Genomic DNA, 144179 nt, shown 5'->3' on the forward strand with positions numbered 1-144179 from the left:
GCCTAATCATTTCGTTAAATTTTATGATGTAGAGAAAGTTCCTTACGTAAACTTTATAATTATTTAATTAGTTCTTTTTTTAAAAAAATTAATTATTAATATTTTAAAATTAATCAATTGATCAATTTAAAACATTAGATTATTGCATTAAATTTTAGCTCAAAGATCCGAATTGAATCCCCAGCAGATCACCGAAGTCAAGCATCACTGACTGCGGTCAGTGTGCGGGTGGGTGACCACTTGGATCAGTCTGCGTAGGGACCGAGGGTGTGCGGTATTGGTCCTCGTTAAACTGTTCTACCGTAAAGTGCTCGACTTCGCGTGCAGCTCGTCGGGTTACCGAAGCGGGGGTGCCATCCCCTCTGCAGAGGATCAAAATTGTGATGGCATGTCTTCGGATCACCCTCAGGGATGTTTCCCAGACCGTCGCCAATAGCCCATTGTGCAGCTCTAGTGCGACGTAAATGAACAAATCAATCAATCAATCAAAACCGAATTGAATCAATTGTTAAATTCATAAAATTACTAGTGAGGTGCTCTTTATTAATCAAGCGGTGATAAAAAGAATGTCTTATTAATTAATGAATAAAGTAATCTTTATTCAATAATTATTTTTTAAAAAAATGCATAAATTCATTCAAAAAACATTTTTTTTCAATGCCGACCTGGAGAATGATCTTTCATCAATACAGGCATCGGAAAGGCAGATTTGTGGGCCACTTTTTCAGGGGCACCATATTAGGTGGGACAAAGTTGCTTCCACAGTAAAGACAGATAGTACATTAATGAAGGAGCATCTATGCCTTGCCCGGGCTCAAACCCCAAACCTTTCTGATGCAAGGCCAACTCCCTGATCCCTACACAGTCCCGTTGGCTCTTTATATATATATTTATATAAATTTATGCAAGCTATTTATATAAATATTTAGTTACAATCAATTTTGGTTCAAAGGCTCGTACTGAATCGGAAGTTAAATCCATATAATTACTAGTGAGGTGCTTTCTTTCCGGAGCCCGTTTTTCCAGTGCTTTTTTCCGGTGCTATTTTTTCTGCTTATCAATGAGAACTAATAATGAAAACAATTCAAAATAATTTAAGCAACGAAAATTAGAGGTTTAAAAAACTAATCGGTTTTGTAACGGAAACAACTTTCTTTAATTCAAAGAAAAAAACTTTTTTGATATATTCTTAAGTAGTACTACTTCTTTTATTACATGAAAAAGCCCAAATCGGTTTACTTACTAGTACGATTTTGCTGATAACTATTTAAGAACATTTATTAGAAAAATATTTAATTAAAGCAACAACATAAATATTTTCGAAGTGAGAAACTCTTGCTTTAATTAAATGCTAAAATTTTAAGTTAAACATTTTTAAACAAAATTTCAATAAAGCAAAAGTTGAACACTTCGAAAATATTTATTTTGTTGCTTTATTAAAATTTCGTTTAAAAATGTTTAATTTTAAATTTTATGCAAAATTCGAAATTTTGTTTTAAAAAAAAATCGGCATAATTTCTGTGATGCGACTTAAAATTATTGTTTAAAAATATACATTTAAGGCAATAACCTATGTCTTTCTGTAAAGTTATTAAACCAACAATGTTGAAAAAACAGTTACAAATTCTCATTTTAAAGTTTAAAAAAATAAGAGAAGATGAAAAAAAATCGATTTATTTTCCTTCAAACCAAAGCAAGATCCATGCCCTTAAAACAAATAACATTTTTTTATGAAAACGCTCTCTTGACAAAAATAAAAGTTAGAATATTTAATATCTGAGTTCTGCTATCGTACAAGCATAAGTAAATAAGATCTCAGATTTTCATATAAGATAAATAAAGTTTTGGATAAAAGTAAATATTGAATTGAAAACCGATTGCAATAAATTGATTAGGGTCTCCAAAGAGAAAAACATTTCTGACTTGGAATTTTTATTGAAGATATATTCTGAATAAATTAACATAAATCATATTTTTTTCATTATAAGTTAAGTATTCAAAAAAATATCTGAACACTTCTTTGATTTACTAGCATTTAAAAGGGAATAGATAAAGAAAGAATGCGGTAAAAACAAATTTAATTTCTTACCACATTTTTAAGGTTGTTTTTCAAAAGTTTTGCTATCGCATATAGTAACGCTTTTTTTATGAATAATATACTTTTCTTAATGACTCCAGTGAGTTTACAATAGTTATTCGTGTCTGTCAAGTTTTGCCTATCTTTAGTCAGAGTCCTCTATGCTAATTCTGAAAATGGGGCAAAACGTTAATGCTAAGAAAAATCACAGTTTCGAAAAAAATGAAAAACGCTTGTGATCAAATTTTTAATATTTAAAAAGTTACTGCAATTCTGTATTATCTGAACACCTAAAAATTCCAGACATTTCCAAGGATTGAGAATTGAACAAAAGAACACTTTTTTCTGTTGCATAAGACTTTTTAACAGATCTTACATACTCTCGTATCGCTGATTTCAAATCTGAGATCTGTTTCTCTCTCCGAGCTGTAGTTAATTTTTTAAAACGATTTTTATTGTTTATTTTTTTGTCGAACGAATTTTACGAGTTTTAAAACGTTATCTGCAACAGAGGGTCGCATAAGCGCTCTGACAAACTTTTAGGGGAGTTAGGGCACGTCATCAGAGTTAAAATTGCATAGAAACCCATGCCAGGAAACGTCGCCATACGCGGCTAGGGGGCTTCCCTATTATAAAATGTTTCTTCGTGTGATTCGGAACAGGTTATAATAGGGAAGCACTCCCAACAGCATACGATGACATTTCCGGGCATGGGTTCCTATGCAGTTTAAATCCTGGTGATGTACCCTAACTCTCCTAGAAGTTTATCACAGCATTTACACGATCCCTGTTACATATAACGTTTTTAAACTGCTACATTTCAACAAATCCCGCAATGGACTGATTAACGGTTAAGACACGGTTCCCAGAAGCATCACTGACTGCGGTCAGTGCGCGGATGGGTGACCACTTTGATGAACCTGTGATGGGACAGAGGGTGTGCGATATTGGTCATTATTAAACTATTAGACTGTTAAGTTCTCGACTTCACGCGCAGGTCGTCAGGCTACCAAAACGGGGATGACATCCCTTCTGCAGAGGATCAAAATTTTAATGGCATGTCTTCGGATCATCCTCTGGGGTGCTTTCTAGACTCTCTCCAATGGCCTATTGTGCAGTCCTATTTCGACGTAAATGAACTACAACTACAGCATTTCGACAAAAAATTAACTGAAAATCTCATTTCAAAAAGATCTATAGCTTTAGAAGCAAAACTAATTTCAGATTTGAACCCCACACCCGAATTAGGCAATATAAAGTATTTGTATAAATGCAACAAAACATTTGTTCCCCTGTGATATTCATGGACTAGGTGGAAAAATTTCGCCAAAGAAACCCTTTTTTTCAACAAAAAAAGTTAAGTAACTTTCAAATTATTTAATCCCGTGCAGGTCGTCGGGCTACCAAAACAGGAGAGCCATCCACTTTGCAGAGGATCGAAATTGATATGGCATGTCTTCAGATCATCCAGAGGGATGTTTCCCAGACCGTCGCCAATAGCCCATTGTGCTGCTCTAGTGTGACGTAAATAAAGTACCTACCAACCTATCAAATTACTTAAATTGTTTATCCGTCCCAAAGCCCAAATCATTGTTTACGACATCATGGTACATATAGTTTATAATTATAGATTTGTTTCAAGTACAAGACACTTAAACTGTGACTTGGCTTCGAAAAGACGGGAGCGAAAACAAGAAATAGAAGAGCTTAGTGTCTTATACTGTCTCAAACCGTGAAGCGAATAATAATTTACACCATTTTAAAAATGCGAAGATTGGAGTTAAAACAGTTTAAATTAGGGACGTTTTCGTAAACGCACACTTTTTATTGTCGTACACAATACCTTTACGATAAAATATAACAATAAATCTAGTATAAAATGACTTAAATTGCTTTTTACAATTAAAATGCATGAGCAAGTGTAATACACACACTAATAAGTTTAAAACCGTTGGAACTTTCTCACAAAATCTGACAAAGAGACTCATTGGTTGGTCAACTCTTTTAAGCTATTTAATCTTAATAAATTGCCTCGAGTAACTGCTCCAACTTAGCATTCTTTAATTAGGTTTATTCGTACATAAAATGGATGTGCAACTAATTTTGTTCTGGCTGAACGATAGAAAGTTCGCTCCAATTCAATTAAGTACCTACAATCTTTCTGTCGAAACCATGAACTTTATGGACAGACTTAACACGGGTCATGCAATTTTTCGAACTCATAAATTACTCTGTTTAGAAATAATCTTGGATAATCCTTTCAATTTAGTACAAAGCCCTTGTTTCATTTTGAAAAGAGAGAATTTTAATTCTATGTATTTTAGTAACATAGCTTGAGATGAAAAAAAAATTTAAAAACTTGAGAATAATTTTTGTTACAAAACAAAAGCGTGTTTTTGCGTCAGTGGACATTTATAGTCATTATCCAGAGTTCGTACGAACCTACACAAACTTAAAATGTGGTAGAAATATTTAGATGAAAAATTATATTTCCTTATTACTTCATTAAAAACATCATTCGCTTCAAAAATATAAAAATTGGAAATAGCAGTCGACATGTTCCAAGCAAAAAAAAAGCTCTTCTATTCTCTGGTGAATGAAAAGAAGCAAGAGTGATTCGAAATTTAAAACTCAAAGTTGCCAACAAAAAATTTGAAAAATAAAGGTGAGAAACAAAACTAGAAAAACCATAGTAGCCGAGAGGGGCAAATCAAGGTAAAATGCATCTACACTCTCTGTGGAGAAAAGGAAGAACTGATCTAAGAGGAAGAACTAAAAGGAACTCGCTGTGGAAGAACTAATGTCGTTAACAATGAAATCAGCATATGAGAAATTATACTTAAATGAAAAAAACTTTCATGTTAGTAAAACAAGAGCGAACTGAAATGAAAATTATAAACAAACATATTTTTGCTTACTTTTTTCTTAACTCCAACATTTTAAAACATCGCTCAATGTCAGGCTTTTATAATTTTTCATTGACTTTATTGTAAATCTTTTTTATCCCCTGCTTGCTATCTCTCACTAGCTTTCAATATGCGACTCTAGATCAACGAAATTCAATTCAAAAGCACGCAAAACGCAATATTAATAATGAAAACAATACTGTAATTATGTCGAGCACTTACATGAGGATCTTTTAACTGAATAAAAAATAAGCAATATAAACTATTATTATATATATATACATTGTGGAGAGCTGTTATATAAGTATTAAAATTTGCTGAGAAGTATTATCCGAAGGTTGATTCCTGTTACGGAAGTAAATTATACGAAAGAAAGTTAAAGTTTTTTGATACTGTATAGTAACACAAAAACAAATCCTATTGTTAGAAACGAAACTTCATGTATCATCCTTATTTATTTAAATTGTTTTCATAACGCACTACAATAATTAATAAGTCTGTAATTATAAAAGTACTTCACATTTGCTGAGATTCATTATCCAAAGATTGATTCCCGTTTCGGAGGAAAATTATACGAAATAAAGTTTTTTGATACAATTTAGTAACACAAAAACAAATCCCACTGTTAGAAACTATACTTTATGTATCAGCTTTATTTATTTAAATTGCTTTCATAACACACTATAGTAATTACTATGTCTGTAATTATAAAAGTGCTTCACATTTGCTGAGAATCATTATCCGGAGATTGATTCCCGTTTCGGAAGTAAATTATACGAAATAAAGTTTTTTGATACAATTTAGTAACACAAAAACAAATCCCACTGTTAGAAACTATACTTTATGTACCAGCTTTATTTATTTAAATTGTTTTTATAACACACTATAGTAATTACTAAGTCTGTAATTATAAAAGTGCTTCACATTTGCTGAGAATCATTATCTGGAGATTGATTCCCGTTTCGGAAGTAAATTATACAAAGAAAGTTTTTTGATACTGCGCCTTTCAAAATAAACGTAGACAGCGCTGACTTCAGATAGGCTAAACTTGTCCTAACAGTCATGAGTAACAGTTGCAAACTCACAGCAGTTATAAAAATAGCATATTATTTGCAAAAAAGCATCATTTCATATGACGACGGAGCCTTCCAAAAGCAGTCTTAAGATACACGAAGATTCACCGCTCTATTTAAAGCTGATGAAGACGTTATAAAGACATTAATTGATGCAAATCGGACTCTACAAAGTTTTTTGTCGGCATTTACTTCAAATAAAGAAGTCAAATATCACCTGGATCAGCTTTTTTCCACCAAAGAACAAACTTTTATGCACGAAGAATCATTCTAAATCCCAAAAAATGGTAAAAGGTAGTGAACCATGACGGACAATATTCGTTTCAACAAAATATTTATTCGCTGCAAGAAAATTGCTTTTCATTTTCAGAAGGAAAAAAAAATTACTTTCCGACAATACTTTTATGAAAAACGCTTTCTTGGGGATGTTATGCAGTGGCGTAGTTTTAATGTATGTCCGAGGAGGGCGAATATATGTATATGTGTATATGTATTCTAAAAGTTTAAATTACAAAAAAAATGAATAATGAAAACTTTTTTATATCTACATCCTACTTACCGTACAATAGTTCATTAATCAAGCAATGTTTAATTTTGGAGGGGTATTTGTCTCCAAGCCTCCCCAAAACTACGCCTCAAAAGTTACGTGAAAACTTTGTTAGTTAAATTTGACTGTGCTGATTTCAGCCCTTTAAAACGTATGTGCGTCGAATTTGGAGAGTATTCATTTAGAATTGTGAATTTGTAAAGAAAACACCCACCCAAACGTTGTATTTTATATTTACAAATAACGCTTAGAAACTTGAACTATAGTGGTAACTGTATCAATGGATAAATTAATTTAAATATCAAAATTTGATCTTATACCTGCATTTAAAAATAATAATAAATTTGTTTAAGATTAATATACACGAAAATATACACAACCTCTAAAATTTTATTAATAAAAATAAGCTATTCCGGCAGAAAAAAATACTTTTATTTTAGTTTGCAAAAAGAAATTCCAAGATGTAAAATTATTTCTTAGACTGTTTAGACTATTCTCGTATCACAACCTACATTCTACTGCATCGATTTAGAAAGTCTAAATTGTGAAAAATACTCTGAGTTTCTACCACGAATAAGTGTAAAAAAGATCCATTTGTAAAAATATATATGGGCTACTTTTAGCCTTAGAGCCAAACGATTCCCAATGGGCAGTTGAGGATTTGAATGTGCAGTATCTCCTCGTCAATTCTCAAAGTAAAGTGGCGAATGGTTTTCAAACTTTTGTCCAATTCTTTGATCCATGAATTCGAGAGATGCAAGATAGGAAAAAAATTATAATTTCAATAAAAACATGCTTTGAATTCAAATTAAATGAATCTGTATAAAAAAATAAGTTACGCCACGGACTTAACCATAGAGTAAATAGGACTTATGGACTTAACAAATGTTTAAAAGTGGAAGAAACAAACGTCTATATCTTTGTTTATGCTTAAAGTAGTTCCCAAAATAAAATATAGATGGCAGCATAAAGTCACGTGATCAGTAAATGTTGATTATTGTTTTATGCATATGTACTTTAGTAGTTTAGTAGTAGTTTAGTTCTCTATGTCAGTGCCGTAGCGAGCTTAACTCGCGCCCGGGGCACAATACCTTTTTAGCGCCCCCCCCCCATACGAAAACCATCTAATATTGTAAGTAAAATATACTCGCAAAGTAATAAATAAATAAAGTAAAATAAATAAAGTCATAGGCTCAAGCTAGGCATTAAATTTGAGACAAAAAATGTAGTTGAGAAAACAAGACTAGATTTTGAAATGTATATGATCATCTAGAATTAGTTCAAAAGATACCTATTATTTATTTTACATATTTATAAAGAAATATTTTAAAAACATGCAGTTTTAATATAATAAAAAAGTAAATATTTATTATCTCTAAGGAGATACATATATTTAATAATATGATTATAATACATTTTTAAAACTAATTACTGTGTATAAATTTTCCGCTTTTGATGAAGCAAATTTATCAATAATATCATCAAAGTTAATCATTTCAAATTTTTTCATACCCTATTCACTGAATAATAGAATCGTCGAGTAGATGTAGCAAGTAATCTTATTTGTTTTATTACTAACCAAGAATGCTTTGAACTTGAAAGGTAACAACACAGTGAAATATACACTATAATTTATGCTAACATTAAACTTATAACATTTAATAACATTTCATTTTTATTCTAAGCAGAGCGCGATGACAATGACGCAAAACTGAAAAATACAGGCACAAAATAACTTAAACGTTAATATTTCGGGTATTTACCTAACTTGTAGCGGAATTCCACAACCTGTCGCAAGTGTCACGGATATGTGCAGTCACGGAAAAAAGTATCCGGAAAGTAACAAATAAAGAATCATTTATTTTTTGAAACAGATAATTCTCAGGTACACAACAAATACGGCGTTTGTGTCCTTTCCTAGAACAGCAAAACGCTGTATTTGTTGTGTGTCTGAGAAGTATCTATATTAAAAAAATAGACAATCTTTTAGTTTTTATTTTCGGGATACTTTTTTCCGTGACTGTACATATAAGTACATTAGAGTGCTATTGTTATCGTTTTAAAATAACAAGCGTAAGCTACATTGCGTTTATAGAAACAAAGATAAATAGTGTTCTGAAAGAAAGAATGTTTGTACTTTGTACACTGTACAAACATACAAACACTTTGTACACTGATGTTTGTACTTTGTACACTGCAAATATTTGGAGATAATATATGTAACCACACAGCGTAGATGCCATAAGGAAGTGCTGATAGACACAGGTCGAGTCAGCCCAGTGGAAAAGACGTGTCATTTCTATTATGAATATATTATTACAGTTGGATTAGCGTTCGTTTTTATTTACGAATTAACATTTATTATATTTCACCGGCACTAAATTTAAAATATATTTTCCAGAAATAAATTATAATAAAAATAAAAATTATCCAACAATTTTTTTTGTTTTGCTGACCATTTGGCGCCCCTTTGTGTGCAGCGCCCGGGGCATGATGCCCCCCCTTGCTCCCCCCTCGCTACGCCACTGCTCTATGTGTTTTGTCTCTATAAAGTTGTGTAATTAAAACCGGCATGGTAATTTCTAAGTGATTATTTTCCCCGAGACGAGTAATCTTTTATAACCTTTATACATTTCTGACCACACTACTACGTGTTATTTTTAAAGGCAATATATCTGTATTAGAGTTGGGTAATGATTCGGGGATTCGAATTAGTAAGAGTTCGAATCACTTGGATTCGAATCACTTCGTGATGATGATTCATTTTGTTCTACTCTCATCTGTATGAAAATACTGAACTCTAACCATTAAATAGGTATCTTATAAAAATGAAAGTCCGCCTACCGTTAAAGTAAATTTATAACAATGCTTTTAAATTTGCAAGACATGAATCAAACCTGGAATTGATTAGAAATACATTTCGAAAAATATCCTTTTGCTTAAAATTATGTTGTTTTTTCCTTGTAAATTCTTTCTCATAAAATAACTTCCCAAATTTGGAAAGCTCTTAAAATCATAGGAAAAGGATAACAATTATAAAAACTGTATATTATTCGCTAAAACTCTTAGTTTTATATGGTGAAATATCACATAAATCTTTCTTTATTAGCATCATATAAAGCGTTATTTCATAATGAAGCTTTCTGGTTGTATTACGTCAGAAAGCATCAATTTGAATAACGCTTTATATGACGCTAATCGACTGAAAAATACGCTCATATAAAGCGTTTTTTCATTATGAAGCTTTCTGATCATATTATCATATTATATGGTGCAAATCAACATATTTTTTAGTCGATCGATCAAAAGACTGCGATTTACTACTTAAAAATTATAACTATTAGATATTTTTACTTTTTATCAACATTTAGGAATATTGTTTAATGGTATTCAAGTCTCTTTCAATATAAACATAACAAACATTTAGCTTAGATTTTTTTTTTGAAAGGAAGTTTTTGATCTCTTTCTTACTAGTTTGGCGAAGGTAAATATTACATTTGAAAAAAAGATTTCCTTTTCGGACTGATAACTTAACATTTTTAAAACTCAACAACTCTCTTTTATCTTTCTTTTCAAATTTTTTAAAACTAATGAAATTTCAAAAACTTAAAATTTGGACAGTCAGAGAAGTTATTTTTTTTTTAATTTTGACGTCTTTACAGTTACCACACTTTCTCCTCCGATGCAGGAAGAAATAGTAAAATTAAAAAAGAAAAATTGTTTTGAACTATTAGAGTCAGCAGTTTGAAACTAATGTACCGGAAAAAGACATGTTGCTGACAAAGATTAAAAGTATTTTGTGAGGAAAAATTTACTCACTTTCCGCCAACTACGAGAAGAACTGAGAATTTAACAGCTGACTACTAGAATTTCGATAACCACATTTTTTTCCTTCAACTCAGTTGTAGATATTTTTGCAACCTAAAATATGACGTAGATTGTTTTCTTAACTGTGACGTTAATTAATTTTAGTAAAGAACATTAGAAGATTTAAGCAAAGAACATTAGAAATAGTTATACTCCGTTGAAAGTTAAGAAAAAAATAACATTGCGGTATAGGATTTAAGTAAACATCCGCGACTGCATATATTCGTTTTCAAATTATTATTTATTTTATTTCGTTATCAAATTGTACAAATAAGCTTTCAAAACCAATACAAAAGCCTTTAAAAGTTAATTACGTCAGAGAAAAATTTAATTCCTACTATCTTTAACGATATCTATCAAAGAATTATTAAAAAAAGGTTATAGCTTTATGGTCATACTGGAATTTTAAACTTGACGATATATTTCTATAAATAAGGAGAACATTCGTTCTTGAAAAAGAAACAACTGTATGACGTTGCAAGAGCATTAGATTTGATTTGACTACTAAAAATGGCGCGTCTTATGGTGACATTCCCTCAAAAAATTTAGTGCAAGATAAAGAATTTATATTTTTGTTTTGCTTTAGAAGAAAATCGTCTGCGAAAAACAATATTTATTATTCTTTCATCAGTTTCTCTAAATAATAGCTCCCAGTATAAATATACTATTGCGCTAGGAGCGTAGCATCCATTTGGCATGCACTTACAAGCAAACAGGCTCCCTCTATAACGATAACGGTTTTTCTTAACTGAGTATAGTATTTTTTATTACAGTTACTTTATATCTGTTATCAAAATCATATCTGTTATGAAAATTAGCATTTTATTTCCGTAGGTCCGTTACAAAATACTAGAAGAACGCTGCGATACCATTATGTGATCAGAAGCTTATTTTTTCTATGTTTGTTTTCTTCAAACTACCCAATTTTAATTTTTGAGTAGTTTTTAATTCCAAATAAATTATTTAAAAAATGAAAAGGTAAAGGAATGGCAAGAAATAACTTATTCTCAAAGATGATAATTTTAGCAGATAACTAGATTTTTTTTTCAGCAAATATTATATAGCATTATAAAAAACAATGAAACATTACTGGATAATCTTAGAAAAACAATGAAGAAACCGTTATTAAAATTTTTATTCTATGAAAAATAATTTGCTACAGAAGAATCTTTTTTAGAGTTTTTGAAACTGTAAGAGAGTAAAAGGTAATTTCAAAAAAAGTAATTAGAATTTTCCAGTTCTGAAATCCGTCATTCGTTCTTTATGCTATTGATTTCAAATGTTCTAAGAATAATACTAAAACATCCTAATAGCAAAGTTTGCGAATAAAATTTAAAAAAGTGACTGTAATTACAAAAATAAAGATAAATTAGAAAAAAAAACTATTCGAAATCATAATTTACATTACAAGAAAAGTTCCCTTAACTTTAAAAAGTATGTCAAACTCTTACAATGTTCTTGAGTTTATGAGTCTCTCTGGGAAGCAATCTTGATATCCTAACATTTTTGTCTTCAATTTTTAATTTATGGAATGCTGTCCTTAAAGTACTTTATTTTGAATGCAAGCGTGTCATTTTTTAATATTTTGATGCGATTTTAATTTGGAGTTTGCTAACAAATTTTGACAATGACGTTGTTTGAAATTTAAAAAAATTTTATTGCTTATACTTAAGGAATTAATCCTTACTTTTAAAATAAGACTTAAAATAAAACTTAAAAACTACATTTTTCATATAAACTTAAAAGGATGAAAAATTTTATCTCTTTTCAAACGAAAAAACCTAAGGGTACATCACTTTAAGAAAAAAAATGGGTGGTTTTTAGTGATGATAGAAATTTATAACGAAAGCAATGCTCTCGGCGTTTATCGTTTTAAAACTGACAAAAAAAATTATTCTTTTTTTTTACGTTATTTAAAAAACGTGATTTTTTAATTTTTATCTAATCATATTAATTTTTTTTAGTTTTGTGTTATTTTCTTATTTATTAGTTCAGTTATTAGTTCTGTATTTTTTAATAATTAGTGCTATCACTCATATAATGAACCTGATATTACTAACTTGATTAAACGACAAAGAATAAAATGGACAGGCCACGTTATCAGAATGGACGAAGACCGTACCACAAAAAGAGTTTTCAATGCCAGACTAGTTGGCACACGAAAAAGAGGCAGGCCGAATTTGAGATGGATAGAAGGCCTAGAAAAAGACCTTTTGGTCTAAAAACTGGAAAGCGCGAGCAAGAAAAAGGTTGTCCTAAAAAAACTTCCTGAGAAGGCCAAGGTCCGCTCTGGGCTGTTGAGCTATTGGTGATAGTGATGAGTTCTGTTAATTTTTTCATGAAGAAAAGTGTAACTTTTTCTTGAACAGTTAGGAACCAAATTTAAACTTGTATTCACATTACTCACAGAGCTACAGTTGAAAATGAAGCACTCAAACTATCCAAAAATAGACAAAATTTCGGTTATTAATAAATTGCTTTTGGTATTAAAAATTCTGCCTGCAACAATCAGGAAACAATAAAAGCTTACACTCTAATCCAGAACAGATGATCCCACCGTTAGCTTGACGGCAAGGAGACTCTAACCCATATTCCGTTTACCACTGTAAATACTTTTACGGTAGCACTGTGGTCGGTGCGAGCCAGGTGCGAAATTCGCATCGACCAGCCATCACTGGGATTCGAATCCGTTATCCTCAGTGGAAAACGAGCGTTCTATCCCCCGAGCCACCACGGCTCAAAAACAAGTTGAATAGTCGTGTGCAACGAATTTTTTATTCTTTTTATTAGCTACGAATATGGCGAAAAAAAGAAGAAATTGAAACTAACATTAAGGGGCCCAATTTGTCGACCACTCTCTTGCCTAAACTACCATATTTTCAAGATTGCGACTATCACCCTCTCCCCTGTTTTAAGGGCTAAAACTCCCACTCCCTCGAAAGTAGGTTATCGTTTTCAAAGAATGTGTAACTCTGTATTTAATTTCGTTTGCTCAAATTAATTTAGCATATTTAAAGTAAGACCTTTGAACCATTAAAATTGAGCCTTAATACGCGAAAACCCGATCATTAGATTAAAAAGTTTTGAACATGTCCTCTTTTATTCGCATCATATACCATTTTACTGCAGCATATCATAGTCTTTTACAATTTTATTCTCACAAAAAAACTATCACTTTTAAAAGAAACAACCTATTTTAAGAATGAAAAAAGAATTCGAACCGCCGATCAATGTGCGAATTTCTTCCAAAAGCTCTTTTCAATGATTACTGGTATTTGTTGAAATATATCAGTGGTGCTTTTGAAAGAAATATTTTCCTTTCAAGGGAGAAAAGGCTTATTTTCCTTCTAACTGAAGAGCATCGAATTTCGATATGAGTGTCCGATTTCTGGAGAAATTCAAATAAAGCTCAATCTGTTAACCTAATCAGTATAAGACAGAACAGCTTATAGACAGTTCTCGGAAGATAAGACTATTAAGGCTAAATTGAATTCAGAGTAAAAATTTTAGAGTTAATTCATAAGTTTACCTAGTGATAGAAATTAACTAAAATTATTGGAAAAAATTTCTATAAATATAATAAAAAATAATTTTTAAGCCTATATGTGTTATTCTCATGAAACGATCGCTTTAAATTCACAAAATTTAAAAGAATTTAAATTGAATGAAAACCGTTGAACATTTTTATGTGAATAGAGTATTATATTAAAAATGTATGTCCTGAAAATTTTTCGCAATATATTTAAAGAAATTTATTAAAACTTGCTCAAAATTAAAACATATTAAAGATCTTTATAATCTTTATTATGTATTCACTAATTTTATCCAATAAATTATTTAATACTAGAGTGCTAGAATTAGAAACATTAGAATATGAAGCAGAGTTGTAGTGAAATCAAAGTCAAACCTAGGAAAGCGCCTAAATAGCACAAGTTCAAAATTTGTCTTCAAATACACTCTTAGAACTTTCATTCTGAAATTATGGTAAAATAAACGGCAGCATTCTCTTCATCCAATTAACTGTAGAGGCAACGGTTAAAAGTATTTTTTTTTTTTTTTTACATTTATAGTTTTGTCATAATTTAGAATAAGTATGGTTGTTAAACCGCAAAAATGAAACTCAGATGGACATCTGTGCTCGTTAGGCAATAGATATCGAAGTTAAGTTGTGGTTGAGTCGTGTTTGCACTGGAGGTTGTAAATTAGTTTATCTGGTGGTGCCCTCTATCGGAAGAAATGAGCTATTGACTTATTGTGTTAAGCAGCTCTGCTGTGCTGTCATCTATGTGTAAATGAGATTGGTCTTGATTGAGATCTTCTGGATTGTGTTTTAAATTACAAGGCTACAAAGTTGAACATTGGAAGTTGTAAACTCACAATTGGGTTGACTGTTCAACGACGATTATAAAATCAGTATTTTCTTTGTTTTAACGTATCACTCTTAAACAACGACATGGTTGCTATATTCTGGAAAATAATAGGAACATGGTATACAAATGTAGAGAAATTGAGTAAATTTGAAGTATTTGTAACTACCTGAAAACATTTGCAAATCGATGAAAACATGTATCAATTAAGAAACTACCAACCTAATTCCTAAAATCGAAGAGAAACAAAAGAAATTAATAAACTTCGATTTGCCTCAAGAAATATTTGACTTCACCAAACCATAGCAATGTTGAATATAGTATCCAAAATATAAAATTATTCAGTGAAAAAATATTTTAGTTTATTTAAGTCTGAATTTTGATAAATTTATAATTATAAATCAGCATTATAAAAGAAATAATTGACGGTCACTTTTTAAAATGGAAATGCATTTTTGATCATTCTCTGTTTTGAAAGTGCATTTTTTTATTTAAAGTTTTATTTCTGGTCCAATTCACTGTTTTATATGTTTTGTACTAAATGGAAAACATTTGAATTGAATTCTTAGAGACTTTTTTTTAAGTATTTATTTTCATTCAACTTTTAAGTTTTCAATTCCCTACTTAAGAAAACTTTTATACTTTACGAGTATTCAAATGAGACACTTCTCGTCCTGCCTAGTAGATCTTAAAAAATTATTTTAACTGCAAAAAATAAACTCGTTTATTCCAGTACTTTTAAGATTTCAAGAGCTTTTGAAATTGGAATTCTTTCAAATGACCCAAGTCATTTTTAAAATGTCTCTTTCCTCTCGCTTGAAAACAGTGATTGAAAGTAGAATTTTTTAAATCGCTTTTACAAATTACGAACTTCAGTGAAATGAAGTTGTTCAAACATTAGTTTCAATTGAAATGAAAGGTTTTCGTTCGGTAATTATATAAAAAGTTTTTACTGTTATATGTTAAATGGAGGCTTGAATATTTTGAAGAAAAAATCAAAAATACTATGGCTTCAACCAAACGTTTGATTAACTCAAATACATAACACAAAATTATGTAACTGTGTCAATAATAAAGTGAATAAAAAATATTTGTGCCATAACATTTTAACAATTATAGAACCAGTTTTTACTTTTTGCCTCGAAATTGAGTAACATTATTACAAGGATCGTACGTAATCTAAATACTAAAGGGACATGATATTTCTTAATAAACTGCTGTTTGTAGAAAATGCAACACCATGAAAGAATCATCAGAATCAAATGAAATTTAATGCAGAAACGACTTGTACTGATACAAATAAATGATGAAATTTTCAAAACAAAAGAAACAAATTAAGCGTCCGAAATCAGTATTTGGTGCAGCCACCACGCGCTGCAATAAGTGCTGCTATACGACGTGGCATGGAGTCAAACAGATGTTGAATATCTGCTTGAGGAAGAGAATTCCATATCGCTTGTATGCGCAACCAAAGTTCGTCTTTGGAAACTGCAGGACGCGGATCACGAGTGAGACGCCGACCAACCATATCCCACACGTGCTCAATAGGCGACATATCCGGCGAATAAGCAGGCCAAGGAAGAAGTTGCATGCGTTGTGCTGAACAGAAGTCTCTAACAGTCCGCGCAACATGTGGGCGTGCATTATCCTGCTGAAAGATAGCTCCAGGGATGCCTTGAAGGAAAGGAACGACTTCGGGCTGTAGCACTTCACGGACGTATCTGTTGCTATTGAGATTACCCTCAATTCGTATCAAATTGGATCGTCCATGATACGAAATCGCACCCCAGACCATAACTCCGGGTGTTCGACCACTATGTCGTTCAATAATACACTCAGGAAGGCAGCGTTGACCGGCATAACGTCTAACACGAACACGGCCATCATGGGTCCACAAATTGAAGCGTGATTCATCTGAAAAGACAACTTGGTGCCAATCAGCTCGCCAGTCTCTGTGCTCAAGAGCCCACTGCCGACGCAGCCGTCGATGATCCGCCGTGAGGGGAATCCTGTATAATGGCACCCTTGCACGCAATCCACGGCGCAGCAGACGACGACGAATTGACGAAGCCGACAATTGTACACCTGTAGCAGTAGACCAATGTGCTGCCAGCTGCCTGGAGGAAGCTGTGCGATCATTCACCGCCATGCGGAGCAGGTGTCGATCATCGCGCTCTGACGTCACCTTCTGTCGTCCAGTGCCTGTTTTTCGAGTTGTTCGGTGCTCGTCGGTCCACTGCTTCCAAACTCGCATCACTGTGGAACTGTTCCGCTGCATACGAGCTGCTATTGCGCGATAGGAAAATCCTCCTTCTCGAAGGCCGATTATCCTCCCTCGTTCAAACTCCGTAAGTTGCTTGAATTTCTTATTCTTCCGTCGTGGAGGCATACTCAGGTCTCACTAAACGTTTGCCACTAACAAATAATCATAGACTATTTTCAACGTCCCGCTACAGCACTTTATTTATACGCTTTCAGCATCAATTCAGAAGGCGCTGCGCGCGCCACGCACGCGCGATGGCTCTGAAACTTTATTAATTTGCATAATATCCTATAATTGACATTTGCTGCGAATTTCATTTGATTCTGATGATTCCTTCATGGTGTTGCATTTTCTACAAACAGCAGTTTAAATAATGAGATTGGTTAAATTGTTTCAAAGCAAATATACTTCAAAAAGTAATATTTTTAAACTGAAATTTTACTGATTCCGTGCAAATTTTGACATAAATGCTAATATTTGTACATTTGCAGTTAAAGAATTTTTCAGTCATTTTTAAATTGAGTAATCAATATTTATGAAAAAAAATATTTTTAGTGAAAATTATATGATAAATAAATTTTAAATTGTAGACAAATTTGAATAATCATTTAAACTGTTCCAGAAGTGTGGTGATATACGCTTAAAATAAAATTAACGTTAATTGAATATTACTTTCAATCACTCTCTTTACTTAATTATTGTGGACCCATAGTTTTCAGATAACTGCTACTTAAACTGCTCAGATAACTGCTATTTTAAACGTCGAAAATGTGTATGCTTATTCCGAAAAAATGGAGCTGAAAATTACCACTCGCCAGATGGCAAATCAACAACAAAAAACGATTTATATAAAAAACCGATCATTTTTCTTATAATTTTTTTTAAATCATTGATTGATAAACGTACATCCAAGCAGAAACAATCAGTGAAACAAAATTTTCATTAAAATAATAACTTCCTGCAGAATCCATCAATTTGTGATGGAAGGTTTCGTGTGGTTTCTTTAAAAATTCACATATTTCAAATTTTTAATGTATAAATATATGTGGGCCAATCCCTGAAAGCTGCAAGCTAGAAGTCCCGCCAGTTCCCGTAAGCTAGAAGTCCCGCCAGTCCCTGCAAGCTGGAAGCTGGTCCCTGTGCGCTTGACAAGGAAGCAGTGGGAATTACCCTGCGGACAGATCACGGTTTGGAACGAACCGAAAGGACGTATGGACTCCATAGAGGAGTAGTGAAAGTGTAGAACTATAAGCATTTATTTTTGTGTTATTTACGTGGTTGTTAATCGTCCGTATTTATGTAAGTTTTCCTTCAATATATGTTTTTGTTAAAGAAGAGTCTCTTCTTAACAAAATTGTCTCTTATTTTCAAAGACAACTCAAGCCGTCCCCACATATATGTTACTGTGAATAACCGAAATTGGTGGTTGTTGACTTCCACAAATTCCAACTTCGAAAGCGATTGTGAATGTTGACAATCACATAATCGCTTTGGTAAATATCTGAAATATACACTAAGCCTAGTTAAGTTTCCTCTGCCCAGTATACCCAGTACTCCGAACACTGATGTTTCTCCTAATCTATCCTCAGCAGATACTAACATATCGAATAAATATAATAATATCAACGAACAAATTAATATCAAATCGAATATAATAAATATTTCGGACATTGTCCAAAGTGACTATATGATTGCTGACCGGTGAAAGTCGACACTCTCCTGATTTCGGTCATTCACGGTAACATATACATGACCCCACAAACGATCGGTTAATTTTCAAGAATACGGTCATAAAAGTGCCTATTTTGCCAAATACACGTATTTGATTAGTGCTGACATCTAGTTTAGAATAAACTAACTATCTGCAATTACCATAAAAATATCCTGGTACTGCCATCTGGTGTGTAAAATGAGAAATAAAATGTTTTCCGGGCAAAAGAAATGAACTATTTTATTCTTATTGGCGCGTTACTACAGAACACTCCAGCCCGGAAATTTCTCGGGAGCGAGAAATAGAGGGCGAAACCTCACCCCGTCATTTTCACGAGAGCGAGAAGAAAGGGGTTAAATGTATTTGTCTCCTCAAGCATTTTTAAAGAGTTCTTTAAGTCTATATTTTTTATTAAGTTTTGCCACATATTTATATTATTCTTATTTGTTATTTAACTTTTTATAGCCATGGATTATTTCTAATAGGAATAATTTTTTTTTAAATATATTATTTAATACTAGCACAATCGAGTTTAAAAAAGTTGCTATTCAATTAAAAGTGCCCATCGCTAACGGTCATCGACTCCTTAGGTTTGAGGAAAAAGTGGCTACTAAATTATTAGAGTCTACCTGCCTTTTGCTACAAACTGAAACTTTAAATTTTCGGAACTTAAATTTTCAGGTTCTACAGGAAAGTATATTTTATTTTTCATAATTTCAATATCCTCCTGAGAGCCAGCGTCTAATGGACAACATTTGGCAAAATTTTGCTCAATATATTATTTTTAATAATATTTAAAATAATATTAAGAAGTAATATTAAGTTTGTTTGTATGATTTTATAAAGCGATTGCTTACGTGAAAATATTACTGGATTTGCTCTTGTTAATTAGAGTTTTTAATTACAAGGAAATGCCAAAATTATTACCACCCCAATCACATCAGCTCATCTTAATGCCTTGGAATCTTGTTTCATCCTTATGAGTACTGATCCCTTAATGACGACATCAGTTCCTCTCCTCCTCTTCATAGAGCGTGGGAATGTATTTTACCCTGATTTGCCCCTCTCGGCCACTGTGGTTTTTTCTAATTTTGTTTCTCACCTTCATTTTTCCATTTTTTCGTTCTCATATTTGCATTTTATATTTCAAAGCACTGTTTTTCAGCTCTTGAAACACGTCGACTGTTATTTCCGCTTTGCATATTTTTGAAAAGAAGGAATTTTTTAATCAAGTAATATTGGGTTGATGCATAAGTTCCCGTGTTTTTTTTTAATTTAAAAAATTTGCATTGAAAATTAAATGTTTTGGCATAATTTTTTGTGTTATTCGAAAGAGAATTTTTCGCTCTATAAAATAGTGTATTTCACTTTTTTGTCGACTTTAATTTTTGTTACTAATTAGAGCATTTAAATGTTTAAATGGAGTATCAAGTCGACAAAAACGAACATTTCCGACATCACCTTCTTTTTGCGTTTAATCGAGGTGCCAAAACCACAGAAGCTGCTAGGGAGACGTGTGCGGTGCGATTTCAAATGCTTTACGCTGCGTTTCGTTCAATAATGGCGTTGAATTACAGGCTTGGTTGGACGACTTTTTCGGGACGCTTCCGGGTGATTTCTACCAAAGAGGCATCGAAAAACTCGTTGAACGTTGGAAAGAAGTCGTGAACAACAACAGACAATTCATTATTGATTAAATTTTTGTTATTTTATGTCAAAAAATAAAGTTATAAAATTATTTTAAAAAAGCACGCGGGAACTTATACATCAACCCAATATTTTACCGTTCAATTCCTTGTGATTATTTAAATCTTATTATTCGGGTCCAATATACTTTGTTTCGCGTCATGACCGAAAAGTACACTACAAAAAAATATTTGCAAAAACAGCTCTTTAAAGAATAAATAGCATTATGCAAAAATGCTAAAAAATAAAATTAATTTTTTATGTAATAATTAAAAATGCATAAAACGTTTAAATAAGTTTTATTTATTGAATTTTACTTTTTTCTAAGCTACATACTGCTTTTCATAGAAAAAATCACATTTTCCACCATTATTTAAAGTTCCCGTCTAGTGAGGATATTGTTTGCTCTAATTAACTAGCATAACCTCGAACCATTAAGATTCCATGTTTCTACACGAACAGCACTTGATCATTAGGTCAAAACCTATTCAGGTATTTTCAACGACATCCAATACACTATATCTTAATAACTGCAAATAAACTTAACTAGTTGTTAAAACTCGGTTTTAGATATCTAATGTAACAGCTAATTCTTCATGAAAATAAATTTCTATGAAACACTGACATCAGTTCTTTATTGTTTTTCAAAAAATGCGCTAAAAAACACTGGGTAAGGTTTGAACTTAAAAATTCAAATTTGAAACTGAAATTACTTAAAAAATTTGAATTATCGATTTGAAGTTAACGTTCAAGCTATTTAAACAAGAGATTTTTCTTGGTGTACTTAGCCCATGATATAACTAACCTATTCAAAATTACTGTTGATAAAATGCGCCATTTTGTTTTAACATAAAAGTCACTTATTACTATAAGTCGTGTAACTAAAGTTTTAAATAATACTAGGAGGCTTCGCCCCCTGCTCGCTGGCGCTCGCCAACTCCCGGAACTGCTTTCGCAGTTCATTTCGGATTGTTTCACAATCCGATGCTCGCTTTGCTAGCTCATTGGATACGTTCTTAACGCCTAGCTTTTGTATACTTTTTTGAACACTGAAGTTCCGAAAACTTTTCACTGTAGAAAATTCTAAACCTGTGCATTTCAATATTAGTTTGAGATTGAAAACAATTCGCTTATTTTTCTTAATCACACTATTCTAAATTTCAGTTGTTGAGAAAAGTAACTGTTGTAAGTTTTGTTTTAAAGTCTTTCCCACCAGAGGGTTAAAACCATGTATTGTAAAACAATATGAAATAGTACTGAACGCCGGATGTAAAGCATCGGCTTCGATGAAGATAATTTTGTGAGAATTTTTTTGATAATTCGGTGAGAATTCACCCGATTAGACATATGATACTCACTACGTGCTCTTGAGCGCCGAAACCTATCAATTAAAACGTATTAGCGTTTTATATAATATAGATTAGCCATATGATGCTCACTACGTGCTCTTGCGCGCCGAAGCCAATCAATTAAAAGTGAAAACTGTTGCCAGCGCAAGAAAAGAAATATAATCTGTTTTATTGATACATGCGTACGTATCAGCGTTTTATATAATATAGATAGATAGATGATTCTCACTACGTGCTCTTGCGCGCCGAAGCCTATCGATAAAAACGTATTAGCGTTTTATATAATATAGATTAGCCATATGATGCTCACTACGTGCTCTTGCGCGCCGAAGCCAATCAATTAAAAATGAAAACTGTTGCCAACTCGAGAAAAGAAATATCATCGGTTTTATTGATGCATACGTACGTATTAGCGTTTTATATAATATAGATAGCGACTATTGCAAAATAGTTTACACTAAAAAAAACCTGTTTCATTTTTCAATGAACCAGGTCTGATTTTTGTAGCATAGTTATTTCCAAATACATCGTTATATTCTAAAGAAATGACAAAGAATTAAGAATATAGGTAAATTTAATAGGTACGATCATCTGTGTTTTTAAGGAAAATTGCTTCAACTCGAAATAAAACTATGCTTGTTTTAAAGTAAGCTGTTGCAATTTAAAATATAACGATGTTCTTCAAAATATCCTCCCGAATCTATCTATTCGCGATCGCAACGCTCAAGTACGCCGTCTAGCGGGAGCCTGTAAATATCAGACATTAATTTATCACGTTTTCATTTAGTTCCATCCAAATCATTGACAGAATCAGACGCCATTTTTTAGCAGCAAATAAGAAACAAAATTTCCCTAAGGAAAAGGCCGAAGAACTTGGAAAAAATCTCCAGAATATTAGTAAATCTTTCAGGAACAGAACACGCCAAACATTTGAAGAAAAATTCCTCGATAATTTTTAATTTCTATTATCAACAAACTTGCAACTGATGACTTCCGATTTCGGATACTGTTACCGATGTGTGTATTAAGGTAAAATGCATTTCTTCTGTCTTCAATTCATTACGAATTAAAGTGAAGTCAACATTGCTTTCGTCATTCCAGTGAATAAATATGAATTCAGAACATACGAAATTGTAATAGTTATAGCATATTCTTCTTCGTTATAGAATAGTATATATTTCTGTATCCATATAATTCGGAAAACAACAATAAAAAATTATCCAAGTTACTTGAAATAGTGCCATTTATGCTGATTCTTAATTAATTTTTTTATCGTTTTCTTGGTAAGTATTTTTTAGTTTTGAAAGAATAAGTTCAACTAGAATTCAGCTATTCTGTTTTTAGCTACACATTCAAATTCATATCAATTATAAAATTTTGCTGTGTAGTATGTTATCTAAAAGTAATGAAGGGATAAACTATGTATCTATTATTTGAGAATAAAGTTTTCAAACAAGGAACTTATCATTTTGGAATTCTCCGGGAATTATAAATCAGGTAAGTGCAATGATTTTTACAATAAAAAATTTGCCTGTAAATATTTTTTTTTTCATTTGATGATCGTTCTCTACATAATGGTTTTTTACGTCTGATTAAGAACTATAAGAATAATAAAAAAAGAAACAATATGAAAGTTTTTATTTCAATGTAAAGAATTCTTAAAATCGTTTTTTAGTTTATAATTTTTTGATAAAAATTGTTCTCAAAATACTTTTTTTGAAAAATTAAATGGTATAACATTATGTGCTTATGTATACTTCTTGTATATTCCAATGTTTGAAGTAATATGATTCAGAAAAGTATGGAATAAAAATTCGGTACTTACGTGTTAACGCCACCGCCGCTCCAGATTTGGCGGTTTTTAAGTGCCGCCAATCTACACTTAAAATTTTTGCGACAATTCATAAAATAAAACACTTTATTTAAAATCAAAATAGTCAATCGGATTTCGGTGGAAAATGAGCCGATATAGAGTTTAGCATAGATTCAAAACAATCATATCGCCATATGAACTCTGATAAATAAGATTCCAAATGAAATAACATTTCCAAAACGTACGTTTACCAAGATAAAGTTTTATGTTGTGGGAATTGGTACATTTTCGTTTTTTCGGTAAAATATTTCCCTCCTGAAAAAATAAAATTGCTTCTTGTTTTGTTTTTGGCAAATCCCAAAGACGAATTTTCGTAGCACTAAAAATGGCGACAAAAAACAATTGTTATTTTGTTTTTGTTTCGTCAGCATTCTTTATTTTACGTTTCTTAGTTTCTAAATAATGATTTTTATTGAAACTTGAAATGTTTTGATAAAAATTGTTATCAAAAAACTTTGCTTAAAAAATTAAATTTCATAAAATTAGGAGGCTTATGTATACTTTTTGTTCATTTTAATTTTTGAAGTAATATGATTTTTAAAACTATAGAATGTAAAGTTTAAATGGGCCTTTCATGTTATATCATTAAATTTAGTAATACTATTTCTCGGGCATTAGGTTTTAACTCTTATAAGAATATACATATTTTTTTCTGTTAATGTACAAATATTTTTCCGATGTGTTTTGGATGTTCCTTCTCTAATAAAAAGAGATACCATTTTGTTTTCGTTTGCATAAGAAAGAATATCAAGCATTTTTCTTTTTTAAATTTAATTAGCCACAATAAAGAAGGAACGTTGCAATGCTACGTGCTACATTAACGACGTCTCTAGAGTAAATGAATGACTGTTCATATAAAAATCGCAGGTATTAGTCTCATACAACAACGCCCCCTATAGTTCGTTGCGATCGCGAATATTATATAAAATGCTATTACGTACGTATGTATGTATCAATAAAACCGGTGATATTTCTTTTCTCGCGTTGGCAACAGTTTTCATTTTTAATTGATAGGCTTCGGCGCGCAAGAGCACGTAGTGAGCATCATATGGCTAATCTATATTATATAAAACGCTAATACGTTTTAATTGATAGGCTTCGGCGCGCAAGAGCACGTAGTCAGCATCATATGGCTAATCTATATTATATAAAACGCTAATACGTTTTAATTGATAGGCTTCGGCGCGCAAGAGCACGTAGTGAGCATCATATGGCTAATCGAGGGAATTCTCACCGAATTATCAAAACAATTCTCACAAAATTATCTTCATCGAAGCCGATGCTTTACATCCGGCGTTCAGTACTATTTCATATTGCTTTACAACACATGGTTTTAGCCCTCTGGTGGGAAAGACTTTAAAACAAAACTTAGAACAGTTACTTTTCTCAACAACTGAAATTTAGAATAGTGTGATTAAGAAAAATATGCGAACTGTTTTCAATCTCAAATTAATATTGAAATGCACAGGTTTAGAATTTTCTACAGTAAAAAGTTTTCTGAACTTCAGTGTTCAAAAAAGTATACAAAAGCTAGACGTTAAGAACGTATCCAATGAGCGAGCATCGGATTGCGAAGCAATCCGAAATGAATTGCGGAAGCAGTTCCGGGGGTTGGCGAGCGCCCGCGAGCAGGGGGCGAAGCCTCCTAGTATTATATAAAACGCTAATACGTACAGATGTATGTATCAATAAAACCGATGATATTTCTTTTTACGCGCTGGCAACAGTTTTCATTAATAATTGATTGGATTCGGCGCGCAAGAGCACGTAGTGAGCATCATATGGCTAAAATAACCAGAGTGAGCATTATCAGGTTGTTCAATTCAGATTTATGCACTAAAAACATAACAATATTTAATTTAAACTCAATTAGGAATTAATTAATTAATTGAAGTGAGAATGCTTTAAAAGGCCGCTGTTGAATTGATATTTTTCTACTGGGCGCTACCTAAACGTCTAAAAAACGTTTAAGTGTTTGTATTGAATTTTTTTATATTTCGCGTTTATTTATGCATTGAATTTTCACACTTTAAAATGCAGAATATTAGTGAAGCAATATTTGATAATTTATTTTGATAATATGTTTCTTATTTAGCTAATGTTTTGATTTTTTCACCATGTACAATCTAAATAGCTAATATACTTTTTTAAAAGCCAATAAGAACATTGGTAGAATTCTTCTACATAAGTACAATACTATGTCTTTGATGATAAAATACTATGTCTTTGATGATATTATATTATGTCTTTGTGCTAGAACATTGTGTTCATTGGCGAGCGAGCGCAGCGAGCCATGGTTCACGGCGTGAACCACATAGGATTGCGTAGCAATTCTCGGGGGTTGGCGAGCGTTAGCAAGCAGGGGGCGGAGCCTCCTAGTATTACATATTTCATTTCAAATTCTGACTTACCTCCTCCAAGGTTTTGTTGCAACTGGCACACTGCTACACTATTTCCTAAAACCAAGGTGGCGAATCGCGCCAATGCGATAACGATTTATCTGCTCTCTAAATTAATTTTATGGCACTATGAAGATAACACGTTGTTTCTCTAAGAGGGTGATTTTTTTTACACAAAATGACCCAAATATCTAATTTTTCTATTTTTTTGAGTTACTACGGTATAGTTTCAAAGCGACAAAATGTTTTAAAGATTTTAAAATCAAATTTGGGTGTCTAATTATAATTCAATTCACGCAAAGCTTTTTGTCTCAATGATATCTTAAAATTTCAATTAATTTTAAAATTCTCAAAATCAATGATTATAAATTAACTGCTTATTAATTTTTATTCTTTTACGTATTAAAATGATTTTTTTTTCAAACATTGGTCAAATGAGTGTTATTCTATTTACTTTTGTCCCGCAGTGGACTGATCGTTACACGGCTTCCGAATCTAGACACGGCATCCAGTAAAACACCGAAATCTCTGGCTGCGGTTAGTATACGGGTGGATGTCCATTTTGATCAGCCTACGTAGGGACCGAGGGTGGGTCGTATCGGTCCTCGTTAAACTGTTCTACCGTAAAGTGCTCGACTTCGCCCGCAGGTCGTAGGGCTACCAAAGCGGAGGAGCCATCCCTCTGTAAAGGATCAAAACTGTGATGGCATGTCATCGGATCATCCTCAAGGATGTTTCCCAAACCGTCGCCAATAGCCCACTGTGCAGTTCTAGTGCGACGTGAGTAAACTAAAACTACAACAAGAGCTGAATTGTTCTATCTGTCCGTCTACTTGGCAAAGATTTACAAGTCTAAATTGAGCACAAAAGCCTGCAAAAGTATGCAATTTTAATAAACAATAAAGTTGAGCCATGTTAAGACGATTAAGAAATTGGCAAATTTAACCAAAAATATGCAAATTTACTTGGTAATTAATTCCTTAACGTTGCCAAAGATATTTTGTCTAATCCGGAACAGTTGGCATCTCTGTTATACCCGCGGCAAAGCTATACTTTAAGCAACCATGCATTCGAAAGCCTGTTTGCATCATTTTCGCGATTTTGAAAATTGCACTTTTAAAAATAAAAATGATACTTAACATGATTTTTCGAACACAGTTTAAGTTCTTTACACTTGAAACAAAGGTATAATATGAGACTATATATATTATCTTACCGTGAAGAATTACCTGCGCTTCAGAGCAGATAAATAACTTTAATATTTTATAAGTTTATTCAACTTTTTTTTAAATCGCCAATTTTTGAGTTTATTTTTCCACATAGATGAAAATTACCAAAATCACTACTTTATTCTCCGTTTTTTGCAAATTTTTATGAGCCCAGATAATGCAGCATTGGATTAAGTTTATAAATCTTGAAACTTTAGACCACAAACGCTTTTCCTTTTCACAGAACTGGGGCTTTTCACCATATTGGCGTTTTGCGTCATTTTTGAGAGCCCGGGCTATAAATACGCTAAACTTGACTTATTAACAGTTATGAGTAACTGTTGCAAACTTACAACTGTTAGTGTCTGTTCAAAAAATAACAGTTATTAGAATAGACTTAACTAGAGTATAACTATTTTACTGAATGAATGTCAAACATAAATTAATATTCACTACTTAACATTTATTGCGATTCATTGAAAGCTGCATTTTTTTTTTTTTTTTTTTTTTAGCATAAATTTGTTTCTCGGCCAATTCACACTTTTATGTGTATTCTGTCAAATGAGAGGTACTTGAATTGGAGGCTTAACGAGGTAAGTTTGTTTTATCAGGGCGAACTATTTATTTTGATTGCGTATTTTTAAGTTCGGAATTCTCAGCGTGGAGTCAAAGAAAACCTTTAAATTTTACGAGCATTCGAAGGAAGCCCATCTTTCCCTCGGTTGTAGATCTTAAAAAAATTTTGAAACTCAAAAGAAAACGCATTTATTCTCGCACTTTTGAGATTTCAAGAGCTTTTGAAATTGGATTTCTTTCAAATGACTCGAGTAATTTTTTTTTATAAGTCTCTTTTCTCTCGTTCGTAAACACTGGTTGATAGTAACTTTTTTTTTTTTTGAAATGCTTCAGAGAATTTCTGTGAAGTAAAGTTGTTCAAATATAAGTTTCATTTGAGAAAAAAAGTTTTCAAACTTAAATTAGTGAAATCGTTTATTTTATTTTTTTTGTCGGCAATTTAAGTAATTTGAAAAAAACAAAAATCTCTTTGGCATGTAAAAATGTTGAAAAGAACGGCCCTTCACTTTGCTTTCATAGAGTAGCACTTTAAAGTACCTTCCTTGAATGAATGTTTTTTTTTAACCCATAAAGCACCAATTTTCCTACTTTAGGAATATTTCCTTTTTTCAATAGAATGAAGAGTGGTAAATTATTGTTCCATTTTTGATTGCAAAATTATGACAATCATGTAATTCATAATTTAAAAAAACCAAAAACTCTTTGACGTGTAAGAACGTAGTAAAGAACGGCCCTCCACTCTGCTTTCATAGAGTAGCACTATAAAGTACCTTACGTAAATAAATGGGGGGGTTTTTAACCCATAAAGCACCAATTTTCCTACTTTGATAATATTTCCTTTTTTCAATAGAAAGAAGAGTGGTAAATTATTGTTCCATTTTTGATTGCAAAATTATGACAATCATGTAATTCATTATTTGAAAAAAACAAAAAATCTTTACCATGTAAGAACGTGGTAAAGAACGGCCTTCCACTTTGCTTTCATAGAGTAGCACTTCAAAGTACCTTGCGTAAATAAATGGGGGATTTTTTAACCCATAAAGCACCAATTTTCCTATTTTGATAATATTTCCTTTTTTAAAGAGTGGTAAATTATTGTTCTATTTTTGTTGCAAAATTATGACATTAGTGTAATTCATAACTTGCCATTAATGTAAAAGTGGTAATCTTACAAGGTTCGTACGCATCTGGAAAGAAATTAATAACTGGTATTAAGTTTGTTATGAAGAAGCTGAAAATTTATTAATATTTGCTTCAACTATCATGGTTGCTACTCTCGACTAAAAATGCAAAAAAACTGACTAATAAAATTCTAAATTTTATGAAAAGTGATTAAAATTAGCAACTTTTTTGTCATATTTTTTTTTTCAGTTTACTATTTAAAAGGAATCTAAGAAAGGAATTCAATCAGACGCGAAAGAATCAAAGTTGTATTGAGGTCTTTTTAAGATATGTAACAAAAATTTCGAACATATTTTGTGTGTGACCCCCTAATAATGATCATTGCATAATGTGATAATAAATTAAAAATTGTGAGGTAATTCTGCACAACAACACTTATATTTTCTGGAGACTCGTCTTCTGTAAAGAAAAGCAATAAGTTCACAAAAAATTCTTCATTAATTCCGTTGAACTATTATTTATAATTAACAAAAATAATTTTTGCCCAAATGTTTGTCCAAAACTTTTTAAGAAATGTTTAAATATCTAACTAGTTTAGTCCCCTATCTCTTCAAAAAATAAATTATCAACAATCTTTTAGTAAATCTAACTATCAACATTTCAAGTAATTTTTTAATTTACTTAAATTACATACTTGGAGTTGAAATATTTTTAATTTTTGTTCATTTTCTCTACAATCTCCAGATCATTATTTCCTGTGTAATAGTTAAGAAAAGTTGGATGATATATTAAGGCATAAATTAAGGTACAAACACCAAGTCAAGATTATTTTCGGAAAATAAATTAGATTCTTTCCTTGCTTGAGAACTCCAATATTTTACGACGTACTTCATTTACCTGTCTCACTGTTTGCTGTAAATCTTATGGCGACTGACACAATTCAGTCTTAATTCTCACGACCTTTACACTTAATCGTATTTTAATCCATCAGAGCCGCTTATTTTAATATGTAATAGACCTAAAAGCCATTAAAAGTTGCGACTTTTTTAACTGCTTATTTGTAGCACCTGAGCAATTAATTGAAGAACTTTTGATACTGAAGTGAATAAAGTATAATTTTCTAGAGGTTGCAGTTTTATATAAGAATAAGGAAAACGTTCTTGGACTCTTTAAGAGGCGAAAACTAAGAAGTATTTTTGGTAAAACACAAATTGCATGACACTTGACACAGACACTCAAATCTAGAATTTTGCCGTGGCTTCAAAGAACCTGACGTCATCAAACACATAAAAATAAAAATTAATTAAATGGTCTGGCCATGTTATTTGAATGAAAATAAGAACGATCGACACAAAAAGCCTTTTTGCTCAAGCCCACTGTCATAAGAGCTAGAGGTCGACCCATCGTCATATGGGTTGACTGCTTAGGAATAGATTCTGCTATCCTGAGAGTGAGCAATTAGAGGAAAATTTTTGAGAAGGCTAGGGCCCACCTTGAGCAGTCGTGCCATTGAAGAAGACAGTTTAACATGAAGCTACTCTTTAATATCGCTTTTAGGCATGTGCAGTGTGCCAAATAAAAAATTGAGCATTCTGATCACTTTTGATCAAAGGATCAGATTTCCACGGATTAAAACTCAATCTTAATGGTACAAGAGTCTAACCTTAAAAATGCAAATTAATTAGATCGAGCATACAATGTTTTAAGTTACGAAATCAAACACAAAAACGTACTTTTTCTGAATAAACGTACTTTTTTTTATCAGGACTTTTCTAACTCCATAAAGGGGAACGGCCGCATTCTATAAAATATAGTTCCAATAGTTTAGGCAGGCCAGTAGTCGAAAAATTAGAGCACTTTTCGCGTATTTCGACACTTTAAGAATTAACGACATTTTAAGATAATCGAAAAAGACTTGTACAAAATTATAAAACTCGTTAATCCAAAGGTAATTTATGTAAAAGTTTATTTTTAATAACTCTTTATTATTTTTTATTATTTCATTTAATAAAAGACGAGAACATTTTGAATTGTAAAGCATGCAATCTTGAATGATAAAATCCCAAGTTAAAAATATTTTACGAAGAAATCGGTCTATATTTTTTCAGAGAAAAAATACGTTTCCGCAACTTAAAATAACTGATTAATTAGCATATTTAAGGTTAGGCCCTCGAACCATTAAGGTTGAGTTCTAGTAAGTTAAAATCAGCTCAATAGTTCTAAAGTTATCAAGGTGTTTCTTTTTTGGAATTTAAAAGCTTTTAAGGTTGTTCGCTTTTTTATTTTGAGCTCTGTATTTTACAAATTTACGAAATTTTCACTAAAAAACAGCACAATTCTCAAAAGGTATCAACCTGAAAATCATTGCGTTTTAACTAAAAACAAGACTGTGCTGAACAATTTAAAAATATGGATTATCATTCCATTACCCCCAAAACTTGAACTTATCAATTAATTTAAATTACAACGGATCAATTCCATATTACAATGGACCACGTAACGATTCCTCGCGTTATAGGTATTATGAATCTTGATGTTTAGCTTTTAAATTCACCTCTACTTAATGCTATAATCCTGTAAATAATTCTTGAATGAAATTATATATCTTAAAAATGACATTTTATGCTAAAAATACAAAATGTCAGTTTCGATGAGAGTTATCTGGCGTTTGTCTGATTGACTTAAAATTTTGCAGGAATCGTCTTTTTCTTGGTCGTCTTTTTCAAGATAAGGGGTCAGAGCTCAACTTCTAAAAAGTGAAAAAAATAATAACTAATGTGTATGGTATTTATATTCGATGAACAACCGACTCCATTTTCTAGTTAACGACTACTGATATTCGACTCTGCAGCCTTATAATTTTGAACCAAATTCAGAAGATAAGGGAACTTCTGGATCAAGTATAGGGAGAGGTTTGCCTTCGTGAAGGACTTTTTGATAAAATTACCCCACATTTGCGTTACACGGAGAAGAAAAACCGCGTAAACCTCCCACGGTTAGCCTAACTCAAGGGGACTCTACACGATGATCCGTCTACCACTGAGGATATTTTACGTCAGCACTGTGGTCGATGCGAGCCGGGGAAGGAATTCATACTGACCTGCCATCGTTAAGTTTCGAACCTGTGTCACCTTATTGGGAGGCTCTATCCTCTGAGCCCACACGGCTCAATGTGCACGATATGTAATAAAATAGATAGAATCTGTGTCTTAAACACTGGTATTTTTACAACTGTTAACTTATGATTTGCCGCAGTTTTATTTAAAGGCACTTTTCCATAAAAATTTTTACCCCTTAAATTTTTCTCAATTGTGTGCAAACATTGCTATTATAGTATACACATATAAGATAGTCGAAACATATATATTCCTAGTTTAGCATTTCACTCACAGAAATCCCGAGATAATTTTTTATTTAAAAACAAATTGTAAGGAAATGAAAAAAGTTCATATAGAAAAAGGAAATTTTGAAATGGAAAATTGTAATCGTTTTGAAAAATGAAATATTCGCTTAAAAATATTATTTTCAACTACGGTGGAATTTAATAAATAATAAAATTTTTCGAAGAATTTAATAAAATAGATATAATATGTATCATATCTATTTTATTAAATATCGTATATATAAAAATCAGTCGCAATTTTCCCATTATAAATTTGAGATAAAAAGCAATACAAAAAAAAAATCATTTTTTATTTCAATCTATAAAATTTATAGAGTGCTTGAAAAACTATATATATAGCTCAGTTTTTAAAAGAAGAAAAAAAATAAGATATCTTACTTTTAATAAATCATTCATTTTACAAAGGCATTCGTTACAAGTAGAAAAAAAGATCGTAAAAGTTGAGCAATAAAGATAGTACAAATCTTCCATAAAGACAGGGCTAGATTTTAGGAGCCTAATTTTCTGATCAAAGTAAAGCTGATTAAATGACGAGACATTTATATAATCTCAATTACTAGAAGCCATTTTATTCGAAATCCCCAACAAAGCTTTCGGGATGACAAGACACATTCTTGGCTATTATTTCGACGATTTTTTTTATATTCATATTAAGAAAAAAAAACGGAATGTTTGCACTGGGAATCATAAATCTCATAAAAAAGTGATATTCGGCATGAAGATAATTCGATTTATATATATATATATATTACTGTGAATGAACAAAATCAAGAGAATGTCGACTTTCACCGGTGAATGTCAACAATCACATAGTCGCTTTGATGATCGTCTGAAATATTTGTTACATCCGATTTGATATTAATTTATTCATTAATATAATTATATTTATTCGATATTTTAATATCTGCTGAGGATATATTAGGAAGAACATTGTTCGGAGTACCGGTCTTTCTAAAAACTTAAACAGTGTAAGTCAAGTGTGTCAAACTCAAAAGCTAACTTGGGCCAAATAAACAATGCTTAACTTTAGGTGGGCCGCAAACAAAACAAAAAAAGTATCAATGTTCATAGAAACAAATATTTTTATTTTGAATAGCACATTGTAATAAACATATTTAAAGTTAAATTATTGTTTGATACTTGACATCTCTTCTCTGCTACTATCTTTCCTATTTCGGGAGAAATTTGTTTGGCCGAGACTACTTTCAAAATTGACCCAACATGAGCGTTATTAATACGATTTCGGACAGAAGATTTATTTCCATTCATAACAGAAAATAATTGCTTGCACTGATAAGTACTTCCATTCATGGAAATAATTTCATAGGCGAATTTTCGAGTATTTTCAAACCTTGCCGGTAAATATTTGTACAATTCAGGCATAACCACTTCAATGAATTTTGCCTTCAAATTTGAGTCGCACTGAATCTCAATCACTTCCATTTACATACTACTGGGTACTGAGTCTATATTTATTGAGAAAATCGACGAAAACAAACAAAATTTGTTTTCCGAGGAATTAAAATCTTTAAACCTCGTTTCAAATTCCGTTCTAAGATTTGAAATTTTTTCTGCGAATTTTTGATACGATGCAGTATCCCGGGAATGGCAGGTTCCGCAAACCAGTTAGAATTTTACATTTTCGAGCGTACAATTTAAAATGATCCGTATAGTTTATAAATAAAGTATATTATAATTTCATATGCTAGTTTCTTTTCTAATTCACATTTCTAATTTATTTTTACTTTGCGTCAGATATATTGACTGGGCCACAAAAATGTTCATCTCGGGCCGCATGCGTCCCGTGGGCCGCGAGTTTGACACCCCTGGTGTAAGTAATACATTAACTCCCCCCCCCCCTCCCGAAAAAAACTATCGGAAAATTATTAACATTGGGAAGGGGGATTCCGAGAAACGGTAGATATGGGGAAAAAAGGGGGGATCACATTCCAATTCCGGATGTCGAATCAGCAAAAATAATAACAGAATTTTATTCCATGCAGCGCAGTGCTATGACAAGTTTAGTTTTACAAACACATACATATATTTTTTTTTAAATTTTCCCATTTCCTTAGAACTAATTATGTTTTGTAAGAGTATAAATTTGTTATACAAGTTTCATGTTACACCTAATAGCGATGCTTAGACAAATTATGCTTAACCAAAAAAAAAAAAAATTTTGGCAATATTTATGTTCATCGCAATATTTTAATTCCAGGTGCTCAAACTCAGATATAAAATCTCATGTTCGAAGATTAATTCAAAAGCGAAAAACAGTAAATTTTCAACTTGCCCACTATGAAATTGCCACTGCTGTTTTTATTCACTAAACACCGTGCAAGAAAGATAAAGCTGAGCATCCACATAGCCTTTAAATTAGCACTAGAACAATCTTCAAAATTAATTTGTAAAAGGAAAGAAGACATAGTTTAGAAAAATAAAATACATCAAAATAAAAAATAAAAAGACTTCCATGTACGAAAATTAAATTATGTGTGTAATTGGATGGCCTACTGCATTATTGGCGAAACTTAATTTCTCTCGAATTTGTACAAAAGAAAATAAGTTAAAAAGAAAATTTTCAAAATCGAATTATAATTTTAAGCCATTCACTTCTGCAAAAGCTACATTTTTTAATTGCGAACAATATCTTCGGAACTACCGTAAGTTCATATTTTAAAATTCCGAATTAGGAAAATTTTTAATATATTACTTTTACTACCAGAGGTGCCAACAGCACCACTTTCTGCAAAAGTTTTAATGCATAAGTAGCGATTTAAAAAGTGAAACTTGTAGAATAAGGATATTTATACCTATTTTTTAAAAATGTCACCACGAGATTCCTGTTATAAAGTTTGACGTGTAGTGGAGGAAAAAGAGAAACACTAAACTAAAAATAACTTAAAATTTCGCTACCACAAATCGGTGCAAGTTGGCATCTCTGTATTACTACTGCTACTGAGAAGAAGAAAAATTTTGAAGGTATGATAGTTCCGTAGTAGTTGGATTGCAGATATAATTTTGAATGTCTCATTTTCCAACTTATAAAAAAATTTCCTTAGTTCACATTTTTGAAATGCTAACTAAAATCTCTAGTTTCCTATCCCGATTCTAATAATTTCTCTTTATTTAAAGTCTCACCAAAGAGTACTACAATTTTTCCTTTATCTGGTATAGAAGATTTTCATCCATTAAGAGAGAATCGGTAAACATCCGTTCTCTGAACAATAAATCTTAGCAGCAGCAGATAAGTTCAAGTTGCTAACTCCATTGGACAGCAAAACCGTGGCTACAATTCGTCCCCAAAACTTTACTTATTTCTTTGCTACTTTGGAATGTATGGGATCTTAAGTGTTTACTATTTTGTCAAGAAAGTCTGGCTATGAGCCAGATAGATTTATTATTTAACAGTAGGGAAAGACATTTAGTTTTGGTGGTAAAGTTTGTGACTAGACAAAGTTAAAGAGCAACATATTTTACTTAGCTGACATCAAATCTAGAAAATAGTTTTAATAGCTTCCCTTTTAGACAATTGTCTGATTTATAAAACAGTTCCAACATTCTTCGCAATGGCGTTGCGTTAACATTTAAAGTAATTCTATAAATAACGCTTTTAAAGTTTATGTCTAACCCGTTGTGCTTTACTCGTCCAATGTCGCTTATTTTGTAATAAAGTAAGAAAATGCCTTCATAAAAAAAGTGGTCAGATATTAGCTCTTTAACTAAGTTGATATTTTGCAGCGTTGGCTGCGACCTTCGTTTAAAAAAAATCGCAGTCCCATAGTTTCAAATCTTCATATAGATATTTATGTTATAATATATACTACCCTAGGATACTGGAATATATTGTAGGGAAGACACTATATAAACTACCCTACAATAATGCTTTGTTAATCCTTAACTTAGATACGGTACATGAATTCATGTGCCAACTAAATGCTAGCTTTTTTGGAAATGCCCTAAGTTCAAGCACGGCCGATTTCAATATTATACTAGACAAAGAATTTATTACAGATACCAGAAGCCATAACCCAATAATTAACTTCTTTCTCTCAGATAGTATACTCTCTAGTAATTTCAAACAGATTAACAGATAGCCCCCTCTATCAGTTTAATAATTTAAATATACACTACCAAACACAGTTACTACACTAGGCCTACAGCGAACCCGGGGAAGGAGCAACCCTGTAGGGTCCCATCTGGGTAGGCTGTAGGTCTATTAAATTGGTACGATGAGCAACCCGGCACGAGCGGTGGTTTACCGGGACGGCCGGGTCGTCGTTTTAGCAGAGTGTCACATTTTCGATTTTTGTATATAATGTAAATAATTATTTTCTATTATTGCTCATATTTAATCATAATGTTGTACATAATTTATAATGTAAATAATTATTTTCTATTGGTTGGTTGGTGTCGTATCCTCTATAGAATCATATTTCATGGTGTGTTTGAATAGTTTTTGTTATTTCTATGGCATTAAAAGAATACAAATCCTCTTCTGTGGGGTAGTTTAAGAGGTGAAGGCCTGCAGCGACTGCAGGGCAGTTAAAAACATGATATGGTGTCAGTTCCACATTAAGACAGTTGCCACAGTTTTGATATTTTCTAGTCTTATCTGTAGAAATTTTCATGTTTTTATGATGTTTTGTTCTTAGTCTGATGAGAGTAGTGGCTGTCTTCCTATCGATGTCAAGATTAGTTATTTGATCGTGGGCTTTGATTTTTAAAGGGGTGAATAGTCTTGATTTTGCATAAGCATTTGCATCTGCCAACGTGGTTGGGATTGAATTTTGATTTAGATCTCTGGCATTTTTAGCCAAAGAATCAGCTATTTCATTGAACTCTAGGTTCACATGGGCGGGAATCCACTGCAAGAAGCAATTTTTCCGGAGACGCTGAAGTTGTCCAAGTTGTTCTATGATATTCAGGACAAGGCTTGAGGTACCTTTGCTAAAGGCCTGTAAGGCAGACTCATATTTATGCATGCATTTTCTATTTTAGCCATGCATTTTCTATTAATGCTCATATTTAATCATAATGCTGTACATAATTTTTAGTACTTTCACTATAGACTAATGGGACCTTCCCAGCTTATACCCCATGCTCAGCTCTTATAATACAGATATGACTGTAAATTTCTTACAGAGGCTTCACTGCCACCACTCAAACCTCTACTTAACCCATGCCACAAGTCACAACCATTATCTTATCAACTAGATGAAAAAGTGAGATGCCCGCTCAGCGGGCAGGTACTTTGCTCCAACTCCTATCAAGTCAAGTCAAGCTTTGTTAATTTGCTCTGATCTTAATGTATGCTGAATTCTTATTTCGTGTATATTTTGTATGAGGTAGATGACAGACCATGTTATACAAAATTTTCAGTACACAACCGACCTGGGAAATCTTAACGTTTTGTAAACTATCAGTACAAGACTAATCGGGGAGATCTCGTTTTGCAGTAATTAATTGTAGCGTTTAAAAAAAATTCGCAGTGGCTGGATAATACTCAGGAGTAATTCATTCGGTTCACAAAGTGTTAAGCGTACTTTATTCAAAGGGATCGACCTTGCATTTTCAGGTTGTATTTTGCAGAAACAAAATATCCACGTTCATCAAAGTACTCCACCCTACAATAATGGAAAAGACATTGAGTTTTTTACATTTTTGTTAAATTTCTCAAGAAATACTTAAAGAATTATTATGTAACTTAGAGATGTTTTGTTCATGCGATTTTTCATATTTAGCAATAAGATATAAAGCTTTCAGAGGTTTATCGACTATAAATTACGAAAGAAAGCAAGTATTTTTGAACACCCTATGCCACAAAATCAAGCAATAAGATAACTGTAACTTGCAGTGGTGACTTTAGTTGCTGTTTTTGATAACGAAATTTTATGCGGTTATTAAAAACAACAGCTCAAGTCATCAATACAAGTTGCAAACTTATTGCTTGTGGCACAGGGTGTTCAAAAATACTTGTATTCGTTCGAACTTGTTGTCGGTCTCTCAAACCTCTGAAACTTTATTGCTAAGTATGAAAAATCGCATGAACATCTCTAAAGTTATAAAATAACCCTTTAAATATTTCTTGAGAAATTTAGAAAAAGGTCAAAAACACAATGTCTCTTCCATTTTTGTAGGGTAGTGTGCTTTGATGAAAGTGGGATATTTTGTTTCTGCAAAATACAATCTGAAAATGCAAGGTCTATCTCTTTAAATAAAGAACACTTAACACTTTGTGAACAGAATGTAATACGCCTGAGTATTATCTAGCCACTGTGCATTTGCACTGTGCACTGAGCAGTTTTTTAACAACTACAACTAACTGTTGCAAAACGAGATCTCTCCATTCAGTCGTGTACTGATGATAGTTTACGAAACATTGAGATCTCCCCGATCGGCTGTGTACTGAAAATTTTGTACAACATGGTCTGTCATCTACCTCATACAAAATATGCACGAAATAAGATTTCAGCATTCATTAAGATAAGAAAAAATTAATAAAGCAGTGGATAAGTGAATCACTGACACAACAAATCAACGAATCAGTAATTCTTCGACCCGCTGATTCGATTATTTATTAAATAGTTTCAGTAATTTATTAATTCGAAAACAGACTGATTCATTCATTGTACAATAACGATTCCATATTTCATTTCAGCGTTGGCCTGCTAGCCAGTTTTTAAATTTATTCGATCTATGATTTAGACGTTTAATTCAGCGAATTATTAACACTGATACATTGATTCGCTTATTTAACCATTACCCCAGTAATTTATTCATTGATTCGTGGATTTTCTGATTCGCTGATTCAACCATTAGCTCATTTGTTGCTTTGTTGAATTATTCATCGGTTCTCTCGTTTTATTCACTATTCAGTGATAAATTTTATGAGTAATTCGGTAACTTACTGTTTTGGGCAAGGTAACTGGAAGACTAAATAATTTATCCAGATAAAAAAATTAAAAAAAACATTGCGCTGAACTGTTTTTGTACTTAAACGGCACTTCTTTTGCGAGAATCTTAAAATTATGTGTCACAAAGTTCAAGATACATTTGAAATAAAATGCAAATTGCATGAATTTTTAAATAAAATTATGTACCTTTAGGAGTTACCTTTGTATTTATATATAAGACCTATTTTATCCTATCCTATAACTTAGGATATTTTTATCTTTTGGATATGTTTCAGTTATATATTTTAGTTTCTTTTTTTTTTTTTTTTTCATGTTTCAGTTTTTTGCAAGATTTAAAAAGTCTTTTTGAATTTCAATTTTTCTAGATTTAGATCAGTAAGAATTTTTTTCAAACTCTATTTTTAAGAAACTATGTTTTTAAAATTGTTAGTTTTTTTTTTTTTTTTTTTTAATAATTATTTTTAAAAAGAATTTTACAAAAATGATTAATTTTTTCTTATTCCAAGAAATTTCCTTAACTTATTAATTTTTTTAAAAAATTTAATCATTTTTAAAAATCCAATACTGAAAATAAAAATAATTGTTTTCTCCACTTTCTCACCACTATTAACTATTTTTCACCACTATTAACTCCACTTTCCACAACATTTTATAAGAACTAAAAAGAAGAGGAAAGTTGTTAAGTCTAAATTTTTATATATATTTGCTTTACTGAATAAGACTTTCTGACATAAAAAATAATGCATGCAAATACATGAATAATTCATTTTTTTAATAACTAAGTAAAGCAATGTAATATACCTCCTAACTTTTATGATTTTTAAGATTGATATTTTAGTCATGCCAAATTTGTACTTTAATGTATTACTTTGTATTTGATTTAAAATTCAATTTAAATCCATAAAAAAACATATTCAAGAATCCTGGAAATTAGGTTTTACATGCATAATAGCCTTAAGAATTTTTTTTTTTTTAAATATTACCAAAAAGGTTAACTGTGTTTTTAAAACTTTTTTCACAAAGAAAAACAAAAAAGTCACAGTTTAAGAGCCTAACACTTGAAGCAAAGCTATAATTTTAAACTATGTATGTCATCTTGCCATGAAAAATCATTTGACTGGGCTTTAGACTGGAAAAATAACCTAAATATTTTACAAGTTATATTATTAAACTTTTTAAAAAATTACCAATCTGGCGACATTTTGCCAAGATGAAAATTATCAAAATCAATACCTCATTTTCATTGCTTGCAAATTTTTATGAGCCCAGATAATGCAGCATTGGAGAAATTTTTTAAATATTAAAAAATTGGACCACAAATAATCTCCATTTTCTCAAAACTGTGGCGTTTCTCCGTAGTGAAGTTTTACACCATTTTTAAAATAAAATTGGCTAAAATAGACTAAATTTGATATAACAGTGATGAGAACTATCTTTTAAAAACAGACAGCAGTTATGAAGATAGCATATTATTCCTGAAAAAGCATCATTTTATGTGATTACGTGACATTATGTAACATCATTTTATGTCTTCAACAAAAAATTCTTAATGCTTTTACACTGCTTTGCAACCTAGAATTAGGAAACTTTTTTCGGAAAAATCGTAAAACTTGGCAGCTATGGTATTGCTGTATTTCTCTCTGGTTACAGGTCTTTACATTTTGTACTATGGCAACATAGTAATCTTTTTTATATATATAATCTTCGTTGAACGGCAGACACAATTCTTTGGATTTACGACTACTATTGTTCAACTTCATAGCCTGGCAACTTTGAACCCAATCCAGAAAACAAGGGAACAGCTGGATCTAGAATTGGGAGAAATTTGCCTCTATGGAGGACTTTTTGATCTAACTAACCCGCATTTGCATTACATGAAGAGGAAGACCACGAGAACCTCCTGAAGGTTAGCAAGACAGCAAAGGGACACTAACCCATGATTCGTCTAACACTGAGACGCCAGCACTCTGGTTGGTAACATAGTAATCTTGTTTAGATTATTTAATTAATTCTTTTTTATTATTTGCCTTAATAACTATATTATTTGAATAATATGTTCACACGCAATTGATTGGAAAAGGAAAAACAGATCAAACAGTATGAATGCAGAAGAATACTAAATTTAGGTTAATTACTTCCGAAGTATGAATTGGAATGAAAGTTGGCAAACTTGTTTCATGCATGCTAACAATCGATTGGTGACGATTGTCAGACAGTCTTGCCTAACAAACGATTACTTACAAGGCAAGCACTAATTTGACAAAGCTAATGGAAAGTTGATTAAAATTTGAATTGAAATAATTTCACTTTCAAAAAATTGTTTTTGCAAAAACATAGTTGCCAACATAGATAGGAAAATATCCAGTAGATTTTACGCAATATAAATTTCATGATAATTGTTGCATAATATTTTACACATAGAGAATTTCAGGGATTTTTATAGTCATCAAAAAATAAAAACTTTCTTTTAGTCATGATTGGCATTAAATATGCTTGAAATGCTGCGTATTATGTTTACTCATAATTTTAAATAGTAATTATAATTTAAATACTATTTAAAATATAAGTACTCATAATTTAAATAGTAATAGGATTTTCTTAGGGAATTTTCTAAAATGGAGAAAAACCATGAGAATTTTTACTAAACTATGCAAAGCTAAAGTTGGCAGCTATGCAAAAACATTTCACTTGATTATATTGACCACAAATCGTGCTCTATTGAATGTTAGATAATAAATATTAAAAATATATATGTGGATCTTACAAAATTGCTCTTAACTTATTTTTTTGTAAAAGTTGACTTATTCCACCTTCAAAAATAACGACTCAAACATAAACCATTAAAACTAAACACAAATGTACGTGTAAGCTTATTTAATATTTTTTAGTTAAACAAATTCAGACAAGTAACAGAAAGTTTAGTACAAAGAACAAAACAATTGTAACAGCATAAGTTTTTAGTATGTGATGATGTGAATGAAAAAGCAATACAAAATAGTTTGCTAAAGCAGTTCATTTGATCATTAGAATGGTCGCCCACGTCCTCGTCCGGGGATGCCGGGAGGCGTGACATTTGACTTGGGATTCTTGATTGTCTCATCCAAAGAGACAATCAGGCAGGCAGCTTCTGTGGCAGCTGTAAGAGCGTTTACTTTTACAACAGCAGGTTCCCAGACACAAGCTTCAAAATTATCAGCAATATCTTCATTGTTAATGTCCACACCATACCAAATACCACCTATAAGTTAAAGTAAAAGAAAATAGTTAAAATCCCACACATAATTAAATAGTTTTTCTAAAGAAAAATTGTTGATAAACTATTCAAAATACGAATTAGCTCCTTACTAAATTGCTGTTTTAGTGGTTTATTTAACATAAAAAAATATTGCATCATATTTTGAGATCATGTCATTTCTTTTTGTGCTGTGGTCACTAGGCAATAAAATGCTCCTTTCACCATGTAGGGTGCGTAGCCAAGAAAAAATAAGCACCTTTAAAGTACTTTTTAAGCATTCAAAAAATATTTTTCAGCACTATATACATTAACAAAATGCAAAATAATTTTCAGAGATAAAATTCATGATAAAGTAACTAGTTTTTGACAAAGAACTCTTTTCTTGATTATATAAGACACCATAAAAAAAACTAGAGATTTTTTGGTTCAATTTCATGCAGCGGAAAATAAAGCCTGAAATTCAGAATATCTTGTAAAATGTAGTTGCACATGAGAGTGTGTTAATCTCACCGACCCCACCTCAGTAAACACACAAGCATTTTATCAAACATGTCACATGATTGGCGCATTTGTATGTTACGGACAGACAATACGCCGGAATGGATGTTGGTTGAATGAATTGTGAAAATGTTGAATAGAACACCACGCTTTTGTATAATACACAGCGAAAATCAACAGGGTAAAGAAAAAAGTCTCACTTTCTAATATTAAGCTCTTTTTAAAAACACCCCATGAAAAAAGCACCTTTAAGTACTTTATAAAAACGCTACGCACCTTGCCATGTAAATAAAACAATTGCATATTTTATTGATAGAGACACATCATTGCATTTAAGATATAAATTTCGTTATTATTTAAGCTTAATTTACATATTATGGTGCATTTCTTAATAGGGTGACCACTCTAGAACTAGGAAAGCACAACCTTTTTGAGTGAAGGGCTACATGCACAGCATATAGACCAATGAGAGGCTATAAACCCAAGTATTTAGATAAGACATGTTGACAGCAATTGCTTTAAACATCATTGTTCTTGGTACTAAATTCTTTTCATTAGTAAACTTAGAAATATGTTTGTATAAAATCAAATACTTTCGAATGATTAAAATTAAAGACTGCAAAACTGATTGTTTAAAGCATTTACATATCGGAAAGAAAAAAAATTTGACAAATTGAAATGAAACAATGGGAAAAGTCAAGTTTCTTTTTAGCACATAACATTAAGTATATTTTAACATAAATTCTAACATTAAAAAAGTTTGATGTTCTTAGAATTAAATTTTTAAAAAAAATTAAGTTGCTTAATGTTTAATTGCTAAATGCTGTTTTTATAGTAAGTGCAAACAACAAACTTCGAGGGAGTATTTACTGATTATATTTAATTGCACATATTCAATTATATATATTTAATTATATATATTTAATTATTGAAATATTATGAAGAGAAAATCAATGCTAGAACTACTATATAAGTTTTCAAAAAATATTAGCAAATAAAGAAAAAGAGCAAAACATACAAATGCAATAATTGTGTGTAATCATTATACAGCAAATACCCCAAAAAATTTCAGAGTTGATTGCAAATTTCCCTGGGAATTCTGGTATTCTAAGTATACATACTATATTTAAGATTCAACAAACTAAATAGTTGTTAACACAGGCCGGATTAAAAATCTAGAAGATATTACAAAATGAAAATGTTTAATGCAGACAATTGCAGAATAAATAAAATATTGTTATATTAGAAGAGTTAAGTGATTTGCAAAACCAATTTGGAAAAAGTATATTACACTACTTTGAGCTAAAATTCACAGATTATTTGCCATTTGGACGATGCCAATAACTGTACTCAAACACAAACTTTTCATAACTACACCATTGCCAATAGGTTTGAGAGTAATAATTATACCTTCTTTCACAGCATCAACTATTATTTGAGCAACTTTTAGGGGGAGATGGGGAGCCTTTTAATTCTTTCGCTTACATGGAGTACTTTCATGGCATCAAAACAGAGATAATTGTCACCCACAATGAAAGTAGACTACTATTACAATACTTGGCTCACTTGGAAGACATTGCGTATTTCGTTATCTATCGTGATTCAGGGCAAAAAACTAAATTTATATTCTTTTCTACTCTTTAAATTTCTTAGTATTATAATATATACTTTTTTTTTCCAACTTCAAGCAAAATTTTGCAAATTATAAAAATTTTGGAATATCTATTAAAAATTAAGTATATGTAGGAACACTTAATTATTATTCTTTTTTTCAGGAATTTCAGAACTTCGAGCTTGATAACATTTACAAATTTTGGATTAGTTCAATCGAAATTCTGCAATGAATTTTAAGACTAAAAAAGGCAGAAAAACTGTATTTTAATAAATAAATAAAAATAAAGATGCTAGTTTCAAAATATGGGTTGAAATATAAAAAATATTTTTAACATTTGAAAATATTCATTCAGGTTTTTAATATTTTATACAAAAATTTTATTAAATACAAAATGAAATTTAAATTATACTATAATCATGCACAGAATAGACTTTTTTTAAATGTTTTTCAATTTTCTAATGTTTATACATTACCTCAAAGTATTTATTGGCAGGGAAGTAAGTTCACCTTTTGTCGAAAATGCGGTATACATAACAATACAAAATCTCCAACATTTTTGTTAATATATTTACAATCCCTGAGTGGCAACTATGTAGTTATACTTTAAATAAAACATAAAAAATAATTTTCTAATTTATAAACAAAAAATTTATTGTTTTTTTTTCTCATTAAAAAATACTCACCAGTGGCATGTTTCTGCCTAAGCATATTCAAAATATTTGTGGAATCAAAGCCAGCATTATCACACAGTTGTCTAGGAATAACTTCCAAGGCTTTTGCCATGGCCCCAATAATAAGTTGTTCTTTTCCTTTAACAGTTCTTGAATAATCACGCAAGAATTTAGACAGTTCCATTTCAATAGCTCCACCTCCTGTAAATTACATGTGGTTTTAGTGTTAGTTTCCCTTCATTAATCATTAATCAGAATTTATAAATATTCTTTTCACTACAAGGTTTTGAAAAAAATCAAGGCAAAAAAGGCATACAAGAACATCAAAGAAACACAGGATTACACAGAGTTGCCTGCAGGAATTTCAAATATGTAGCAGTGAATTAAAAACAAAAAATCAACAATTTACACAATTCAGTTCATACTGTATTTTCACACAATACACAGCTACTACAGAAGATGCTCATCATTTCACTAGACTCTTGAAAATTGGTGCATTATATTGGTGCAACATAGAATGGTACACATTCTTAAACATACGAACTGAAACTCGAACACAACTTAATGGAAAAAGCTTGGAGCATCTTGCATTACAGTAATGGTTATAAATGCGCAACACGTAAGGAAATACAGTATAAATAAAACACTAAGTCTAAGTATTTATTTCTGATCATTATCTTTGTATATTACACAGGGTTGGGTTTTTGACGTCAAAAAGTGGTTTTTGACATGACAAGGGTATAATACTGGTTTAAACCGTCAAAAACCCGTCAAAAATGTCAAAAACTGAAGTTTGCCAAGAAAATATATAAACTTCAAAACTACCAACAGTTGCCATGCATTATATTGAAACTTAATTATACTATAGGTAATCAGCAGGTTTTAAAATATTTTTTTATTAAAATTAAGGTAAAATAACAGATTTAAAATCTCAGAAATTTATATTCAAATGCATGTGCAGAAAAATTTTGCACAAAAATTGTTTAAATATTTATATTAAAAAATTTTTTTTTCTTCTTTTTGATACTTAAGAAAATTAAAAGTTTATTACTATGCATTTTTGACATATAAGGAACATATAACTAATATTTATAAGGAACTTACAAGTTATGTTGTATAAATACAAACTTGATATAAGATACAAGTGTATAAAATTTTTTTTTTAATGTTATACCGAATATCTTTATTATCCAGTATGTTAATTTGAATTTAAAAGTAGTTATATTTATGAATAATGATAAATATAATTCATATTGTTTATTATATTTATTTATAATTATTACACTTATCATTTTAAAACAATTTTTATCTCTTAATTTTTTTTTCTCCGCTTGTATTAAGAATACAAATAATGCATATCTTGAAAGCCAGAAGTAATTATTTAACAGCTGAATATTTAGATATTCAACAAAACTATATCGTATTCAGCAAAATGAAATTCACAAGTATTTGGATAAACTAAATTTTCAGCATAGTAAATGAATAGGCTGAATATACTGTAAATCGACACCAACTACTCTGTGTATTTAACAGAAAGCACTTAAATTTGTATTGTCTTATGTTAAAAAGATTATTAAGAAGATTTAAAAGAATATTAAAAAGATTTTTCTTTAAAAGAAGATGCCTAATGTACAAAACTGCTAATGTTTATCTTTAAAAATGTCTAATTTTTAGTATAATCTATACTATACACTAAATTTGGTTAAAAATAAATTTCTTAATAATATCACTGCAGATTTTCAATAACACATGAAAACGAATACATAATATTACAAAAGATGTGAGTTTTCAAAAGTACAAGATTTTGGTTACTATTCAAAATATAGGAGTTTCTTCAAAATTTTAAATTTATTTTTTCTAGAACATATTTAGAAACACTATCCTTTAAAAAATATATAAATTTTATGTATTAATTAAATTTCACATATGAATATAGGTTTTTGACATTTTCGACATTTTTGACAGTGAGGTTTTTGACGTGACGGTTTAAACCATGGTTTAAACTGTCAAAAACTGTCACATGTCAAAAACCTGCCAACCCTGATATTACATATAATTTGCAATACCTTCTACACTCGAAAAAAAGTACTTGTCACAGTTAACTTACAAACACATAGTCCCATTTTTTTCCTTCATATAAAAGATACTTAGCTTATGTACCTCATGAATATAGAAGACAATGAAATCAAATGTAAAAAAAAAAAGTTATAATCCATTGAAATATACAAAAATAATTTATAGTTTGTCTAAAGTAAGAACTCCCCTAGCCATTTGTCTGGACCAGTGGCAGTGATTATGGTAAAGAGGTATAACTATTTCAAGTAGGAATGTGGGGTCATTATTTAGGATGGTTTTGGCTCGGGTCAAAGCGAGAAAGGGAATATTTTTCTTCGGTTTACTATGTTAGCCCTAGAGTGAAGAGAAGCTACTCTTCCTGAAATATACTATTCTTGTTTATAGAAGCAGCAGATGAAACGAGAATTTGTGGCGGGGAGAGTTTTTACCGTAGACTAACTAAATGTACTGTGCTTTTGTACTTTTAACCTAGTGACACTCCCTTTCAAAGATACACAAGGCAAAATGTGTGTGCACATAGTGTTTTTGGTGCATGCACATCATTTTCACACGTCCTATTTTTTTCAAAATTAACTTCAAACAGCCATTCTGTCTGGTACTTTTTATTGAAAAATGGATCCAAACGTAAGACACACATTTACTGAAGATATTTTGTGACTGCTTATGGCGAATATGAATTATGCTCAAAACATTAAAAGGAAAGTTGGGACTTTTGAAATCATCACAATGTGGTTTATGTCAATAATGCTGATATTAAAGTTTATGTTACGTAAATTTCATCGTTATTATACGATGTTTTGTCATATAAAATAATGCTTTTTGAAGAAAAATAAGTCATCTTAAAACTGCTGTGAGTTTGTTAGGTTATAACTGTTGATAACTGTTAGGTTAGTTCCGACTAGGTTAGTACTACATTGATTATGAAAATGGTGTATGATACCAAGACACAATAGTACCAGAAACATGAAAAGACAATATCACTTAAAAATATGTTAATTAGAAGGTACGCAGATAAAAAAGTTAAAGAAATATTTTTAATGTACCTTTAAACTATACGAGTCCATACGCGGTACACAAGTGCAGAGTAAGAGTCAAATTGTACTTTTATATTTTAAAGGTTCAGTGTGTCTTTTAAATCAGAAGTTGCTAATAAAAATAAATATAAATAAAAGTACTTCTGAAATTAGAAGAACTTTTTTGGAGTGTAGTTCTGAATAACGTCTGAAACTCTTTTTTTTTTATGTATGCTTGTTTTCCTTTTTTATTTTGGGCATGTCTTTAAGTACTCTGCAGATGCTAATATGCAGTTTTAGTTTACTTAGTCACTAATCTTTTCCAGTAGTAGTTAAAGTTATTTCCTTTTGCATTTTTCACAGTGATATTAACCCCTTAACTGCCGAGTAAAATCTACGTGATTCACTCCCCAGTGCCACCGTTTTTCGCTCAAGTGCACCTTCTTACGCGGTGTTTTGGTGGGGTAAAATGATGCACGCTTTGCAATTTAAAAACAGTTTACTTTTACAAGACAAGAAAAAGGAAAGAAAGAAAATACAAAATTTAAATTAAATAATAAAAATACAATAAAAAAGATGCTAAAACTTAGCTGTTGTATGATAAATCCTGAAACATGGTTGGACACATAAACCAACACCACATTCATCGCACTGATAGCGGGATTCACGATGAATTTTTTTTCTTGAACAAACAGCACATTTTCGCGATGCATTTTTCTTTGAAGACGTTGATGGAAAGAATAAAAAGCACCAAATACATACGGAAAACAAAAGCGAAAAAAGAATAAACCCGACCTTACTCAAATAAATACACACAAGCGATTAATATGATATCACATTTCCATAACATCCTTTTCCCATTCCGAAATTAGTAATGCATTCGCAAAGCAAACACTTTCAAGGCCATTTTACTGCATTCTGAAGTAGGGGGTGTAGTTCTATTTATAGCAGCGCAATGCAAAGCATCGTACTTCAGGAAAGCGTATATATACGCCTGCGGCAGTTAACGCATCGTCTGGCCGAGACGTATATATACGCCCGCGGCAGTTAAGGGGTTAAAATGCAAATTACAATATTTTTATTGAGAGTTAAATTGTTTTTCTCCAAACAATGAAAAAAAAAAGTTAAACATTTTCAAACAAAAACCACTTAATAAGAAAAATGGAACTAACCAGCTACAACACTATCATTTTTCATAGCTCTTCTTACAATCATGATTGCGTCATGCAAAGATCGTTCACTCTCTTCAATGAATTGTTCAGCTCCACCTCTAAGTATTAACGTTACAGTTTTACTGCTTGGACACCCAGTAAATAAATTAAACCTGAAAAAATATAGACATAACAATTTAAAGGCACATAATAATCAAAATGCAAGACTTGGGTATATATTTTTACGAAAAAAAATAAAATACGTTTTAAAAATAATAGTTTGACATAACAATTTTGTGTGCAGCAAATTGATTAACTAAGACCATTTTGTTTAAAACCTTGAGTGACACGTCAATCATTGGTAACTGACACTGAATTTTCTGTCTAGGCCGTGTCAGCCATGATATAATATAACATAGCTGCCAACCTTAGGAATCAAAAATTAGGAACACTATATGCGGCAAAATTATATGCACCAATTACGATAGTAAGACAAAAATTTAACTATTAAATAATAACATTAATAGACATAATATATTTAAATACTTTATGTAAATAAGTAAAAAAAAATTATGAACACTATCTTTTGTGGGAAATTTATAACATTATTTTATAATTAGGAGCATGGTATAATAGTTTTAAAAAAAAACCACTACCTATTAATATATAATTATTCTTCTCCAAATTATAAAACACAGGTAAATATTAAACTACATCATAAACAAATATTTCTGATGCAAATGTTTAAATACTACAATACATTTTTTTAAAAAAATAATAATAGTTGTTTAAGATTCAATTTAGTGAAATGATCAGCAACAGCTATTGGAATAGTATTTTCCAATAAAAAGCTACTAAAAATTACTTCTGCACAATACTCTCAGGAAGCGCGAGTGCGGCGATCAGAACAAGGGATTGGTTTAAAAGCAAAAATACTGCAATTTTACGAAAATTCGGATTTTTTGTAAAAATATCAGATTTTCAGATTTGATTTAAAAATTAGGGACAAATCCGAAAAATTCTGGACAGTTGGCAACTATGATATAATACTTTAAAAATTTTCAATTGTTTTGACTAATTACTAATTTTTTTAATTGACTTAACTTTCATTTATTACAAAGCAAACTTTTATTTATTTCAATCTGATCAATCTATACCATAATACTAGCGTTAAGCAGTGTATTCGGCTTAACAGAAATTTCTTTAAAGATATACATGGAGTAGAATGTATAAAAGACTTGATTCACTGGCTGAAATAAAATTTACATCATAATTCAAAGGAACTTTTCAAAATTTTTAATAAGAAAATAAATATGCCTAATCACTAACATATCAGCGGGTCACAAAATAAAGCATTTGAAAAAAATTTGATCAAAAAGATAAAAGACATAAAATTTTAATTAAATGTGATCATACTGCTAACTAGAGATCTGACTAAAAATAAAAAATGGTGCTTTTTCAAAAACAGTTCTGAAGGGCACTAATCTCGCTAAATACATTTAATTATAGCTAGCTAGATTAATGCAAGATTTAGATTATCATTAGTAAGATTAGACTAGATCATAGCAAGATTATGAAGGAAAAAAACTATTTGGGAAGATTCTTCAACCAACAATAATTTCATTTTTCTTCTCAATTTCAGCATAATTCCATGAGCTCAAACAATACACTGGCTGGTGTAACTTAATAACAATTAAAAAATTAAATCACAATTTCCTTAAAACTGAGGATTACCTTCATATTGACATTTTATACTAATTGAATAACTAACATCCACTAGCTTAAGATAGACAAAATTTAATCTGAAAGTCATGAACAAGTATTATAAAGTCAAAAGTTTAAAAAAATTACAAATTTGTCACTTAACAGCTTTATTTTACATGAAGACTGAGGCAGGGTTGCCACTCAAATCTGAAAAATAATTCACTGTTTTCCCTGTACATATTATACACAATATAATATATTAAAAGGAAATACACAATCACTGTGCTCTTATATGAGCTGCATTGGGCTAACTATATTAGTTATAATTGCTGAAAACAGCTTAACATAAATAATGCTATAGTAAATGAACTAGTTTATTATAGCTGAAAAATCATCCTTAAATATTCCAGATTGCACTTTGAATAGTTACCATTTTTTAAAAGATGAAAATAAGAAACAAAATTCCTTGCACTTTCCCTGTTATTTTAGATGATTTTTAAATTTATTAACAAGATTTTCCCTGTGGAGTGGCAACCCTGAGAGTGGACAAAGAACAGTCTTTAAAAAGCAATTGTTAGCAATTTATTAAACAAATATGCTAGGATATTACCTCTCTCCCCCAATCTGTACTTCTTCAAAGACCTCACAAGTTCCTAAAGTATTGTCTGTGATATCATAACAAGTTGACAGTTGAGAACCACCACAAGCTTTTAAAGTTCTCTTTAAATCATCTTCAGGCACCCGTCCGGCGCAAAACATATCCCTGCAACAAAAATCCACCTTAATAACACATAATATATTATCTTCGTAAATAAAATTGTGCATGCACAGACAACTGTTGCATATTTTTAGCAGTTTTAACCTCGTACAAAAAAAAAAGCAGAAAAAAATTTTTTTTGTTAGTTTGGAAATTTGAATTAGGGATAAAGAGAACTGTAATGTGATAAAAAATGCCCCGTCCAAAACCCAATTTTTAAAATTGCTGAAGGGGTTCCCCTTTAATTTTTGAAAAAAATTCAAGGACTTTTCAATAACTTTCAAGGACCTAAAATCAAATTTTTCAAGGAACTATTCGGCATTACAGTTATATGCTAAAGTACATACCAACCAAATTTTACAATTATGTAGAAGCAGAAATTGTACATTTTTAAAGCACAATGCTTATTTGACAACAAAAAAATAAATATTATTAAATTTATCAGCTAATAATACAAGGTTGATAGTTACATTGCTGTTTCAAATCACTTTAAAAAATTCTAATTGACAAAAAGAAATATATCCAATTGACATACGAACAATACTAGCCAACGTTTGAGAACTAGCATCAGTGAAACTCTTCATGAAAAATTTAATAAAGTGAATTAGAATTTACGAAACTGAATTATTGAATAATGCATAATACATTAAACAAGCATAGTAAATAATTGATAAAGCTTGCATGATTGTATGGTTATTAAAATATAAATACTTTTTTTTAATATGTTAGACCAGATTTTAGGTTACAGGAAACGTATATAATTAGATAAAATATCAAAATATATCCATTTAACATATCTATTTCAATTTTAATAACAAATTATCTATTTTGTTACTTCAAAATATCAGTAATGTATTTTGAACATAATAAAATCCATTGTAGAACAATATTTTACAGATAACTAAGACTTACTGAGCTTTTTCTTTAAAATATATCCATAAAATGTGAAGCGCGATTTTTAAAATTTTGGGGATATCTGTGTAATTTTCCCTTAGCATAAATTTTAAATCGCATTTATACGAATCTAGATATACTATATGTAAATCAAAATTATAAGAAAGGTGAAGTAAGTCCGGAGTCGAATGTTGCGCGAACTTGAATATTGTGTAAATCACGTATAACAATGTGTGATTTGTAAAATGAAATTGAATTATGGTGTATGTTTCTTTAATCAGAACAATATGAATAGCAAATTATACAAAACACACGAACTAACAATACCTAAATCACAATGTGTGATACATAAAACACTTTAATGTGAATTCTGTTGCATGATTAGCTAATAGTTTTCATGTGAAAAGTGATCATTATGATGCATATTGCAATGTGAGTGATAATTCTTAAATCTCTCTTTTATGAATCGCAATGCTTGATTTGTATACTACTAAAATAGGAATTGCAAAGCATGATTCTGAATTTACTTAAATACGTATTTTGTTACATGATTCAGAAATAACTTTAATTGAAATCAAGATATGTGATAGATAAATCACTTTAATGTGAATCAAGATGTGTGATTTATGAAATACAGTAGAGAACCGATTATCCGGAACGATCGGGACCATCGCTATTCCGGATAACTGATTTTTCCGGTTTTCTGAATCACTACAATAAGCCGTTTTTTTTATTGTTAAACCCAACTAAAAAAAAAAATTTGGAAACAATCTTAAAAAGAAGAAAAAACGATGAAGTAATACACTAATGATTATTTCCAAAATGATGATAAGGTAAATATCTTTCAAAATCGAAAGAAAAATCCTAAAATCTTATGAGGAAAAAAACTTTTTTTCAAAAAATGGCGGGAAAATTTATCGAATTTCGTTCCGGTTTTTTGGTTTTCGGGTTTTCTGATTTCCGGATAACGGGTTCTGTACTGTACCTTAATAAGAATCCAGGTGAGTAATTTGCAAATCACTTCAAAGTAATATTCAATATATGATTCATTAATCACTTCCATTTAAAGTGCAATTCGTATTATTTTAAATCTCAAAAAATCAAGTAATTTTTAAGTACCCTATGACAGAATTCAGGGACTTTCCAAGGCCCTTATTTTTTTCAACTAAATTCAAGGACTTTCAAGGTTTTTCAAGTACCGTGGGAACCCTGGATTCACTACAAAATTGCAAAAAATATACTAAAATGCAGAAGATTTTACGCAGTTTAAAATGCATAAAGTTAAGAACTGAAACATTAAAGCAACAGTAATAGTACTTCAAAAAATGGTTCAAACTTAAATTATAAGTATATTTGTTTTAACCTTTTTAAACAAAAGTGTAAAACCAAGAACCTCAAAACTGCTCTCATAAATCAAAAATCTGACATTTGTGATATGGAGCTTACATTCTGAGAAAATATTGTACTTGTAAATAATCCATATAAAAAAAATAAGATTTTAGAAGATAATTTTAGAAATAAATTTTCTTATTAAGATATTTTTTCCCTGCTTATACATGAAATTTAAAATGCATGAAACAATTTTTAAAAATGAAGATCTAATAGATTTCATACCTATCGGCAAAATATTGTGTAGCTACATCTCCTATGGGTAGTTTAGAAAGAACTATTTTAGCTCCACTTTCTACGATTTTTGCTAATTTATTATACAAGATATTCCATTCAGCATCAACTACATTTTGATACTCCTGAAAAGTATAAGATTAAATATCATCAATCAATTTTAAACACTTTCACAAGATAAAAATAATTTCTTTGTATAACTAAGGTATTAATCATTTTGTTAAATTCATTTTTAAGAATTTAATTAAAATAGGAAACTTTATTTATCAAAAAAATACTAAAAACAAATTGATTAAAGTGGGTTATGTAAGGAATTTGCATTGATGAATAAAAACACATATTATAAAAAAAATACTATAATTTTCCTCATGACAAATATTTTTTTAATGTTTTGTTTTGTTAAGAATAAATTTTGTTTTACTTAATGCATGACCACATAATTGAATTGTCTGCTTTGAGATTTTTAAACAAAAAATAATTGCAACAATTATTCAATAATTATGAAATATATTTCAATAATTATGGATTTTTTTTTTAAAAAAAAGTACTTTATTTTTAAAACATAATAAAATTGAAAAACAAACTATGACAAAGCAATATGTTTGATTTAATAAAATCTCGTCTAATACTAAAAATATCCGAGACATTTTGACCAATTATTTTGACAAAATAAAAGCACAATAACTAAAATTAATAGATAATACCCTTTGTTCAGTTGTAAAAATTTCTATGAAAAATATACTGCAAGGTTTCTTAGAGTTCTTAAAAATCTAAAAATCAATGGAAGAACTGTTCGACCCTGTATTGATATTAATTGATTAAAATATTTTTAAAAAGAATTAAAGCAATGAAAAAATAAATAGTTTTGAATTAATTTAAAAATAGAAAATTCTCAATAAAAGTAATAAAATTTAAACTGATGCCATTATTTAGTTCAAATTAATTTTCAAGCCAGAAATTTGACAGGAAGTTTTTTAGGCATTTTTTAAAATATGCAAAAACGAAGAGAATTTTTTATGAAACTAAGAGTTTGTCTGATTCAATATCAGAACTAAAGAAATAAAATGCAATGAAGTTGGTTGTCATAAATATCTACTTATATAAAACTTTGAGCATTTACTTTTCTTTAAAAAAAAAATAATAAATAAAAAAAAGATGATCAAGCAAGCAATAAGATAAGATGGCAATTTTTTTAGAAACCTTCAAATATATACAAAAACCAAGGGAATTTTTTGACTTAGAAAAAAAAAAGACTTCGTAAAGTCATTGTTCAAATGTTTTCTAAAAAATTCAGTAAAGTGGACACTAATGAATATTTGCTTATTAATCAAAAACTTCTGCGAAAGGCATTAGCATATTAAAAAATCTTAGAATCGTTAACAAGAGAATTATTACAAATATATTAGAAGTTATAATGAGATGTACCTGAGCGCTTTCCACTCTGATTTCAGCATTTTCTTTCTCAGACTTTAATTCTAATTCAACATTTAGACACACTATTTTAGGATTCAGATATTTTTTACGCTGCATTTCAAATCCTGCGTATGAGAAAGTCTTTTTAAAAGCTACTCCAGGTATCATCATAGATTCCTAAAAGAAACAGTTCAAATTATTAAAAATACAACTTAAACTTATACTGTAACTTTTTACATAATTCTTTAAAATCCTGTAATTTTTAATACTCTGCTATAATGACACACCCAAATTTCCAGGTTTGTAAAAAGTTTGATTCGCACCCATTCATTTACCACATTGCCTTATATATCATTTTATCTGATAAATATCACTACTAATCTCTACATTTTTTAAAATCCTACTTTTTATTCAATTTTACAGCATGCAAATAATAAATAAGGCATTTAAATATTTTTTAACGTTTGAATTACATTGATTAACACTTGCCTTATTTATTGCTTTTTCGACGGGTATGACTAAAAAATTTTAGTTCTTAAAATCCTATAATTTTTTATTCGATTTTTGAATAGCGACAACTCTAAAGGCTGGTCGAGTAAATTGGACTGGCTGGAAGATGTCCCTTATATAAACAGAGTGCCTGGTTTGCAGTGGCTTTACTACATGGTAAAAAAAAATCTTTTTTAATTAAAAAAAAGAATCTTGCGCTAGAAGAATTCTTGAATTATTGCAAATAATTGACAGAGTTCCAATAAAAATAATAAAAGCTTCATTTATTTCCCAGAAAAATAAGTAAAGCATTTAAAAGGAAACATTCAAAAAATCGATAAGAGTATTTACTTAAATGTATCACCGTACCAGTACCCATAAAGGACAAACTTTGACAAGATACAATCACCGTGTCAACATTTCAACTGATGAGAACGAGACAAATCCCCCACATGTCAGTTCAATAGGAGAACTGGTGTAGGTGTTATGTCTTATGCTTAAGGGATGTGACATCATCAGCAATGACGTAACGGATGAAGGAAAAACCTCTTGCTTCAAAATTTAAAAAATAAACTGAAAAAGATGCCTTCATTTTTATAACAGAAATTTGCACACACAATATATGCGGATTCTCTTGTAAATCTGTGTTTGTGTAGCTACAAGACACTGTTTGGATTTGCTATTTGTATATGGGTTTTAAAATCCCGATATTTTCGTACAAATATGATAGTTTTAATGCGATATTTTTCTAATACTATAACAAGCATTTAAGCAATCATAAAATAGGAAAGAAAAATTTTATGAAGAGATTTCCAAAATGCGGAAGATTTTAGTCACATCATGGTAAGGCAGAAAACGAGGTGAAAATGCATAATGCTTCCACGAAATGCAAAGGAGTTGGCAACTGTGGAAATTTTAATTAGATCATTTATGAAATAAAAAAATAAAACACTTCCAGATAAAAAATTGTCAATTCAAATAATAAAACTGATTGGAAAATGAATAACAAATGGATAGGTTTTAAAGCTGCAAGTTTTTCATTTAAAGAAATATTCAAGATAAGATGAGTATCTTACTTCCATAGCTCCACCTTGAATTTTCTTAATACCAATCATATTTAATGGAAGAAGCTCATCAAGTTGCATCACTGCATCAACCACAATCTTTGCAAAAAATTCCTTCTGGGATGCAATTAATTTGGAGCTCAAAGTAGTCATAGCACACTTCTCTAACAAAGCCCGTTGTTTCCTTCATAAAAAAAATCATTCAATTATTTCAATAAGACAATGAAATATCACAGATTTTTATTAGATTAGTTAATCTTTAAAACAATTAAAACTAGAAATTGTAGTCAATTAATATATGAAAAGAAAGAATTTACATATAAATGAACTGAGATTGTTTAGGTATTGAAACAAAATCTACTTCGGATTTCTGAAATCCTTGGTTATTAAATACCAAGTAAAATTTTTTTAAATATAATGATAATTAAATTAAACACATTAAGTTTTAGCAGAAATGAAAGTAGCTATGGTAAAGTTGTAAACTAGATGAAATTCTGATGATTTGAATGCAAATTTATGACATTTGAATCTTGAATACTTTTTTAACTCACTTTAATTTAAACAATACCATTGTAAAGGGACATAACTTTGCTCATCAATTTTTCAACAGTTATTTTAAAATCCCAATTATTTTAATAGCGTGTTACTAAACCTTGAGAGTTAAGAAATTAACTTTTAACATGCTCAATATCATTTTATTTAAATGGTTTTGTGAGACATTTTGTAGCAGCTATTGTCAGATTTTTACATAGTTCTTTTTTTTTTTATTTTTATTTTTAAATTTTTTGTTGTTGTACATTACGGAATAAGAATTTTTTATGATACAGAGTAGTTGAGAAGAGCTCAGACAAGTTCAATTAGATTAGAATTGAAATATTAAAATATATATTATTATGATAAAAAAAATAAAAAAAATTTACTTACTTTTCGTCTCCTTTCTCAACTTTAACAGATAACTCATTTACTTTAGCTTTAGCCTAAAAAAATGTTGAACAAAATATATGTAGAATTCATAATAATTTAACAGTGAATAACTTTTTTTAAAAAAAAATTCTTAATTATTTTAAGATTTTCAAATAATTAAGTGAATTTGAATAAAACACTGAAAATAAATATTCTAGTATTAATAGTAAATTTAACGTTCACTTAAAAACCAATTCATATGAAATTCAAAAATAAAAAACTTTAACTTGAAAATAAACAATCTCTAGAAATATAATTAGAGCAAAGCACTATTGGTAAGCTAAATTTTATATCAAAGGAATTTACTCCATATTGAGCTAAAGAAAATTAATGTTTTTTAAAAATTTACAGATAATTTTTTTAACTAAAAATTTAGAAAGAACTTTTAATGAGATTAACTAATTAAGTTCTGGTTAACTGAATTTTAGACAATCCAGCTTTTTTTCTTCTTTTTTTAATTTTCAAATATTCTGATATATGTTAAAAAAAAGTTTTTGAAAAATTATTTTAAAGCTATTTTTTTAATACACTAGCTTTTACTTATACATTTTTTACATCTTTTCAATTATCTATCAACAAATTTTAAAAACCATGTAACAAATTTGAAAAATCAAGCTTCTAATGCCAACTTCCTGATCACTCATTATCACTTATTGATCATGCCAACAAAAACATACTTAAATGAATTTATTTTCCATTTTTCGTGAAAACAGATTAGTTCCTAAATGTGTAAATGAACTACAGACAGAGGTTTGCAAATTTCAAAAAAAAAAATTCTAGCGAAAAAAGTAGCTTGCTTTAAAAATTGCAACATAAGTTTAAGTTCTAAACAAAATTTCAACCAAAGAAAAAAATTTTAATAAATAAAAATCACTCAAAAACTTGCAATGGTTAGAATAACTTGATAAAAATCCAAAGAATGATAATTAATAAGATTATAAAAACTTATAAGCAAGCTGTTGTAAATTTTTCTAAACAAGATTATGTAATTAAATGTATGTATCAATCATTGAGATGCTTTTGTTGAAGCAACACACAATTTTGAACACAATTTTGAAACTTCACAGGCCATAAATTTTTAGTATTCTAAAACAATGACAAAATACAAATTTCCTAAATCAGGGTGCGTAGACAAATTATTCAACAAAAAATAAGAACCTTTTAAGCACCTTTCAAGCACACTCATAATATTTTTAAGCACTTTAAGAAAATATCATAATTAGGCAGGGTTGGAAAGTTTTTGACAATTTACGGTTTTAACCGTTATGTCAACAAAAAAAAAATCTTTTGGCATTGTTTTTGACAATTGTCAAAATTTTTTAATCATGTAAATCGAATGGCGTTTTCATATGCTACGGACTGACGATGTGCCGAAATAGTTTAGGGTTGAATTAACTGTGAAAACGTTGAATAGAACAATGTGAACAGTGTCTTTCTGCATAATTCGTAGCGAAAATCAACAGGGTAAAGGAAAAATCTCATTTTTGAAAAGGGAAAATAAAGTAAAACACCCAATATAAAAAGTACCTTCAAGGGCTTTTAAAAAACGATAATCGAAAATAAGCACCTTTAAGCACTTTTTAAAAACGCTACGCACCCTGTAAATGTCTATGTATCTGGAAATCTTAAAAAATTTAATTTTGAAAATTAATTAAAAATTCATTGAAAAATTATCTAATATTTTCTGATTTAAAATCCAGCAATTGTTATTTTTTATTAAATATTTTTTTATAATTATCACTTCAGCACTTTATTATTTAACCAGAGATAATTGAACTGAAATTGGTGTTCTTCAGTAGCTTGCAGATTATGAATCAAAAACATGCTCATTTTTATATTTTCCTTTCCTTTATGTCATAAAAACTCTAGCATAGTTTATGGGATATACCCTTATATTTGCATAAAAATTTAGATCTGTGAAAAAAAATTTAACTGCTGCAGTAACACCCCAACTACACAGAATTGGCAAAAGCCAGGAATGTGATTGATGTTTAACCATCAAGAGGATAAAACAAAATCTAGTCAGATAATTCAGTGTTACATCTTTTTTTCAAAACAAAAAAGCATTTTTATAATATTAGCAAACCATAACTACCTTGTACTACATCAATAAGAAAATTTTAAATAAATATATTTAAAAAAAAACTTAGAAGAAAAAATAATTACATATTGAGGTTGCTATCAAATTAACCTACCATTTGTAAAGCAGTGCGTAAGCTCCTCATAATAATTTGAGGATGAATGCCATCTTCAATTAGTGGTTTACATTGCTTTAGAACCTCTGCTGCCAGAAGAGTGACTGTCGTTGTACCATCGCCAACCTTTTAAAAACAGACAAAAATAATATTCCATGAATACCTAAGACAAATTCTTTTAATTCATTTAAATAAAAAACATATTGCATACACTCAATTCAATTGATATTTAAAATTTAAAAGTATAAGAGATAATTCTCATTTTCCATTAAAAAATACTATCATAATGAAGACTATCTCAAAAATTTAAGGCGAGTTTGCTAATACTATACAATTGAAAAATATGCCGATTTATAAAGGTAGGTATTCTATTTACATCGCACTACAGCTGCTTAATGGGCTGTTGGTGATGATCTGGGAAACATACCAGAGAATGATCCGAAGACATGCCATCACGATTTTGTTCCTCCACAGAGAGGATGACTCCTCCGCTTTGGTAGCCCGACGACCTGCAAGTGAAGTCAAGCACCTTATGGTAGAACAGTTTAACGAGGGCCGATACTCTGCACCCTCTGTCCCAATGTAGGCTGATCAAAGTGGTCACCCCCACGCTTACTGACCGCTACCAGTGATGCTTGACTTCGGAGTTCTACTGGGTCTTTACAATCATAAGATATAAAGGAAAATTTCTCAAATTATAATAGAAATTAATTGTTGTCAAGAAATATTTGTTAAATAAAATTGATTTCCTTATTCAATATTGTGTTTTTAAACATTTTGTTTAAAATGACAGGCTCAATTTAATTTCCTGGGAAATACAGGATTGGTTGGATTAAGTGACATATTTTCTGCAAAGTATGGAAGACAGGCAGATTATTTCTAATCAAGACTCCGGCATTTGCAATGCCAAAAGCTGCAGAAGTCACAAAAAACAAAGTTTTGAAATTTTTAAGTTAAAATTCGAAAAAAGTGTGTCTCTGAAATTTCTGGCATTTTAAATAGCTCAAAGCAAGGTGAAAAATCAAGTTAGAAAGAAACATGACTTTATCGGAAAACCCAAAGGTGAAGGAAGGAGATCTTCGGAAACGGAAGACCCAAAGGAACAAAAGCAAGACATATCAATTTGCAAAATAAAAAACACTAACAGTATAGCAGCGTTTAAGGACAGTATTTTATAACCTTAATTGAGATTGCAAAAATATTATTTTGAAAAACATTTGCCACAGGTCATGTCTAAAATAAAGTAAATATACAAGAATGAACTAGTCAAAAAAAATCACACGCTGTAAGGCAATAAATGGTTACCTGTATGGAGCTTTGACGTTGTAATTTAGCTCTTATAAACAATAAATTTAGTAACTGCAGTGTAATATTTAATCATTAAAACTATAATTCAGCACTTTAACTTAAATCATTCTTCATAGCACATCTAACTAATAAAACAAAAATGAAAGGAATGAAATCTTTACATAATCATAATGTAGCTATTGTATCTCAAAAAGGTTATAACTTCCAAAATGGCAATTCAAGTTTGAATATTCATTTATCTTTAACTTAAATTATAAACAATGAAAATAATTTTTTAATACCTAACTTATACTAAATTTTAAAGGCTGAACAATAAATATTTAAAGAAAGAATGAGAGAATAACTACATGAATGACATCACTAATAAGTGCAAACATTTTGCACTAAAATGAGTTAAAGAATTCAAAAACATGGAAACAATAATCGCAATTTTATAAACTACAATAAAATTATAATTCTTATGACCATCAAAAGTGAATTAAAGTTCAAACATATAAGAGCTATTAAATACAAATATGATTTACTATTAATGATATTTTTATACTTTGTACACAGTTAATAACAATTTCTTCAATATTTAGGAGTGTAAAAATGTTTAGGAGTGTACATTGAGAATTCACACATATTCACATCACCAACGTACATACAAATTAAGCCTTTCATAGATTTTAGAAAGTAGCAATGAGCAATTTAAAGAATATACTTACTTCAGCATCTTGAGATTTAGCGATGTCCACTAGAGTACGAGCTGCAGGATGAACAACATCCAATTCTTTCAAGATGGTTGCACCATCATTAGATATAACAGTTTTACCTGAAAAACATTAACTAAAATTTTAATAAACAAACATTAACTAAGATTTTGATTTAACTTCTTTTTTTTAAAAAAAAAAAAGTTTTAAAACTGTTGGTGGTCTGGTTAGATATTTTACAGCAGTTTAGGGAATAACTAAACTATGTAGTAACCAAATGTCTGAAACAGGTTTTCAAAATTGCAAATTAAACTAGAACAAAATTAGCCTTCAAAGGAATAAATATTAAATAAAAAAAAGTTTTATTTTTAAACATTTTGAAATTCTGCTCTGTTGTTTCAGAATGCAGTTGCTTATTAAAATCTCAAAAGCCCGCCAGGTGGCCGAGTGGTTAGCGTGTCTGACTGCAAAGCCTATGGCTATAGATTATAACAAAACTTTCGCCTCATAACAAAAATGAGGCGAAAAAGGCAGAATTCCGTTCATTCTTAGAAGAATGGCTCATCTGCCTGATGCATTAGTTCATAAAACATAAAAATATGAACATGTAAAATAAAATTTGGCCTATCCAATTGACTCATAAAATTCCTTTCACTTAACATTTCCTTATTTAAGCGAAAGCAATAATTATAAGGAAATTAATTTCGAACAATAATTAGCAGTAACAGAATTAAAAATATAGGTCTCATTTTTCTTAAAATGAAAAGATATGATTAATTCAATAAATAATTATAATAATGAATCACAACACTAACCTTTACTATCAACAATCAGCTTGTCCATTCCCCTAGGCCCAAGAGTTGTGCGAACTGCCTCAGCAACCGCTTGGCATGCATTTATGTTGCTGATAATCTGCTGCTTGCCTTGACTGTTCTCGGTTCCTTCTTTAAGGAGGATAATGGGACCAGACTAAACAAAGAAATATATTCAATACACAAAGTAGATTAAAAATAATATTTGGGTATTTATAAATTTGAGCTAAATAAAATCAAGAACCACAATACCTGTATTAATATAAGTATCTAAAACCACAATACCAGTAATATCTATTACAACTACTGAGAGGCAGAGCCTCTTCATTGTTTCGTTTTCTATGTGATTATTCGCCTCAACTTTTGTTAATAATCAAAGGCATGAAAAGGATTCAACCTATTCTGTTACAAAATGAGCTTGCTTGCTCAGGCTTGCAAAAAAAACTGGGTTTTTCTGGGTTTTATTGGGCTTTTCATGTTATGAATTGACTAATTGCTGTCAAAATTAAATAGCTTAAAAATCTATATGGAATCTGAAAAAAATTATGGAAACAATTTCACATTTTTTAATAAATTTACTAATCTTAAAATATAAAACTTTTAAAAGAATTGGACACAAAATATTTTATATGTTACATTTGACTGAAGACCTAAAATCATTGCTGGTATAGTTTTTTTTTTTCAATTTTGCCAGTTTTTTTCCTCTGTCCCAATAAAAGTACCAACCCTGAAGTAATTGATAGGTTCAGATCTACATTTAAATCATAAGAGAAATTTCGCATACCTTTCTTTCTGAAGAACGTTTTTTTTTTGTTTTTTTCCACTTCAGTAGATGCAGGGATATTTCCATAATGGCATAACTATAACCACTACCTAGGAGTCAAAATGTATTTTGAACTAGCAGGAACTTTATGAAATATGAAGTGGTTGGCCAGGAAATGGTTATAGTAAACTCTTTATATTTATTCTCCCTCTACGATTTTTTTAGTTTTGCCCATAAATCATAAAAAATCTACCCATTATTTTGACATAAAGGGGAGATTTTGCATCATGATCTGTAGCAGAATAATCGACAAGTCTGCCAGCAAAAAACTATCAAACCATCATAGAAAGAGACCAACTCGAAAGGTATAACTCATAGCCAGTCCCGGGCAACCATCTACACGTTCTGTTTTTTTTTTTTTTTAATGTGCAGTTTAAAATCTATTTGACACCTTGGCGATTGTAGTTGGTGCGACAGATCACAATACGGAAATATTCCCCGCACAAGTACTAAATTAATCGCTAAATTGCACAAAAAGTAAATTATTTCTAAGCTAGGAACACTTTAAAATTGAGCGATCAAAGGTATGCCGGTTTCAATGACAAGGATTTAACATACATGGTAAAGGGAAGATCTCCATTCATATCGTAATCTGCGACAGAATAATTGCCAAATCTTGAAAAATTCTAGGCAACAGCAAACGAGAAACTAAATATAATTATATCTCACACAAGGGGACGGACTCAAATGGTCTAACTTGTAAACTGCCAATGGGATAATCTTTGCATACCTTTTTAAAAAAATTTGCAAGTTTAAAATCTATTTGGAGCCTTAGTGGTTGCAGTTGGTCAACAGATCACAAAACAGATATATATCTAAAAAAATTCCAGCCAAAGTCATGGTGTACTTTTGATGACTGACAAAAGAACACCATGATTTTACAGACACACTATACCTTGCCTTATTAGATGAAACTGGCATAAGTAAATTAAAATAAGCAAAAGCTAAATTCAAAAAAGTATAGTTAATCAAATTTAAACAATAAGCAATTTCCCGAGAACAAAAAAAAATTATCAGAAAACATATTACTGATATTGTTTTGGAAGCGGCATGAAAATTAATTCAATGAAGTTTAATTAAAGAGATTAGATATAAGATTTAATACAAGGTATACATTTATTTCGGGTAGAGAAGCTCGTGGTCAGTATTTTAGGAATTATTACCAATAAATCTATTTCATCATAGGGTTACAAGTTAGAGATGCGCACTGCTACCTAATAATGAATTATTTAAAAATCTATTAGAAATTATCTAAAGAAGTTTGTAAATTTTTCAAATTTTCATAAAAATTAAAATTTTATAAAAGTTTTCAAGGATTTCTACACTAATTTTTTCTCTTCTAAACCAATCACGAAAATCATACGAGTTCTTGAACGATTTCAATCATATCATTACACACAGGAAAACTTTCGGAATAAAATATAAATGCAAAATAGAAGTTTATTTTCCGATAATTTATTTTTATAAGTTTCACCTAACTAATATTGGAACATTAGAAATTGTGAAGGAAAAAAAAAAAAAACACCTGGACACCGGAGACACTAAGACACAGGAACACCTGGATACATATCATATAAGAATTAGCAAAATTTACAAGGATCCTTGGAATTAAAATATATATTAGGTCAACAAGGTAAAAAATATTATTAATTTTAGATGAAAAAAAGTTTATTCTTTATTAAAATGGATGACAGATGGATTTATATATTAGTGAGTGTTAAAGCCGGTACATCTACCAAATAAATGCAGTTAAAAAAAAAAAAATACTGGTCTTAAATAATTTTCTATTCATCTGTTAATCGTTCTTTGTACTTATATTTAATATCTATCCTAAATATTACTTGATCATTTCAGATTTTCTTACCATTGTCATTTTATTGTACTTCGACTCAATGAATGGAAGAAAATTTTGTAAATATTTTGACAGAGAGCACCAAACGTTGAGTTGAGATGTCGGAAAATATGACAATCTTCTATAAATCGTTGCTATGGCAACTCAAGCTTTAAAATAATTTAGTTTTCCTGAATTTTAAAACATTTTAAAGACAATGATATATATATAATACTTTACAAATGAAAGTTCTTTTCTTATAATTTTATTCGAAAAGATTTTTTACATTTGAGAATTGGCAACTATAAATATTCAAAACAACGCATTATGAAACTGTCGTTATGGTAACAAAATAATCTAGGGTCTGGAGGTGTTCATGCAGATGACAGGAGTACTTAACATATAAATAAAGGCAAAAATATTTCTTGTGTCTCTGCAATCTGTAAAATTAAAGCAACAAGACTTTTTCTGCCGTGTAGTTGAAATAAAAGATCATGGATTCCCAAGTAAGTTATTTGCTAAATTTTCTAATGCGGATATAATTTTTTTTAAAACAATGTCATAAAATGAGTGATAGAAACTTTAATTACGAACATAGTAATATACATAGAAACTTTTCTGTGGAAAAGTTTGAAATTATCCCTGAATTAGTATGTACAACAGAAGACACATCAAATTAAAGAAAAATATTTAGAAATGAATTTCAGAATAAAATGTTTTTATCTTTTAAATATCCCTAGTTTGATTTGCTAGTTAAGTTACTTGCTGCAAGACTTCATCAAATTTTTACCCAGTTTACCCAAAAATTAAGGAGATTGTTTATTGTTAAAGCAGTGTATTTTAAAACCTATTTTTAACAAATTTTTTAACATACTGAACCTTTAACCTATTTTTAACTTACTGAACAAAAAATATCATTAGTATAAATTCTTATGATTCAATTTAATGATGGGTGTTTATTCTATAAAATATAACAAACATGAAAATATGGCATTTGTAAGAATCTACATTTGTTTAAACTGAATGTAATGAAAATTTGTGAAGTTAAGGAAATATGCTGTTCTAAAAAAATATTAAAGTTGAAAAAACTTATTCGGTGTAAAATTTAAAAATTCAATGACAAGTGCTGTGGAATTAAATTGTTATATTCTAAAATTAAAAATAGTTTTGAAAAGCCCCTTAAAAAAGTCTGACATCATAATTGCAAGAGAGCACAAAAGCTAACGCTGCTGCTATAAAGCGTGCTGCCTTTGATGGGAGGGAAACATTTAATCTGTGCATGTCTGCCTCCCTCTTTGCCTTTTTAAGTCTTACCCTTTCATCATTTTTCCCTTGATAATTCATAATTGTGTGTGTTTTCTGAAATTATTTTTCAAAATTTAGGTGAAATTCTGCTTTTTTCCGATGAAGATTTTCAGTAATATTTTTCTACTTTAGTAAAACTGCAATAAATGTATAATCAACTGCAATATAAAATATAATTGATATGAGATTAGTATTTATCTATTTAAATGAAAAAAATTAGTTAGATGATGAATTAATAAAATGAATTAGTGTGAATGAAAATGACTGAGAACGTGAAAAGAAATATTAAAAGAAAGTGATTGCTACTTCTAAAATTTTCAAGCACTAAAAGATAATAATCAAGATAATGAGTGTTTTAGATAAAATGTTTAGTGTAAAATACTCAGTGTTTTCAGAGTTTAGGTAAAATGACAGTTGATGAATTCTTAACTCTATATGTACTAATAAATATGTGTAATGTTAATGTTATTTTATTATCTAAATTATTACTCATTAAAATGCATTTCAAATATTGGAAATGGACACATACATCATACACAATAGTGAGTAATATTATACTCACTATTGTATATACCTAATGTAAATCTTTATTATCAACGAATATTCGGCTGAAGGCTAAGGTGTATTTCATTTAGTGAAAATTAAATTCTTTGAGACCCAGTTTTATTTTTTAAATTATTAATGGTAGTTTTATTAAATTTACCAAATTTTTATTAAGTACAAGGTATGAACCTTCTGGGCTAATTAAAGTGCTATTGTAAATAAAAATGTATTTCCAGTGACCAGTATTTAGTATTTGAAATAGTTAGTGAAAATTTAATTTAAATGCAGAAAAATCTGTTTTTATTACTCTAAATAAATAATTTATTTCGATAAAATTTTATATTTGTATCAATTGATTTTTTTTTGTTTCTGAATTACACATAAAGATATATTATCACATAATAATGAGTCATACAATTTTTTAAATGTAGTTATGTAAGATAAAGGCTAGTCATAAATTAATAATTAATGGAAAATGAGTCATGTCTTGGATCATCCCTTGGAAGAGATAAGATAAATAAGCATATTATTTTCTGGTATTCACACTTTGGTGTAATATATGTCTTTGTTCTTTTCTTATCTATTGTTTCTTATCTATTGTTTCTTATCTAAATGCAATTCAACGAGCAGAAATGATATCTTTTAGGATAAAGTTTTATTTTTAATATTTGCAATATTTTAGAAATGGCTTTTATAGAGCTTACAGTTATTTGTATTAATCTCCTATTTCATATTAATTTTAAAGTTTGTGTATTAAGCACTTTCTGTGTTACATGCCTTGTTGATCTTGTGTTATTTAAATGTAAATATTAAACGAAAAACTCATCTCAGCCCAATTTTGTTTCAATGTCTCCTTACTTGTGTATTTTTTTTCTTTATTTTTCTTTCTGTAACACGAATTTAATAGTTTTTTTTAGCATGATATTCTAATTTTCTCTGTGAATTTTATATTAAAATCGTAGACACGGGACTTTAATAAAAGCAAATTAATTTTATTTGATCATTCTTTATTGAGTGGCAAGGGAAAAGTGTAGTTTACTCTATCGACGATCAGTCTTTCTAGTAGGAAAAATTTTGCAATAAATCCGAAAATGTTCTATCCGAATTTAGGGAAAAGAGTGAAATCTTAGAAGTTACTCTTGGTATATTAAATAGGTCGTGCGATTCCCACTAAAAAAAGGGGGTAAATGTCTTACTTTTAATGAATGTATACTTGATCCGAAAATAGATTTAAGAACAGGATGTGATCTTTTAAAAGTGTGAGAAAGTGTTTCGATTGGAATAATAAATTAGGAATTGTTTTATAAAAAGGAAATAACATAAAAAGATGAATAGAAGCTTTTCATGTTACATATATATGTATATATATATATATATATACGATCCCTTGCTAAATTATTAGAGGAACTGTAACATTCTGTGTAAAATCTTAATTATCAGGAGATAGTATACAATTTTATTGTTTTTACCCAATGAAACCGGTTTGCACTTGTTTATGTTTGTGTATCAATTGTTTAAATTAGACGATGTATCATAAATTAAACGATTGAATAAATTAGACGCTATATTATATAAATATCAGGGGTCTGTCTAGGTTTTTTAAAAGGTACTTATTTTTTGAAAATTTAGAAATAATTTGTGAAAATTAAAAAATCGATTCAGCATACACCCATTATCATTTTAATTAGTATTTTACCAAGTACTCATTACACTTAGCATATCGAAATAACAGTATACTGAAATAAAAGGACAGATTTTTAATATTAACATACTCAGACAATTTTTAACTTTGTACTCGTTGTACCGTTTTTCCTAAAGTTGAATTTGGGAAAGTATCGTTTTATCGAACTGTGAATTTGTGACGGTACCGCTAAACGGTAGTAAATTTGCCCTGAATACCCCTGAATATAGAATATTTATTATATCGGGTATTATATTAGTATATTATAATAATTAGGCCAAATTATTAGACTTAATTATAACATTAATTTTACATGTATTTATAATTATTAGAGATTAATTATTATAAATACATGTTTTGCACGAGTTTTGTTGGAAATAAATTAAAATTCGTTTAATGTATGTTTTGTTTTGTATAAAACTTAAAGAATGATTTAAGTATAACCATATGATAAATATTTGAAGTCCGAATTGCGTGTAAAATGATAATACTAATCAACAATTTTTATAAAAATTATATCTTGAACTATTTTTAAAACTGAATATAATATAAAAACTTATTTTCTATTTTTAAATTATATTAATTCAAAAATTAAATTTCTGATTAATTATTCTACGGCCTTCCCGATTTTTGATAAAGTATAAATAAGATGCCCATGGAGCAACCCTTACTTATATTACGATTTATTATTATTATTATAAAGTTAGAGTATACCTGTGGCGACCATACTTTTACCATGTTTGTAGATTGCTCCAAAAACTTTTAAATTTCATGAAAAGTTGCTGTGAAAATTTTTTAATTTTATTATTTTTATAATATTTATAATCAGATGAAGAATAGGGACACCTATTCCTCTTTTACAGCTATAGGAAACTTATTAATACAAACTATCCAAAATAAATACAAGTATATTGAGAATTCAACTTAACTGAAAAATTAATAATATAAAACTTTTTTTTTAAAAATTAAAGAAGGTAGAAAATATTGTGTCCTGCAGCAACCCTATTCCTGTTTTGTATGCAAGTTTCCCTGCTATTGTATTAATTTTCGATAACTTTATTCGAAGTCAAAGGATTGATTTTCTAATTAATAAAACTTTTAAATTAATATATAAAAATTAAATCAATATATAAAAATTTAATTAGTATATAAAAATTTAATTAATATATAAAAATTAAATTAATATATGTACTAAACTTTTTCTTTTTTGGTGCAAGGCTTTTATGGTTAATATAAAATGAAGCTTATTATTTTTTGCATGTGTCTAAATCATGCTTATTTGCTGTTTACGAAATTACGTTAAAATGCATGCTGAGGAAAATTTCATTTTCTACTCTACACTGCAATTTTATTTTGCAAAACACTTATAACTTTACGTGCGACTGTTAATACAATAGCATTTGGATTGAAATTAAATAATTCATGATTATTTTTTTTTTTTTTTATGAAACGTTAACACGTTGTTGACTGACAAAAAATTTTTAGTTTTGAAATACTTTAAAAAGTGTTAACCACAATTTTTTTTAAAATGTATTGATCTTAATATTTTTCAATGTAAGTACAATATACGTCAATAAGCCAGGAAGAACACTGATGTAATTAACATATTTCGTGGAGACTTTTATTGTCTGTCGTGATAGCATGACACTAATACAAAGAAGCCTAAAATGCTTTTAAACATTGTATAAATTTAGACGCCTTTTGAAATAAAAGAAGCTTTTTATGTTTCTTTTTTTGTTGTCTTAATTATCATTCTTAAATTTTAAGTACAATGCTATTTACATTGTTTATCCCTTGATTTCCATTTAAAGAAGAAAGAAAAAAGTAAGGTTTGCTATACTATTGCTATTTTCCCCCCATAGCGATGACATCGCGAAAAAAATTGTCTTTTATATTATTGTGGAATGTCATTTTTTCCCCATGGTGATGACATCGCGAAAAATATTGCATTTTATGTTGTTGAAGACTGTCACGCGTGAGTTGACTCCATAGAAACCAATGCTTATATTAAAGCTTCAGAATCATTGTTTTGTTTCTTTTTTTCTGGATTGTCTGTCACTTGGTTTTTTGAAAGCTCGCAACATTTAATTTGCACAGTAATTGATTTGAATAAACAATATCATCCGACTGTCTTTTCTGCTTTCACCATTATAGCCTTTTCTGCTTTTATTTGCTGTCATTGATTGCATAATTTACAACAAAAATTTAATTAAGACTTGGGACATAGATTTATAAACTGTCAAACACTTACTAAAAAGCTGTTGTTTTTATTGATAAAAATGGTCTCTATAAATTATTTAATGAACTTAAAAACTTTTTTAAAAAATACACGAAAAAAATTGTTTTAAAGTGCAAAATAGATTTCATTCTGTACGTTTTTAAGGCTGCCGTAATTTATTTCTTATGAGCTGAATAGATTTTAATATCTAACAATAATATGTTGATATGGAATATTTATGTTGTCTGAATACAAAAAGAAGAAGAAAAAAGTTCAAACATCATCTAGTTTTGAAGTATTGTAGGTAATAAAATTATTTGTGCTTGTATTAAAATTTAAAAAAAATTTCATGTGGCTCCATCTTTACATTTTTTTTCTTCAAAAGAATCACAAAAAATTCCTGTTTTTGTATACTCAACTTGCATTTTAGTCATACATTTTTGGAAAGATTGCTGTGTTCTTATATAACGTAATAAACTATTTCTAGTTATTTTGTAAGTAAAGAATCTTTATTACGAATATGTTGAATCGAGTGCAGTATGTAGATTGTTTTATACTTTGTATTGTATTTAAACACAAATTTTTGACTGACTAAATTAACAAAAAATGATAAATAAATTGTTAAAATATTTCAATGACGACCCAAAAAGATAAACTCAGAAGTAATAGATGGATACTTTTTAGAAGACACCAGACTGACCACAGAACAGGAATACTCAGGGAAATTTATCTATCTGAATCCTTAAAATACCCACACAAAAAAACCTTGAGGAAATTAATTAGTTTGAGTTAGATGTACAAAAAAAAGGAAGAAAAAAAACATTTTTTTTTTCAAAAAACTGGTTTTGCTATAGGTTTTTTTTTTTTCTAAATGAAAAATATTATTTATTTTCAGCTCAGATTGCTGGTGTTTTGTAATACATTCCATTTTTAAAAATTAATTAAGAAAATTAATGCCGAAGGTCGAAGGTTACGAAAATTATGGAAATTCCTTAAAATCATTTGCAAAAAAATTGAGAAATTATTGAATTTTTTATTTATTTATTTTCCTTGTGTTTGAGGCTACCTTGTGAACATAAGGAACCCGTTCGGATACAGATTTAAGTCATACCTCAAAAAAAAAAAAAAAAAAAGTGTAAAAACACAAAAGTATTGTTAATTAAAAAATGCCACGCCTTTCCTCTTTCATTAAAAAAAGTAAAATAAATCCTTAAAATGTGAAACATTTTCCTCCTTCCTTGTCAGGAGCATAGACTAATACTACTCTCGCAATGGTAAAATAACGCTCTCTTGGAATCAACCTCAGCTCGTGAGGAAAAGGAAAAATGGTAAGCAATGTTGGCCATTTATTCCTCTACTTGGCAATGTTTGTGTAGGTTGAAAAACAAAATTCCTGGATGTCATAAAATGGTTTTTGAAAAAGCACCTGGAATTTCGCATTTTCCTTACAGCGGTGAAATTTAAGACAAACGTTGACTACCGTTAAAAATGTTACCTTTACCTTTTTTTTCTTTTCTTTTTTTTAAACAATTAGTTTTTTTTATCACTAGCATTCAATAAATTAGGCAAAATTTTTGAATATTTTAAGCAAAGTTTAATATCTTCTAAAATGCACTTCATAACTTAATACGCTAATGAATAAATAATTCATAACTTAACTTAAAAGTACATGTTATTGGGTAAATAAATGTATTTATATTTTAATTCGCATCTTTTAATTCTGCCACAATTTTCTCATAGAGAAATTGTTTTTTATATCATAGTTCAAGAAATTTGTTATTTAGAAAGTTTTTATTGCACACGAAATGTGTTTAATTATTTAATAATATAAATTCAGATAATGATTTTTCTAAACAATTCATAAATTGCAAGTCTAATTAAATTAAAACCGTAAATTATTTGTAGTAAATTATTTAATATATTTATATTATTATATTGTATTTCTTAATTCAGGAACAATTTTTTCGTCAGAAATTGGTGCTTTTTGAACTAAAAAAAATTTTTCTTCCGAAAATTTTATTTTGAATGTAAACATTTAGGGCTTAGGTTTTTTTTTAAGTTTAAAAAAGATTTTAGCTGCGTTCTTTGTCGAATTTGAGTCAATTGTGTTCTTCTTTAATATTTTGCACATCTTCCTCCTATGCTTTTTCTTCTACGAAAATAAAATTATTCTTATCAAAATTTCGGTTGGGGAATACTGTTTCTTCTTGGCTATGTAGGTTTTATTTCCTCTTTTTGGTTTCTAAAGCTTAAGATTTTATGGGACGTTTTTTATTATTCATTATTGCAATTAATCGCTAGCACAGGTTTCATTTTTCAAGCGTAATTCTTTTTAACTAATGTGAACTTGTTAATTCTGGTAGAACGACACAGTAATAATAATAATTTAAATTTTCTAAACTGATCATTGATTAAAAAATAAAAATAGTTAAATCTTCATGAATTCTTCATGAAGATTTAACTATTTTTCCAAAATAAGTTTGACTTCATGAATTCTTCATGAAGATTTCATGAATTCTTCTTTTTCATGAGAAGTTTTAACAGAAATGCAGTTTTATGTTCTGCTTCACTTTAAACTTTATTTTTGTTGGGTACATTCAAAGTAAAATTTATTTTAAAAAATGTTTAATAAATACATAAATATTTTTGAAATTAAAGTTGAAAAGGATGCATCCAGAAAAAGTTTCGCTATTTTTCCTCACTTATTTTATTTGTCAATCGTTATGTATTTATTTGTATCATGCATTTTTAAATAAATAAGATAAACTGAAAGCACTTTTTTGTTGCTATTTAGGATTCAAAGGACCGTGAATCTAGTGATAATCTGGCTCTTTCAAGAGCAATAAACCATTTAGGTTTTCTTCTTTATCAAGAGCTTGTAAAGAAAGAGAAGAACATATTCTTTTCACCGCTGAGCCTGTCAAGTGCTTTGTCAATGTTATTTTGTGGTACAAGAGGAAGCACGGCTAAAGAAATGCGTCAAGTACTTGGTTTTGAAGAAGCTGACATCTCGGACGATAAGGTCAAGCACTATTTCCAACTCTTATTAGCATCTCTGGGGAAAGCTCCTGACTCATATACACTGTCCTGTGCTAACGTAGTGTTGAGCCAAAAGGATTTCTCAGTGAAACAGGAATTTAAAAATTTGTTGCTGGAATCTTTCAAAGCTTTGACACTCGAGGTTGACTTTGCGAGAGAAACTGCAAAGGTTCTTCAACAGGCAAATGATTGGGTAAAAGAGAGGACCAATGGAATGATTCCTCAGCTCTTGAGTGTTCTTTATCCAGACACTGTGATGGTGCTACTGAATGCTGTTTACTTCAAAGGCTTTTGGCAGAATCAGTTTAGAAAGGAGGCAACTAAACCTCAAACATTTTACAATAAAGGCTTGGCGGAAAATGCAAAAGAAGTGCAAATGATGAAATTAAAAGAACCATTTCTGTTCGCTTATAGCGGGACATACAAAGCTATTCAGTTGCCCTATAAAGGAGATGAAATATCAATGTTAATTTTGTTACCCAGTGACCTTAACGGCTTGAATAAGTTAGAGAATGAAGTATCTTCAGATTTCATTTTGAATCTGATGACCAAAATGTACAAACAAAATGTTAATGTTGCTCTGCCTAAGTTTCGTTTGGAATATTCCAAATCGATGCCAAAGAATTTTCAGAATTTGGGTGTAACCGAAATCTTTGTCCCTGGTGCTAACTTCGATGGTATTACTGATTCCCGAGGTATTTTCGTTAGCGATATTATCCACAAAGCAGTAATTGAAGTAAATGAAGAAGGAAGTGAAGCTGCTGCTGCTACAGCTATCATTATGTCACGGTGTGCTGCCCCTCGTAGAACTGTGCCCGTGCCAGAGTTTATAGTTGATCATCCGTTCTTGTTTTTAATTCAAAACACTGTAACAAATATGATTTTGTTTTTGGGTAGAGTTGACGAACTGTAGTGAGTCTTAATGTTTTGAAAAAAGCGGGCACTAAACGTGTTATTTGCAAATAGCTCTGAAATGAAAACACAAATGAGATGCTTGATGCAAAAACCAGAGGAGACCAATTAAAAATAAATTATCACTAAGGGCAATATAGTTGCTTCAATTAAATCAAGAACAGTAACATCAGTTCCCTCTTATTGGGTGAACATTGAGTGGGAAAACTTCAAAGACCTTTATTAAATTTGCCTTAATTATTGTTTAACTTATTGCATTAATTATAATACTCTGTCGCCAACTATTGTGAATCTAAACGTGCCTTGTTCTTTCATGAAGCTTTATTTTATCATTAATAAACTCGATTTTATTTGATTTTGAATAAAAATTTTACTAATGATTACATTTTTGATAAATATATTTTAGTTTATTTATGTTATCAGCAACGTTATGTTTCAAATTTTTATCCACTGTAAATACGTGTATTATTTTTATCCAATAAAAAATTGAAATGAAATAATATTTCTTTGTTATTTATTTTTTCTTAATTCATTAATTTGATTTATAATTCATAGTCAATAGAATAATTGTATCTATTTAGAATAATGTAATATTTTTGTACGACAATTTTCGTTAAAACTTAACGTTTATAAATTTTTAATGATCCGGAAAACAGCGTTATTGTAAATCTAATTTTAATATAGTTTCTATTTATAATTTGAAATTAATTTCGAATGTATAATCTTTATTTCTGGCCGGACTGCCGTGTGTTGAGCAGGACTGTTGAGTCCGAGACAGTTTTGCAAGTGTCGGAATCGGAACTATTTGCTGGACTCCTATAGAATCCAAATTATAACTCGGTTAGTTATAAGTTGAATCCTATAGGCAACTTTTGTTAATAAGAATGTTTGAAAATAACCATTTCATTTTCTGTAGGATTCTATGAGGGGAGAATTCGAAGAACTTCTAGCTCTTTCAAGTGCAATCAACGACTTAGGACTTCGTCTCTATCAAGAGCTTGCTAAAGAAAAGAAAAATATGTTTTATTCACCTTTAAGTCTATCAAGTGCTTTATCGATGTTGTTCTGCGGAGCAAGTGGAAGTACAGCGTCTGAAATGAGACAAGTTCTTGGATTTGAAATTGCTAAAATAGCGGACGATAAAGTCAAGGTCTGTTTTCAGCTTTTAATGTCAACCTTAGAAAAAGTACCCGAGTCTTACACATTGAGCAATGCCAATGTGGTGTTCGGTCAGAAAGAATTCTATATCAAGGAGGATTTCAAGAATCTTTTATCTGAATCCTTTAAAGCTATGTTTCTAGAAGTTGACTTTCAAAACGAATCTGGGAAAGCTGTGCAGCAAGCCAATGATTGGGTTAAAGAGAAAACCAATGGAATGATACCTCAACTTCTCGACTCACTTGACCCTAGCACTGTGATGGTTCTTTTAAACGCAGTCTACTTCAAAGGTTTTTGGATGCATCGCTTCAATGAAGATTCAACTTTTCAGCAAAATTTCTACAACAAAGGTTTGGAAAATTGTGCAAAGATGGTTCAAATGATGTATCAAAAAGAATCATTTCCATATGCTGATTGTGGAACTTTTAAAACTCTTCAACTTCCTTATAAAGGAGAAGAAATAGCTATGTTAATACTCTTACCAAATGAACGCAATGGCTTGGAAGAGTTAGAAAGCAATTTGTCATCTGATTTCATCAAGCAATTGCAAACAAAGATGCATACACAAGATGTCAACGTTACATTGCCAAAATTTCGTTTGGAATATTCGAAGTCAATGAAAGCCGATTTTCAAAGCCTTGGTATGAATGCAGTATTTAGTCCCGGTGCTAATTTTGATAATATCACTGATTCCAGAAATCTCTTGGTGTCTGAAATTGTTCACAAAGCTGTGATTGAAGTGAATGAAGAGGGAAGTGAAGCTGCGGCAGCCACTGCTGTCGTAATGGTGTATTGTTCTTTGCGATTAGATCCTGATTTTATAGTAGATCACCCGTTCCTCTTTTTTATTTATAATACTAAAACTAACCTTATCCTGTTCACTGGAAGGGTTGATGAACTGTAAAAGTGTCCTTTTTATACAGATTAAGGATAGCGGCCAGGAATGGTGGAAACTGGACAAAATACTCAGATGTCTCCTCTCATATTATGAACGCATTGAGATTGAAAACATCGATTTTATCTGCCTGTTTGACTTTTGTTGCTGTTATTACTACGAAAATTGTAAGAATATGTAAAATGATAGTGTCTGATTTTTTTTTCAAAAAATAAATTTTATTTTCTTCTTGAAATTTAGTTTTTTTAAGCGTAATTTTTAGCTTGGTATTGTATAATGCATATTTTAAGTTATATATACATATATGTCCCGCAGTGGACTGATCGTTAAGACACGGTTCCCAGCAGATCACCGAAGTCAAGCATGACTGGCTGCGGTCAGTGTGCGGGTGGGTGACCACTTGGATCAGTCTGCGTAGGGACCGAGGATGCGCGGTATTGGTCCTCGCGTTAAACTGTGCTACCGTAAAGTGCTCGATTTCGCGTGCAGGTCGTTGGGCTACCGAAGCGGGAGTGCCATCCCCTCTGCAGAGGATCAAAATTGTGATGGCATGTCTTCGGATCATCCTCAGGGATGTTTCCCAGACCGTCGCCAATAGCCCATTGTGCAGCTCTAGTGCGACGTAAATGAACTACAACAACAATATATATATATAAATGACTTAAAACGAATGTACCAATGATACTATGATCAATAAAACTAACCTGGGAGTCAGACGAGGCCATAGCCCCCTCTGATTCCCCGGTTCCGCTGTCCCTGCATAAAATAATATAAAACACCTATTATATATATATATATATATATATATATATATATATATATATAACCTCTAAATAAAAAACACCTAACAGTCTATTCGCTTAATCATTCAAAATGAAATTTCAGATAATAAAAGTTTGCTTTCGTGATCATGTTGATTTATCATAGTAGAGCTCTCACAATTACTTTTCAATGAGCCAATTTCAAACGGCAATTTCCACTTTTTTTTAATCGAAAAGTTCTCCCCATAAAAGAGTACTAAGCAAAAAGTAAAAGAAAGAAACAAAATTGGAATCGAAATAATTTGTAGCTTGAATTACGGTGGTGCTAAACAGAGATGATGAAAAGAGCATTTTATTTATTTCCACCGTGTAAGTTATTCAACTTCAGTTAATGTAACTCTATCGTCACCAGTATTCGTGCAAAATTTGTCATTTCCACTCTATGTTAAATTGTTTATTGTGAGAATCACGTATTGATGAAATATTAGGAGGAGCCTTTTAGAAGTTCCAAAGTTTAATCTCTGTATCCGTATCTGTGAAAGCTCAATTGTTCGTTCCATATCATCTTTAGCTCAATTATAATCTTGTGCACAAATATCACTGCATATCATTTTATTACGGTTGATCAAGTGGAGAAGACGCTAGAGTTCCATATGTAGGGGATTTTTTTTTTTACTGCTTTATATTCTAATGAAACCGTAACATTTTCGCTCCTTTAGAACCATTCTCACTGTATGCGATTTTTTTTTGCATGCGAATGAGATCCATATTGGTGATAAGTATTTATACGTGAAAAAATCTCCAATCAATTTAGCATTAAAAAAAATCGCATCCAGTGTGTCCAAAAATCACATCCATCATATCAATTGTGAATCTAGCCCTGTTCTTTCTTCAAGATCTATTTTATATGATTAAACATTTTACTAATGATTATATTTTTGATAAATATATTTTAGTTTATTTATGTTATCAATAACGTTATGTTTCAAATTTTTATCCACTGTAAATACGTGTATGAATAAATATATACCAATAAAAAAATATTCAAATAAGATAACATTTCTTTGTTATTTATTTTTCTTTATTGATTAATTTGATTTATAATTAATAGTTGATCGAATAATTGTATCTATTTAGCATAATGTAATATTTTTTAAAAGCAATTTTCGTTAAAACTTCAAGTTTATAAATTTTTAAAAATTCGGAAAGCAGCGTTATGGTAAATCTCATTTTAATACAGTTTCTATTTATAATTTGGTCCCTCAGTGGACTAATCGTAAAGACGCATCTCCCAGTAGGGCAACAAAGTCAAGCATCACTGGCTGCGGTCAGTAAGCGGATGGGTGACCACTATGATCAGTCTGATTAGGAAAAGAGGGTGCGCTGTATCGGTCCTCGTTAAACTATTCTAACTACTCTACAATTCTTGTCGACTTCGCTCTCTGGTCGTCGGGCTACCAAATAAGGAGAACCTTCCCTGTTGCAGAGGATCAAAATTGCGATTGCATGTCTTCGAATCATCGTCAGGGATGTTTCCCAGACTGTCGCCAGTAGTCCATTGTGCAGATCTAGTGAGACGTAGATAAAGCACCTACCTACCTATTCATAATTTGAAATTAATTTCGAGTATATAATCTCTATTTCTGGCCTGAGTGCCATGTGTTGAGCAGGGCTGTGGAGTCGGCGACAAATTTGTTTGTGTCAGAAACGGAACAATTTCCTCGAAGCCTTACAGGATCTAACTTATTACTCGTTTTGTTATAAATTGAATTTTATAGGTAACTTTTGTACTTCCGTCAACAAAAGTACTAGTATTTCTAATGAGTATTATGACATTCATTTAAATTATAACTTATACCAACATTAATTTATTGCATTTGAAACATAAATATGAGTAAATAGCTAACTCTATATTTAAGTTCAGGACATATCAATGGTTACAGTGTTGCAAGCTGCGTCTAAAATCGTGAAGAGAGGTCAAAAAAAAATTTTTAAAAAATGCTTTTCTTGTGTTAAATAAAATATTCTTACAACCGAAACACATTTAGAAAATGCTCCAGTGTACAATTTAGTTTTAAAGGCGTACCTCTCTGGTTTTAAAAATGTTTTGTTGTATAAACTTACTAAAATTCGATTTTTTTTTTCAACCACTACTTCATGAAAAATAGTTTTACATTTACATTTGTCGGCACAACATGTAACCTGATAGTAAAATAATAGAAATATCATTTCATTTTTTAAATTCAGACAGAATAATGGTATTAAAAGAATTTGCATATTAAGATAACAAGAAATTTATTTAAATTAGTAACACAAATTCACAGAGAAAATAAATAATAAATACAGTGAAACCTCTATAAGTTGACCGCTTACGGGACAACATTTTAGAGGTTCATTTATGTAAGCTGTCAACTTATAAAGGGAGAAGTTGTTTTTGTAAGTTTAATATTTTATCATTAAGATCAACTTAGACAGTTGATTAAAATGCAGAAATGGTAAACGTAACAGGTTTCAAAGCATGTCGGAAATAAAAATTCAAATCAGTAAAAATTTAACTGAAGCATTGTTCATGTAGCAAATAAAATTTTAATATAACTGGCGGATAATTTTAAAATATTAATGTTTTTAAATACATTAGAAAATAACCATTTTATTTTCTGTAGGATTCAATGAGAGGAGAATTCGGAGACATTCTCGCTCTTTCAAGTGCAATCAACGACTTAGGACTTCGTCTCTATCAAGAGCTTGCTAAAGAAAAGAGAAATATGTTCTATTCACCTTTAAGTCTATCAAGTGCTTTATCGATGTTGTTTTGTGGAGCAAGTGGAAGCACAGCGTCTGAAATGAGACAAGTTCTTGGATTTGAAATTGCTAAAATAGCGGACGATAAAGTCAAGGTCTGTTTTCAGCTTTTAATGTCAGCCTTAGAAAAAGTACCCGAGTCTTACACTTTGAGCAATGCTAATGTGGTGTTCGGGCAGAAAGGATTCGCTATCAAGGAGGATTTCAAAAGCCTCTTATCTGAGTCCTTTAAAGCTATGATTCTAGAAGTTGACTTTCAAAACGAATCTGGCAAAGCTGTGCAGCAAGCCAATGATTGGGTAAAAGAAAAAACCAATGGAATGATACCTCAACTTCTCGACTCCCTTGACCCAAGCACTGTGATGGTTCTTTTGAACGCAGTGTACTTCAAAGGATTTTGGATGCATCGCTTCAATGAACATTCAACTTTTCAGCAAAATTTCTACAACAAAGGTTTGGAAGATGGTGCAAAGATGGTTCAAATGATGCATCAGAAAGAGTCATTTCCATTTGCTGATTGTGGAACTTATAAAGCTCTTCAACTTCCTTATAAAGGAAAAGAAATAGCTATGTTAATACTCTTACCAAATGAACGCAATGGCTTGGAAGATTTAGAAAGCAATTTGTCATCCGATTTCATCAAGCAATTGCAAACAAAGATGCGTACACAAGATGTCAACGTTACATTGCCAAAATTTCGTTTGGAATATTCGAAGTCAATGAAAGCCGATTTTCAAAGCCTTGGTATGAATGCAGTATTTTGTCCTGGTGCTAATTTCGATGGTATCACTGATTCCAGAAATCTCTTGGTGTCTGAAATTGTTCACAAAGCTGTGATTGAAGTGAATGAGGAGGGAAGTGAAGCTGCAGCAGCTACTGCTGTTGTAATGATGCTTTGTTCTTTGCGATTTGATCCTGATTTTATAGTGGATCATCCGTTCCTCTTTTTTATTTATAATACTAAAACTAACCTTATCCTGTTCACTGGAAGGGTTGATGAACTGTAGAAGTGGCCTTTTTATACAGGTAAAGGATAGCATAGCTACCAAGAAATTCGGAAACTAGACAAAATACTCATACGTCTCATCTCATATTATGAACGCATTGAGATTGAAGACATGAATTTTATCTGCCTGTTTGCCTTTTGTTGCTGTTGTTACAAAGAAAACTATGAGAAAATGTAAATGAAATAATTATTTTTTTCGAAGAATTAATTTTGTTTTTCTTGTTGAAATAAACTTTTTTAAGCTTAATTTTCAGCTTGGTGTTGTATATGTGTATATTTAGTTATATTTACTAAAGTCACTTCAAATAAAATAATATATATATATATATATATATATATATATATATATATATATATATATATATATATATATATATATATAGTTCTCACGATTACGTTTCAATAAGCAAATTTCAAAATTGTCAAATGGGAACTTTCACTTTTTTTAATCGAATTGTTCTCATAACAATATAAAGCAAAAAGTGAAAGAAATAAAACAAAAATGTTCTCTCAATAATTTTTAGCTTTTCCCGCTTGTTAGTTATTCAACTCCAGTTAGTGTATTCTCAAAACAATGGGAAGAAAAAATAACACATTTGTAAACGGTTTTTATTATCATCTTCCCAGTCTAGTGTCACCAATACCCGTGCTAAAATTGTCGTTTCCACTCAACATTAATTTGTTTATTGTGAGAATCACGTTTTGACGAAATATTAAGGGGTGTTTTTTAGAAGTTACGAAGTTTATTCTTTGTACCAGTATTTTTGAAAACTCAATTGTTCTATATCATCTTTAGCTCAGTTATAATCTTCTGCACAAATATCACTGCATATCATTTTATTCCGATTGGCCTAGCGGAAGGAACACTAGAGTTGCATATACCGTAGAATTTTTTATGACTATCTTAAATATTCCAATTAAACCATAAAATTTTCTTTCCTTCAGAACTATTCTTACTGGATGCTATTTTTTTCGCATGCGAATGATATCCATATAGGTGATAAATATTTATCTGCGAAAAACTCGCCTATTAATTGGCATTCGAAAAAAATCGCACCAAGTGTAAAAATTTCGCAGGCAGAGCTTCGATGGCTCTGAGGATAGTGAGCTCACCTTTAAACTTTGTCTTCATGAACGCAAATGCGGATTAATACCTTCATAAAAGTCCTCCACGAAGGCTAGTTAGCTAAAATGTTTGATCCAGAAGTTTTGGATTAGGTTCAACATAGCAAGACTACGGAGTTGACATCGATAGTTCTAAACCAAAAAATGGACCAGCTGATTATAAAATGTAATAAAATTTTGTAGGAAAATTTTATATTTTAAAATTATTGAAATATTTTGTAGAATCGTCATGAAATTTTCTGGTAACTGTAATATTCATTTCAGAACTTAATTTATTATAACTTAACTTAGCGTTAATTATGTCGAATGAAGAAATTGTTACAGACATACTGTATGCAATTCGAGAATTTTGTACTTAATCTACAACATCTCATGCTTAAAAAAACCATTCTTTCTCCCTAAAGTTATGAAATGCATTGAAAATCATATGTAATAAATTTAAGTTGTCGAAAGTTTTTAAGCAACAAAATTTGTAAATGCTTGCTTATCGTTGTTTTTAGTATATTATTTTCTTTCTTGTTCAAAAATTGAGGTAAAATAAAGGTTCTGAATAATTTCCAAATTAAAGGTTTGCTAAAATACCGTAAAATTTGAGTTAAATTAAAGAGCTTAGAGCAGGGATCCCTAACCCTATGCCCGCGGGCACCATGGCGCCCATCGATCTGTCTAGGTGCGCCCGCTGCTTGTGCCCAACGATAAAATACAATATTTCAGTTTTCTATTTTCCCATTAAGTGATATGCAAAAATTAATGCGGAAAATTACTACAATTGTTACACGTAATGAAAATTATTACCGAAATAGTTAACTTAATTCTAGCAGATCCTTTGCAACTTCGACTTTTCAAGGCACTGTTACAAAATTCTGATGATGCTGACTTCATTTTACATACTGAAGTAAGCTGGCTCAGTAAAGGCAAAGTACTTGAGAGATTTATACATTTAATCAAAGCAATAAAAAATTATCTTGCAGCCAAAAATCAAATATTTTTAGAACTAACAGATCCTCTCTGGCTAGGAGATTTGTCTTTCGTAACAGACATAATTGAAAAACTAAATAATTTAAACTTGGAGCTGCAGGGAAAAGACAAACTTATAGCAAGAATGAGAAGGCTATACACTCGTTCAGAACATTAGTTTTCTGGATATCACATTTGAAAATAAAGTCTCTTTTGCATTTTCCAAACATGAAAAAAATGATAGGTGACAGTGAAATTGTCTTATTAACATTTGTCATCAACCTCCAATTGCTTCAAGATCAATCTGAAAATCGCTTTTAACAATTTAATATCATCGAGCCTATGGTCACCTTTTCTGTAAATCCTTTTACCATCAAATATGCGTAACCGAAATAGCAATATGCATTTCAGAATGTCTTAAAGTTAGGCGAGAAGAAGTGGAGATAGAAATTTTGGATCTTCAGAAAGACATTATCCTCAAAACGATTATATCAGATGAAAAATGCTGGAATATAGTTGACAGAAATAATTTTCCATTCTTAAAAAGAGCAACATATAAAATAAAGTAGTTTTGTAGTTTCACATACTTGTGGGAATCATTGTTTTCGACAATGAATTCAAAATATAGATCCCGATTTACAGATGAACACCTTGACGATCGCTTGCAAGTAGGAATTTCATCATGTTCTCCCAATTATGAAGTGATGGCCAGTGAAATGCAATGACAAAGATCACATTGACTGTATTTTATAAATAATTTTTATACTTCGTATGTTTTGCAAGCAATTCAGTAATCATTTATTTTACACAAGAATATTAATACTAATTATATTCATATGTTAAATTAATTTTTAAAATTAAATTTTGTGTGCGCTATATGTAGTGTTTGTATTATTACCTATGTCTACCAACTATAAATTTATCTTGAAAAAATAAATGGTTCCCGCCATTCAACCGATATTCTGGTATTCGCTCTTAGGTACAAAAAGGTTGGGGACCCCTGGCTTAGAGCATTAAAATGATAGGCCACATATTTTTCGAAAGGGGACATTTGTACATCAAATTTATAATCTTTAGAATTATTTCCATATATATACTGCACAGTCGTCCTAAGTTTTCAATTTCGACGGCATATTATGGCCTACATGGAAATCGTGGTATTTTTCATGAAAAAAGCTCTCCTGAATATTTCAAAAATGTGGATTAGTATTGTATTGCTACAGGCGTTTTACTTGAATTAGTAACATTACGTACCTAAAACTTTGAAAGCACTTTTCACCCCGAATACCTTATTTCATTTGATTTCAATTGTTAAGAGAAAATTCTATTGGATTTTGAGCCACAAAAGAGGAAGGAAATTATAGTTTCATGCACCCTCTATTAAAACAAATATTATTAGGCTGTGAGCCACAATATAAAAATTTGATTTTTCAATTCATCGACATAAATGAATAAACTGTCGAAATTGAATTAGGTTATTTAACAAATTTATTGATAAAAAATTTTTAACCGTTATTTTAAACAAATAAACTTCCATAATAAATTTCAGAAGAAAATATTTTTAAAATTTTTGATAAAAATGAAATATTATTTGAGAATATTTAGGTGGTGAGTTTAATTGTAAATTGCGTATTAAGTTTTCATCAAACTTGATAATAAGATGCCCCAAATTTGTTATAACTAAACCTAATATATTTGTATATTCATAAATGTACGTCATTCTCTATGTTATGTTGTATCCCTCTCAATTTAGAGGATTTATATTTTTTTAGTGGATTACAATTAAATGTGTACCTAAACGTAATAATACTTCTTGTTTAATATTAGGTAATAAAGAGAACTGAATGATAATCAGGAAAATGACCGAATGCACAAAATATAATATTTTTGATATCTAATAACTCATTTGTAAAAATAATTGTGGTTATGTCTCTAGAGCTATACTTAACCAAAAATTGAAAAAATCTCGCCTATCTAGCAAATCAAATTCATTTCTTTTTTAAATCGTTGTATTTTCTAGAACAACAATTAATTAGGAATTTCTCTGTCTTTTAGGTGTTAGAGGATCTTTTTATGCCACTCAAAATGCATAAAAATCGATATCCATTAAAATATTTCAAAAAAGGAATGTATTATTTGCTTACATAAATTAAAAAATATATATTTTTGCATGTGTGCACCAGAAAGCTATCATAAACAATTTAAAAATTAAATTAAATTTAATTTTTATTCTACTTTTGATATAAAAAAAAATTAACGTTTTCAACGCCATTTAAACTTTTAACCAGAAAAAAAACCCTGAAAGCATTATACTTTTTATTGCATTTTAAAAGTTACATATGGTATGAGAACAAAAAAAGATTATTTTCTTTAAATAATTGCTTTTAAATAATTTCTTTTAGATAAAAAAAAATTCTTCTGCTTAGCAAAGAAATATTAATAAATTATAGCCATAGATTAGCTTTAAAGATGCCTCTTTTGTTCTTGTTTTGTGATATGTCGATTCAATATGACACGTAAAAAGCATTGTAATTATTTAAAGTTTAAAATTGATGACATTTAAAAGCAAAATGCCATTTTTTTAATTTATTGTATAGATAAAGAAGTGTGGACGTGCACCTTCTTATTTTGAAAGCCACTGCATTCAAAATATATTTTCGAAATAATTGATATTGCGAAATAATTATGAAAAACATTTTTTTTCCTAGGAAGGGACATGTTGCGGCGCAACCAATGCAACTTCTCTTGCTGTAGCAGTTAATAATTTGGGGTTTCAACTCGGCAAATTACTGGCAAAAGAAGACGCAAATGTTTTTATTTCTCCCCTCAGCATCTCAAGTGCTTTAGCTATGGCCTTCTGTGGAGCAAGAAATGAAACTGCTCAAGAAATGCGGCAAGTCCTCGGTTATGAAATAGCCAGCATTAAGAACGAAGAAGTCAAGCACTGTTTTCTGCATCTTTTATCAGAGATGGAACAAATTAAAGATTCCTGCACTTTAACAAGTGCTAACATTGTTTTTAGTCAAGATGGATTCCCTCTCAACGAAGATTTCGTTCAACTTCTTGAAGATTCATTCAAGGCCATGACGCTAAATGTTGACTTTTTGAATGAATCAGATAAGGCTGTTCAACAAGCTAATGATTGGGTGAATGAAAAGACAAATGGAATGATTTCAAATCTACTTGATTCCCTCGACCCAGCCACAGTGATGGTTATTTTGAATGCAGTTTACTTCAAAGGTGTCTGGATGCATCAATTTGACCAGGAAGATACTTATGAGCAAGATTTTTACAACAATGGTTTGGAAGTTAATGCAAAGCGAGTTGAAATGATGCACTTGAAAAAATCATTTCTGTACACTGAAAACAAATCTTTCAGCGCCATTCAGTTGCCTTATGTGGGGGAAGAAATAGTTATGTCAATTTTTCTTCCCAAAGCTCGTGATGGTCTTGATAAGCTGATGACCGACGTATCCACAGATTTCTTGCAGGCTGTTAAATCGAAAATGCGAAAAGTGAAAGTTGAAGTTGCTTTGCCTAAGTTTCGACTGGAATACTCAAAATCTTTGAAAGAACTATTTCAAACTTTGGGGATAAATCGTGCTTTTTCAACAAATGCCAATTTTGAAGGTATAAGTAAAGCGCAAGGCTTATTGATTTCAGATATAATTCACAAGGCTGTTGTGATTGTAAATGAAGAAGGAACTGAAGCCGCAGCTGCAACTGCTGTTGTTATGATGAAGCGCTGTTTAAGCATGGATCCTCAATTTTTTGCTGATCACCCGTTTTTCTTTCTCATTTATAATTTGAAAACTGATATGACATTGTTTATGGGAAAAGTCAACGAGTTGTAATTACTATACAATACTATAAAATTTATTACATAATTGCTATTTTTAATATTCTAGTGCTTTTTAAAGTATAAGATTTCACTGCTGTTTTTAGTATTGTTGCATTTCATAAAAATATCAGATTCTCTGCTATTTTATATATCTGTTGTGTTTTTTACAATATAAGATTTCATTCCTATTTTTAATACTGCTTTTCGTATAAAATATGATATTCTCTGCCATTTTAGTATTATTAATTTTTAATAAAAATATGAGATTCTCTGCCATTTTAGTATTATTAATTTTTAATAAAAATATGAGATTCTCTGCTATTTTTAGTATTGCTGTGCTTTATAAAATATAAGATTTCACTTCTATTTTTAATAGTGTTATGTCTTCTAAAATATGAGATTCTCTGCAATTTTCAGTATTGTAGTGTTTTTTAAAGAATAAGAATCACTGCTATTTTTAGTAATTGTGTTTCATAATATCTAAGACATTGTTTTTCAATGTAGCATATTATATGGAAAGGCTTGAGTTCTCACAAATTTCACGGATGTAGCAAATTTAACAATGCATCTTAGAGACAAGCTTGGATTAGTATTACAATGTTTCTTTGAAAATAGGATAAATAATTTAGAAACTGTTAATGTCAAAATCAACTATATATTAAAGCTAAATAATTAGTTCATTGATATTTTTATGGTTTAATAAAAATCACTGATTTAAAACAATGATTTTACGTCACTGATTTAATAGAAAAATTATTTATAATTTAAATTCCCGAAGTAATTTTCGGATTCATGTACCTCATGTACCACAAAAATGACCAACAAATTAAATAGTTAATTACAGAAAAACAAAAGGAGATTTACTGTTATCTGTGATGAAAAACCTTCATTTTTTAGCCAAATTTCGAAATTTGTTATGAAGTTCTCCAACAAGTGGCGTTATCCAACTGAGAAAAACTACATTTTCAGGAAACCATCATCTTCAAAAAGGTACAATGTGAGGACAAAATTAGCATCTGTAACAACACACATCTTAGTTGGAATGGATTGATATGCCACAGAAATTTTTTTTATAGTTTTATTATAGTTTTCCATCTTTTGACGCACTTTGTAGATTTAAAAAGTTCGTAAAAAAAAAAAAAGATTTTCATTAGGAGACCTTAGTGTGAAAAATTGCTAGTTTCATAAATGCAAGAAAGAATAGATATTTTTTCCCCCTCCTTTTAATTTTCTTTGAGATTTTTAAAATCGCTTGTTCTGTTTTTGGACACCAGGTATAAAGTGTTAGGTAGTTCATACGGAACCCATACTCTATGGATGATGCTTTCAACACAAAAGGAAACATAAAAAAACACAGTAATTTGATCCTGTCTATTTGCGTTTTGAATGCCTAAATTATCTAAATGTAACTAGTTTATAACGAGGACTGATGCAAGCAACTGATTTTGTTGTTGTCTGAACACGTAAGTAAACAAAAGAATGAACTTAAGTTTGATATGATTCATACGACATTAATTGTTTCATTCGATTCTGATAAATTAAAAATAGTCATAAATATATAGATACAGATAGATAGATGGATAGATAACCGGCCAGGTTGCCGTGCGGTTAGAGTGCCTGACTGCGAAGGCAATGGTTCCGGGTTCGAATCTGGCTCTGGGTATGATGTTTCTCTCGATGTGTTGTCCTCTGTTGCGTGTGATGTGTGAATGTGGCCCACCCAATGAACGGATATTTGTGACAGTGTGGCGTGGGTAATGTTGCTCGCCTCCGTGACTTAGATTCACAACAGATGCCCACTGGGTGACGTTAAATGAGCAACACTTCCGCCATCTTCCGAAGGGAAGAACGAAAGTTCAGTACCTGCCGTCAGAGAAATATATATATATATATATATATATATATATATATATATATATATATATATATATATATATATATATATATATATATATATATATATATATATATATATATATATATATATATATATATATATATATATATATATCCTCGTACATGTTGATCGTTGTTGAGTTTTAATTTGTACATATTTGGGAAAACTAGTATTAAGGAATTAATAACAATTGACTCAGGTAAAAATATGGCGAAACAATAGAATGGAAACAAAAAACCTGGTAGTATAATAAAGATGATGATTAATAATGCTCTCAGGTGTAGACAATAACATCTTGAGCAATAGTTAGATTACACGAACATATTTCTGTATTTTAAAATTTGAATAACTTTATAATAACAGCGTTCTTGCGGTCATGTATACACAAAGTTTCTTTGCTAAAATAAAATGTTTTATTATTACTTTCGTATTAGTGTTTATTTTTCTGTTTTCATATCTTAGATTGACTCTAATTTTGTGAATATAGAACCGTGTACATCTCCGTAGTTATTTATGTAAAATCCCAAAATATGAAAGAAATCAATGAAAAGTTTTCTGGAAAAAAAAAGCTAATAAAAGATGGAGAGTAGAAGTTTAAATAAAATTATAGCTCTATGATCCAATTCCAGGCTCTGTAAAAGCCATCGGGTTGGGAGACACGGACCTTACTATTGAACAAAATGCATATCTTTTTTGCATACAAAAATGCTTTTGAATAAAATATATTTTAAGATAAAGTGAATATGCAACTTTAACTCTATGGACAACGGTGTTCCTTTTATGTACTTTTTTTCTGATGCTCTAATTACAAGTAAACACACACGCACGCACACACACACACACACACACATATATATATATATATATATATATATATATATATATATATATATATATATATATATATATATATATATATATATATATATATATATATATATATATATATATATATATATATATATATATATATATTACTATTTATTAATTATAATAAACAGTCTAATAGTAATTAAAAAATCTGTTAGATTCAAGGAAATAAATTTGTTCTAAAATATGACAACCAAAAATACTTTTGAATTTTCATTGATGAATTACTGTTTCCCTTAGATCTAAATAACTGCAAATGTTCCACTGACAAATTATTGTTCTCATGCTAGCCATGTTTGGAAAATTTTACTTTTAACCTTTAACACAAAAAGGGAGACCGATGTTCGTATTTTATAACCAAATCTTAACTTTTATACCGTGCAAATGTATAGAGAAAGAATTGAAAACTTTCAGAAATCTTTGTGAGAAATTAGAATGTGTCACTTAAGAGAATTGATACCTGCGGGCTTGGCTTACTCAAAATAGAATGGAAAGAACAGTTGCTAATGTAAACAAATGCCAAGCCCCAACAGCCTGTAGATCGAGATACCTACACTATAGGGCGGTTTTCAGGAGAACTAGACATAAGTCTCACCTCGTGGCGGGTACTATGGTTACAAGGAAAAGTCACATCGAATAGGGGTGTGGGGTGAATAGTTTTGTCTTGATCTTGGCATAGGTCAGCGTGAGTAAACTAATCGAATCCTTCATTCCTCCATTGCACCCCCATTAGAAATGTGCTCTCGCTTGTTAACATAGCGGCAGACAGTTCCAGACTTTTTATCTATAGGAATTGTCCTGAAAGCAGCACTATACGTCACTTGCAGGTATTCCATTACAATCAATAAGCATATGAAACTTCCAATTTTGTTACTGGTGCTGCCATCTAGTAATGATTATATATATAAAAAATTTGGAGAATAGTATTATATGCAAAATTAGCTTTTAAGGCGACTACCATGCTAAATTTTTCTAACTTTTTTTTTTTGAGATAATTCTGTGTGTATGGGTAATTTTTTTTCCTTCTAATTTAAAATTGTACATTAACCCTTTGTCATTTCCAAACCGAAGTTAATGTTAAATTTTAAAGAGAATAATTTACTAATTTAAATCATGGTAGTATTTATTACTAAATTTTTTCCCGAAGTGTCGTTTGTGTAGAGTAAAGAAAAGACATTATTTTCATTTTAATTGCATTTAATATTTTATTTTCATTTAATATTACTTTATTGCTATGCTAAACAAATCAATGCTAAGCAAATTTATGTAAAAATAAAGATTTACTTCACATATGTGTGTTTATAAGTAAAAATTATTTTTAGTTTGATATATATATATCTAAACGTTATTTGCTCGTAAAGTTAAAATAATTTTAAATGTAATGAACAGAATACAATTTCAATTTTAATAATTCCATTTTTAACTTAAAGAAGTTAAGATTAGCTAAATAGACAAAATTCTCAATCATTATAAATTTAGAAATTTATATTTTTCTTCACACGATCTCTCTTCAGCGAAAGTTTCTTCAACAGGCAGGTTTTTGCTAAAATTGAAATTTCTCTAACTCAAAAAATTTTTGTAAAGTTTTACTTCTGAATTTTTTATTATAGAAAAAAATGGAATAGTATTTTTTTCTTCGTTTTATTAAATTGAAAATAAGATGCCGCCATTATTTACGTGAAGTTTTAAATGTTCATAGGCATTAAATTGACAAATGAAATGGGCTACAGGTGGCGGAGACCTTTAATATTCGCATGCTTTAACCATTAGCATGGATTGTGGAGAGTCATAGAAGAAGGAAATACGTTAGTTTCTCTCTTGATTTTCATATAGATTAAAATCTTTTAAGTTGGCAAATTATATGGAACTGAAAACTACATCAAACATAGTTCTAAACGAAAGCATCATGGAAATTTAAAAAAAAAATTTTTTATTAATTAAAAACGAAAAATAATAAGAAAAGGAAAAATATCGTAGTACGTGAAAAGAGGAGTAGAGGGAAGGGAGAAGGGCCAAAGGCATGGAACCGTTCTTGTTTCAATCTAACAAATGTATGTTAGTTTGTTTCAAACTAACATGCATTTTCAAACCCAAAGTGATGTCTCTTTCTGTACTCCTCTTTGCTTTAACATATTAAATTTAATCAAATAAATTGCCAATCTCACAACATGCACTTTTGTTCACAGCTGCAAAGGAATGTGGTCCCGCAGTGGACTGATCGTTAAGACGCGGTTCCCAGCAGATCACCGAAGTCAAGCATCACTGGCTACGGTCAGTGTGCGGGTGGGTGACCACTTGAATCAGTCTGCGTAGGGACCGAGGGTGTGCGGTATTGGTCCTCGTTAAACTGTGCTACCGTAAAGTGCTCGACTTCGCGTGCAGGTCGTCGGGTCGGGGGTGCCATCCCCTCCGCAGAGGATCAAAATTGTGATGGCATGTCTTCGGATCATCTTCCGGCCAATACCGTCGCCAATAGCCCATTGTGCAGCTCTAGTGCGACGTAAATTAACAACAAAACAACAACAGCAAAGGAATGTGAGAAACTCACCAATCAGATTCTCCTATTTTTTCGACGTCGATTATATGAGCGTGAAATGCATGCAGTGTAAACGGTCTCTAATTTGTAAATTTTTCATTATGCATGCCAAGTTACCGCCATTTGAGCCGAATTACTCAGCTCAACTCAACTTTTGTGAAATAGTTTGAAAACTATTTTTTTTTGGTAGAAGAAGATGATACAGAAGAAATGAGAAATAATGGATACTGTAGTAAGTGAAAGTGTTATTAAATTTGTGTATTCTTTAGACTGTTTTTTGAGCAATTAGTATTAGATGTGTGTGTGCGACTTCTGTTATTAATCTTTTGATTTCGCATTAGGCTTAACGTACTACGAAATTAGGAATTGTTACAGCAAAACAATCTTAGCTATTTTTTAATTTCAAATATGAATACCAAACTTTCCTTTTTGTTAGGTGTAAAATATTCTTCATGCTCTTTACACACCTGGGGATATTTCCGTATCATTGTTAAGACTTGCGATTATTTTGTCGCAATCCACGATGCCGAAACATCTTTTTAAAACTACTGATATACATTAGAATATTTTAATGATGGGTGTTTCTACTCAGCACCAACTACAATTGAAGTGAGGGGGATCGTGATCTGTGGTAAAATAATTGCCAAATCTTAGCAACTTCCTGGCAGCGAGCCACGAGTTATACAGGGGTATAACTCATAGCCACCCCCATGCAAACATCTATCATTTTGTTTTTGTTTTTAAATTTCCGTTTAAAATTAATTTAGCGCCTTGTCAATTGCACTTGTTGTGGCAGATCACGATTCCGAAATATCTCCGACATCTTAATATTGTATGTACACACGAAACTTTTCCAGAGATGATTTCCAGAAGTTTCAAGAAATTATTGATCACATTTATGTATTTATAAAAAAATTTTATGCTTTATTTAGAAATATTAGAACTCGAATTTATGCTTGGCATCTCTTTCATTTTTAAATATTCTTTCTGGTAGAATAATAAGTGTAATTAGAGATAAAAGTAAACTTATGTATAATTCATTAAAATTATGCTGCATGTAATTTATTTAGAATTTTTTGAAAATATTGATGATTTAAATTCATAAATTCACTCATCTTTTTGAAATGTGTAATTTATGATTTTCGAGAAATTTTCAGGATTTTTCGGTTTGGCATACAATTGCCCCTGCTTTTCAGAATAATAAAAATATCTTATTTGTGAACATTCTGAAAAAATTTACGGCCTCGTCAGATGAATGTGATTTGTGCTTTTATGCCTTAAGTCCCGAACTAGACCAGTTTCTTCTTTTCCCAGTACTAACGTTTCATAAATTTAGCGTAACAAGATTTCTTTGAAGGACTGAAGAACATTTTGACTGCCAAAAACATTTATTACTCACTCTTAGATTACTACCTCATTCTCATTTGCTATTCATTCTCACATTAACCGTGATTATATGTTCTCTTACTGAATTGACTTTCAACAATTTCCACTACCATACCCATATCAGAACCTTCAGGAAATTTCACTCTTTTTCGCAGACACACTTCCCTACAAAGAAAATTCCGCAAAATTACAATTGAAATTTTTGGTAACCTGAGGCCAATCTCCTGATTCTGCACTGGAATCCAGCAGAGAATTGAAAATATCGTTAAATCGTTTAAGTTGTTCAATTATTTTTAATCAAATTAAACATTCTTTATTTCTTACAAATATTTCTATCACTTAGAATTAAACTTTAACTCTTAAAAAGTTTCGATTGTACTCAGGCAAAATGCGGACTCTGCAATATATGGAAAAAGTTGAGGAAAATGAGTTTCTAGAAAAAAGTTGAGAAAAAACATAATTTTACTTCAAGCCCTGGATTTGGCAGGGAGTTTTTATCCCCATAATATCTTATAAAAAGTGGAGTATTTCATGCCTTTGTTTGCAGTTGTACAAATAAGTAAAATTAGTTGTGAATTAACGAAATGAGTACCTTGGGAACTAAACACTGGGTGTTTTGCGTTCGGGTGACCACCTAACCAGAACATCTGCCCCCTCACTCCAGAGCTCAAGGTCAAAAAAACTAAGATGAGCACAAGTAGGCCTTGGCTGTCTATGGGCTGTAGCACCACTGAGTTTAGTTTTATATCAATTTGGTTGTTTTTTCAACACTTTTTATTTGAAGATTTTTTTTTATTTTTACGCTTCTAATATGATTATTCTTTACTTATCGCTTTTTGTGTATGGTAAAACAACCAATAAAAATGAAAGCTGTAGTTTTTAACTTTGAAGTTATATTTTAAGAAATAAAGCATTTTTTTGTTACTTTTTTGCTTTTTATTATTTCTTTATATTGTCACTTTTTTCTTAATGTTAAATTGCATCTGGAAAAGTTAAAATAAGATTTTAAGTGTTAAATTTTTCATTTAAAAATTAAGAACTATTTTTTTCTTTTTTTTTATCTAGCGTTTTCTTTCGACATTTTTATCTTCCAGCAATCAAAAAGGATTTCATTAGGGCTTGTATTTCTTCTATTTAGGATACTTTTCTATTTATTCTATTTTTTTGGAAATACAGTATTGGGAAGATTGGAGATGTTAGGGCTTTAAAATTTTCGTTCAAGAATATTTGGTACTCGGTTGATTTTATTAGCTGAATATTAGGTATTCCAACAAATCACTATTTGACTCCTGATCCCAATTACTAATTTTGATAAAATGTTGTATTTTGAAATTGGGACATTTTTTAATCAGTTTATTTATGTAAATAATAAATTTCCCAGCTTTATTTTTACTTATTAAAGTTCATTTGATCATTGTATTGAATCAACAATTGAATAAATAAAATAATGTAAATTTTACGCATTATCTTTGATTAATTTATAAAGTAATCTCATGTTTGCATTTTTTTAATGCTTAATTCACTTTTTTTATCATAAGTAATATGTTAATGGAGAAAGAAGGAAATTCTTCAATTACTCTCTCCTGTATTTTTTCCCCTCATTGCCTTTTTATAATTGTTATTATTTAGCTTTATGAAATTTTAATGTAAACAAGAGGTGCACAACCTGTGGCCGCTAGCTCTTGATGTGCAGCCCATGGCAACATCTGAATCATGATAAAAACTACAATACTTTTCTTTAGGAAAATAAACTAAAAGATTGAATTTTTGAATAGAATAACACATTTAAGTATTTACCGCACATAATCTAAGTTATTGTAGTTTCTCAATCATTTTGTTGAAGCATAACAAATTATCTTCACTCATTTTTACAATTCTTTAAATCAATTATTCTTGAATTATTGTTTTTTATTATAAAATCAGATCACTTAAATTGCTAGTTTTTGTTATATAATTTAAGTCATTGATAAATCAGATTACTTAAATCACTCATTTTAATAATTTAATTAAAATCATTGATATTAAGTTGATTGATTTTAAGTTTTAATTAAATTGTCTTTAATCTTTAAAAGTATCCAGTGTTAAAAATATCATTTTTATTCAGTTTGAATTTTGTTGAACTTTTTTTCTGTACCTGAAATTTTATGTAAACTAACATGGAATTGTAAATAACTGTAAAAAGTGGTAATTCTATTTGTGCTTATATAAATCAGTGATGGACTCTGGAACTGTTGTATTATCTTGAATTTTAGTGTTTTTTTTTTTCTTTTCCATAATAAAACACTGATCACTGATTTTTTCCCCTTCTCTTTTATTAGAATCAATACTATCTTATTTTGAGACGGGTAAAAGTAGAAAGGTAAAATTCTCGGTAATAACAGGGGTTTGTCCAGGCCGAATTTACTACCGTTTAGCGGTACCTTCACAAGTTCAATTTTAGGTAAAACGGTAGTTTCACAAATTCAACTTTAGGAAAAACGGTAGTTTCACAAAATACTTTTTCTTGACATTTTATTTTTGTATCCCTTAAGAAACGATAAATCTATATTTTAACCATGTTTTTGTATTGATTTTTTAATATAATTTTTAATTTTTCACACATTATGTCTAAATTTTCGCAAAATAGGTACCTTTCACAAAAACCTAGACAGACCCCTGAATAATCTTTTAGAAAAATTCTTCATATTTTTATCAAGGAGAATATTCAAGAGTATTGTTTTTCAGTTTCGAATTTTATTGGTTTTCACTTTAACAAGCATACCTAAGAGCTATATCGTAGTCGGTTCATTGGTAAATAAATTTGCCTGAATTTTTTGTAAAATAGAGTATTTATAAAGTTTTTGATGGAATCTTTGTTATAGTACCAATTAATTTTTGTGAAAGCCTCTCCCCAAAAATCTTTTAGTTTATGTATAACTAAAAAAAATTCTAAGATAACTTTTTATTTTATTTTAGGATTCTCACCAAGCTATATCTGAAGCTATAAATTATTTAGGAATTAACCTTCTTAAAGAACTCTCGAAAGAAATTGGAAATGTCTTCTTTTCTCCATTTAGTATATCAAGTGCTCTTGCAATGGGATTTATTGGATCCAGTCATGAAACAGCTGAGGAGATGACTACTGTTCTTGGATATGAAGTAGCTAAAGTAGAGTCTGGAGATGTCAAAACTAGCTTTCACCATCTATTTTCTGAAATAAATAAAACATCCAACCTGTGCACATTGAATGTTGCAAATGTGGTGTTTGGGGATTGTAAACTTTCAGTTCAAGAGGATTTTAAAAGATCACTAAGAGATTTCTTCCATGCACTATTTGTAGATGTTGATTTTATGAATGATTCTGCAACAGCTGTGAAGAAAGCTAACGACTGGATTAAAACTAAGACAGAAAATAAGATTTCACATTTACTTGACTCTTTGGATTCTGACACTAAATTGGTAATTTTAAATGCTGTCTACTTTAGAGGGTTTTGGTTGCATGCCTTTAAAGAAAAATCCACTTTTTTACAGCATTTTTATAATAAGGGTTTAGATGATGAACCTAAGCTCGTTGAAATGATGCACTTAAAAGAGAAGTTTTTTTATGCTAACGATAATTCATTCAAAGCTCTCAAATTGCCCTATAAAGGTGAAAACTTAGCAATGTTATTGTTGCTGCCAAATTCACGAAATGGAGTTGATAAATTAGAACAACAAATAACGACTGAGTTCTTGAGACATGTGAATGAAACCTTGTGTGAAACTGAAGTTAAAGTGGCTTTACCAAAACTTCATTTGGAGTACTCAAAATCCTTGAAAAACGCTTTAAAAAATTTAGGTTTGAGACGAGCATTTGAAGCAGGTGCTCACTTTGATCAAATGTGTGACAAAGAAAACCTTTATGTGTCTGATGTAATTCACAAAGCAGTTCTAGAAGTAAATGAAGAGGGAACTGAAGTTGCTGCATCAACTGCTGTAATGATGAATAAGTATAGTAGAACTCATTGTGCTGAGTTCATTATTGACCACCCCTTTGTATTTTTAATTTATAATTGTAAGAACGACCTAATCCTTTTTATGGGAAAAGTTGTTGAGCTTTAGTTTTTGGTTTATGTTGGTCAGAGAAATATTTAATCTTGAGCTTTTCTTAGTTTTGACATATAATTCTTCATTTAATTCATAAAATGTAATTCTTATTAGTAAATTCAAAATCTAATTCTTAAAGAGTATAAATCTGTTTAAAATTAATTGAGAAAAGATCCTTGACTAGTTTTTTCATTTGAAAGGACAAATATTTTTTGTTATAGACAAATTGTTTGTTATAGATCTAAATATCTCTGCTTCACTTCCAAAAATTTTTTCCTTGTTTGAAGGTAAAAATAATAGAGGTGCCGATGTTAAGCTTGTAGTTAAATGTCAGAGAAACATTATATAAATGGTCAGGAAAAGTTTATCTTCTACTGTTAAAAAATACAGGGTTATTCTACAGTTCTAAAATATTGATCTTTTTTAAATTTTGAGTTCCCAATTTTTGTAATTTGTTTCTGTATCATTATTAGTTTACAGCACCTTTGCCTGAGTATGTTTAGCCAGTGCAGTGGTTTTACCCAAAATTTTAGTCAAATGTTTTGAAACAATTAAATGTGATCTATTGTTAATGATTTTAATTACTTCTTAATACCTTCCTGATATTCTATCAATGAGCTCCAATGCTTTCTGTTTTTAAAGAAACGATAGAACGATTGGTGATCAAGTATTTTTTATACTTAATTTTATGTTTGAATGTATTTTATGTTGACTTTTTTTTTAAGACAATCTTGAAAGTATGTTTAATGTAATTTACGTCTATATATATGTGTCGCGTATATTTTTGTTACATTAAATTCTTGCCATTTTATAGTGAAGTGGTAGAAAAAATGTCAGAATCTTGCCAAAAAAATTCTTTCGGGTTAAAGTTTAATATTAAGAAGCTGTTTGTTCTCATAATTTAATTTAAGTTTTATTAATCAGTATTTCATATTGTTAATTTATTTTTTAAAATTTATTTATTACAGATTCAGTTGTGTTCTTTAAGCTATTTATAAAGGCATTTATTAAGATGAATCATGCATCTTAATCACTATAATTTCTTATTTTATATTAAAATTTTACATAAAAATTTTTAAGATTCCCTCTATTGAAAAGTTTTAACAAAAGAGAAGAATATTTTGATATCTAGTAAAAACATTATCAAGAAGGAAATGTCACTAGTTAATTATTAGTAGTTACTAATTAATTAATAAAATAGTTATTCATTAGTAATGTATATATTTGAAATTTTTGTATTTTAAATTATGTCTTTAAAGGCTCTTTAATCCTGTTATTTACTATCTTAAAAATCCCCTTTTTTTGTTTGTAAATATTGGCAGTTCTGATGTCTTGTCTATTTTTTCTCATTTCAAATCTTTTTCTTTCATGATACTTGTCTCACTCTTATTTATTTTCTATTTGCATAAAAATAGCTATGTGTGGAATTAAATCATTTATTAGGACTCCCACGGTTCAGAGAGAGCAGGAAAAACTTGGAATTGTCAGGGAATTTCATTTTAGCTCTAAAAAGCATTGGATATTCAGGGATAAATGCAATTTTTTACTATTAACCTAGGAAATTCCTATATCATTCCTGGAAAATAACCAGTCTTGGAATTATCAGTGACGATAAGAAGTCATTATGTTTTGAGTTAATAATTCTAGCATCAAATACAATTATTTTATAAAATTCCTTTTTAAGTTAAGTTTTCTAATGAAAAATTGTGAGGACTATATAAAATATAGTATGGATTTTTATTGAAATTTATCTGATGTACCTGGAAAAGTCAGGGAATTTTTTTTTTCTAAAATTGAGTGAAACCCTATTTAATTAGTACTACCATTTCAATAATTAATGGGTCCCGCAGTGGACTGATCGTTCCAAGCAGATCACCGAAGTCAAGCATCACTGGCTGCGGTCAGTGTGCGGGTGGGTGACCACTTGGATCAGTCTGCGTAGGGACCGAGGGTGTGCGGTATTGGTCCTCGTTAAACTGTGCTACCGTAAAGTGCTAGACTTCGCGCGCGTGTCGTCGGGCTACCGAAATGTGGGTGCCATCCCATCCACAGAGGATCAAAATTGTGATGGCATGTCTGCGGATCATTTCTCCGGGATGTTCCCCAGACCGTTGCCAATAGCCCATTGTGCAGCTCTAGTGCGACGTAAATTAACAACAACAAATTAGTAATTAATGGACATCTCTACACTTTTATGTGAAAAAAATCAGTGTGTGATCTGCATAAGGCTAGTCACCACTGTATATGTAATACTTAATATATTTATTGAGTGACCTTTTTTTATGTTGCTTTGTTTGTGTGAATTTAATTAAAGCATTAAATTCAGAAAATTACTTTAGACGTAAGATTAAGTAAATATAACACAAGATGCAATCTAGAAATATAATATTAAGTGTGCTTTGCACTCTGCTGGCTTTGTGGAAATTGTGGATTTCCATTTACTTTGTAATTGTATGATGACTATAATACATGTATTTAAAAAATGAGAAAATTTTATCTTTTAGATTTTATACCAATTTTCCTGGAATATTATGTTAGAGAAACTGCTCTAGAAATATTTGTTTTGGGTGAAATTTGGTTTTAGAATTTTCAACAATATTAACAAAGAATTTCTAAATTCTTTGCTAACTGTTGTAGATTACATTCTTAAAAAAAATATTATTTTTGACACCCTGAGAAAGTTATTACTCTTGTGGTAATTTAGATTTTCAAAGAATTCGTGGAAATGAAAACAAGAATTTATACAGTCTGTTAAAGATCAGTATTTAAGTACAGTTCAGAAATTTTCTTTATTGTTGCTCTTAAAATGTAATTTAGGTTTAACCTTGTATTTTGATTGAAATTAGTTAGAAGCTACCTAAATAGTTAATAGTAGGAAGCTTTGTATTTTGTGATAATTACCGGTAATCAATTTTTTCTTTGTTTTGTCAAATTTGAATTGTTTCAATTTTAGTTAATTGTATTTTAACTTTTTTTAAATTGAATATTCCATTTGCTATTTCCAAATGTTCCAAAATTAAAGCACTAAGCATGTAAAAAGTTATTTTCCTAAAAGATTTCAAAACTGTGATATAATTATTTAGATGTTATTTTTTATATTTATGAATTATTTGTTCTTTAACGCTGATATTTATTTACCATGTACATTGATAGGTAATTGCTATTTACAAAATGTTTTTATTCAGATTTATAAAAGATTACTATTTTTAAATTGTTTGTACTTGTTTTTAATAAAGTTCGAATTGATTTATTTTGATCTTTAGAGCTTTAAATTTATAGTTACATAGAAATACCTCTTAAGTTCGTTCCTTAGGTTTATCCTAGTTTTTCATAACTGAGGACTGCAGTGCTTTAGTGATTACAGTTCAGCTTTTGATAAACATGCTCAAGCTAATTCACTGATCGTGGCACTGATGCCACTAAGCTTAACAATCAGCTCAAATCCTCAAGGTGTTTGCCTTATTTAGGTAAACGCTGGTGTCGTTCACCAGGATAATACTGTTATTCATTTTAGTTTACCAGATGTGAATAATATTTATGAAATCCTTAGTTAAACTGTATTTTTCTGCATCAGCAATTTATTCGACAAAACAGAATTTTTTTTTTTTTTTTAAAAGGTTGAGCAGGAGCGCATGCGGGCTTATATAAAATTCTTTTTGAAAATTTAGATAAACATAGTTTAATTCCTAAATTTTTAAAAAGACGCTTGTGTTATGATGGTGTCGGTATAACAATCCACTTAGTTACATTATTCATCTTCACGCTTTTACTTTTTCTGTTTTTAACTTCATTTAAACACTGAGTTATGAAAATATTCTGGAGTTGGCCATGTTTCAGGTTTCTAATTTTGATCTCTTAAAGTATGGAAATTAACTTTCATAAAAATAATTGCTTATTCTTAGGTGTGTTCCTCAGGGGGTTTATCTTATTTAGGTAAACACGGGTGTCACAATCCCGAGGCGCCCCAGTGTTTCTCTTGCATTTTTATGCTTATTCGGCCTCCAGCGGCTAAATCAGTAAGCTTTTGTTTCGAGAGCTTTCGTGTCTAAATACCACTGTCTCCGTTGAATTTTGGTCAGAGTTCTCCGATACCTCCTTATGGCATGATTTGCACGCTCTTTTTTAAACTTTATTGCCATAAAAGACTTATTTTTCTGTTTTTTCACAAGCAATGAATGTTGGATGAGTCGTATAATGTACGATGATGATACTAAATTTTTCTTCTTGAGCAAAACCTCCACCTATGGCACATGCGCTAAGAGCGGAAAATTCATTTATATTGCTCAATTACTATTTAAATTCAACTTAAATAATATTTTTACAAGAACTTTCCAACATTTCATACAAATCTGTATTTGTTAAAATTTTGAATTCAGCTGCAGAGCCAACGTTATTGGCCAATTCTTTAACGATTCTCCAATTGCAAAATTATAATTGATTGCAGCCCTCTTTGCCACTAAAAATTGCCAACATCTTACTGTTCAGATAATGCTATTTTTTAAAAATATTTAACTACTCTACAATGTAGCTTTTACCTGTTCATTTTTCCACAGCATTAAACTGCCATCATTGTGTAGGTACGCTTTTTTGGCCGGAGTACTTGTAAAGTTATAAGCTGGAAATTACTTAAGATAAATATCCCAGTGTGGATTTATAGTGAAGAAACGAATCCTTATCCGAAAATAACAATTTTGCATAAAGAACCTATTTATTTTTATATATAAGTTGTGTAATTCATACATAAATATCTTACTGCTATCTAAGGCAGAAAATCATGTATATGAAGGTCGATTCAATGTAAGAGATGTGGCGTGTCGAGAAATAATGACCAAAATTTCATGTAGGATGTTAAAGCATCGAAAAGAGGGGGAAGCAATCATTTTTTAAGCTTCTATCCTATCGATTACTGTATCTATTTTCACGATTTCATCCTCTGTCCACCATCTAGCACAGAGTCACCCAACAACATTCATCTCACCAACGATCAACTCCGCGTATGCGACTTGGTAGTTGTACAAGCACCTCGTCGCACAACTTACTCAAAACGTGTCCTTGGTCCATAAAGGACCGCAGCGAGAACGAAATATATTTTTCAGTCGTCTGGGGTATGACATCAATATCTCGATCATCATTACCCAATTCCCTTATAAAAATAGGGCTATCGAAGCCTGATAAGTTATGAAAAAATACGGGAAGAAAACTTGGAACTTTGGCCATAAGATTACAATTGTTGCATGCTGCTCCACGGTATTTAGAGCTTGTGTGAGAATGATCTTTAACCTATAAAAGTTAGAGAAAAAAGAATTATAGTCTCATAGTAACTATATCAATTCAATATAAACTGTATAACTTCATTTGTTTTTTTTTTAAAAGAAATTACTAATTTTACATTCTTTAATTTTAATAATAAGAAAGAAAAAAAATACTTAATTATGATTATAGATTATACTTAGTTACAGATTTTAAAATTATATTGAATAAAGATTTTTCCGGTTTTTATTTTAATACACGATTTAAACTGAAAAACTGATTATAACCTATTCCTTTAATTTTAATAAGAATAGATCAATTTACGCAGAATTACAGATTTTAAACTTATATTAAGTAAAGATAGTTATTAATCTGCACAATTTAAACAGAAAAAAAAGGACTTACCTTATGATTAGTGCTTGTGAATCCTTTTACGCACAGGTAGCAAGTTGCTGCATTTTCATATGCATTGAGTTCCTCAGCTGTCAAAGGACTTGTTGGCTTCGGATGTTTGTAAAGCTCTTGGATCGCTTCCCCGTCTTTAACGATGGCTTCGAAAAATTTTTTGTCCGCGCCTGGTCCTTTATAAACTACTGGTTCGGTTTTGGAGCCATCCCAACAGCTAACTATATAGCAAAAACTATAAGCTTCGTGTTGCTGATAGGCTTGAGTGTATGAGTTGTCGAAACTGGGCTCGCACGTATCCAAAGGTCGAGTTAAAGTTTCAAAGTCTGCATAGACAACATATGGGACTTCTAAAACACGTTGAATATTTTCGAATTTCAACCATGGATCTTGAGGCATCTCTACACGCAAGGCTTCATGCTCTTTGCAATATATTATATGATTTTCTAATAAATCTTCCGACCAAAAATGCATTAAGCAACGTCGGCAAATGAATGTTCGACACTTATGTTTTGATATTTGCGTGCGAACCAGACGCGACAAATCCTTTATCCAGCAATAATGGTTGGAATTTATAGTTTTCAAATAAAGAAGGTCAATATGCCGTTCTCTTTCGTAATTACTAGAGGAAATATTTTACTATCATCAGCAATGCCATAAACATTTACGGAAATGGAATTAATTTTTTCAAACTTGGGAATATCGCGCAATTTAACAGCGAAATTGATATTAGAGAAGTTCAGTTCATCTGAGTAACGTTCGTATGTCTGCACTCGAGACACATTTAAGGATTTATCGATCACTGGATGCAATGCAGTTAAAATTGCCCATTGAAAACATCTGTTATCATTGTTATGTACGTTTATTACTGCTCCTTTATTTTTAATAACTTGAGGTAGCTCAATATAAGATGACCCATGAAGAGGATTGTATTTGTTAATGCGTACTTCTGCAACTTGATTTATCATCTTGATCAGCCAAGGACGAAACCGTGAACGGTGACGCCTTCTGTCAGTTCTTCCTCGAGCGTTAGGGTTTCAACCAATGGCTGGTACTTCGACGCTTTCTCCACGTATGCGTTCGTCAGGACATCTGGGCCATTCGTCTCGTACCGGATTGTGACGTCAATAATGATCGCCCTCCTGCCATCATGTAGGATCAACAAACGACCGTTTGGAAGCCGAACCGGGTATTCCTTCCTGACTCGCCAGCCGTATTCTTGATTGATACGGGAGAGTGTATTCGCCACTCTATTGTGCCTGCGAATACGGATACGGTGGAGGGCGAGACTGGCTGCAAGAAGGTGATGTAGTGTCTCATAAGGGAATCCGCATAGTCGGCACGATTCCGCCCTGTTATCAGCCGCCTTCCGCGGGGCGGCTTCCGTGGGATGTACATCTACTCGCAACATCATTGCTCTCAGCGGCATGGAGATGCACTTACCGGCATTGAGTTTCATCCCGAATTCCCTACAGAACGCATCTACGATGCCTAGTAGGGTCTCCAGTTTACCCAAGTTCCGACCTAGTAGGGCAAGATCGCCCGCGTAGGCCAGAACAGAAGTCCGGAATTCCGGCGTTCCTCGTAACACTACTCTATGCCCACTGTCACTTACTGTAGAGGTCCGCAAGCACGGTACCATAAGCACTGCAGATATCAAGTCGTTCGAGTGCGGCGAAGATGTGAGGATGACTTACCGTGTCGAAGGCTTCAGCGAAATCAAGTAATACCGCGCCGGTATCGGTATTTCCTTACCTCTTTCAGACATTTCGCCCATATGCAACTATGGAAACATTCGTTTGGATTTTTGCTTTGGTACATCTTCGCAAAAGATCTGTTGATGCACTGGCAGTATCTTTTCGACAACCTGTTCTATTAAATGATTTTTAAGAATGTTTTTTAGGAGTACATATTACCTGTTGCCAGGGCTCTTTGGTAAAAACACCAAAATTCTGTTACAATAGGCCATTTATTGTGTTTAGGTTTTGAATCTGTTGACATGCAATGGAAAAGAGCATATGACTCACTTCAAGTTTTTTTTATAGCTAATAAAAGATCACATTTTATATACAGGAACAGAATTACATCAGAAAGAAAGTATAATTTTTTTTAATATATAAAATGATACATTAAACAAAAGGTAAAACTAGAACTAAGCGCTTTTAGGATGAGTGTCTAAGACAAAGTTCCCAGACAGAATGACCGAAAAAATTGCCGAGGAAGTTTGTCGAGGGGGATATATACCAAGTGTCTAAATATGTCATAAAAAAACGAAATTGCCATTTGTCCTTGAACTTGATTGTAGTAAGGATGCTTCAACTTCAAACATCCTTCTTTATCTAAGAAAAAGGAATGAAATAGGGGCACTTGATTTCGATGTTTGCAGGTGGATGGCAATCACACATCATTTTTCCATCAATGGAAGCTCCCAAAAAAGGATATCTTCTGCAGCCAACAAACCAGTAGATTGAAGAATAATTACATTCTCATGTTCTTCAGTTTACTTCACCTCATCTCTTTCGTTTCTATTGGGTTTATTTGAATTATTTCTTTTCCATTCCCCATTTGTCCGGATGTGTGAAGCAGAGGGGAAGTAAGGCGCCCTTTTCTCTGCATTTGGATTCAATGTTGAAGGAACATAATTCTTTAACAATGATGTCCCTCCTACAGTCAACAGATATATTTGCAGGAATTCTGTGATTAATGTCTGCAATCAAATCTACAATGTTAGGGACATTCTGTTGTATGCCCTCTCTTTCACTCGCTGAGGAAGTGCTCTCTTCAGCAGCAACCGAGTTAAAATAGGATGCATTTGGTATATATATATAATATCAGCGCTACTTCCCTGATATTATGGGTGTATTTAGGCCAAATAACCCAGTCGTTTTTTATTAACCTTTTTTTTTACTGTAACATGTAAACGTTATTAAATTGTTTGTATATGAAACTAAGACTATACACATGCTTTAATTATCTGAACTGATGCAGTCACAATAGTTTTAAATAATGAGAAGGCAATAGCGATGTTCGGGAAATTCGTAAGGACCAGGTGAGATAACATCCGCTTAAAAATCGGTTTGTTTGTTTAGAAAACAAGGTGAATTGTTTTGTAGATATTACAGATTTCTGTTTGTTGATATATTTGTAAAGATTTTGTTTCTGCTTCAACAAAATTTTATTTTAAGCCTATTGATTTAATGATGGCGATTCATTTGATGAACTTATCAAGAATAATATCATCAACAATATCTTTTTCTGTTTTGAATCAAAGCAACGAATTCAGGTGTTCATCAGTCATTGTTGTTATGAGGCAGTTTTTTAGTCAATTTCAACTTGCTGAACTTTCCTACATTTGCTGCAACTGTCACTGGTGCAGTTAACGCTAAGCAACAAACTAAATTTCCCTATAGCAATATTTTCTTAAAGTTCTCTGATTTTTTCATTATTGATATTAGGTCAGAGTATTGTGTAAGAATCCTTTTAACGTTTTCTAATCTCCATCGGTGGCTTTGAAATGTCAAATCGAAATTTTAAGACATTGGCTTAAGTTTGGATTTTGTCCTTGCATAAGATGATCATAATGCCCAACACTGCTGTAAATCCTTTTCTTTTAAACAATACTCAGTCCCAGTTTTTGAATGTTTGTCTAATATTTTTGAGCAATCCTTCTTATGTGATGTTTCTTTTCCATAAATAGATTTATTTCGTATCTTTTAGAATATGCTATTGCACTTTCCAATAAGTCTTCCATGTTTTTTATTAATATCCTTTTTATGGCACTTTCAATTAGAATAGAGGCGCCTATAATAAGTTTTTCTGCTTCCGAAACTTCTGTTAAATGTTTTAATTTACACACGAACAATATTGTTGCAATAAAATCAGATCTTTCTTCAGATCCTCAGCCATGAATTAAAGGGTTGTCTGACTGATCAGTTTTGAGAAAAGGCTCTAAGGTTTTCGCAACACTTAAACATATGTTTAATTTTACAGGAAACAAAAGATCTTTATTTTGCTGGTGACTCCTGAAATTTCCCTTTTTCAATTTATTTCTCAAAAGTAAGTAGGTGAGTAAAAATTTCTAATGCTCTTTCACATGCAATAATGTTTTGAATCCATCTATGGGAAAAACAATTTAAAGGGAAACGTATCCCAGATATTGTTGCAAAGTCTTCTCTCTTAGCAGGAGAATATTTGAAAAAGTGATATATGTTATAAACTGCTGTTTGTAGAAAATGCAACACCATGAAAGAATCATCAGAATCAAATGAAATTTAATGCAGAAACGACTTGTACTGATACAAATAAATGATGAAATTTTCAAAACAAAAGAAACAAATTAAGCGTCCGAAATCAGTATTTGGTGCAGCCACCACGCGCTGCAATAAGTGCTGCTATACGACGTGGCATGGAGTCAAACAGATGTTGAATATCTGCTTGAGGAAGAGAATTCCATATCGCTTGTATGCGCAACCAAAGTTCGTCTTTGGAAACTGCAGGACGCGGATCACGAGTGAGACGCCGACCAACCATATCCCACACGTGCTCAATAGGCGACATATCCGGCGAATAAGCAGGCCAAGGAAGAAGTTGCATGCGTTGTGCTGAACAGAAGTCTCTAACAGTCCGCGCAACATGTGGGCGTGCATTATCCTGCTGAAAGATAGCTCCAGGGATGCCTTGAAGGAAAGGAACGACTTCGGGCTGTAGCACTTCACGGACGTATCTGTTGCTATTGAGATTACCCTCAATTCGTATCAAATTGGATCGTTCATGATACGAAATCGCACCCCAGACCATAACTCCGGGTGTTCGACCACTATGTCGTTCAATAATACACTCAGGAAGGCAGCGTTGACCGGCATAACGTCTAACACGAACACGGCCATCATGGGTCCACAAATTGAAGCGTGATTCATCTGAAAAGACAACTTGGTGCCAATCAGCTCGCCAGTCTCTGTGCTCAAGAGCCCACTGCCGACGCAGCCGTCGATGATCCGCCGTGAGGGGAATCCTGTATAATGGCACCCTTGCACGCAATCCACGGCGCAGCAGACGACGACGAATTGACGAAGCCGACAATTGTACACCTGTAGCAGTAGACCAATGTGCTGCCAGCTGCCTGGAGGAAGCTGTGCGATCATTCACCGCCATGCGGAGCAGGTGTCGATCATCGCGCTCTGACGTCACCTTCTGTCGTCCAGTGCCTGTTTTTCGAGTTGTTCGGTGCTCGTCGGTCCACTGCTTCCAAACTCGCATCACTGTGGAACTGTTCCGCTGCATACGAGCTGCTATTGCGCGATAGGAAAATCCTCCTTCTCGAAGGCCGATTATCCTCCCTCGTTCAAACTCCGTAAGTTGCTTGAATTTCTTATTCTTCCGTCGTGGAGGCATACTCAGGTCTCACTAAACGTTTGCCACTAACAAATAATCATAGACTATTTTCAACGTCCCGCTACAGCACTTTATTTATACGCTTTCAGCATCAATTCAGAGGGCGCTGCGCGCGCCACGCACGCGCGATGGCTCTGAAACTTTATTAATTTGCATAATATCCTATAATTGACATTTGCTGCGAATTACATTTGATTCTGATGATTCCTTCATGGTGTTGCATTTTCTACAAACAGCAGTTTATAAAAACAATTCTATATCCCAATCAAAAGTTTCAAAGCCTTTGCGAAAGGCATGTATAACGTGTAACGAACATGTCCAAATATTTATGAGTTGTTGGCTGTATTCATTACGAATGTGTTCCTCTAACAGTTCCTCAAATTACGATTGGACCATTCATTGACAACTGCAAAGCATTGTTTAAATACAATGGCAAAATTGTACTTAAAAGATTCGTAAACATGTCAAGTCAAAATTCGGCATAAATGTCCATCTGTTTCTTTAAATTTTTGGAATTGAGGGTTTCATCAAAAAGAAGCACAATTTTTTTTCTTCCAAATCTCTTAGAAGAAGACTCTTGGAATGTGGGGCAAGCCAAAAAACAGCTATGTATGAAGTTTTCTTTTCACTGCATGAAAAGTTGGCTGCAATGGTACTACCTGGAAACATAAGCTCCAAGACTTTGCCAATGTTTGTGTTTGTCCTATACGAATGATGACGGTTCTCAAAACCCAGAGTATTTCAGCATCTAGGGTGATACAGCTACAATTCATTTATCACTAAAAAGAATTAGGACAATTTATTACAGGTTTCCAGCCAACATTAGCTACAAGTACTTCTTAGTATAAAACCGGAAATGAACCTAGAATAACTCAACATATTAAGATATATATAATCACATATATTTGGTAAAGAGATTAAAACTACATCTACTAATCAATAAACACTATCTAAATTCATTTGATTTAAATTGTTCGATTTTAAATAGCGATTGAATTTGGCATACAGGTAGTTCAAAGCACGAGGAAAGTCAGTGTCGACTTTTGCACTTATTCCATCAAAATAAAATTCATCGTTACCCAAATTCAAAAGAGTTTTGCATTGAGCAGCGCAGCAGTCATCTATAAAATATTCAATTAAGTTTTTAAAATAATGACGCGCGTCGTTTCCATCCCGGGGGGGCTCTAGCCAAAAGATGGCTAAAACAGCAAGTCACCTAACCTGGAAAGAAAAAATCATTAGAATAATAAAAATGGCGATCCTCAGTGTCGAAGCTACCACTTGGCTCCTCCTTCTGCTTTCTCATTGGTTCCTTCCTCCACGACGTATCTAGGTTCATGAGATCGTTAAACCGTGGTGGTGCCATCTATCGAATTAAGCTCTAACTAGTAACGGTTGTTAAGAAGTAAATAATTGTTTTCGAAAAAGAAACTGACTTAATTAATTATATTAAAATTATAAAATATATTAGGAAAAAAAATTAGTTAAAAGTTATTACATCTACCTTCAATCCAACAGCACTGCCTGAGGTAGCTTCGTTACAGTTCCAATATTCGGAATAGATAGTAATCCTTTCTCTTATTAAAGTTTTCTGGACTGTTAAACCTGATACTCTGGGACGTTAAAAAAATTTGCGACTCTGCCTAGTCCGTGACAGTGGCATCAGAATCAATACTTGAATTTGAATGACTACTCTCGAAGATCTTTTTTACACATTGAGTTGTAGCTACTTTTTTTTGCTCTCTGTTTCAACAATATATTCACTATCTACTATGAAGATTTTCTACCGTTATATTTTTAAATTTTAAAGATCTATTACAAAGTTGTAGAAAAAAATTCACGCTACAGTAACTGAGAAAAAAAATCTATGATAAACATTACAACTAATTCACAGGATAATAATTTCATTTAAAAACAAAGCACACTATAAAATAAACTTCATCCAATTGTACATTACCTTCATTTTTTAAAATTAACGTCGCTATCCTTTTGGTAAAACACAAGTTAAAATACATAATTGTTACTAAATAAAATAGTTTTTATTCGTCACTTTAGAACTGTTTGATACAGTTTGAGTTTATTCCTCCAATTGTAAGTCTTTATTTACTTGAAATTATATTTCCAAGCAGTCATTAAATGGTTTTATGACTCTCTCTTTCTTCAAGCTTCAACACCAGAATTCAACATGAGGACTTTCCGCCTTGTTAGATTTAATTTGGATCTTCCTTAATATCCACACGGATACAGCTTTCTATCTCAGTGTGTAATTTCCATTTCTAATATCCAGCAGTCCTTCTCAAAATCAAATTGGCTCCGAGATTCATTTGAAAACAGTTTCTTCATAGTAGATTTTCTTGAATATGAAGATCTATAGCTGAAATCACAAAGAAAATAAATTAAACTTTACAAGGAAAAAACCGAATTTAAAACTATTGAACATTGAATATAAATTATTTAATTTATAAATTTTAAAAAAAGAATTGTAATATGCTTTTCAATGAGTAAATTCCGGTATCGGCTTCAAAAAGTCTTGTACGCGCAACAAAAGAAGCAAAGATTAACGATGGAGATTAGCTAAAATAGTTAGGTTCATAAACTATCACATATTTTTTAAAGAAAAATTTCAAGCCTGCAAAACCCTTTAACCCCATTTATTAAACTTGAAAATCACTACTCGCTGTGTGGCAAGTCAAAAAAAAGTGTTAAATGAACAGTTACTTATTTTCTTCCATTGGTTTTTTGAAAAATCGTTTAATCAATGTAAACGATTATCTAAGAATTTGCAGATAAAATTGCCCATTGGAAACATCTAACTTGAGGTAGCTAACTATAAGATGACCCATGAAGAGGATAGTATTTGTTAATGCGTACTTCTAAAAACAGAATCTCATTTAAAACCCAATCTGACTCCTTGTGTTCGAAATCTAAACTTTCTTTATGGAGTTTATCGGAACTTCTGGAGTAAAAATCGTTCAGATCTGTTGAAGAAGGAATTACTTCATTTTTCGTTTTAAAACTTTTCTCTTCTTTTATACTGCTGTCAAAAATTCGTTCATCGATGCACACAAGTCTGGAGTTAACTTTCAGTTCAAATTTGAGGAGTTCATTCGAAACAAGTTGTTTAAACTCCTCTCTCTTTTGCTGGAGGAACTCGGAGATATCTTTAACTTCTTCTTCATTATTTAGTTGAATCGACTGCACACGACCTTTAAATGCGGAAATTCAAGGTCTGTTTCCAGTAGAATTTTCTACTGCTGAAGCCGATGGTTCGTTTCTTATATTTTGGACAACTCTTGACGTTGACGGTTCATTTTTCATTCTTTTTGACGCAACAGTAGTATCATCGGGGTTTTTTCTTTTCTTATTTGAGCAGTTCAGCTTCAAATGTCTCTGCAATGCATCCAATCGACTGAAACTTCCACATTCATTACATTTGTGAGATTCATTCCGATGCTTTGATCGTTGATGACGATATAAACTTTTCCGAGCGGTAAAGGAAGTACCGCATTCTTCACAAACAATATTAATTTTAACATAAGTATTTGAATGATAATTAGAAAGTAGTTACACCCTTCAAATAATTTTAAAAAAAACTTTCAAAGAATTATTTTACACATGCTTCTCAACAGAAAGCGTTCTACTAAACTAAAATATTCCTTGTTTAAACCAGTTATACTGATAACGTGAATAGTTGAACTTGAAACATGTTTAAATTTGGAGAGATGAATCACTGCTTTCTATTGTTATACCTGTACCTCCTTACTTTCTTGGTGGTCTCGAGTGAATCACAGGTGTTATGCTTCTTTATGACTGAAAGAAGGGAGGGGGTGGAGGTGGAACGAAATTGAGATAAGGTGACAAAAAATATGAATTCGATTTTCTTTCCGGAACTTAATATTTGATAAAACTTTTAAAGTGACTATAAGATAGATTAATAAATTTTTATTTGAAATTTTCGAAAATGATGAGAAATTATTTCACATTTTTCCATTATTTCATATTCTAAAAATTAATTCTGTAATAAAAAAAATATTTGATTCTATAACTGAATAATACGTTTAGCACGTGTTCACTGTTTTTGTTAGATCCTTCAGGTTATAACGAGATAACTCCTAACCAGATTACGTCACCTATTTGAAGAATTGCCATTCCGAAATACCTAAACTAATACGTTGCCAATGAGAAAATTTGAAACAGTCACTTGACTAACATGTTAGTAAAAAGAACTGAATTCAATACTCATACGTCATGGACCAAGAACAACCCTGTTGAATCTTGTTTGAACTGGATATCTCACGATTCGTAGCGTGTAAAAGTGAAAATGATATTACGTCATCAATTTAGAAGCGTCATTGCGGAGCCGTTGCCATTCTTATTAATATAAATAAAGTGTTGCCACAACTCTAAAGTAATATTAAAATAGAAACTATGAGTAAAAATCAAAGTAGCTAGTTCGTAAGGCGGGCAGAAATAGTTAGTGCTGCCTTGTCATTTTAAAATCAACAAAAAGATTAAACTGAAATTTTATCCGTAACCGCCTGCAAGTTTAAATTTATTTCCTTAAAACTATTTATCCTTGTATCTGTATCTTGTATCTGTTTTCCTTGTATCTGTATGCGTCTTTGGGATACTGGTTAGCGTGCCTGAAAAACCAGTATCTCATGGAAGCATTTTGCCCTGGAGATTGTGAGTTCGAATCCTCAATTAAATATGTGCATTTATATTATTTGTTTTTAATAATTAAATTTTTCCAATTTAAATGAATGAAAATGGTAAATATTTTTGACACTGCAATACACTAGATGGCGCCATCAATACTGAATAATTGTGTAAACATAATCCTTGCCTTAAAATAATAATTTTAAAACGAACCAAAATAAGAAAATAATCATAAAGAATAAGTAAATTAACGCAGTAAGAATTTTCAGATTAGTTTTTAAAGATTTTTTTTGTGTGGCTATTTTCATAAGATTTATCCAAACCTTTTTTTTTTACGGATAAATTTAAATTTTAAACTATTTTAAGAATAATCAATTATATTAAATAAATATCAATTGATTAAAGATAATAATATTGAATCAGAATTGAAAATTAGTACTTAACATTACATTCATGGAAACAAAATGTTATTGAAAAGAACACTTAACGTAAAATTCAATTAAAAAAAGCATAAAAATGGTTATCCTTTATAAACCTTTGAAATATTTATAGTAATTCTGAATTAATCTAATTATTCTGAATTTTTTCATTTACTGCAGTAAACTAACAAATTAACACCTGTCCGTCTAATTTCTTTTGTTTTGCATACATGTGATAAAAATGATTTAATGTTACTTATGAAATAAGCTGAATCATTGCTTAAATTATATAGATTAGAACTTTACGAATGAGGAGATTAAGTATATGAAGATTAGAACTTTACGAATGAGGAGATTAAGTATATGAAGATTAGAACTTTACGAATGAGGAGATTAAGTATATGAAGATTAATTTTACCTTAAAGTATAAGTGTTACTTGGGGACTGCTGGGTATCAAAAAAATATAAAGAAGTAAATTAATTAAAAGCAATTTACACTAAGAAGGAAGGTACATGATATCTTGTAGTGGAAGTACATATTGGGGAGGCGTTGTGATAACCCGTCAAAAAAAGAACACTGAACGCGTAAAAAAATCATACCTTCATATCAATCCATTGGAGAGAAGGAGACATCCAAAAAATATAACGGCTCAGCTGCAACAGTTAATAGACACAAGTACAGAGTTCAGATTTTTGTAATTTATTTAGATGGATCATTTCTTTTAAAAAAAATCGTTGGGGCAGCAGAATTACAAGCATGTCCAGTTAGGGCTAGGAAAGTTCAATCTTTAACAATGGCAGATAAGATCCAGGGGTATCATCCCATTTTTTCATCATCTATTAGCAGCGTCAGTGGTGGCTAGCGGTGATGGCAATCATCTCCAATTCAATGGCGAGGTACTATGTCATCTCAAGACAAAAAAATATATGTCGATTGCTGGAAAGGCGATCTGGAAAAAACATTTAAGATGGTAACAGATTGTATCCTTGTTGCACTTAAAAACCAATATGAGGAGTCTTCTTTGTAATGGCGGACAGATACTACGCCATTAAGAAAGGGTTAAAGTTCCGTCTCTCAAAAGAGAGAGAACGGAGAAAAAATAAATCAAAGTATCGAATGCATGGTGGAAAGAAAACTCGCGCTATATTTAAAGCCGCTAAAACTTAGTTACGTTGACAGTTATTTCTTAAAAATTCAATTGAAGTAGCTAGCCTACTCGTGTTGAGATGTATTAAATAATTTTTTTGTTAAAACTTTAAGGTTACGGAAGAATTTTACTAACTGGCGAGCTTGCGAGATCAAAGAGTTCCGACCCAGGGTGTGGAATGTTCCCACACTCTGGATGAATGGAAAGGAATTTTGCTCTTTATTGGGGGAGAGTGCGTCTATTGCCGAACGTTTAAGGGGCGAGAGGAATCAGATCAGTAAAGAGGGGAATTTGATCTAGAATTAAATTAAAATTTGTGACTCAATGTCACAATAAGTGTTCATTAATAATGACAAACATTTATATAGAACAAAAGCTTTATTTAAATCAGTAAGAAAATATGTATACAAAAGCAAATAAACAGAACAATAAATTTAAAAAGCATTATTATCAGTCGTTGCAGCAAAAAATCTGTAACCAATATGTTCTAGACCATGCAAATTTTCTGCAGTTATAGTAACGACAGGCACAATATGAGCAACAATTTTAATTGAACAAAGTTTACTTTGAATCATAAAGGTATGAGCACTAGTTGCTAGACCTTTACTATCGTATGACATACGTACCATATTCCCACCTTTGTAATCAAGGTAGGGTTGAGTGTGGATTTCATCAAGCATCAGAGAAACATATCGTTGCTCTTCTTGCAGAGATGAAATCATTTGTTTCGCATACATTAAAAACATCGAATCACATTGCTCATATTGTGGCGTCGTGTGCAACTTAGCACTAATTTTGCGTAAAGTACTTGGATCAGGTAAGGTTAAAGTACCAGACTGACGCAAGAATTTGTACGCTTCGGGGGAAATGTAAAATAACAAGCAGGAGAGGATTAAAGTATTAGAAGAATACCTAAACCTCTTTGGCTTAGGTATCACACACATTAAAAAATTTAATTGCTCTAAAATAAAATCAAGAGAAACCTTATGTTTATCTTTAACAATACAACAGATTCAACAATTTCCAACCGATTTGCTGCTTCTAAAGACATTCCAATGTATCAAAAATGTCATTTATTTGGCCAACAGCTGTAGGTAACTTTTTACCATCATGTCTTAGCAGTTTCTGGCCTTTAAGACTAATATGCATACATAAATTATCACATACAGTTACAACATATAAAACATTTGGTACACCTTCATCAGAAAAGTTCAAAAAGTTCACCTGCTTTGTCCCGTTGAAAAAAGCATGCCAGTTTTTCGGCAGAATTTTATCACCTAGCAGCATTTTCAGCTTTGACAGCGAGTCAAAAGAATTATTTATATCGTACAACGTAGCTGCCTCTTCACTAGCTTTTATTGCCTCAGCTAGTTGTAGTTCTTCAATTTTCTGCTTTTTGGCAGCAGGGCTCTCTCTTGAAGAACTAGCTGAGGACGGATAATACGGGCAGTTCTCGAATAGGCTGTCTCGAACTGTCTCTCTCCAGCACAGGCCGGAGCACCTCAGAATGAGCACGGCGGAAACTTTCCTCGCCGATTCTGCCAATTCTTACAGCGTCATAACCGGGAATAATTAACCCTCCTTTATTTCTTCTTCGCAAGACATGTGAAGCATAACTATTCTTTGCTTTTTCTATCACGCAATCTGCCCATTTTAACTTTGATCTTAGACACTTTACTACAAAAGCAGCTATATATCTAACAACGTTATCAACATATTTACTAACGCATTTATAATTGGTTTAAGTCGCACAAATTGTTATGTTCAATTGAGTCTGCATCTTCTTTCCCTTTTATATTTATAGCTTTAGTTTAATTATTTATCGCTGAAAATACATTTAAAATACTCGTATCATCTAACGATAAATAACTTGGACTTGGCATTACTTCATAATGACATAGAAGTCTAATATATGACGCTTTAAATTGTTCGAAAGTTGGATTATTATTTTTGCCCCTGCTGCGAATAGCGCTAAAAAGCATTTCGTAGTAATCTTTCATCTAATCATCTAATCTAATCATTAAAAAATTTAAATGCTTATTCTCTTTATTTAGCTCACTGTACATTGATTTTTACGTTATGGATGTTTATCAAAACCCCCGTATTTCTACTGCTTTTTGAAATGGCAGTTCCATTAAAAGCTCCATTTATCTTTAAACTGATGTAGTCTTTAGTGCGAAATAATAGAGCATCATCTACACTGTTTGATGCAGTGTAGCACATAAGAACCTAAAATATATAAAGGCAACTATTCAATTCGTTCCACATTAAAGTATATTAGTCTCCTAAAGCTAATTGACCAAATGCACGCTCAATGCAGATACGGCTAGATCAAAGCCTCTCTTTGAAGTTCGTCTGGCCCCTTCCAATATGCCCATTATTAAGCCACTCTTCTGCATAATTTAAGAATTCAAACAAAATTTTTGTTGCTTGGTTTAAGGGGAGCTTTAAAACCTTTACTCAACAAGTTTCTGCTATATAGAATATCAAATAATTTTTCGAAACATTTTAAAAAATTGGCAGTTGCTTCACACTTTTTAAATTGATGTAAATTTCAGTCCTTAGTGCAAATTATTAAAATATTATCTACCCTGTTGATTGCAAATGCTATGTAGCACACAGGCACCTGAAATATACAATGACAACTATTCAATTCGTTCCACATTAATCTCCTAACGCTTCCTTTTAATTGACCAAAAGAACGTGCAATGCAGATACGGCTAGATGAAAGCCTCTCATTGAAGTTTGTCTGGCGCCTTCCAAGATGCCCATTATTCTTGTAAGGAGCCATCATATTAGCGCTAAGAGGATAAGTTGCATCCCTAATAAGATGCGTGTGATTAAGGAACGACTTCCCATCATCTCACTGTAGATCTCAGAATTTCTAAACACCCTAGCATCGTGAACAGATCCTGGAAAAGAACAAGACACATGAGTGAATCTCAGATCAACACAACACCTTACAGAATGATACTGTGTTGGCTTTTCCTGTTGTAGTATTTCTCAGGCTATTTTCTAGGTGCTTTGATGGATATGTGCGATTCATCAAAATCACCGATGATTCCAGGAAAACCTCGAAGGGCCTGAAACTACGCTTCAGCAATGCTAGAGTCTGGCCAGACAATTACACTTGGTGGTATCTTTTCCAAATGCGAGATACCCTAAAGAGACATCTAGATAAAGATAACTTAGTTAAGTCGAAGCAATCAGCAACTAATCTAAAATAAAGTACCACAAATAGAATAGAATTTAAATTAAATGTCAGTAGTAAAGGCATTTCTACTCCCACCCACGTCATTCGGGGCATTTATGACTCCCACCTCCAAATCTAGCATACTAGAAGTAGGTGCAAAATTGAGGCCAATATCCCTTGCTGTTGCTTTCTTCTGCTGGAAAAGACGGCGGTACGCCTCCTCTCACCTGTCTTGTAGTAAGGCAAAAGCAAAAGGAAGGGAACATTACCTCCATGTATCTGGCATGGATGGTGTAAAGTTGCTGAAAGAAAGCTTGTACTATTTTAAAAGTACCATCTAGCCAGATTTTTTCTGCTGCAGACAAAATCTTAGATTTTCCACTGTACAGAAAACCTGAAAAAATGTTGTTTGACTTTTACTATAAATCTCTTATAATCCCTAATCAACCAAGTTCTAAGTCTTGATGATGCTAGAAATAACAGCCCTTGACAGAAATGTTGGGGAACTCGTCATTAAGGGCATTTATTATTCCCACCTCCAAACATAGCATACTAAAGGTAGGTGCAAAATTGAGGCCAATATCCCTTGCTGTTGCTTTCTTCTGCTGGAATAGACGAAGGTATGTCTCTTTCCGCCTGTCTTGTAGTAAGGCAAAAGCAAAAGGGAACATTACCCCCGTGTTATCTGGCATGGATGGTGCAAAGTTGCTGAAAGAAAGCTTGTACTATTTTAAAAGTACCATCCAGGAAGATTTTTTCTGCTGCACACAAAATCTTCTTAGATTCTCCACTGTGCAGAAAACCTGAAAATTTTTTTTTTTTTTTTTTTTTTTTTTTTTTACTTTTACTGTAAATCTCTTATGATCCCTTAACACGAACTATTTGAAATTTAGGAAAAACATGAACTGATTAAAGTGAAAAATTTATTCTAAAAGAAATGAGAATGCAGTTTCAATTAATTTTTTAGGCGCTCCTCATTGTCTGGAATTGATTTTAATATGTGAGCAATATATTGTCCACAAGCATCCTCAAATGATGCTTACTGTGGTGGCGGGATGTTCTTTAGAGCTTTTACAGTTTCGGACAATAATTCAGCTGCATTTGTTCGCTTTCTTTTGGCACTTTTTCTAGTACTACTTCCAGCACTACGTTTACCACTTTAGGCTTCTACTCGGGGTTCTTCAACAAAGGACTCTTCATTTGTGATTATAAGGTCCCTGGAGGACTCTAACGATTGGAAGTCTAAAGATTCATCGAAATCTTCCACATTTTGGTACCTTTAAACATGCCAAAATATTGAAAAAATAAAATTTTATTTTCTGGTAGACTTTTTTCCTCTGACTTTAGTTAAGAAAACGCATGAAACCGGAATTTTGCCCCCCCCCCCCAAATAAAAGATCAGCATATTAAGTAATTGAAAGGAATAATAAAAAAATAATACTTGAGCAATTATGATGCATTATTTTTTATATAAAAAAAATGAATGAAAAAGGATAATATAAATAATTAAAATGGGCCCCTATTTTTGCAACACTTGCTATTTGTTGACTGTCATTTCCCATTTGTAAATTTTTGAAGATTTGTATCAAGTAATATCTTACCATTTCAGTTTCTTAGGATTATTGAACTCTATAATTGGTTAATCAAAATCAATGGCTCAAATGATCAAAATTTAAAAAAAAAAAATGTTTCTTCAACTGAAATTAGGTTAAACATGTGACACAGTTAAGTTATACTCATTCGATCACGCACATTTATAGTCATATTCATACCTGACTTAACAAAGACTCTTCCTCCAAGTTAGAAACGCTGGACTCTGCTTCGCCAATATCCTCTAGAAATAGTAACGCTTGAAAATGGACCTATGGGACCTGAATTCCTTCATATCCCTCTCCACTTGTCAACGCCTTTAGCTTTTTTACATTCCTTTGGAATATAGTCTTGAGTTTTGTGAACTTTTTTTGCAACTTTTCTAAACAGAAAAAAAGTTGACTAATAATAAGGACAATAAAAAGTAAGTTAAAAAACACATTTACGAATGAATTAGAGTGAAAAACTATAACCATAAAATAAAATTTGAATCTTGATGATTCAATTGTCTGTAGGTTTAATGATAAAAAAGTTGCAAGTTTGGTAATAAACACCAACACCTATTGTTATTAGACAAGTTTTGAAATTTATTTTCTTGCATAAGCTGTATTAGAGCATGCAGTTTGAATTATTATTTGTATGCCATGTAATTTCTGTATATCAAAAATTTTTTGAATAGTATAGAACCAACAGAAATCATACTTTTTTTTTTCAATCATAGATTTGTACATTGTCAATGTGAATATAACAAAGGAATCTTAAAAGATATATGAAAAATGTTTGTTTAGTGGCAACCATACACTATATTTATCTATACACTATTTTCAATATTTAACATTTTAATAGAAAAAAATAATATTGATTAATGGCAATACAAAAAAAAAAATTGTAATTATGAAGTTAGCTGTTGATTTGGTTTTAAGTTTATTCTCAGAAGCAATACTGGAACTTGGAACTAATGAAATACAGTCAAAACTAAAAACTCGCCCAATGAGAATTCAGTGGTATGCTGAGGCCATTCTATGGTTAGTTTTTTCGAAATCTCCTCAAAACGAACTTTCCGGAGCATCCTATGTTTGTAGTATTGAGATTTAACATTCCAGATGTTTTTTTTACGAGTTCAATAAAAGTCCTCTCCATTTCTATGGTCTATTTAAAAGTTTCCCCAACGGACGCTTCAAAAGTTTGACCCATCTTTTCTGCAATACAAGTAAAAAATTTTATTAAGAAAGGTGAAGCAAGTGTATTTAAGGCAGCAACAGACAATAAGGAACAGAGTCCTTAAAAATAAAATAATACCAACCAATTAATTCTGTCTGCATATCGTTAAGGTATGAGTAAGTTTTTTATAATCAGTAAAAACTGAAAATTTTTTTTAATGGTCTTCCATGTTTTTATAAAAAGATTAATAAATAGTGAATTAAAATTATGTACAATTACAAGGAGTATCAATTACTTGTCCCATTTTTTCAAATATTTAACCTTAGGAAAATTACCTTCATTTTTAGATAAATAATTTTAACTCTATATCTGTAATTTCAAAAAATTAAGTACTTTAAAGGGTAAAAAATATTTTCAACTTCCTTCATAATTTATTCAAAACTGTAACAAATTCCAACTGCAAAGAGCCCACGGGCAAGAATTCTGGTCACTGATCACCTGGCGGGCCGCAGTTCGGAAAGGTTGAACAATAACCTCTTATACAATAACGATTAATAGTTGAATTATTAATTATAAAACAATGGAGCAGAAGTATTATAAAACAATTTGCTTACATTTTAATGGGAAAGCAGAAACCGATCAGTCTGATATAAAGGATGCAACTGCATTTGAAAAATTGATCCTAAAGACTATATTATTTCTATCTCTTAAAGTTTTTAATAGTAATATAAAATTACAGATTCAAGTTTCTTCAATTTTACAAATTTTAAAAACTTCATCATATCTAAAGCATGAATCAATAAGTTTTAATAAAAACATTTTTTTAATTAAACCCACTTAGCGTCCCAAGTGGGTTTTTTCAAAGTGGGCCCACTTGGTGAATCGTGATAGAAAGTGCAAAGTAATTGAAGAAAAAAAAAATTTGTTATTCGGCGAAGACTGACAAATATCAATACCTCCTAGAAAAGAGTAGGCCTCTGCACGGGTTACCATAAATATCCTTTAGTAGTCCAAACGTAATGACATACGCCGTATTTTCAACCACTGCGCAGCTTAGTACCCCGAACGTAATGACATCTTTCTTATTTTTCATCAACTGCGCAGTTAACTTCGTCACATCGGACTACTAAATTGATCCGTGCTGAGGCCTTCATACTTCTAGGAGGTGTTGCAAATATACAGTTAAATAAATACCAAGCAATTAATTCTGTCAGCATACAATATACGTATGAGTGAGTTTTCCGAAAAATTTACTTTTTAGAATAATTGCTGGTATAATCTTATAAGTAAAATCTGGAAAGAGCAAAGTAATTGAGAAAAAAAAGCTACATTTTAATTCGGCGAATACTAAAAAATATACACTTACGTACAAAAAAGATTAAATGCAATTCATAACATTTGTTTATCATTTAAAGTAGTGTCTAAATATAAAGCAAAACTACTTTTATGTACGTGCCAAGTTTACTTCAGATTGGCGAATTCGGCGTAGAAAATCTTACTCTTAATTAACATTTAAAAACATAACACATTTATTACATAAACTTCTTTAATGGTTAGAAACAGATTTATACTTCTTATAAAATAACTTCAAAATCAATACTCAATTAAAAACTCACCTGAATTAATATATATCAAATTAGATGCGTTCCTTCTTCACATAAACTTTGCGGCCATATTGTTTTCACTTGTGCTATCCCATAACCCCATGCGGTTGCTGCCTTCTGATTGGTTGAATAGCGAAGTTGCTTCAACACTTTCGCAGAGAAATGAAGGAGTTGAACAGCAGTTGTTCCAACTCGGATATGTATAGCACACCTATGTTTTCGGACGGGGTTGTCTTCGGAGTTGAAGTTTGAATTGAACAAATTTTTACTATTTATGATATGGCCCTTACATACAAATTAAGCAAAGATTGATATCAATATACAAGTATATACATAAAAAATTAAATTAAGTGGTCAAATGAGTAAATAATACAATAGGATATTAACAAAGTAACAATCGCAATTTAAAAGCATTTGAAATAATTTAAAATATACAAAATATTTATCTATACAAATTTAAAATTTTTACAATACATACATATATTGACACCTTTTTTTTAAAAATATACAATCAAAAAAATTTTTAACGTTAGCAAAATATAACAAAATAAATATTACTAATATGTGTACTCCTCATCACAAGAGTCTTTCTCCTGAATCAGAGTCTTCATCAGTATTTATGATAATATCATCAACGATCTCATCCATCAAACCATCTCCTACCCAGTACTTGTTCTCTAAGTTTTGAACATGTTCACAATGGGCTTGCCATTCTTCTGCAGTTACGCAGTTAAGGCCCTCACAGAGGAGAGATATTAAATTATTCAGGCTCATGTCTCCTGTAACATTCCTTTCTCTTATAAACCTTTTAACGGTGGACCAAACAAATTCAATAGCATTTAAATCGCAATGGTAAGGGGGAAGGCGAATAACAAAATGGACTTGTTCTTCTATCAATTTGTCGATGGAATAAGAAACTTTTTTTTGGCCGATTACTTTCTAATGAAGCATATAACTCTACCTTTCTCATATCACTAGAGCAATTAATTCCATTGTGATTCAGCCAGTCTATCATTACAGATTTTGTTGCATGCTTTGTTGGTGTGGGGTTCTCAATTTTCGTGTGATATGGAGCATTGTCCATCACTACTACAGGAGGTTGCTAGTTCCGTAGCAGTTTCTCATGCAACCATTTGCTAAAATTTTCAAAATTCATCTGGCCATGATAGTCTCCAGACTGACTCGATGCTTTATATGTCAACAAAGCTCCCGGAATCCGGTTGAAGATCCAGCGTGCACAACGATTAGTCTATTTTTGTAACTGTAGTTCGAAAAATCCCCAATGTTGTAGTTTTTATCTTGCCTGCATTTATAGAAAATCAAATTGCTGTCAATTCAAGTTTCATATAAATAAACAAGTTGACGCTGCATCCTCTTATGTTCTCGAATTTCTCTCATAAATTTGTTGCTCCAAAAAATAATGTTCGGTCTTTCGATTAGTAGTTTTCTTAGGGGAGTTCAAAGTTTCCATCGAAAGTTTAATGAATGCAAAACTTTCCTCAGTGAATCGTTTTCCCATCCGAAATTAATTCTTTCACGAATAACAGGACTTTTTTCCCCTTATGTAAAACTCTTGGATGATTTGTCGTATAGCACACTTGTCGAAATCATCTATATCAGCAAATCCACCAAATTTCTTTTTCTGTGAGTGTGCAACACATCTTCTCCTAAGCAGGAGACTTCTGTTTTTATTTTTTAAAGGCTGATTCTCTAGTAGCCGAACATGCTCTTTGAATAAAACAAACAATAACCTTTGACGCTAAAGTTATTTAAATTAAAATTTGGAAATTAAATTAATTTAAAGAATATTTAATCAAAATCTGATTCTAAAGAGATTACAACTTTTCCTTTAGAACAGCTGTCACAGGAAGGTTCAGAACAAAGTTGTCCTCGGCCTCGACAGGAACGTTTATTTGAAGAACTTAATTTTCCCAAGTTAAAAGTAGCATGCCTTGGGTCATTAACTTAAATCCCACCCACCACCTTCCAACCAAGAAAGCTTCCTCATTAGCGGGGTGCCACCCCAAGCACCAAATACATTCAAAAAGATTTAATCCAGATTTGCACTTATAGAAATTAACATGATGAAAAATAGTTGTTTATACAATAGAAACTATTTGCTGATGCCATATAATTATCACAATCTATTGTAATTGAATTTTAAGTTAAAGTTTACATAATTTGAGAAAAGAAATAAAATTTTTAACTCTCACTTTCATTACAAAATATGAAGTATATTCATGCTGCCACCTATCGGCAAAAAAGGAAAATAAAAGCATTACTGTGAATATACTTCAACAGTATATAATGGTGTGATACTGTGAAACTAATATGGTGAAATTTAAAAAAAAAAAAAAAAATATTCTTCATTGAATAAATACTAAAATTTAGGATATTCTGTTAGATGGATATTAAATATGAATTTTATTCAAATTTTACAACATTTTGATTATAAATGGTATTGGCCTTACCTTTTTATTTCCAAAACAAGTAGGAAATTCCTTCATTAGTAAAGAAAATGCTGCTATTTAACTCTCGGTGCTTTGATTTTCGTGTATGATTACAGCAATGGATAGTGCTCCAACTTTCGTTGCTGTCAAAAGTATCGTTAAGGTAGTACCAATACTTTCACACAACTGGCAGTAGAATCAACAAAAATTGTTTCAGAAGCTCAATTCAAATTACGTACTCTTCATAATTGCTGTCACCATTAGCACAGCCCATTCTCCATTAAAAGCATGAACCACAGTTGCCCCTAGAACAATCTAATGAAACTAATTCAAAAAATTTGCTTTTTGGTTTCTTCATGTGTAAGAAAAAAAGTCTCCACAAAATTTAAATTTCAATAAAAACAATTTCATTAAAAAATAGGATTGTAATAATAAGAATAAATTAATAAAAAATTACCTTTCTCTTCATATTCTTTAGATATTTCATTAATTTTCTCAATTGGAAAAGACACTGGACCTAAATTGATGTCAGTTTAGTTGATTGAGCTTATTTTTGTGTCTTTACCATTAATTGTGCTTCTTCCAAATAGAACAAATCTATTTCTACAAATTTTTTTTGTCTAAATTCTGATTTAATAGCATTAATTACTTTAATTGTACTAGCTTTTATTTTTTTTCTTTTCAATTTGAATTTATCTAGTTCCTTAGTTTCAATTGGTTCATTCATATTGAATATTTTCTCTTTTCAAATGACAATAGTAATAAATTCAAACAATCGCGCCGGGTTCGGCTACAAGTCTTGCACAAAATTTAAATAAATGTTCGTATTCACAAGCAAGAAACTAAATGATCTTCTTACCCTTTCTCAGAGGTGGAGATCAGCGATTGAATGTCTCTTTTGATATTGCTATCCTTGTCTCAAACAACTCAATTTAATAATATTCAGAATGATATATATACTTTTATCATTTACTTATGAACCGATTAAACTGTAACAAGAAACGACTATGTACAACGTAAAACAATCAAATACAGCACACGCAAAAACTTTACTTCATTCTACATCTTATCGACAGAATTGCTTTTGCACATCTGCCCCTTAAAACTATTCCATATTCAACACTTAGGCTAGGTCTACGCTTTACATCTACTGCTCGCCATCTCTATATATTTTAATTAAAAATAATTCCAACAGCATCTAAGCAACAGTTGACTGCTGCTTTTCCAACAAGATTCTAGATTGTATGTGTAAGCAAGTTAAAAAAAAAATTCATTTACCTCTTTACATTCTTCCTTGGTCTTTAGGCGAAAATTAATTCCTTACACAAAGAAGCAAGGACTTTGCTAACTCAGTGTATAACTCTACATATTGTAGACTGGCTTACTTGAAAACAATCTCCGAGAAGAAGCTGAAAACTTTCGGTAGCATAGTACCGGAGTGTAATAAGCGATTGTTCTAGAGGCAATAAGGCGTTATTTAACGTCGATAACTGTTCTAATTCTTTGCCTATAATAGATAATAAAGAGGAAACACTTTCCTTGTTCAGACGAAATCTTTTTTTAAAACTCCCCCCGTCCAACTCATCAAATGGGCAGAGTCGAACATTTCTTTGCTTTTGATTCAAGCTTTTCTAAGAATTCTAATTTTTGAATTTAAGAATAATCTTCCATTATAAAAAAAAAATACTTAAAATATAAAAACAAAATAAAACAGAAAAACAAATAACGCCGGCGAAGAAAACGATCTAAACAAACACTCGTTTATTGCGCATGCGCGATTACACTGACCCGGAATATCTTCAGGTTAAAGTTTCTTAACTCGCAGTTACGTATACGGTGGAAGGGGATTTTTACCTCTAACCTGGAGTTGCTCTCACAAAACCTGTTCTGAACTCTGACCGAGGGTTAAGGTCAATGGTGAGTACGGGCATAAGAAATCGAAATCATTTTTTTTTTTAAAAAAAAGTTGTGCAAATAAACGCTTTGAAATAAACGCTACATTTATAGCAAAATAAGAATAATGCTTTCAACAGATATTTTAGATTGAAAATATCATGAGAGCAATCGCAACACACAGTTGAGTGTATGATAGGAAAATCCCTTCTGTTGAGCTGGTTGAAGCCTCACCCAGGAGATTCGTTGGGTTACCGGACCAATTCTTAAAACGTTTTGAAGGCTGTATAAGTTAATCATAGCATCAGTTTTCTTCTGGTTGAATATGCTGTAATGATTTCCTGCTGGAACTACTATGGAGTCTGGCTGTTGCTGGCAGAAAAGCTCCTTTTAATAGATTGCAACAAGAGCAAAACATATTTTGATAAACTTAATTTATAAAGATTCTTATCTTTTATTTCTGAATAAACCACATAAAAGAGAAAATAATATAAAGAAGTTGATCAAGAATAAATCAGTTACATTACAGTACAACAACTTAAATCGCAACAAATGTATTACATTATATCTGGCGACAAAAAAGGTGGCTAAAAACAAATGCAAAACTGGTATTCCATCGTAGATGGGAAAAATAAACATCAAAGTTAAGATGTCAGATAATTAAGATTTTTGCTTGATTTTCTGGCATATAGTGTACAAAAGTACTTGTTTTCTTTTGTAATTTGTTGTCGGTTCCTGAAACCTTTTAAAAACTTTATTGCTCAGTCTGAAATATCGCATGAACTAAATACCTCTAAAGTTTCGAACTGATCCTTTAAGTACTTGTTGAGAAATTTTAAAAAATGTATACTATGTACAGTAGAGTGCCGGTTATCCAAACTGCTTGGAGCCGAACGTGGCTCAGATAATTGGAAAGTGTTTAAAAACTAGTTTAAATGATTATTTATGCACTAACTTCCCTTCACACTTTTTCCAGGCTTAGGACTGGCAGTACTATATAAAATAGCTCTGGCGTGTTTAAAAGTTTTTTTTTTTTTTTTTTTTTAATTTTTTGTGAGAAATTTTAAAAAAGCAATTAAACAGCAAACATATGCATAACTTTTTCTCTCACATTAGCTTCCCGTTGCCCTGGATTGAAGGGAACTCTCGTGTCAAAAGGCACATCGGCTGCGCAGATACTTATATTTTCAAAGATTACATTCTCTTTTATGCACATACTGTGCAACACAGCACAGGCATTTATGATTTATGCTGCAGTTTCCGGCGAGTAGTTTAGCACTCTGTGCTTTAAAAGGCACCGAAATCTACTCTTCAGTGTTCCATTGCACCGTTCAACGGTACCCCTGCCAGAAACGTGCCTCCTATTGTATTCTTCCTCAGAGGAAGACAAGTTGTCCCCACTGATGGGAGTTAGCAGCCATGGGTCAAGAGGATATCCAGAATCTCCTATTCGAATAAACAATAGACAACAATTAGGCTATGAATATTATTATACTATAGTTACATTCAGAAATGAGATTAGTAAAAACCATTTCTTTTATATTAATACAAAAAACTGGTACTTTTTTTCTGAAATACATCTCTTAGATAAAACTATCACAAAATTTAAAAATTTTTTTTTATTGAATTAATTTACAAATTGAATAAAAAACTAAGCATAATTTTAAATCCACTCTTTTCAATATGTTTACATTCTGTATTAGACTTTTTTGGCTAATATTTTTTGAATAAAAGTTGCTAAGTATAGTTTATTTTTTAATGAATTTATTAACAAAAATTTTTACTGACATTTTTATTGAGCTGGTGTTATGATAGTTGTTCTGAACCTGTACGTTGGATAATGGATTAGTGTCTATTCTTATCGGAACAATTTTATAAAAACTTCTTAATGAAAAACAATAAATGGAGTAAAGTTTTTTCGAATAGAAAACTGTTAATTGATCTTAAAATGAAATAATATATATACATATGGTTAATAAACATACCCTCCAACTTATGAGGATTTTGAAAATAATTCTTTCTAGTGGTAGCGAACCAAAGTAGAAATTTTTAAAGCAAATGGATCTCTCATAAAACTTTTATCAGAACTTAAGAATCTAGCCATATGGCCTGCACTTTTATAAGTAATAGTGGACAAGTTACGCTAAAATTAATTTTTTTTAAATATTAAGACATTAATTTTGCTACCGTCAGAAAAGAAGATTTCTGAAACTACGGAAATTACGTAGCAGTTGGAGGGTATGAATAAATATAAATTAAAATAATTTATAAGAGCTATTACCCAAGAGCCACGTGTCGTTCAGTTTGGCTTGTTGAAGCAATCTTCGTAAATCACTCGATTTCCAAATGTACGAGTCATGACTGCTGCCAGGGAATCTTGCAGAAATATTCAAAATGTTTTGCTGCATATCAACAACCTATAAATACTAAAGTTGTATTACATTAATGGTTATTATATTTGATGAGAACATGTACACATTACAAATTGACTGTAAATGAACTTAAATAACAGATACAAGCTAAAGATAGACTTGAACAAGAAATAATTTTAAAAAAAAAATGTCTTACAAGTTGAACATTAAGGGAATGGAAATTTTTCTGATTCACATAGTTCTGTTCCCTGTGAGTGTCGTCATCTTTCGGAGCAATTATTGCAATGTGGGTGCAGTCGATTGCGCCTGTCACACCACAAAATCCTGAATAGTCGTAAAACTCTTGTTCACTGAAAGAAAAAAAAGTTTTTAATGCATACTAAGATAAAAAAAAAACTTATTGCTTAAATTTTTATAAGCTAAATAAATAGAATAAGATAAATAAAATTCTACAAAAATGTACCAAAACAATAGTGTACCTAAAGGGGAATGACAGGTTTGTTATACCGAGTCTTGTGATTTTTAATGGACAGCATGTATGGCATAATATGATTAACTCTTAATATCTATTTACTTCATAAAGTTTGAAAACATTTTGGCTGACTTCATATCTTGAGTGCAAGTTGGTGTATTGGCTTAGTAATTTTTTTTTTTTTTTTTTTTGCACCAGATTCTATGTTTTACAATCATTTGGATTTCTAAATTCTTATTTATCTATGCTAACACACAACTATAAATTATGTTAAGTAAATATTTTGCAGGAAAAAAATGTTTTTCTCAATGTTAAGATACAGAAAGTGGCACAATTTGCTACGATAGGTTAAAAAATTTAAAATTAACCATTTAAAAAAGAGACTTATTTTTAAAACACTTATAAGAAATGGAAATATCTTTCAATAAATCAAACGGAATAGAATAATCTTGATAAAATGTATCTATATATTCTGTATGTTTAACAAAAGCAAGATTTTAAACTGAAACAATGTTACATAAAATTGTCCTAAGAAGGTTTCTTGTTTCATTACAAAAAGTTTGTTCGGTTTAAAGCAAGTATAATCTTACACTAAAAATATTTTATAAGCATAAAAAAAGTTCTTAATTGAGTGTAACAATTACCTTTTCTGAAGAGGAAATCTAATATAATCATTCATCACACTGTTGAGGGCAGATGAAACACTAAGAATACAATTGCTCACACTTTGCTGAGACATGCAAACAGTGAAGTCTTGGCCCACGAACGATATGAGCCTGACGCATAGAAGTTGAGAGCTGTGATTATCTAAAAAAAATTAAGTTTGAGTTAAAACAGCATTTCTTTACACTTATAAATATTTTCCTAATAAATTGGTTATTACGAACTAAAGGAAGAGTATTATTACAAAAAATATAATATATTATATATACTTAAACTCTTACTGAAGTTAAGTGTTCATTACTCATAAGTTACGATAAGTAATTTAAGTTACTCATGTTGGTATCTTAGTATTACTTTGTCCAATGTATGAACAAAGTTACTTTCATTTGGGTGGTACAATATATAAACATATTTATATTTTCTTTGTTAACTAATATTTTCATGCAGAGAATAAAAACAATCTCATTGTTAGTGAGGAGAGAAATATTTTTAAAATAAGAAAAATTAACGAAATAAAAATAAATGCAACAAGTAAATTTTTCCAAGTTTCAAAATGTAACTGATGACATAATATAATCAAGAAAATAATACTGAAATGTGTAATGAATTTTAATTGTAAACTTCAATGTTAAGTACATTTACACTATCTTCAGATATTTTCGAATTGTATTGAATGAAGTTTCATACGAAAAAATGCAGTGCCGATCAAAAATCAACCCATAAAATGTATAAATAAAATACTTGGAATCTATCTCACATGAAGTAATATAATAAGCAGTTGATTATATCAGTAAGTAAATTCGGTTCATGAAATATGTTTATAAACGCGATACAGAGAAATAAAACGTTTATCGCTCATATGAAGAGCGGGAAATCTCTCAGGTCTTATTTCTCGCTTTGGAATTCGATTAATTTCCTCTTGAACTAGACCAATTAGATTATTGAGCGCCATGTTTAAAATGATCAACAAATCCCTTGATTCCCTCTTGGAACGACAATTCTAGGTGCCGGAGACTGGTTGGAATAAAACCGATTCCAATTCTTGCCAAGAATCTCTTTCCAAGGTGTTCGTGGTGGAGAAAAATAATTCCGATGGAATTTCATTCCATGGAGATCATGGTAGGCCACCTGCTGAGGAATGAGTTTGATGCGGATGGAAATAGTCTGTTCTTTGTCACGTAAGAGGAGAATTAATGAAATGTTTTATTTCTTTTCGGTATGACTAAATGGTCCGTCATGAAGGATTGTAAAGGATTTATAACTGAGTCCCTACGAACGAATACGTGAGAACAAGTTTTAAGTTCAGGATGTATAAAAATTCGATAATTATCATGGTGTGATGTCATTCGAGGTTGCACGTCTGGAATAGACCTCGTAATTTACTGGCAAATTCCTGTGCAGAATCATCATTCGGAGTTGGAATGAAGAATTCGCCTGGTAGGTGTAAAGTTTCACCATAGACTAGTTAGCTGGGGTTGCATCCGTGCTCTCTTTAACTGTGGAACGCGAACTGTGGAGAACATCTGTCCAGTCTGTTTTCGCATGGCACTTCAAAGAGGAGCCATTGCTTGTCGTTCGGGAACGTTCAATTCCTAGCGATTCCTGCTGGCTGTGGAACAATGAGGATTCAAAGTTTGTTCCTCCCCCCAGGGGCACACTCTAGTGTGACGGGCATGGCGCACCCGGGGCCCCGAGCTGGACCTGAGCATTTTTTTCTGCTTCTCTCCTGCGACGGTCCTGTTTTGAGTTTCTGGCTTTCATTATTTATTACATTGACCTAGTGAGCAAATATATATGAGTTTTTATACCTTTGATTATCCCTTATTTCCGTTGCGTTTATATGAATATCTATTAATTTTGTTTCACTTCATTACCTGCATTATATTCCTTAAATTTTAACCTTTTTTTGTGGTTGCCAAATTACTGGTAAGGGCTTTTCGTCTTAGCCCCGTGTTATAACGGACTCTGATGGAAAGAAACCACCCGCGTGTTCGCCGTGCGTGGAGACCCGTGTCCCTGGAAAAGGGGATCCTGGTAGTTGAGGGGCATCTTTGTGCCCCAACACACTACTTTGGCCCCTGCTTCAGGTAAACGGGAGGTGCATAGTGACCCGTATGCATCAATCGGCTTGTCACAAACGTCATCTGTTGGCTAGGGTCAAGTCCGGGGTCACTTGCTGGGCACCTCGTTAAGGGTGGAGGCTGTTTCAGGGGTGACTCTCGGGCGTATAGCTATTGGTTAGCATCGGTGTCTAAGTAACATATTCATTATTGATTACTTGCATCCCCTATGTTGGACTCCGTGGTGGGTGGTGCCGCTGATAGTGGAAGTTTATTTATCTTTATATGGCTGAAAATGAACAGGTGTTCAGTTCCGCTCACCGAAACAAAAGCGGGACAACCTCCTCACCTAGTTTTGTCTTGTCAAACTGTCCAAATTATGATCTCTCAAATGCAAAATTTCTGATACTTAGCTCTAGTGAAAAGAAACTGTCATCTATATCACCATTTTTAGTTCAGAAATCTCTTGAGACTCACGTTGGAAATCCAAGAAGCGTTAAACAAATGCCATCAGGAGACTTATTAGTCGAAACAAGTTCTGCTAAACAAACAACTGCACTATTAAAAATGAAACAAATTGGGAACGTTAATATTACAATAACACCACACAACACTTTGAATACATCTAAAGGCGTCATTTCAGATAAAACTCTGCAATCTCTACCCATCTCAGAAATAAAAGAAGGTCTCTCTAATCAAGGCGTTATAGATGCGCACCACATCACTATCAAAAAGGGTTCAGATATCTTCACAACCCAACATATAGTTTTAACTTTCAATACTGCTGATCTACCTGTTGACATTAAAGCTGGATATCAAAATTGCAAAGTCCGTCCATATATTCCGAATCCCCTACGCTGCTTTAAATGCCAAAAGTTTGGTCACTCCACCAACAACTGTAGAGGTAAAGAAACCTGTTCACGCTGTGGTCAAACCGGACACTCCTTTAAGTCCTGTACATCTCCTGAAAAATGTGTTAACTGCAATGAAAATCATTCTGCAAATTCAAGACAATGCTTAAAATGGAAACAAGAGAAAGAGATCTTAACTATAAAAGTAACTCAAAATCTCTCCTACTTTGAAGCTAAAACTAAATTCCGGAATTCGCAACCCCGTCCTAATGTTTCGTATGCTGCAGCAGTTATGAACTCAGTCTCTAATGCGAAACATACAAAATCAGTGGGCAGTCAATATGATATCACAGAAACACAAAATACCAAACTTAAAACAATAACTCCCAGGCAAACAGCAAGCTCATCAAAAACAACTTTCTCTCAATCTCAACAAACACAAAATCCTGAAAAATCCGTTATCCCTTCTTCAACACAGGTACAAAACAATTCTGAAAATCAAAAGTACTTGAAGTTAACCCCAGAGTTGATAAACAAATTACAACAAAAACTAACTCAATCCCCAATAGTAAGTAAACAAAAGTATTTGCCTAAAAGTAGACAAAACAAATTTAACAAAAACAGGTTAAAGCATTTAAAAAGTAAAGAACAACATTCTGAACAAGAATCTGATGCAATGAGCACAGATGAAGGTAAGGACGACGAGCAGCCTAATTCTCAGATGCAAACTGAAGATGGGATGGAGACTCCACAAAATCTGTGTCCGAAAAATACTAAACTCAAAATTCGAAGGTAATAATGACGAAAATAATATCTTGGAATTGCAGAAGCTATAATGTTACAAAACCTGACATCATTGATATTGTGAATAAATTTTCTCCATGTTGCATTTGTCTCCAAGAAACCTCATTGAAACCTAACCAAAATGCTAAACTTCGCGGTTATAATTCAGTTAGAAAAGATAACATTGACAGAAATAAAGCTTGTGGTGGAGTCATGATTATGACTTCCACTCTGTATCCAACTCGTATAGTATCACTTAACACTAACTTACAAGCAGTCGCTGTTCAAATATCTCTTCAATTTCTTCTCACTGTTTGTTGTATTTATCTTCCTCCTCATGATAATCTGAGCCAATTAGATTTAGACAATTTACTCACACAACTTCCTCAACCTTTCATAATAACCGGTGATTTCAATGGCCATAGCCCTATGTGGGGAAGTCCTGATTCAAATAATAGAGGACTTATGATTGAAAAACTTATCGATGACCATATTTTATGCCTTTTAAACACAGGAGAAAGCACTCATTTCCACATCCCCTCAAAAACATTTCATGCCATAGATCTAGCGATTTGCAGTTCATCTCAGTATCCATACTGGTCATTTCACGTATATAATAATCTCTTCAATAGTGATCATTTCCCATTAATACTCACTCATACAGGCACAAATAATTATCAGCATTCCAAAACCCCGCGACTCAAAATGAATACAACAAATTGGACTAAATTTACCTCTAGCATAAAACTGGAAGAAAATCTTATAAATCAAAATAATATAGATCTTGTAGTTGAGCATTTTACAGATAAAATACTTGAAGCAGCCAAACACAGTACAAAAATGACATCAACGAAATTACCAAAACAACCGAAACCGTGGTGGAACCAGGAGTGTAATCAAGCACAGAAAGAGCAAAAACAGCGATGGGGAGTTTTCCGTAAGCACCCAACAGCAGATAACCTAATTGCATTCAAAAAAGCTCGCTCCGTGGCACGCAGAATTCGACGTAATGCCCAAAAAACATCTTGGAAAAATTATGTTACGTCAATCAAATATAACACACCGTCAAACATTATCTGGCATAAAATAAAAGCAATATCTGGTAAATACACGGCAAATAATATTCCTATCCTCAGATGTAATAATTCACTTATATCTCATATTCACGATATAGCAAATGCACTAGCCGATGCTTTTGCTAAAGTTTCAAGCGACTCTGCTTACAAACAACCATTTGCCACGATAAAAAGAAATAGTGAGAAGATTAAACTGACGCCAAAGAACACAAACAGCGAATATAATAAACCTTTTACTCTTAACGAACTTCAATATGTTTTAAAAAATACCCACTCTACAACTCCTGGTCCTGATGAAATTCACTATTCTATGATTCAAAACCTGCCTTATAAAACCTTAAGTCTTCTCTTAATAATATACAACCGAATCTGGACAGAAAGAATTTTTCCTAAAAACTGGTCTACAGCTTACGTAATACCCATTCTCAAACCAGGAAAGAATCCAGAAGAAACCACAAGCTACAGACCCATCGCTTTAACCAGCTGCCTCTGCAAGCTCTTTGAAAAAATGGTAAATCGGCGCCTTATGCATTTACTTGAAACCGAAAATCACCTTTCCCAATACCAAAGTGGATTCCGCAGAGGGCGGAGCACCGTAGATAATCTGCTAAAACTCGAAACTGACATTCGTCACGCATTCTTAAAAAATCAGCATTTAGTTTCAATTTTCTTTGATATGGAAAAGGCATACGATAGAACTTGGCGCTATGGTATACTTAAGGACCTTATAAACTGTGGAATAGGTGGTAATATGTTTTATTTTATTAAAAACTTTTTATCCAATAGAACTTTTCAGGTCAAAATTAATTCCATTTTATCTGATATTTTCCCTCAGGAACAAGGTGTTCCTCAGGGAAGTGTTTTAAGTGTAACGCTTTTCATATTGAAAATAAACAACATTCTAACTCAACTTCCTGTAACAGTATATGGTGAATTATTTGTGGATGACTTTCGGATTTCATGCCGATCCACTAATATGACACTAATTGAGCGACAAATGCAATTAGCTGTAAATAAAATTTTAAAGTGGGCAAATGAAAATGGTTTTACTTTCTCACCTCAAAAAACTCATTGTGTTCATTTTTGTCGACGACGTGGTCTTCATCCTCATCCTGAAATTATTTTAAATAATAACGCTATTTCTGTTGTTGAAGAAACAAAATTCCTGGGAATGATTTTTGACTCTAAACTAACTTTTAAACCTCATATAAATTACATTAGGAGAAAATGCTCTCAATCATTAAACATTCTTAAAGTCCTCGCTAACTGTTCATGGGGAGCTGATATGGATTCAATGTTAAAAATATATAGGGCAGTTATACGTTCCAAACTAGATTATGGTATTCCCATATACTCTTCGGCTCGTCAATCCGTTTTAAAATACCTCGACACTATCCATCATCAAGGATTGAGAATATCATCAGGTGCATTTAGGACTTCACCAGTTGAAAGTCTGTATGTGTTATGTTCGGAACCCTCTCTTCATTTCCGTCGCTCTAAACTGTCACTGGATTATTATTTTAAAATTAAATCGAAGTCACTTCATCCACTATACTCATGTGTCGTTCATCCACAATACACCACTCACTTCTCCTCGCGTTCATCTTATATACCTTCGTTTGGGATTAGAATCACCAATATTTTAAATGATTTTAACATTTTAGATATTGAGGTTTTTACTAACACAGGCATCATCCCTCCGTGGATTGATGTTTCAGTATGCGTGTTAGACGTTTTTAATAATTTTAAAAAATCTGACACTAGCTCAAGTGTTTTCACTCAAAAATTTTATGAACATCGACATAAATATATTGATTTTAAACCAATTTTTACTGACGGATCAAAACACGATAATCATGTTGGTTGTGGTGTTGTTACCGAAAATTCTACTGTATCTGAGCAACTGCTTCCTGATTCGTCAGTCTTTACTGCCGAATGTTATGCTATTTTACTAGCCCTTAACTATATTTTTGACCAAACTTATCTAAAGTGGATAATATATACTGACTCACGTAGTTTTATAGCAAGTATTCCAGACATCGGTCTAAACCCAATCATACTCAAAATCCAAAAATACATCGCTCGACTATATGACAGAGGTTTCAATATTTATTTTTGTTGGATACCATCCCATGTCGGCATACACGGGAATGAATGTGCTGATGTAGTTGCAAAAAGTACTCATAACATAAGCAGGAATGTTTTAGCACCATTGGACATCAAGCGAATTTGTAAATTATCAGTTTATCAAGCCTGGAAAGAACACTGGAATACACAAAATGATAATAAATTACATGGAATTTTCCCTTCTATTGATAACAATAAAATAATGCCCATTGACCGTAAAACTCATGTTTTAATAAACAGGCTACGCATTGGCCACTCACGATATACCCATATGCACTTATTGAAAAACGAACCTGCACCTGTTTGTTCATTTTGTCAAGTTGTTATCACCATTAAGCATATTTTTACTGACTGCAGACGATTCAAATACTTGAGAAAAAATTTTTTTGGCAGTTTTAACCCTGATCTTCAATCTTTACTTGGTGACCCTATACATCACAATCTTTTAAAATTTATCAAAGTCATAGGACTTTATTCTCTGCTTTAAAAAATAACACCGTAGTTTAACCTTGTGACCAAATTTTAACCTAGTGCCTGGCGCAGTATAGCCATTTCTGGCTCTTGCGCCAATAAAATCCAACCAACCAACCAACCAATCAAAGTTTGTTCCTCTATCACTCGTGATCTAAGTTGGTATGCCTAAGCGGACAATCCAGCCTGTGAAAAATCCCGATGCGATAGTGGTTGATGACATGTTTATTACAGGCCATACATGTTTATTACTTATGGCCAATGTGAGAACAGAACGGTTATGGGATGAGCACGAAAAGGGTGGTATAAAGACGCTTCGGCGTTTAAATTGTGAAATTTGAGAGAATTTTTTCATTTATTCTGGCTACCCATAACATGGTACTAAATTAAAAATGCTTATTTTGAATTGAAAGCCCTGGACTGCCCTACAAATAAGCTTAATAAGGCTTCTCTGGTCAATTGCTTCTCGTTATTCTATGAAAACATTGGCCGTTTGGAATAATATTTGTCTACAGATCTTCTGTAGTCGATGACTCGTATATCGAATGCGACACAGATTCCTTTGCAATGCCTGCTCCTGACGGCATTGAATGAAAATGAACAAAAAATTTCGGAGGATGTACGTAGAACTGTTTGAAAGCATTAAGTCTACATATTTTGCTTCACTCTCGTAATGTAAGCTTACGGCATTGATCCTACTTCGAAAGTAGGAGTCGCTCGAACTCAAGCGGTCTTGAATCGGATCCTTTGTACAAACCATACCTGATGAAGTAATAGTCGCATAACTGTAGAGCAATATAACAGTTGTTAGTTAAAATTAAATTTCAGTTCAATAAAAAATCGATTTCAAATTACATTTACTACAGAGGATCTGTGCCCGGTTATGCTTATCATTTCTGAGTGAAAAATGTTACAGCATCTTCTAAGAATATCTACATCAAAATAAGTTAAAAGGAAGAAAAAAAGACCCACATATTTCGGTAATAAGTAAATATTTTTTAAAAAATAAGATTATAATTTATTTATCATAATTACCTGCAGTACCATCATTGTATTCATTTTACCACTTTAAAAAATCATTCCGACCTTAGATAGACATAGAATAAGATGGGGAAAAAAGGTTCTGGTAAGGATCCAACATAGGTTTGATTTCCTGCGGTATGGTATTGTTACAATTTTAGTACATTTGAAATAAAAAGGAATGGATCATTAAAATTTGAAAAAGGGGTGAATAATATTCATCGAAGGAATTACATGAAAAGAAAAATGTGAAATTTAACTTACATCATATAATGGAAATAAAGAAACGTTAGATTTAGTCGTATAGATTTAGACTTATAAAATATTTGTTCAAATAAGTTACCTAGTCCTTCGTCCCAGAACGATCTCCAGATTATTCTGATCAGTGCTGTGAGAGTGAGTCATTAAGGGCACACAGTTCAAGATGTGAGATCTTTCACTTAATTTTCGTACACCTCATTGATAAAACTGGTTCATTGATGTTGCTGGCCCTGGAACATGGTGTTTATTCATTATATGGGGAACTTTGGGTGAAATCTCACATTTTAGACGAAGACCTATTCCTTTTGAAAAAGATGAATTTTTGTTTGTTGCTCTTAGAAAATCAATATATCAGAATCGTGCTGCTTGGACAACATAGCTGTTGAAATATCGCAAAATCATTAGCGACACGTGCCAACATTAAAGTCTCATCAGGTGATCTTTAAATTAATAGAATGTGATTGTACTTTGAAACTAATTGAAGAGATTTTAACGTAAGAAGTTTTCCATAATTACTTCTTCTAAAAAGTGATAATCGCTGTTATATATGAGTAGGAAGGCAAGCGCCTTGAAGTTATTAAAACCAGAGCGACGCTTCTCCCTCACGGTGGTTTCCTCAACTGACGGCAAGAAGGCACGCGGAAAGGGGCAAAGCGCTTCTCGGTTACAGTTAAGGTGAAATAATCGATATAAAAAATTTATATATCAATTAAAATAGTAGAAGGCTATTGTGGTTAAACGAACAAAAACTGAAGAAAAAAAATGATTGCGACGCAAGTGTGATGTTGTAGCATCATCACATGCGGTATTAAAAAGATGGGGAAAATATCCCATCTTTAATTGTACCAAACCAAAGCAAGACGGCAATTCAGAGCCATAGATAAGAAATTGAATGAATCAATTATGTTGATTCGAAATTTTAAATGCTTAATACACATTACTTTTGACCCATTGGGTATAACTTCGAATGTAAGTCCTTGATCTAAAAGCCAGGACATGATAAATTAACCATCAAATCTATAATCCAAATTCATTCTTTAGTAAACAAGTCTAAAAACATTTAAAAATTAATATAAATGAAGTCCAGAAATTTCGGTCCACCCGTAAATTTCGATGTCAGGTAACTTATATGCCGTAGATGGAGACTTATCCGGTGTAGGCGAATCGGGGCCGTAGTTTCGGCTTTTGTAGTCGCCGATATTAGCTTTCCGGCTTTCACTTTTATGGCAGAAAATTTGTCGTAATGCTCCTCGGAAGCTTCAAATTCATTGTTGTACTCCTGCTCCGAGCATTTTGAGGCTTGCATATTTCGTAGGTGTAAGTTTTGAGTCTCACTTAACTACTTACATTTTTCAATTAAAGTATCCACACTTACTTCTATTTCGATGATAGCCGGTGTCTTGGATCGTATTAATCCTTCTAATTTATTTAATACTTTCATAAAACTTGTCCGTGAAGTCGCTCGTAATTGTTTTGACGCATCCATGGTTACGTAATTGTGGTTTCTTCTTACTGCGTAGTTGATTTTTTACGATCCTCTTTGCATCAATTCGACGTGGGTGGAAGCGTTACGTAATTTTTTCGGCATGCGCGTGTTTTACATATTTAATTTCTCTTATTTCTCCACACCATCTCTTTCCCAGTACTTGTTCTCTAAGTTTTGAACATGTTCACAATGGGCTTGCCATCCTTCTGCAGTTACGCAGTTAAGGCCCTCACAGAAGAGAGATTTTAAATTATTCAGGCTCATGTCTCCTGTAACATTTCTTTCTCTTATAAATCTTTTAAGGGTGGACCAAACAAATTCAATAGCATTTAAATCCCAATGGTAAGGGGAGAAAACGAGTAACAAAATGGCCCTTGTTCTCAATTTGTCGATGGAATATGAAACTTTTTTTGGCCGATTACTTTCTAATAAAGCATATAACTCTGCCTTTCTCATATCACTAGAGCAATTAATTCCATTGTGATTCAGCCAGTCTATCATTACAGATTTTGTTGCATACTTTGGTGTGGGGTTCTCAATTTTCGTGTGATATGGAGCATTGTCCATCACTACCACACTTTGAGGTTGCAGGTTTGGCAGTAATTTCTCCTGCAACCACTTTCGAAATTCATCTGGCCGTGATAGTAGACTGACTCGATGCCTTATATGCCAACAAAGTTCACGGAATGAATCCACTTGACGATCCAGCGTGAACAACGATTAGTCTATTTTTCGAACAGACGTTCGATGTAACACCAATGTTATTTTCGTCTTGCCAGCATTTCTGGAAAGTTAAATTACTGTCAACCCATGTTTCATCCAAATAAACAAGTTGACGCTGTATCCTCCGATGCTCATGAATTTCTCTCAGAAGTTTGTTGCGCCAAAATACAATGTTTGGCCTTTCGATAAGCAGTTTTCTTTGGGGAGTGCACCGCTTCCATCGAAAGTTTAAGGAATGTAAAACTTTCCTCAATGAATCTTTCTCAAATTTGTCTATGGAATAAGAAACTTTTTTTGGCCGATTACTTTCTAATAAAGCTTATAACTCTGCCTTTCTCATATTACTAGAGCAATTAATTCCATTGTGATTCAGCCAGTCTATCATTACAGATTTTGTTGCATACTTTTGTTGGTGTGGGGTTCTCAATTTTCGTGTGATATGGAGCTTTGTCCATCACTACCGCACTTAGAGGTTGCAGGTTTGGTAGCAATTTCTCAAGCAACCGCTTGCGAAAATTTCCAAAATTCATCTGACCATGATAGTTTCCAGACTGACTCGATGCTTTATATGCCAACAAAGCTCCCGGGATGATTCGGGTTTAAAATTCAGCGTGCAAAACGATTAGTTTATTTTTAGAACTGACGAAACAGCACCAATGTTGTTGTTTTCATCTTGCCAACATTTCTGGAAAGTCAAATTGCTGTCAATCCAAGTTCCATCTAAATAAACAACTTGACGCTGCATCCTCTGATGTTCTCGAATTTCTCTCATAAATTTGTCGCGTCAAAAAATAATGTTTGGTCTTTCGATTAGTAGTTTTCTTTGGGGGAAATTAATTCTTTCACGAAGAACAGGAATTAATTTCCGAAGAAATGGCACTTTCTTTTCTCCTATGTATAACTCTTGGGTGATTTGCCGTATAGCACACTTGTCGAAATCATCCATATGAGCAATTCCGCCAGATTTCTTTTTCCTGATACTCTAGTAGCGAGACATGCTCTTTGAATAAAATAAACAATAACCTTTTGTGCTAAAGTCATTTCAATTAAAATTTGGAAAACTAATTTAATTTGAAGAATATTTAATCTGATTCTAAAGGGATTTCAACTCTTCCTTTAGAACAGTTGTAACAGGTGCACAATTTGAACTAGGTTGTCCTCTGCCTCGACAGAAACATTTTTTTGAAGAATATGATAATTTTTTACATGAACGGCAATTTTTTTTCAACTGTGTATCAAATATTTACGGTTTGGTGTACCACTGTACTTTTAAATCATCACCACTCACTATCCAGCCATGTCCGTGTGGACTAGGAGCACACATAGTTTTTTTTCTAAACAGTTTTTGTACACGCAAGCTTGGCAGTCAGCCCGTTTAAGGTGACAAGAGAATGCATCAGAATTATGAGGTAGTGTGAGGTTAAATCTTACTTCAAAAATAGCATGCCTTGCATCATTCACTGTATCACACTTTTCTCTGCCG

General features: G+C 31.3%; 5 protein-coding genes and 2 pseudogenes across 6 annotated transcripts; 4 read left to right on the forward strand and 3 right to left on the reverse strand.

The window, feature by feature from the left end:
• Positions 1 to 42203: 42203 nt before the first annotated feature.
• CCT7 (chaperonin containing TCP1 subunit 7) lies at positions 42204 to 66517 on the reverse strand. The gene is made up of 12 exons (XM_016048289.4): positions 66205 to 66517; positions 63521 to 63674; positions 62721 to 62827; positions 60706 to 60831; positions 58472 to 58524; positions 57560 to 57731; positions 56007 to 56171; positions 54573 to 54706; positions 51918 to 52070; positions 49625 to 49776; positions 45376 to 45564; positions 42204 to 42582 (listed from the first exon to the last, which is right to left on the reverse strand). Exons 1-12 carry the CDS (start codon positions 66211 to 66213, stop codon positions 42368 to 42370), a joined length of 1629 nt encoding a protein of 542 aa, XP_015903775.1. The 5' UTR covers positions 66214 to 66517; the 3' UTR covers positions 42204 to 42367.
• Positions 66518 to 66537: 20 nt separating this feature from the next.
• On the forward strand, positions 66538 to 78157 carry LOC147813216 (iripin-2-like). The gene is made up of 2 exons (XM_087158912.1): positions 66538 to 66677; positions 76786 to 78157. The coding sequence occupies exons 1-2, from the start codon at positions 66666 to 66668 to the stop codon at positions 77929 to 77931; spliced, it is 1158 nt and encodes a 385-aa protein (XP_087015038.1). The 5' UTR covers positions 66538 to 66665; the 3' UTR covers positions 77932 to 78157.
• Positions 66538 to 82738, forward strand: LOC107436487 (iripin-2). Its single transcript, XM_043045108.3, has 2 exons — positions 66538 to 66677; positions 81347 to 82738. Exons 1-2 carry the CDS (start codon positions 66666 to 66668, stop codon positions 82490 to 82492), a joined length of 1158 nt encoding a protein of 385 aa, XP_042901042.2. The 5' UTR covers positions 66538 to 66665; the 3' UTR covers positions 82493 to 82738.
• Positions 82739 to 85184: 2446 nt separating this feature from the next.
• Positions 85185 to 88427, forward strand: LOC147813217 (iripin-8 pseudogene; annotated as a pseudogene).
• A 5372-nt stretch (positions 88428 to 93799) lies between these two features.
• On the forward strand, positions 93800 to 102418 carry LOC107436515 (intracellular coagulation inhibitor 2). Of its 2 annotated transcripts, none has more exons than XM_016048267.4 (2): positions 93800 to 93949; positions 98059 to 102418. In XM_016048267.4, the coding sequence occupies exons 1-2, from the start codon at positions 93938 to 93940 to the stop codon at positions 99181 to 99183; spliced, it is 1137 nt and encodes a 378-aa protein (XP_015903753.2). In that variant the 5' UTR covers positions 93800 to 93937; the 3' UTR covers positions 99184 to 102418. The 2 variants fall into 2 exon arrangements, with proteins under 2 accessions (XP_015903753.2, XP_042901045.2); XM_043045111.3 differs by lacking the exon at positions 93800 to 93949 and adding an exon at positions 93973 to 94617.
• Positions 102419 to 124545: 22127 nt separating this feature from the next.
• Positions 124546 to 125144, reverse strand: LOC139425069 (uncharacterized; annotated as a pseudogene).
• A 16958-nt stretch (positions 125145 to 142102) lies between these two features.
• LOC139425100 (uncharacterized) lies at positions 142103 to 142693 on the reverse strand (the record flags this gene model as incomplete). Its single annotated transcript, XM_087158915.1, has 1 exon — positions 142103 to 142693. A coding segment is annotated over one exon (591 nt), but the record flags the coding sequence as incomplete, so codon positions are not given.
• Positions 142694 to 144179: the final 1486 nt, after the last annotated feature.

Source organism: Parasteatoda tepidariorum, chromosome 3, assembly GCF_982258835.1.
Source record: "Parasteatoda tepidariorum strain Cologne lab strain chromosome 3, Ptep-v5.0, whole genome shotgun sequence".
Taxonomy (NCBI): Eukaryota; Metazoa; Arthropoda; class Arachnida; order Araneae; family Theridiidae; genus Parasteatoda; species Parasteatoda tepidariorum.

Excerpts from the sequence above, each read along its gene's own strand:
- CCT7 (XM_016048289.4), bottom strand. Across the intron at positions 57,732-58,471 it reads GTTGAGAAAGGAGACGAAAA|GAAACAACGGGCTTTGTTAG; the intron begins GTAAGTAAATTT and ends TTTTTTATGAAG. Across the intron at positions 54,707-56,006 it reads TCAGAGTGGAAAGCGCTCAG|GAGTATCAAAATGTAGTTGA; the intron begins GTACATCTCATT and ends TATACTTTTCAG.
- LOC107436515 (XM_043045111.3), top strand. The coding sequence starts at position 94,552 with ATGTACACACGAAACTTTTCCAGAGATGATTTCCAGAAGTTTCAAGAA. Across the intron at positions 94,618-98,058 it reads AAATTATTGATCACATTTAT|GATTCTCACCAAGCTATATC; the intron begins GTATTTATAAAA and ends ATTTTATTTTAG.